Below are 119,449 nucleotides of genomic sequence, written 5' to 3' on the forward strand. Positions count from 1 at the left end.
TTTTAAAACAAGGTATTAACATGTTTCATCCATTCAAGTTAAATAGGTGAGAACTACTCTTAAGCACCACTAATTTTACTTCTCTGTTGTTTAATGACCAATCTCAGTGTAACCACCACCAGGTGGATTTGAACCTGGGACCTCTGGAGTTTAGTGTAGGAGCCAGCTGGCTTTTAGAAAGGAGTAGTTTCAATTGTTTGCCAGGTAGTGTAACACTGACAGTAAGAACCAAACCTGGGACCTCTGGAGCTTAATGCATTAGCCTCTACAGCTTGAGCTAAAAAGTCAGCTGGCTAGACAGAGAACTCATCCTGGAAGGGCTGCTCTTTACCCTAGATGGGACTTGAACCCATAATCTGGCTAATCTGCAAATACTTTTTAAAATAGTTAAACAAAACTCTGGAATACCAATCAAATGACTACCTGTATAAAATACAAAGGAACAAAGTAGCAGCCACAAAAGTAGTTAATTTTTAATCTAATGGTCTGAACAAGCAGAAAAATGCAACGTTGCATGAAAATAAAATTCTGAAGACCAGAAAATAGTTACAATACCTGTTAAATGCATTTAAACATTACAAAATGTCTGTTCTTGTACAAATCTATAACCAGAAGAGAACATTTATAAAAAAATAAATAGGCACTCTAGCTAAAATCAATGGCAGATCACACATTAAATATTGAACATAGAGCCTGTAGAGCAAATATAAAAACTGAAGGTGTCAGTTATTTATATAAATAGTGCACATACAACTCATCAGGTAAACAAGTCATATACAAAAGGTTTTGCCTGGAAAGACAATCAAGCAAAGCAAGAAAAGACCTAAGTTAATCTAAGGGACTCAAATGAAGATTGTTGCATTTCAGATCTCTGGAAGAACTTAAGTAGACATTCTTAAACAAGCTTACCAATTGTGCTCAGTAGCTTTCTGGAAACTGAGTTCACTTGTTTATGTTAATAGGTATTCACATCGTTCCTTTGGGAAGTAATATGAATGTTTGCTATGCACATATAAGAACATTGTGGTACTGTTTATACACTGAAATACTTCCATTTAAATACAAGATTTCTAGAAAAGCTTGACAAGTTCTAGTACTCTTAAGTTCCATTTGCATTCAGATCCATACACCTTGAATGTATTTGCTTTAAATGTAACAATACCAAGTCCAGAATTTATTCATTCAAATGCTACTGGGTTACTAAAAAGTGGAAAGACACTGGTCTGACATATTTGGTCTGCTGCCTATCATGTTTGTTATTAAAAATGACAGATCTTAGTTTGATTTCATGTTAAGACATTGGCAAAATAACCACAACTTCTGTTTTTACCTTGGAAAACTATTACGCATGATTGTCACAATTTGGTCAAAGCACTGTAATACACATAATGTACATAAACATTTAAACTTGTTTGACCACACCGCAAGCACAACATACATTTGTAGCATTAAACTCAGAATTTAAAGGCATTTATACTTAACTGTAACCAATATCACCCAATTTAAACACATCTAAGCACTTTCCTTTAAATTTAAGAAAGCCATGAGTTTCAACTATTCATTTTACGCAGTCCTGATTTGGTAGTGTTACATTATTACAAGTTACATTTTTTCAATGACTAACATGGTACAAAGCATTTACAGATGCCAGTGAAGTTGAATTAAAATCCTATCCAAAGAGGATGTAGATTACCCTTTCATTGAAAACACTGTCTAGAAGTTTGAGTGGGAGACTGCTAGCTAGGGACAAAGTTCTGTAACAGTAAATCAGAGTGACTGATCCCATACATTTGCTCAGGTTTATGTGAGCCAAAGTGATGTATTTTCAAAACACAGTTCAGTACACAGACAGTTGAGCTTAGATATAGCTGAAAAAAATTAATCTGATCTGAATAAGGTCTTGAATGTAAGTGTACTGTTTCTTAAATTTAACCTTTTAGACTTTGTCCACATAGTAGCATTATTTTGGAATAACTGACATTCCAAAATACAAAGTGTGTGTCTACATAGTAAGCCATTATTTCAAAATAATGGTGAGCTGGAGGATGCTTATTCCAACACATGGTAATCCTCATTTTACAAGGAGGAAGGGTAGTTGAAGGAAGTGTTCTTCTTTCGACTTCCTGCTGCGTACAGTGCCAAAAGTCGAGTTAAGCTATTTCAACTTAAAGTATACAATTGAACCCTGCTGTGTAGACGTACCCTTGCAGTTTACTTGTAACAACTGCATATCTTAAAGCATATTGCAGTCTACTCTATTAATTTGTTACTTACATACATAGCTAAATTAAATTGCAGTAATAAGTTTATCACAGCCTTGCTTGTGGAACACAATTTAAGTTTGCTCCTTAACAGTTGGATTAAAGTGCACAATATGGAATTGGAGTTTGCAGGTAATTTAAAAATCTCAAACAGTGTTCTGTTTGTAGTTTACAAATTACTCAAGTCTATATGTGAAGTCATTCATTAAGGCATCATTCTAAGTACTAAAAATCCAATTCTCTGGATAAAATTTCATTAAAGACACTTAAAAGGAAATTAAGTTAGACTTTCACAGAAGTCAGATGAAAAAATAGGTAACACCTATTGTTACCCACTAGGAACAATGGTTCCATAAAACAGATACTGTTCTAATTAGTGTACCATGCTATGTATTGGGACTGTACTTGTCAGCATATCACTAGCTAAATTTAAAGAGATTACAGGTTAATTTATATCTTCTCAGTCTGAGAGCACAAAATCCAGTTTGTGAACAAGTGTATTAAGTTCTGAACAACCTGTATTTATCCCATATGGTGATCTTCCTAGGTATTAAAAGCACACACTTTTAAAAGGACCATTTGTAACAGACTTGTTGAATACGTTTGTATCATCACATGGAGGTAAACATTGTTAAGGCAAAAATGACAAATTCATGAACATAGGGCCAAAATCTTAGCACCTATTCCCCTGCTCACCTATATTTGCAAAATTAATTGAACAGTTATATTCTTAAAAGCATAGTGGGCAGGATTCCAAAGTATGCAGTATAGTAGTTGTGTCATCCTCAATTAGACATCTCACCACAGAGAGATTTCCATGCTTCCTGCCAATAAGCAGCCCATGTGAAATGCGTCAGAAGATAATTGATTTGACTGTCTACCTATTGCAATGTATGCCTTCCATGTTAGATTTGTATCTCCGTTCAGATGTGGGATGACTAGAATCAAGAGTACCATGGTATACAGTGCTCAGTTCTATTCCAGTTGGTGGGAGATGCTTTTCTTTGTGGAAGCCACCACCATCTGCATAATACATTTTGGGTTTTTGATGGTATTTCATCCTGTACGTATCCGTCATGCAGCTATCCACTGAAAAATAGGTTGTTAGAGATACGCTATCATTTGCATCAGGAGAGATAACACTTTGTCCTGTGTGCTGAGATCCTTTATTAAATATACTGCCAGATACAGTCTGAAAGTCATTAGCTGATGAGCTAGGTGCTGAATCCAGTTTGCGAAAAGTGTGCTCATTCTCTTGAAACGTTTCTTTAAATCTTTCTTCATTTGTAAATGCACCTTCTGATGCAGATTTTGAAGCGGTAGCTGTAGTGTGCCTTTCGAAACTTGAAGGATTATTCTGAAACACTTCTGACAATTTTACCTCACTTGTGGAATCACTTTTTGATCCTAGCAACACATTCAGAGCATATTTCTTTGGTGGTAAAGGAGGAGGAAGATTTTGGTAAACTACTTCTGGAATCGGAAGATTATTAGTCCTACCAAATGACTGAACAGCATGTTCACCAGATGAGGACTGAACAGTCCCACATGGATCTAACAGATTCTGTTGTACTAAAAATGCAAGCTCTGACCTTGATCCAGTAGTTTTTGTATGAGGCGGCTGAGATGAGAGAAATTCATTGTTGTTCACTCTTTTTGCACTCACAATTAAGTGTTCAGTGCTGTACGGGCGGGTTGAACTGTCAACACTATATACTGGCATACTAATCTTCTCAAATTTATCTAGATTAAGCCATTCTGATGAGGTCTGCTGATTTAAATTGCTGAACTTTGTTTCTCTCTTAACATGGTCCTTAAAACTTGGCTGTAGAGTTGATGAAGGAAAACATTTCTTGTCTGGCATCTCTGTTCTAAAATATAAACATGCACAGGTATTGGGGGACTAGTCAGAAGGCATTTTCTCACAAATGTTTACATATATTTTTAAAATCATAAAACCATCCATTAATTCCAAGTACTGTGGATGTTTTTTTAAATGGTGTTCTTGGAGACACTTTAAATATCACATTTACCCTTGATCTGACTGAAGGATTCAGAGCCTTATTTAACTTTTCTTTTAAGCTCAAAAACAGGTATATCAAATCACTGCAGATTTTCTTCCATAAGAAGTTTGAAGGATTAACAAAGCTCTTCAAAAGATTCACCCCTTCCCCCGCCCAATAAGGAAAGAATCTTGTTAAAACATTGAATGGAGTCAGCTCTAGGTTCTTTTCCTAGTCCTACCAGACTGATGTTTAGGCAAGTCAGATATGTAAACAATTTGAAAAAGTGTCCACTACTTCTGAGTGCCTAGTTTGACACTCCAGATCCTGAGTTTCAGATGCTAGGCACCTGCAGTTCCCAGTAACTTTAGCTGGAGCTGTGGGCACACATCATCACTTCAGAAAGGCAGCTCTAGGTGGTAGGTAACTGCTATCCTGTTTTTAACTAGAGTTTTCAGAAGGCAGTTTGACAAATAATTATTTGTTGTATGAATGGATAAGTTAGATCACTTTAAATTCTTAACCAAGTTAAAGGCCAGATTATTAAATGCTAGTTAGGTGTCTGTATGACTCTTTAGGCACCTACATATCTTAAAAATCCGACTAAAAATTATTTGTTGGCTTGTCTTTAAACGATCAAGTTTTCATGTTTTTCAAAACAAATTTGTCAGCTAAATAATTTTGATATACCAGGTACAAAATTAAAGCATTGTCAGAAGACTGTATTTGAAAAGTATTTGGACATATTATATATAATTTTCCAGTTAACAATGGGACTTAACATACGCATTGTATTTCAGATAAGCAAGTTTTATAGTAAAAAAAATAGTTAAATTACCTCTTTAGTAGCAGACTGTGCATCTGCAATTGAGATTCTGAAGAAAAGTCAGTGTGTGGTCTGTAATTAGCTTGCATATTAATTTGGTCTTTCCGCAAGTCTAGAAAAAAAAAACACATCCCAGTTTCAATAAAACGTTTCTTCTTTCTTAGAGGGTCATTATAAGTTACACTAACAAAACAAGCCTCATTTATTTTCAAAATTACAATGAAAAGGATACGAGTCAGCAAAAGTAAATTACAGTTAAAAATCCTCCACATCTTTATTCATAAGTGGAATTTATTTAAAAAGGTGTTTTAATAAGAAAGATGTTAAAATATCTAAATACCAAATAGCTTAGTTACTAAAAATGTACTCTGATTTTTCTGCTTCAGAGTTAAACATTGAATAGTCTAGTCTAGCACTTTAAAGACTAACAAAACATGTAGATGGTACCATGAGCTTTCATGGGCACAACCCACTTTTTCAAGTGACCAGAATGTTGGAAGTCCAGATCTAAGATATTATCTACATGTTTTGTTAGTCTTTAAAGTGCTACTAGACTATTTGTTGGTTTTTAAGTTTTTTCTGATCACCACCACAAACTTAAACACCAAGCAAGTGATGGATACATTTCATTTTTGAGATTTTAGATGTTGTGGCTCCATAGAGAGGTTCCCCTTGTGCATAAGGTCAGAGTCTTTTGGCCATCCGTATCTACTGGGTCTAGGAATGTAAGCAACTAGTTGACTACCCGATAAGCATATGCTTATTAGGTAGTCGAGTAGTGACTCAACTTGTCGCTTCCTCCAGCACTGCCTTTATCAGGAACCTATGCTGGGGTGAGCCGGCTTAAAAGCTGGTTCCCCCAGCACCATCTCCATGGGGGCAAAAGAGGTAGAGGTGTAGTGGGGAACCGAGCACAAGCTGGGAATCAGCTGATTCAGTCTGGCTGCTATTAATACATTTAAAAGGCAGAGCTGCAGTGGGGTTAGCTCCCAGCCCAGGAGCTAATTCACTGCGGCACTACAGTTCCCCCTTATCAACTAATTGAGTAGTTGATGGAAATTCCAACGATTAGCTGATTACCCGTAATTTAACATCCCTAACTGGGACCATGCCTGTGCCCCAGATGTCCAATGGCATAAAAAGGAGAGCATGCTCAATTGCTGACAGTTCCTTCACAAATAGAGAATCATAGAAAGATGGACAGCAAAGAAGGAAAGAGTGCTGAGGAGTCCACATGGACAACACATCTTCGAGAATCAGTTCCTTTAGGTAAGCAACTATTTTTTAAAGCAATTGTTTACATGGTCACTCAGTAACTACCCAAGCAATTGCCTGTGTGCTGGAAAAGGAATACTGAAGTTCCTACTTAATCAATAACTACAGGATAGCCCTACCAAAATGGGTATCCCTTCTGGAAGCCTTTATCAAGGCACAGTGTAAGGTGTGGGCCAAACTCCACATACCTGCATACCAGATTGCAGAGAGAACACTACTGTTCAAAAAAGCAGTAGAGGATACATGAGCTCGAATGGAGAAAGGTGAATAACCTTGCTAATTCATAACTAATCCTCTTGAAGCTGGAGATCCCACTCACATAACATCTGTGAGCGTATGAGTTTACTATCATTAAAGACCATGACTAGATTGAGTAAAAATCATTCAAGAATATGCCCAGTTGATATAGGAAGATAGTTCCCCTTGCTACATGAATTGTGTGTGAAATTTAGCTTCTCCAGGGGTTTTCTGTTTGGGACAGAAAACTAGGAAGCAGATAGATTTGAGTTCCACATGACAGTATCCAGGCTGACAGATGTAATGACACTGTGTTCGGGTACAGGATAAGCACTATTCTGTAGGACAACAGGAGGCTTCCCCCAAATCAGTCTATCTTGAAAGGTTCATCAGTTGCAAATAAGGGACTGCCTATCCTATGCTAGAGCTATCAAATGTTCTGTCCTGTTTCTTGCTTCAACCTCTTCAGAATCCTAGGTATATCAGTGATTTGGAAGAAAGGCACATGTCAGTCTAGGCATCCAGAAGATGAAAGGCATCTGCTAATGAAACTGGGCTCAATCTCCCTCTCCTTTGGAACAAAATATCTGTCACTCGTTGACCTGGTCTGTGGCAGGTGTTTCTACAAAACCTCACTAGCAAAAATTCTCTATAGGACTCAATTTTTCACAGGCCACTCCTGATTGTCCAAGAGCTTTCAGCTAAGATGTTCTAAAAGCTGTGAAAGTGCTGATCTAGGAGGTGCATTCTAAATAAGACAGTCTTTCTATTAAATTTCAAGAGATGACTTCTTGTGGGACCACAATCATTGTGTGCAAATGGTGTCTACTGTAGATACGCTGATTTCAACACTGACACGGATCATAAGTGAAATCTGGCAAAAGATGTCCTGCAGTTGCTTTAAGCCATATGTCCCAGAAGCCAGGCATGTTTTCACTTGGGATGGATCAACTGCTCTGGGAAAAAGGTGTTTTTCAGATAAAAAGCTGTGAACCAGTCTAATGAGGGGATTAGGAAGGCTAAAGTTCAGGATGATGACTCTAGCACATGAAGATGTTGGGTCCAGAATGGGTCATCAATCCCTTTCCTTATTTGGGATAAGAAAGTAATGACAATGAAAACTCCTGACCCATAACTCCAGAGGCATCACCTCCTCTACTCCCATTTGCAAAAGGGAATCTACTTGTCTATTGTGAAAAGGGGTCAGCTAAAAAGGAATGGTGAAGGGGTGAAAAGGGATCAGAACTGAATACAATGCCTCATCTATAATTTCCAAGACACAGTCCAAGGTAATCCCAGCCCTAGATTTCTGAAAATAAGAGGTGCCTGCCAATAGGAGGCCAAGATATTTAAAAAATTGTAATTCAGGCTTTCGACAGGCTTCCATCAAATGTGTTGCCTGATGACAGCCCCAGACTGAAAAGCAAAAAAAAGAGAGGAAACAGAAGAGGACTGCCTACAACTGAATGTCTTCTTTACCTGATCTGATGTTTTCTTTTATCTGAGTAACACCAGGTACAGGAATGCTGGCCGAAAGATGACTACTCACATTTGCACTTTCTTCTTGGAGCAGGAATATGGGTCCAAAGAGGGAAAAAAATTCTTTAAAAGACATTCACAGCCACAAATGCCTTAATGTTGGTTCAATACAAAAAAAGTGGAAATTGTGTCTTGAATTCATTAAGATTTCCCCCTTAATCTCATATTTTCAAGTCAATACATTGAAAAGTTTAGATCCAAAGTTAGGATATAGGCATGGAAGTAGTTTTATCTTTTAAAAATAATATGCTAGCATACATTTTAGTCTATGCGTTGCTACTAGGTTTTTTCCATTTCAACATGCAAACTGGATTCATAGCTTACCTATAAGTCCTTTAGTTCTTATTTTTTGTCTAGTTATGTTTCCACACAATTGCTCCTTACGCCCCATAAAATGGCTAATGTAAACTTCAGTACCAACCTCAACAATTCAATAAATTACTTTACTGAATTTTGTTTCATGAGCTGTGAAGTCCTTCTGTGAAACTGCTACAGAAACTGGACACAAGGAGGCAGCAGAGATTTGCAAGCAATTACTTGAATGTCACCAGGGCAGGCATTCAATCACAGACATTCATAGGCACTGGAAGTTTGTGCCTTTGGAATTCCAGCTAATTTAAAAATAGATGTGTTATTTTTCTCTTCTGCTGACATGGAGATCCATGCATGGTTAAAACCAGAGAGTCTACTGGGAATTTTGGCTCCAGGTTCTTTGCAAACCTAAATATGGTATATGTTAGCATACTGCACAGCAGACACCTCATCACCATAAGAAAAACCTCAAACAATAATAATTTTGGCATTTCTCAAATGATAGCTGGTCAGATTTTTGGAACTGACCCTATCACTTAAGATGAATCTGAACAGACAACATTGTTTACAAGACTACAACAGCCATTCTTCTATCCACTGAGTAATCTAACTCCACTCATCCACAAAAGATGAAGATTTTCTGAAACACGTAGAAATACATTTTCTATGGTACTGTCAACATATTGCAGATATACAAAGTCCATTTTCAGCACAAAAAAAACCTTCATTTTTCTATGTGAGGATTCCTAGAATGTTTATTAGCTCTGTGTGTTCAACAGCTAAGATCTGATTATACATTTTTAGAGTAAACGTAGAGCTACTAGTAAGAAGCCAAAGTATAACGACTGCAGTATTTTCTGTGTGATAAATGAGGTTCAGGTTATTTTTTAAGGTTATGTTTGAGGATTAATTTGAGAATGAGCCTTGACTACTGTCATGGATGTTTCAATAATAGAAATGAAATGATGGACCTTTGTAATTTACAGATATCCACACCTGTTATATGTCCTTCCTTCACTAGGAAATGTACATCACGATTGTTTTATGTTCTTTTAGAAATCATTGTTTATAAAAAGATCTGATAAGGCTTAATTTATCAGAATTAGTTTAATCTTGCCCCTGCATGATCCATGCTAGGTTTTACAGTGCTTTCACACTTTTCATTCTACTCAACCCCCAATTAAAATATCAAAGTATTTTTAATTTTACAAGTAATCCATTTGCACATACTCCATGACCTCTCAGAAAGCTGTAAATTAAAGGTTTCCTTACCTCCACTACATATACACATTTTTTATTTAATAATTAGAATTTCCAGAAATTATTTTTACCTTCTCCCACCACTTTCTCCAGTGGGCATTAGCTAGAGTAGATGGGTTCTAGTAGGCTGTAGGGATGTTCACTATCAGGTAACTGAACACTCAAGTAACTGCATGAAATCTTTGCTGTTACACAGCTATTTGATAATCCTCAAGGGCAGGGCCAGCACCCAGTGCACTCCCAGCCCCACTCCCGAGGAGCTCCTTGCCACGCTGTGCTGCCCCTCTGTGCTGATAAGCCTATCCGAGACAGTGGGGTGAAGTGGCAGCATCCCTGTGCACAGGGAGCTCAGAACCATGCTGACAGGGACTGCTACCGCAAAGCAGCCTCTGCCCGCGACAGGCCCAGGCTCGCTGCAGGCAGGGGCTGCTCTGGGAGATGCGGAACAGCCACAGTCCGCAGGGAGCTCGCAGCCCCCATAGACAGAGGCTGCTTCGCGACAGCCTCCTCCGGCCCCACCCCCACTGTTGCCTCTGATAGGCTTATTGGTTAATCATCTAGTCGACTACTTGTTGACTTCCCTAGTGAGCAGCTTCTCCCATTTACCTTCATACTAGAAAATATACTACAAAATATCTTTGGGAATTTATTAATTGCTCTTTTCAAGTTTAAAAGAACCAAAAAAGAGACCTTAAAAAAAAATGCAAGTCCCAATCTTTAAATAGGCTTCTGAGAGTATGATTTTTAAAGCCCCCTAAATAGTTAAAATTTGTAACTGGCATGTATTAGATTAAAATAGCTCCTCTTCATTTGGGGTGGGGCAGGGTGGGGTAGGATAGGAAAAAGGATGGAGAAGAGTGTTGGCTCTATTGCTTCTCTCACCTGGAGCCGTTCTAAGTTCTACTTTTCTCCACCCTCCATAGAAGGGGAAAAAAGGAGAGAACTGATCCTCTTTTCATTGAGCTTTTCCTATATGCAGAAGAAGGATACATTGTTTCTTTACAACCCCAGGTTTGCACACTCCTGAAAGGTTTCATCTCCTCCTTCTCAAGCAAATCCAACTACATAACAGCAGGACTGTGTGTGTGTGTGGGGGGGGGGGAGGGGGGGAGGGTTCAAATAGCAGCCTGGCTGAAAAAAAGGGATAAACAAAAGTAAGAAATTAAGTACATATGTAGACAGAATAATGGATAAAAGTATGTATGGAGGGGTGTCTTCCAATGACTCTGAAATTGGATTTTAAACTGGTGTTTCTTATAAATGTTACCAGATAGACTACATCTTTCTTGCCCGCTACAAAAACTAAGGGATACATTAAAATCTTGTTCTTTTGTTATTCAAAATTAGAGATTTGGATATAATTTCACACTTACTTGCACTGATGTAACTGTATAAAAAAGGCTTTTAACAGATAATCACATTTATCATCACTAGACATGTTTTATCCTCTAACTATATTTGTCTAGATGGAAAACTTTAGTCAATTAAATATGGAGTAAGTCACAACTGAAGCCACTCTAAACAAATATCCTTTTTATAGTCTATGTTTCACATTATGCAAATAAATAGCTGTACGTTTCAGTGCAAAGATCTGTGGATATAAAAGGTGGCAGACTGTCATATACATATACTGTGTGCTTACAGGCAGTAACTGGAACTCATTAAAGAAACAAAGATTAACATGTAAGGTTCATTTGGACAAAATTTTAAACTCCTTTCTTCCTTTGTAAATTTATGATTTCTATGTAAATTTATTTCCACTGGAATTTTCTCTAGGGAAATGAGACATCATATCTCCCCTGAGTAAAAAATGGTTTTGAGGCTATACCTATCCTCAAATGAACAGAAACAATTTAAGCCATATATTTAGATTCATTTTTTTCCTCACTTATAGTTCAACTGGGTTTCAAACAAACAACTGGGGTTGTCCAATGCTGTTAAAACTGTTTACAATAGATGAGACACTATACTTGCAGCATGACAGAGCTAACATTTTATTTAATAAGCACTGCGGGCTATAGTAATTCAAGGAATTAGTAGGTAATTCTTAAAGAGAACATATTTGGGAGCCAAAAATTGAAGATCTGTGTTATTAGTTTTTTACCCTTAACTCTCTTCATTCATTTGTAGAGCTTGCAGCACTTCCCTTCAAGATCCTGGAATAAAGTGGTGCTATGTTCTGTGTATACTACTGTGAACGTCAAATAAGAGACCTTCAGTTGATTAAGAATTATGGTTTTATTCCCTGAACCTTTTCTTCAAAGGGTCTGGAACTTGTTATTTAAATAAAAATAAATTTAAAGACCATTATCTGAAGGGTAAATACCAGTTGAGGATGAAATACTTTATAATGACATATGTATAAAAATGCTGGGTTTTTTTAGTTGTCGTTTGCTTGCTATTCCTGGCTACAAATTCACAGAAGACAGATCTATATTAGTAGAGAATGACAGATCTTATTATGCAGGACCCTACCAAATTTACAGTCTATTTTGGTCCATTTTACAATCATAGGATTTTATTTATGACTTTAAAGGTCAATGTTGTACTTATAAAAGTCTTGCCCAAAAAGGAGTTGGGGGAGGGGGAAAATCTCAAGGTTATTGTAGGTTGGCATGGTATGTTATTGCCACTCCTACTTCTACACTCCTGCTCGTGGGGAGCTGCTTTCAGAGCTGGGCTTCCATTCCCAGCAGCGCTGTTCTCCAGAGCCTAGCTCTCAAGTCAGCGCAGGAGTAAGGGTGGCAATCCCCTCTAAAATAACATTCAGCCCCAAAAGGGAGCTATGGAGGTGGTGGTCGGAAGTTTCACAACCCTTAATCTAAGAAACGCTGGTTTCCATGAAATCTGTACAGCATAGGGGAAGAGCACATAAAAGACCAGATTTCACACTTTGTGACATGTTTTTCATGGCTGTGAATTTGATAGGACCTACTAATTAACATTTTAAATCAAATAGTGAAAAGATTATGAACTTTTGTAAGGTGCAGCGGAGAAAGAGTTTCATACTACCATGAAAATAGAGCAAAAATGCATTTTAGATACTTGTCAACTGTGGATACAAAGCCGAAAGGATAAAGAAATGCTCCACAACCCTTTCTATTCTCAATAAAGTTAAAATTAATGGTGGAAATGGCAGATTAAAAACCCACAAAATACCTACAATCCAGAATTTTGTCACGTTATAACAGTTTAGAGAAGCATGGTCAGATCAAGTTTGGATTTTAACTACTCCATAATGTCCTGTGACAATGTGAGTTGGTATAATTTCTGCAGTAACCTATGCCATCAGAAGGAGGTAAAGGACAAAGTGATTAATAAACCAAGATTTTTTAAAAGCACATTACTGTACTCAAAAAAGCGCAAACAAAAAAACCCTGGAAATTAAAAGTACAAATAGGCATAGAAATTCACATTTCCTTATAGTAGCAGTGAGACTGCTTGTTACCCCACACCAGTCCTGTATAGGCTAGATGGGTCAATTAACTACACAGGTTGCACCTGAAGAGGGCTCAATACTGCTTAATTAAGAGTGATGTTCACTTGGGCTAGAAAAGTCATATCTTTAAAGCTAAGAGGCTGTGAGCAGGAGGGGACTGTAAGAGGCAAGTCATCTGTAGTCACTCTGTGATAAGAGAGAAGAGTGGTGGAGGTTACAGGGTCTGGCAACAAGCCAGATGGGGAAGGAGCCATGGAGAGCAGAGGAAGTTTGGATGCCCCGTGGCGCCAGAGAGCAGGAGGAAGCAGGACAGAGCCAAGGAAAATAGCAAGCAGGTCTGGGAGAAAGCAGACCATAGTTGCAGAACACATGGTCCCTATACCTAGAATGTGGAGTATAGGGTGGACCTACACACTCCCTCCAATAAGTGGGGAAACAGCACACTCTTGGACATAGAACTGAGAATTGCTAGGAAAGGCAAGGAGTCAGTCCAGAGGGACTTTACAGACCCTGGAAAGGGTCTGTGACCTAGCCAGAGGGCCACATCATAAAAAGGAAGCAGCCTGAGTCTCAGAGAAGACTGCTACCCTGAGTCTTGGAGGATGAGACTATGACAACAGCTGAGCAACCATAGGAAGGTGCGTCTGACCAGGTGTGAGCTATTCCCAAGATAAGCCCCGAGGAGGAATGCCAACAGAGAGTAATGAACCCTGTTATAGCCTCAAAACCCCATTCTAAGAAGGGCAGAATCAAGGATGACAAGGTAATTCCATTCTTCAGTCCTTAGCATCTGCCACAAGACTGTTGAAGGAGCAGTTATTCCATGGATACTCATCCCCCAGGATTCAGGTGGAGACAAGGAAGTTACTCACTCTGCAGTAACAACTGTTCTTCGAGATGTGTCCCCATGGGTGCTCAACATATGGTGTAGGAACGTAACGTCACGGAGCCACGGAGCAGAGCTTTATTAGCAGTTGTCAGCGGGCCTTGCGCTGCGTTCAGCTTGGCGCCTTGTGTGTGTGGCCCACCCTCTCCCTTCAGCTCCTCTTCTCCTTCCAGTAGCCAAGACTTAAGAGTACAAGGGAGGGTCATGGAGCATCCACAGGGAAACACACCTCGAAGAACAGTTGTTACTACACAAAGTGAGTAACTTCCTTTTCTTCTTCGGGTGATGTGATGTCCCTCTGGGTGCTCTGCAAATGCTTATCGGATAGTCAACATGTTAGTTGACTAGTAGCTCTCCTCTCCCTCCCTCCCCGCCTCTAACAGAAAGAGGCGGGGGAGGGGGGGAAGCAGAAGAGGAGGGTGCTTCAAAGGGGCACTCCCAGCAGGCCCAGGCTGCATGTGGTGTTTCAAAGCAGCAGCACCGCATTGAGTTCCCAGCTGACCCCAGGCTCCATGCGGTGCTGCTGCTTTGAAACATTGCGGGGAGCATGGAGCCAACGGGGGACTGCCTGAGTCCCCCGCTGGCTCCGTGCTCCCTGCAGCGCTTTCACCTTTGAAGTGTAGCAACAGTCCTAGGTCTGTTGCTACACTTCAAAGGCTGAGGCGCCATTATCAACTAATTGAATAGTCGATGCAAACTGCACCGACTGTTTGATTAGCCAGTTAATCAAAATGTTACACCCATACCCCCAAAGGATGTCTCTTCAGCTTAGAAGTTTGAGGAATACTGTAAGGACAAACTGGGAGGCTTGCATTGCCACTTCTTATGCTATCTCTCCCTTGTGAAATAAAAAGACTTCAATTTCTTGGGAGTCAGGCTGGCAAATTTCATGAACGCTCAATTCACCACACAGTAATTCATATTATTTAGTAAGTACAAAATACCTTGAAATTACTATATTAAAACTGATCAATTAACACTTTTGTGAGTCAAAGGTGGGCTTTTTAAAATTACTCAACACTTGTCTAACTGATAGTAGAATTAAACCAAAGATCATTTCATTATAAAGATGGGGGGGCACGCAGAGGCGGAAGACAAACATGTGATTTGCCCAAATTGAAACAAATAGTGAAAGCTGGAATCTCAACTAGATTGAATTCTGTTTTTCTGTACAGAGTACATGTAGCTTTCTAAATGTCTATTTCTTATACACCCTATCCCCAAGAGGTTCACGTAATAACTGATGGGAGGAGGTGGCTGGTTTAGTTTGACTACTTGTTTTCTTAGCCTAATTCACAAATGTACATGAAGTGCCACACAGACATCGTTATGAATATTTTTACGAAATCTAAATAGAATCTTTGACAATGACAATTTAAAATTAACAAGTTTCTTTAAATGACAATTTAAAATTAACAAGTTCCTTTAAAAAGATGAAGGCACCCATATTTCCCCAGTTTTGGTGGTAACGCCTGCATGCCTGCCTCTCTCTCACACGCACACACACAAAACCTCAACTAGTCCCTCACAATCCAGCATGTTTGTGGTTACACACACCTATATATGAATGACAATATGCCAAGCTCAGTTGTTCCCCAACTGCTATTATCCCAACATTACTCCCCCAATTGAGCAGTTAGAATGCACAATACCCCTTAATTACACTTTACATAATTACACTTGCTTTTAAAAGTAACAAATCTGTTGTAATGTGTAAACACCCATTTTGAGCTCAGAGAGTATATGGACTCTGAATAGTTTAATACAGAGGTGGGGAACCTCAGGCCTGGGGGGAGCGGATCTAGTCCCCAAGGCTCAGGGCTCCCCATAGCATTGGAGAGCCTGCGCTGGCATGTCAGGCTTTTTACTGTGAGGCACGAGCACCCAAAATTTACTAAGCTGGGCCCCCCTAAGTTCTGGCATGCAATGTGAGGAGAATCTTTCTCCTTTTCAGTCAAGGGCCATGTCAGTGAGGGTGGTGGTGGTTTGTGTGTGTCCCACAACTAATTCTTCTCTGGTTCAGCAGTTCCCTACCCAAAAAAGTTCCTCAGTACTTTAGCAGTAAATGTTTAGTTACTGAAGTGGAATATTTAGGATTCTGTATACAAACCATCAGCAAATCTGACCTCAGAATAATTTGCAACTGATGTATTTTGAAAAAAATGCTGCCATACAAATATTTTTAAATTTAGCAGTATTTGAACAATTTATAACCTTTGAATAATACTTCAGCAACTGAAAATTTCAACTATTGTTTAGTTACATCTCACTTGCCTTAGGACAGTATTGGAGGTATCCTATGATACACTGTCACTAGCTTATTCCTACTGCCAGTGAGCACCAACAACAACCCTTCTCCCACTAGTACACAAAGGCAATACAAAAAAAATTTGCTATAGCATAAAATGTCAAAGGCAAGTATATTCTAGGTATCCCACACAATACCTGGCAATTTATGTTATTTCACTTCATGTGACAAGGAAACCAGACTTAAAAAGAATGTATATCCAATTAGAATAATGACAAATGGAAGATACCATAGATTTAGATTTAAAGTTAAAAACAAAATCCATTCCAGTTGAACAGAAAATTTAAAAAATAGCTAGATAACTATAACAATCAAGTACCTCCTGAGCAAGTGACCTCATGTTCATTGCCATCAGCCCTGGAAAATTATTTTTGACAAGTACAAAAAATGTAAATTGTTTCACTGACATTAGGTTGCAATTTTGGCTGACCTTATACTATTTCCTGTAATAGTTATGCACCAAGGCATTTATCAGATTTATAAAAATCCAGACATTTTAATATGTACAGGAAGCTCCTTATCATAAGTATTTCCTCCTAATAATGCTACATATCTGATGAAAACAAAAGCGCTTCTGAGCGATGTGAACAGCTAGAATCATAGGGCTGGAAGAGACCTCAGGAGGTCATAAACTCAGTATTAAGTCAGTCTTAAATAGCTTTCGTTGGGATTGGTCCTGCTTAGCACTCCCCTGCCCAAAGCAGGACCAATCCCAACTAAAGCTATTTAAGACTAACTTAATACTGAGTTTATAAGGAGCAGACGACCCATAGCTAAGAGGGGGAATTTCCTGTCTTATGCTCTGTAGCAGGGTGATGGGCTCCGTGCTTCTGCCAGAGATAACTGATGCTTGCTTGGGGGAGAATTTCAAGTCAACCCCCCACTCCACCTCCCACTTGAGTCATGCTCAGTGTTCCCTCTACTCTGCACAGCAGCATAACTTAGAATCATAGAACTATAGAGCTGGAAGAGACCTCAGAAGGTCATCAAGTCCATCCCCCTGCTCTAGGTAGGACCAATCCCAACTAAATCAACCCGGCCAAGGCTTTGTCAAGCCGAGACTTAAACACCTCTAGGGATGGAGACTCCACTACTTCCCTAGGTAACCCATTCCAGTACTTCACCACTCTCCTAGTGAAATAGTTTTTCCTAATATCCAACCTGGACCTTTCTCACCCCAACTTGAGACCATTCCTCCTTGTTCTGCCATTTGTCACAACTGAGAACAGCCTCTCTCCTTCCTCTTTGGAAACTCCCTTCAGGAAGTTGAAGGCTGCTATCAAATCTCCCCTCACACTTCGCTTCTGCAGACTAAACAATCCCAACTCCCTCAGCCTCTCCTCATGGGTCATATGCTCCAGCCTTCTAATCATTTTGGTTGCCCTCCGCTGGACCCTCTGCAATGCGTCCACATCCTTTATGTAGTGGGAGGCCCAGAACTGGACACAATACTCCAGATGTGGCCTCACCAGAGCTGAATAAAGGGGAATAATCACTTCTCTGGATCTGCTGTCAATTCTCCTCTTAATGCAACCTAATATGCCATTAGCCTTCTTGACTACAAGGGCACACTGTTGACTCATATCCATCTTCTCATCCAGTGTAACCCCCAGGTCCTTTTCTGCAGAACTGGTACTTAGCTGGTTGGTTCCCAGCCTGTAACAATGCTTGGAATTCTTCCGTCCCAAGTGCAGGACTCTGCACTTGTCTTTGTTGAACCTTAGCAGATTTCTTGTGGCCCAATCCTTCAATTTGTCTAAGTCACTCTGGACCCTATCTCTGCCCTCAAGTGTATCTACCTCTCCCCCTAGCTTAGTGTCATCTGCAAACTTGCCAAGGGTGCAATCCATCCCCTCATCCAGGTCATTAATAAAGATATTGAACAAAACCGGTCCTAGAACCGAACCTTGGGGCACAACCGCCATCTTGGCATCGAGCTGTTGATCACCACGCACTAGGCCCAGCCTTCTAGCCAGATTTCTATCCATCTTACCATCCATTTATCCAATCCACATTCACTTAACTTGCTGGCAAGAATATTGTGGGAGACCATATCAAAAGCCTTGCTAAAGTCAAGGTATATCACATCCACTGACTTTCCCATGTCCACAAAGCCAATTACCTCATCATAGAAGCTAATCATATTGGTCAGGCATGACTTGCCCTTTGTGAATCCATGCTGACTATTCCTTATCACTTTCCTCTCTTCCAAGTGCCTCAAAATGGAGTCCTTAAGGATCCCTTCCATGATTTTTCCAGGAACGGAGGTAAGACTGACCAGCCTATAGTTCCCTGGATTGTCCTTTTTCCCTTTTTTGAAGATGGGCACTACATTTGCTTTTTTCCAAATCATCCGGGATCTCTCCCAATCTCCATGACTTTTCAAAGATAATGGCCAAGGGCTCCTCAATGACATTTGCCAACTCCTTCAGTACCCTCGGATGCATTAAGTCTGGACCCATGGATGTGTGTACGTTTAGCTTTTCTAAATAGTTCCTAACCTGTTCTTTACGCACCAAGGGCTATCCTCCTTCATCCCATCTTGCGTCACTTAGCACATTAGTCTGGGAGCTGACTTTGCCTCTGTCTTCACGGACAAAGAAAGCATTGAGTACTTCAGCTTTCCCCACATCATCTGTCACTAGGTTACCTCCTTCATCCCTCTCTGATCACCTTCTTGTTAACATGCCTGTAGAAACCTGTCTTATTACCTTTCACATCCTTTGCCAGTCGCAATTCCAAATGCTTCCTGATAACCCCTCGGCATTCTTGAGCTATACATTTGAATCCCTCCCTGGTCATTTGTCCAAGTTTCCACTTTTTGTAAGCTTCCTTTTTGTGCTTAAGTTGACCAACGATTTCCCCTGTAAGCCAATCCAGTTACCTACCATGTTTGCCTCTCTTGCTATTCATCAGGATGGTTTCTTTCTGTGCCTTCAATAAGGCTTCTTTAAAATACTGCCAGCTGTCCTGGACTCCTTTCCCCTTCATGTTAGCATCCCAGGGGATTCTGCCCATCAGGTCTCTGAGGGAGTCAAAATCTACTTTTCTGAAGTCCAAGGTGTGTATTTTACTACTATTTTTTCTTCCTTTGGTCAGGATCCTGAAATCTACTCTCTCATGATCACTGCTTCCAAGGCTGTCACCCACCTCTACTTCCCCTATTAGTTCCTCCATGTTTGTGAGCAGAAGGCCAAGCTGGCATGGCCCCTGGTCGGATCCTTCAGCACGTGTACCAAGAAGTTATCCCCAACATTCTCCAAAAACTTCCTGGATTGCCTGTGTACTGCCGTATTTGTTTCCCAACAGATGTCAGGGTGATTAAAGTGCCCCACGAGAACCAGGGCCTGCAATCTGGAAGCTTCTCTCAGTTGCCCGAAGAAAGCCTCATCGACCTCATCCACCTGATTCGGTGGCCTGTAGTAGACACCAACCACAACATCACTGCTGCTGTCTGCACCTCTAAACTTAACCCATAGATTCTCAACAGGTTTTTCTACCTCTATATACTGGAGTTCTGAGCAATCTTAGTGCTCTCTTACGTGTAGTGCAACTCCTCCTCCTTTTCTCCCCTTCCTTTTCTTCCTGAACAGTCTATACCCTTCCATGACAGCGCTCCATTCATGCAAGTCATCTCACCAAGTCTCTGTTATCCCAGTTAAATCATATTTCGTGGACTGGGCCAGTGCCTCCAGTTCTTCCTGTTTGTTGCCCAGGCTTCCTGTACAAATACCTCAGATAAGCAGTTTATCACTCTATCTTCTCCATTTGAATCAGGGGTCCTCCTTTCTTGCTCGTTCCTCTTTGCATTTCTTCCCGGTATCCGACTTCGCACTCCCCTCAGGGTTTTGGTCACCATCCCCCGACAAACCTAGTTTAAAGCCCTCCTCACTAGGTTTGCAAGCCTGTCCACAAAGATGCTCCTTTCTCTCTTGGTTAGGTGGATCCCATCTCTTCCTAACCAATCCTTGTGCCTGGAACAGAATCCCATGGTCGAAGAAACCAAAGCCCTCTCTGCGACACCACCTGCGCAACCATGCATTTACTTCCTCAATTCAACGATCCCTACCCAGTCCTTCCCCTTCAACAGGGAGGATGAACGAGAACACCACTTGTGCGCCGAATTCTTTGATCCTTCTTCCCAGCGCTACATAATCCGCAGTAACCCACTCGAGGTCATTCTTGGCTGTATCGTTAGTTCCCATGTGGAGAAGCAGGAAGGGATAGCGATCCGAAGGTTTGATCAGTTTGGTAAGCCTCTCAGTCACATCCTGAATTCAAGCTCCCAGTAATCAGCACACCTCTCGAGATTCCAGGTCTGGATGGCAGATGGTCCAGTCCCTCTTAGGGTGTCTTCTTTTGGGGGTAGTGGTCGTGGAACCCCCATCCCTAGGACTATGCATCCCATGCCTTCCAGTAGATGGCGTTCCCTTCAGGTATGTCTACACTACCCCGCTAGTTCAAACTAGCGGGGTAATGTAGGCATACCGCACTTGCAAATGAAGCCCGGGATTTGAATTTCCCGGGCTTCATTTGCATAAGCGGGGAGCCGCCATTTTTAAATCCCCACTTGTTCGAACCCCGTGTAGCGCGGCTACACGGTGCTCGAACTAGGTAATTCGGACTAGGGTTCCTATTCCGAACTACCGGTACACCTCGTTCCACGAGTTCCACGAGGTGTACCGGTAGTTCGGAATAGGAACCCTAGTCCGAACTAGCTAGTTCGAGCCCCGTGTAGCCGCGCTACACGGGGTTCGAACAAGCGGGGATTTAAAAATGGCGGCTCCCCGCTTATGCAAATGAAGCCCGGGAAATTCAAATCCCGGGCTTCATTTGCAAGTGCGGTATGCCTACATTACCCTCCTAGTTCGAACTAGGAGGGTAGTGTAGACATACCCTTGCAGTTTCTTCCTTGTGACGTCCCTTCCAAAGCATTCACCACTGCAGAGCCTGTGGAGAAAGCCTGAAAGTGATTACTTACTTCTATAGCACTGGGGGATTCCCGTGCTGGCCTTTTTCCCCTTCTAGAAGTTACATGCTGCCAGTACTCTTCCTGGTCCCGTACTGCCCTCTCTGGCTCTTCTGCCTGCCGTGCTTGCAGTATTAAACGCTGCCTTCTATCGAGGGAGTCTTCATCCTCTCTGGATCAAGCATAGGGTCAACACTTGGGCCTCCAACCCTCTAATTTTTTCTTCAAAAATGGTGACCTACTTGCACTTAGTGCAGATGAAATCCGTTCTTTCTTCTGGGAGGAAGACTAACATGGCACATGCTGTGCAGGTAACAGCAGCAGTAGACCCATCATCATCCATCCCTGCTGTCCTGGAGAGAGACTTTAAAAGAAAGGCAAGAGAACCTCACGCCCTTCCCTCTCCCCTTCCAAACTCCGTCTCTCAACTCCCTGTTAGCACTCACCTGTTCACAAACTTCACAAGTGATTAATCAACCCAGCCTTGGGATGGGGCTGAAGACCTGTGCCAAAGGAGGTATGCCCTGATTCTTCAATTTCTTAAAATTGTCATATAGGGCTCACAGGGTCACTTAGATTCAGCCACCCCAGTGGCTGAATCTAAGTTTACGGACTAAGCTTTGAAGAACCAGACTTTTAATTGGTAAATGTTGATTTCATATCTGTGACCAAAGGGCCTCTTGGTGTCAACAGGGAGTGGGGAGGGAAGGGGGGCACCAGTACATCAAGTCTACAGGCATCTCAGGCTCTGGTATTTACTTACAAGTTCAAAATAAGCCATATAAAGTTTCTAGTGAACATTGGCCTCATACAGGTACTCAATGATAGTGAAACACATACATGGATAATATGTAAGGAGTTAAGTATGTGTCATACTGAAAATTATAATTCTTAAATTCTCAGTCTTGGGGCTGGTCATCAGAGGTGGTAACACAGGTTATGTTTATCCATCTGGCAATGTAAATTGTGTATTGTATGGTTTACAATGGACACCCATTTACAGTGTAATCAAAAATTCTAAGTGATTATGAAGTTTCCAATGGAGATAAGTACATGCCGTGAGAGTTATCCTGCCTGCAAGTGTAGAAAATGAAGTATAACTATAGGGACAAGAAAAAAAAACCCTCAATCTTTCCACTGAGAAGGCAAGACAACAGCATGCTTGTTTCATGAAAGAAGATCTCAGCCAGACCTGGCTGTAATGTAGTGGAAGAATTTTAGGTGAGGTTATGCTCTGACCCACAAAAATCTCTTTTTAATTACGTTTAGCCTCTAGTATGCATGCAATGATTTTATTTCATTCATATATATCTGTTTCCTATATTTCTACATGTGATCATGTGACTGTTCTATGTTACATAAACTTGTTATCTCTACAAACAAATCTAAGTTCTTGTGTATTAAGCAGAGCTGTGTTCTATGGAGTAACTGGCAAGCAGAGATGTATTGTTCCTTTGGGTACAGAGATCTGGGAATTCTGAGAGTGCACACTGGACTGGGGCTGGGCACTCCAAAGAGACAACTAAAAGATTTAGGGGTTGGAGTGTACCTCATTAACCTGTAATGAAAGAGGGAGGCCTGGAAAGGAGTTCTTGGGTTGCCAGACACTATTGGTCAAGGTTCCCTGTAAGCTGCATGGCATCACAGCTGCTTAATGAGCCCTGCACTTCTTCCTCAGCTACAGCTGCAACTCTGTGCTAAGGACAGAACAGTGAGCAGCAGCACCAGCTGGGAGAGACTCCCTGCTCTGTTCTCAGCAGGGAGGTGCTGCTGTAGGAGAGGGAGAAGGAGAAGTGCCCCTCCCCTAGCCAGGCAGCTTTCTGCATGGCAGCCCTGAGCAGTTGTGGGGTGGTGCTGTGGCACAGTTCACAGGAACCTTGCTGGTGGTGTTGGGAAACTCATCCATAGCCACACAGACAGGGCAGCTTCATACAAGAAGAGTTTCTATAAATATATGAGAAGCAAGAGGAAGACTAAGGACCGGGTAGGCCCACTGCTCAGTGAGGAGGGAAAAACAGCAACAGGAAACTTGGAAATGGCAGAGGTGCTTAATGACTTCTTTGTTTCAGTCTTCACCTAAAAGTCTCTTGATGAAGGAATGCCTAACATTAAATGCTAGTGGGAAGGACGTAGGTTTAGAAGATAAAATAAAAAAAAAGAACAAGTTAAAAATCACTTAGAAAAGTCACCAGGGCCTGATGAAATGCATCCTAGAATACTCAAGGAGTTATCTTTGGGGGGGAAAAAAAATCACAGAAGACAGGAGAGACTTCAGAAGATTGGAAAAGGGCTAATATAGTGCCCATCTATAAAATGGGAAATAAGAACAACCCAGGAAACTACAGACTAGTCAGTTTAAATTCTGTGCCAGGAAAGATAATGCAGCAAGTAATTAAGGAAATCCTCTGCAAATAAGGGGATAGGTAACAGCCAGCATGGATTTGTAAAGAACAAATCATGTCAAACCAATCTAATAGCTTTCTTTGATACAATAAAGAGTCTTGTGGATAAGGGAAAAGCAGTGGACATGGTATACCTAGACATTAGTAAGGTATTTGATACAGTCTTGCATGATATTCTTATCAATAAACTAGGCAACTATAACTTAGATGGGGCTACTATAAGTTGAGTTGCATAACTGACTGGATAACCATTCTCAGAGAGCAGTTATTAACGGTTCACAATCCTGCTGGAAGGACATAACAAGTGGGGTTCCGCAGGAGTCAGTTTTGGGACCAGTTCTGTTCAATATCTTCATCAACAATTTAGATATTGGTATAAAGAGTACACTTATTAAATTTGTAGATGATATAAAGCTGGGAGGGACTGCAACTGCTTTGGCGGATAGGGTCATAATTCAAAATGATCTGGACAAACTAGAGAAATGGTCTGAGGTAAATAGGATGAAGTTTAATAAGGACAAATGCAAAGTGCTTCACTTAGGAAGGAACAATCAGTCTCATACATACAGAATGGAAAGCGACTTTCTAGGAAGGAGTACAGCAGAAAGGGATCTAGGGGTCATAGTGGACCACAAAAGCTAAATGAGTCAGTGTGACACTGTTGCGCAAAAACTAAAACAACAAAAAACAAAAACAAAAAAAGCGCAAACATGATTCTGGGATGCATTAACAGGAATGTTGTGAGCAAGACACAAGACGTCATTCTTCCGTTTTACTTTGGGCTGATTAGAACTCAGTTGGAGTATTGTGTCCAGTTCTGGGCACCATATTTCAAGACAGTTGTGAAAAAATTGGAGAAGGTCCAGAGAAGAGCAACAAGAATGATTAAAGGTCTAGAGAACATGACCTACGAAGGAAGTGTGAAAGAACTGGGCTTGTTCAGTTTGGAAAGGAGAAGACAGAGGGGACATGATAGTGGTTTTCAGGTATCTAAAAGGTAGGAGGGAGAAAAATTGTTCTCCTTAGCCTCTGAGTATAGGACAAGAAGCAATGGGCTTAAACTGCAGCAAGGGAGGCTTAGGTTGGACACTAGGAAAAACATCCTGTCAGGGTGGTTAAACACTTGAATAAATTGCCTAAGGAGGTTGTAGAATCTCCATCTCTGGAGATATTTAGCAGCAGGTTAGACAGACATCTATCAGGGATGGTCTAGATGGTACTAGGTCCTGCCATTAGGGCAGAGGACTGGACTTGACCTCTCGAGGTCCCTTCTAGTTCTAGTATTCTATGATATTAAGGATAAGCAGCAGTAAGGCGCCTCACAACCCCAGGAAGCATAACCAACAGCCATGCCCAACCCCCCCTCAAATATTTTCATCAATAACTGAAATTTACAGATAGTCACAGAATAATACTGCGTGAAAACCTAAGAGTTTAAGGATAATTTGTATATTCTGACATGATGGTGACCTTTTTTTAAACAGTTATGAAGCTTTAATTCAGGGGTGGGGCACCACTACGCCACAAAAGAAAAAAAAAATCAGTCGGGGAATGTATAGAAGTGAGAAGAAAAAAAGAAACACACACATACCCACAAACCCCAACCCTCATTGACATGGCCCCCAACTGAGAGCGACTTCTCACATTCACCTTGCACACCAGAACCTAGGGGGGCCTCAGCTCAATATATTTTGTGCCCCCCTTGAGAAGCAGGGAGAGGGGTCAGCTTCGAGGGCTGGATCCAGGCAAGGCTCCCCACTCCTGCTTTAACTCTTTGATCAGTAACTTTCTGTTGAGATTCAAACTCCACCCTCTCTTCCCCACCCCCACGCATGATTTTCCATAGCTATGAACATTTAAATGCATAAAAATTCAAAAGCTCCAATTTTTAAAATATATAAAACTGAATTCAGCCATACCTTTGTATAGTATACTCAAGGAAGGGAAGTTGTTTGTGTGACCTAGTTATTAGAGCACTGGGCTGAGATTCGGAAGACTTGTGATCTATTTCCAGTTATGCCACTGGTCTGCAGGGTGACCTTCAGCAAGTCCCTTCCTCTCTATACCTCAGTTTCCCCATCTATAGAAAAATGCTAGTGGGCTCTACCAGTGAAAAATCAAGGTATGAAAGCTAACTAAGTACCAAACACACAGTCTAATTCAGCATACTGAAAGGCATGGGTAACCAAAAAACTGCACTAATGCATTGCAATCTGAATTATGTAACCATCAACTCAGATTTACAATGAAACATGGATTTAAGTGATAATTAATATATGGGTGCCTTATAGTCTGATGATCCTCATGACCAGATTGGGGTGAAAGAGGTCTCCCAAGCTTATTTTAGTTGCATATTTGGCTAACATTATGGACAGGGCTCAACAAACTATAGAATTTACTCGCCCATGGCGAGTAGATTTCAGCCGCACACCCTGTTTACCGGCGGCGCGCGCATGCTCAATGTGGGTCTTGCACATGCGCAGTACGGGGCTGGCGAGCGGTTTTCGCCGCCGCTTGTCAAGCCCTGATTATGGAGAAAACAAGAACTGTACCAACATACTTGAGGGGTTTTCATTTATTTAAAAAAAAATCATAATAAAGGAGGGCTCTGCAAAATGAGAAGTTAACTATGTAAAATCTCCAACTTTTCAACATTTTACATGTTATTAAAAGTTTTGCAAAACTGCAAATCTAGAGATTCTTTAGAAAAGTTTGTAGGAGATATAAACGTTAAAATCCTCACCATCAAAATAGCTTCTGTTTTGCTGGAAGGTAGATGGCAAACCACTTTCAGCACATTTGATTGATACATTCTGGTCGCTGAAAAATAAAACAGACCTTGTAGTTTAAACACTTAAATATTACTGCACAATCACTGCTGCCCGTATATGTAAGTATAAAATATTATAGGGTATGTCTACACTACAATGTTAGTTCGAACTAACGGACGTTAGTTCGAACTAACATTCATAGCCGCTACACTAGCGCTCCGCTCGTTCGAATTTGAATCGAACTAGCGGAGCGCTTAGTTCGAACTAGGAAAACCTCATTTTACGAGGATTAAGCCTAGTTCGAACTTACTAGTTCGAATTAAGGGGTGTGTTGCCCCTTAATTCGAACTAGTGGGAGGCTAGCCCTCCCCAGGTTTCCCTGGTGGCCACTCTGGCCAACACTAGGGAAACTCTATGCCCCCCTCCCGGCCCCGGACTCCTTAAAGGGGCACGGGCTGGCTACGGTGCCCGTGCCAGGTGCAAGCCTGCCAGCACCCAGCCAGCAGACCCTGCACCTGGCACGGCACAGAGCCACCCACCCGATGTCCCCCAGCCCACCCCCTCTTCCCAGGACCAGGCTGGCGGCTCCCGGGAGCTTGCCCTGGACCGCAAGAGGCGGGCACCTTCCTGGGCTAGTGCGGACATCGTGGACCTTGTCCACGATCTCCGCACTAGGCACAGGAAAGTGGCCGTCTAGGGCAGGAGAGCTGCCAGCCTGGCCACCCAGGAGCAGGTGTGCATGAAAATCAAGGGGGTCCACTGAGACCCCCGACCCTGAGCCCTGAGCTTACAATGGCCGTCCTGGGTCAGACCAAAGGTCCATCTAGCCCAGTAGCCTGTCTGCCGACAGTGGCCAACCCTAGGGACCCTGGAGGGGATGGACCGAAGACAGTGACCAAGCCATTTGTCTCATGCCATCCCTCTCCAGCCTTCCACAAACTTTGGGCAAGGACACCACTCCTACCCCCTGGCTAAGACTACTCCATGGACCCAACCTCCATGACTTGATCTCACTTCCCTTTAAACTCTGTTCTAGTTGTAGCCTTCACAGCCTCCTGCAGCAAGGGTGTTCCACAGGTTAACTCTTTGCTTTGGGAAGAACAACTTTCTCTTACTAGTTTCAAGCCTGCTACCCATTCCTTTCCTTTGGTGTCCTCTAGTCCTTCTTTATGGGAACTCATGAAGAACTTTTCTGAATGCACCCTCTCCACCCAACTCCTGCTTTTAGAGACCTCTATCCTGTCCCCCCTCCGTCTCCTCTTTTCTAAGCTGAACAGTCCCAGTCTCTGTAGCCTCTCTTCATCTGGGACCTGTTCCCAACCCCTGATAATGTTAGTTGCCCTCCCCTCTCCCAGCCTCTCTCTTCCCCTGTCCCACCTCCTTTTCCCAGTCTCCCCCAGTTTTGTTCAATAAAGACAGAGTCAATGTTGGAAGAAACGTTATCTTTATTTTGTACATCAATAAGAAGAGGGGCTAGGGAAGGGTAAGTGGAAGGAGGTGAGGGAGGAATGGGGTACGAGCCCCTGATGGGGAGGACTGGGCTGGCTCTGCGGGCTTCTGGGGGTGGAAGCTCTCCTGCAGCCCCCCAATTGCCCTCTCTCCCCAGATGGCAGCCTGCGACAAGTGCAGCCGGGCTGATGGCCGAGTGCTGTGATGTGCCCAGTGTGGGTACTCCGGGCAATCCAAGCCAGGACTGCTTTGCAAGCAGGGCACCCCTGAGAACTGTCTGTCCGGGGTGGGGATCGGGACCCTTTAAGCGCAGCCCTCGGCTAGCCTGAGACAGCATCTCCATGCTCTAAGTCCTCCTCTGATGCCCTGCCGGCACTGCTTCCGGCCATCCTTAAGCCCTGTTCAGAGTCCACTCAATGTGGACTTGCTAGTTTGAATTAGCAAAACGCTAATTCGAACTAGTTTTTAGTTCTAGACGCGTTAGTTCGAATTAGCTTAGTTCGAATTAACTAATTCGAACTAAGTTAGTTCGAATTAACGTTGTAGTGTAGACGTACCCATATAGTACAAAACATTTGCTTTACAAACACTAATTTAGAGCATGTCTCCTTACAAAGTGTACAAGTCTTACTGTGTAAGCAGAATATTCTATTGATGAGCAGAATACACAGTTGGTTCTCCATGTTATCAGTGATTAAACAAATGATGTGAATGTGAAAGGTGATTTGTCAATCACATCTTATGTTATTTGGGAACAAAAATTGCTTAAAATGCCTGTGCATTTACATTATAAGCTCTTTCAGGCACAGATGTATTTGGTGCACTTTACCCAGTGAACTGCAAAATGTACATCTAGAGTTCTACATAAATAAAATATTTCATTCTAGATTATATGCAACATTGATTTCATACCAATCTCACAGATTTGTCTATTAATCTTCTCAAATTCTATTCACTAAGGGCTCGATTCTGCAGTCCTTACAAGACTCGAGAATTTAATGAGAATTTTGAACAGTGTTCATTGCACTTATATATAAAATTCATAATTAAAAAGTTCATTTGATTTTGCATTTGTTTCCTACTCAACCCTTCCGACCCTCCAGGAACAAACTTCAGCTTTTCTTAGTGTTTTTACAGATTCTGTCTACAATAAAAGATGGAACGTTTCACATAGTAAACTTAACCCACAATCCAGAAAACACCACATAACATTAAGACAATTTATACTGGCAAAGGCTCTTTTGTATGTTAAAGAGTATTTTTAGCATTACCTGAGGGAAACATTTTCTTTAATAACCTTGATGTCCAGCGGGCTGGTTCCTTCAACAACAGGTGAATCCAGACTGGCAGATCCATTGCTGATATAATCACTACTTTCGTATCCAGATTCAGTTCTTTGCATCTGCCAATTATCAGTATGGACTCTTCTCTCTGTAAATCCTTTACTTTTCTCAGTATTTCCTTTTCCTTCTGAATCCAAGGAACTCCGGCTCCCTGTCTCCTGTTTTGTTTCATCTTCATAGATAGTCATTAACCCTTTCTGGGTCTGGTTCTCTTTTGGCCAAACGTTAAAGCTCTGCTCCTTTTCATGTTTAGGTTTACTGCCTGGATTTGCCTTATGTCGTGGGCTATGCTGCTGCTTCTCAGTTTCACTGAAAATGCTGTCCACATTCAGGGTCTCTCGCATAGGTTTCCAACCTCTGTTTCTGCTTCTGGTGACACTTCCTTTGTCCCTAGAGTCTTGGCTGCAGTCTGTATCATAGCCAGTGGCACTGTCAGCCCTAGTCCTGCTCATCATTTTCTCCCCAGCAGGAAAAGCTTCTGTTTTATTTGACCCTAACACCTGTGCAGTAGGCCTTGTTTGGGTCAGTACTCTTTCATGTTTATAAGGTCCTCTTCCCTGGCTACCATACTGGCGTTGATCAGCATAGGGTCTATATCCATTTCCGGCAGGAGGGGATCCTGACTTAAAGTGAGGGTGGTCATCCCCTATTAGATCTTGTAAATGAAAAACAAAACAAAACAAAAACCTCTAAATAAGTTCTCCTTCCAGTACATTCTTTTAATAAAAACGTCCCTGTCTGACTTTTTTTTGCCTAAGACAGCTATGTATTCCTGCTATGCCATTAAAATTGAAGAAACTACACCTCAAATGCCATATACTTGAAAAAGGTCTGTAAAAGTAGAGACTTTGATTTTAGGTTCTTCCTTTGTCAAAAGTGGCAAATTTAGCATACAACTGACATTTTTAATCTAGACAAATTGATATTTAAAAAAAATCAAGCTTTAGATATGACAGTCTAAGTGTACCTCTGTGTCTCCCAGAGTCTCTTCTTGGTCCTCTCTCTGCATCTTTTCTTAGGTAGGATGGAACGTTTTTCATATCAATTGCCTTCTGAGCACACTCTCTGGAAATGTCCTTCAATTTGTCCTTTTGATCACTGTATCCTAACTTAACTGCAAAAATAGTCATTATTACATCTTAAACAGTTGTTTATTATACCTTCATTTTTCAGATACTAGTAACAGAATTACATACAAATACTATACCATCTTTTATTTATCTCAAATTTTAGAAGCCCAGAACATTCTGCACAGAGAAAACCTTAATGGATTTAAATATAATACTTGCCTGAAAGGAATCCTTACAAATGACAAGGTATAACATTTAATTGACAAAATGTGTACATTATGCTTCATGAAAACAAGGTTTATTTGTAGGTGTGAACATATTACACATTTTCCTTTAGATCTAAAGAATTAACCTTTAGGGTTAACACGAAAACACTGAAGAGAGAGTTTAAATACTAATTATTGCATCTAAAGCAAGGCTCTGTTTTTGAGAATGCAACTGAGTTTCAATAAAGAATCTGTTTCATTGAAATTGATGCTTCCCAATCAAAGAGCAGTGTCCATTTTTATGTCACCATTAGTCTCAAGTGAGTTAGTAGCAAGTTGAACATTTTTAAAATTAAACAACAACAATAGCAGCAGCTAACAAGTCAGGCTTCAAGATATATGAAGAAAATAATTTTAGCTAATATCTATATCTTCTAGACACTAGTAGACAAGCGGGGGTAATTAGCACAGAAGAGAAATAAATCTCAATTAAGCAGTACCAGTTTCTCCTAGCTAGATCTTTCCTTCTCTTACTGGACTTTAAGGTGTAAGCCACATTGGCAAGGGGAAAACTGCCTGTAACTCAACAAGGGAAAAAGAGGTGGAAGTGAGGGCAAGTTGTGTCTTTCCTGCATTGGCATCATCCAATGTTGACATCCTGATATGAGACTTTTGTAATCTGTCTTAACTTGAAAATCTGATTTATATATGAAAATGGACTGATGTTTTAACAAATGCAGTAGAAAGACACTATGAAAAGGAAGTGACTATTACTACTTATGCTTTCAAACACATGATAAGAAAAGATTAAAAAGCAAAGAATTACATACAACAACTACAGGCCAACATACTATAATAGGGGATTTTATAGGGGAGAAAGCAGTGGAGAACTGGTATGTGTGTATAGTCAGAAAGTGATTACATTCAAATATCATTTTTCGTATGTCACTTAATCATCCTTTGTGATTGGTACTGAATTCTCCACCTATGATGGAACTTTTTCAGAACAAGCTTTGCAACCAAAGAAAATGTAGCCAAACTTACACAGCTGAGAAAAAAAAGTTAGTAAATTGGATATTTAAGTAGGTACATACCTGGCCCTCTACCACTACTTGCTTGAATATGGCTTCTACTAAATGGTGAATTGTCTGTCTGAAATTTTGTATTGCTCTTTTGACTAGCACTCTCTCCAAATCCATTCTCTTTTGTGAGATCTGATTTTGGAACAGCTGGCTTCTCAAATCCTATAAAATTACACAATCTTCATAAATGAAATTATTGCTCATTTACATCTTGACCACATTTATTTTTAATTTCAAGAATTAAAAAGTATAGTTTTGGATTACTTTAAATGTTATATAACAGTTTACTTAAGATTTTTTGTAACATGTTACACATTCAATTTCCCAGTATAAACATGGTGATGGTGTTCATTTCTGATTGTCTTCCTTGAGACAATCAGGTAGCAGTTCATGAAACAAATGGAAACAGGCCAAATCTAATTTTGCAGATACAGGCAGCAAAGGGGGAGGGGGCAAAGAAGGCATTTGAAAGCGACAGCGCCACACAGCTGAGCCCAGGATCAGCTGTGCGGCGCTGCATGCGTAGAGCCCGGGATCAGTTGGGGAGCCCTCAGCTGTCCCTGGCTCTGCATGGCATTTCAAAGCAGCAGAGCAGCATGGAGTCTGGGATCAGCGGGGGACTCTGAGTCCCCCACTGACCCCAGGCTCCATGCTGCGTTGCCAATCTGAAATGCACAAGAGCCCCCACTGGGGTCTCTTGTGCATTTCAAAATTGGCACTCGCATGCAGTCGAGTCAGTGGGACTTCCTGCTGGCCCTGGGCTGCACACGGAGTTCCACATTCCACCTTTGAAATGTACAAAGGGGCTCTTGTACGTTTCAAAAGGAAGAATGCAGAAGTGTCTATCTACTGGTCGATGGAAATTCCATCGACTAGTCAATTAACCGCTAATTAACATCCTTAAGCTAGATGGACCTTTGGTCTGAACCATTAGGGACTTTATGTTCTTAAACGATGACCACAGTTCCACCATCTTATACTGGAAACCTACTGACTGTTAGACTTATCTACATGCCTCTAGCTTCCACCCAAAACACATTTCCCAATCAGTTTTTTACAGCCAGGCCCTAACATACAACTGGATGTGCTCCAATCCCACAGACAGAGACAAACACCTACAGGATCTCTATCAGGCATTTTTAAAACTTAAATACCCTCTCAGGGAAGTGAGGAAAGAAAGAGATTGGCAGAGCCAGACGAGTACCCAGGCATCAGTTTCTTCAAGACAGGACCAACTAACAAAGTAACCGAACACTACTAAGCATCACCTACAGCCCCCAACTTAAACAGACCACTCTATTAGCCTCATTTAGCACACTCTAGTTGACAAGATTTCTCCCCCTCCCCCCTTCCCTCTCCCATTCCCCTCTTTTTCTGCTATTTATTTGTAACTCTGGACCCTTTGTTCCGTTTATCTGAAGAAGTGGGTTGGGACCACAAAAGCTCATGATACTATCAACATTCTTTATTAGTCTCTAAGATGCTGCAGGACCATGTTGTTTTTTAATTTTTTTCAGTTACAGACTAACATGGCTACCCTTCTGTGTAATTTTAGTGTGTTATAGCCATTAGTGTTTTCATAGTTAAAAAATTTTTCTAGTTAGGAATCCTTTATTCATGTCTCAATTCACATTTACAACAAAACATTATGTGTAAAGAATACACACACACGCTATCAAAGACGTTTAGATAATTTTTCATCAAGGCACTTCAGAACTTGACAGCTAATTAACCCCTGATGCTGGTCATGTTAATGATATTAGTCAAGACTTCATTACCCAAATCATCTGCATTTCCTCCAGCTGCTTTGTAATGAGACCAGTGAATGGTATGTTTAGGGGCATCCTCTGTGGATACAGCTGTACCATCTGGGTTAGCATAAAACAACAGCAATGGCTGAAAGTGACACCGAATGCACTTGGAGACCACATCTTTCCATTTTGTTCCAATCTAATAAGAAAAAGTCCATATTTTTGCAAATATAAAAATATCTAATACTTCAACTCCATTATAAGCATCATAAATAAACTGAAGACATTACACAAACTGAATATCTCATCCTAGAAACACAATTATAGAAGTAATACTCATTTTAAATTTATGCAAGTTAGAGGAGAAAAGCAAACATTTGCAAGCTAATCATCAATACACTACAAATATAGCCATCAAGAGTTCATCATATTAATTATTAAATCTATTAATATGATTTTCTTAGTATGTTCAATGAAATTAATGTTCATTTTAGAAGAGTGAAGTTGTGCATATATTTTTTACTTAAAATTGACTTGTCAGACTATTTTTGTTAAACTAAGGAAATTTGGTTTGTGTTTTAAGTTTGGCAAGAAAAGAATGAATTAGGCCTAAAATGTAGGAAACAATATATTTTGGGCACCATAGACCATTTAAAAAAAAATCAAGGTACTTAAATCTACTAGCAGTAATGCAAAGCCTACCTCTTTGACATTAGCATCATCAAACAGCACCCACTTGCAGCTCTTGGTATGAAAGGCAAAGGCACAATAGTGTCGGCTTGTGTAGCAAATCATCCCCACGAGAAAAAGTTCACTATTTTTGGCCTGTTCATCTGTAACTCTATAGAATAGCTGTAAAAGTGATTATGTATAGATTAAAGAAAAATACATGAAAGGATAAAGTTAGATTCAGTTAACACTAATATTCCATAGCCACTATTTGTCTGAAAGCAATTCCATGAATATTAAGTTTCAAATTAATAATCTACAATACTGAAGATTTAGAATTTAACCAATTTTACCAATACTTAGGATTTTAATACTCACATTTTATCACTAAAATATGTATATACACAGTTCCAAAGCAATATTTTAAATATTCAAAAATACTTCCCAAATATGTAGGTTTGTTTAGTAGGACAATGCTTTGTGAACAAATACATCAACATTCTAGGAATTTTGTAGCTTAGTGGAGAAGCTGGGTAAGATTTTGTTGGTATAGGAAGTTATTCAATACTGTCACTTCCTAAGTATACTGTGTGAAAAAGGTCTCAGTTAAAACTGATTAATGAACACAATTTTGTTAGGTTTCTCTCACATGGATGAAATGCTGGTCAAACAGGAATGCTGGCTAGTGACCACTACGGGGACCTGTGCTACAACACTGAAGGCAAACAGATAGGCAAAAGTTATACAAGAACCTTTTAACTACTTCCTTCCCTTCACCACAAATTCTAAAAACCAGATTTGACAGACTATAGATTCAAATCCTGGTAAACAAGCCAGCCCTTCAACTTTCCAAAAGAAAATTCCATTATAGTATTGGAGAATCTCTGGGGAGTATTTGAAAAGGGAATATATGCTTTGTGTGGGCATTCAAGACTCCATGACACTTTTGATAAGGAAAGAGCTATGCTCTAATGCCTTTATCAAAATTTACTTTTACATTTGTATAGCATGCTGTGTATCATTTATCTATCTGGCTGCTGCTACTTTCCATTTTTAAAGAAGGTATTTTCAGTGGAGAATCTGTATGCACAATTCTTAGAGACAAAGTCCTTTATATAAATAATACATATAAATGATTTAAAGTTTAGGTTCCAAAGTCAAGCACTCAAAAGTTAAGAAATGTCAGAGTTAAGGTTGCATTCATGTTTTCTTGTGTTTGTCTGTATTATGACAGGAGTTACATAAACATGTAATGTCTAAATCTCAGCCTCATTCTGTGTACATGATGACCCGTGCTCAGGGAACTGATTAATCTCTTGTGTAATGAGACATGGAAATCTGCAGGAGCATCTTCATTTATTGCAGAAGTTTTATCTACATAAAAAAGGATGGTCTCATGGTTAAGGCAGCTGAATGCCACCCCTCGAGAACTCTCCCAAAGAGTACCTACGTGATACATTGGAATCACTTAAACCAAGCTTTTCACAAGCAGCCACTTAAGTGTTCATTTCCTGGGTACTCAATGCTCATTAGACCTGTGCCTTCAACATATACAGTGCTATAAAATGCACCAACTTGTCTGAAAAACAGGCCCTCACTATCTCAAGTTAGCAGACACTTGACAATCTTGCCATTACACTCAACACCTCAGTTCCCCAGCCATAAAATGGAGCTATCACCACTTCATCCCATAGGTGTTTTGTGAAAATTAATAGATTAGCTCACACAAAATAGATCAGGGAATATATTTAAGTGTTAATTGTAATTCTAAAGTTAGTTGTATATAAAGTTATTTCAAGTAACAAAAGATATGAAGAAGGGCATGACCATGGGGCATTTGCTATTTGGACTGAAATTTTGAACAAGACCGTTTTAATTCAGATACCCCAGGAAGATAAAGTTGTGTTGCCAGATTCCGTATGACATCTTCTGTCAGGTCAGAATGTTCTGAATCCCAGACTAAACCGATTGTCACAATCTCAGGACAATTCATGAGAACACGACGGATTTTTATTTTTTGACCACAGTTACTCTAGAAGAAAAAAAAAAAGAGAGAAAAGATAGAGCATGCCAAAAATTAAGAAAATTAGAGTTACTGGGTGACCAGAGTAAAAATAAAGCAGTTTCACAATTCCTTCTAAACCTCAAGTTTAAATTTAGTTATTTCTAAACTGACAGTAGCAATCACATTTTATTATAAAAACACAAGATACATCTTGACCATGTCATCTCCAAAGTCAGACAGACTTCATACACCCTCCCGCTATGGCAAATTTCTGAGATGGAGGGCTTTGACTTTATTATAATTTTCTTCTCTCTGATCCGTGCTGCTTTGTCAATATCTTGGATTCTTCTGGAATATTTCTCAGTAGCTCTGAAACAAACAGTACTAGAACAAGAAGGCAAACACAAGACAGAGAGAGAAAGGAAGGCAGGCATAAGCAAGAAATAAGAGGAAAATGTACATGAAGAACCAGATGGAAGACAGCCTATTTTGTCAAATCATATCAATACTAAACACATTAAAAGGAAGTTGCATTTAGTCATTGAGCTTTATCAAGTTCAACCAAATTATACGATTTGTTAGTAAGTGAAGAGTTTTAGCTAACAAAACCCAGCTGTTGATCTAAGAGTAGATGCAAGTATTTGTATGTTCAAACCTGAGCTGCACACAAATGCTGTTCAAAATATGACAGACTCTGAATACTAGGAAATTATCCCCTATATACAAATCATAGAAATATAGTAACTGTTTATTCTGTCTACTTACAGGACACTTCCTAAAGTCATCAGTAGTATTTGCAGCCTGTAGCAATTCTGCAAACATTTCCGGCTTGAAACGCTCATGCCTTTCCATCATTCTGTCAACTTCGTTGCTGTAAATATGAAATAGGAATACATTTAACTAGAAATCACCCACTTTAATAGTAAACAGATTTAAGCGCTCACAAGAAATCTCTCAAAAATTTAGCGTGGCAATGTATACCTAAAATGTAATGAATGATTGCCCAGTTTTCTTAACTGATATTTACCCTTTTTTTCTTTAGTGAATTTAGTTCTCCTGAAATGGTAGCTTATCAACCCTGAAAGCCCTCTACCCAGAGAAGGTTATAATGTGGACTGCAGACAAGCAAGTTTCCCCACAATGGCACTGCTATGTGCCTCAAACCTGACTAGAATGATTATATTACTAGTAAAAGGGCAGTTAAATTGCTAGATTATCAGATGCAAAACATGGGTACTCTGATGTTATCAATCTGTTAGGAACGATAGTTAGATCAACTCATTTCATGGTAAAGAGACTGTGGAATAGCAGAATTTTTGTACTGAATTTCAGTAACAGGTTAAAGTTACTGTCGGCCTTGATAGAAGCAAAAAGTGAGTTAACATTAATTGTTTTCAATCATGAAAGGAAGATAATGCAGGGAGTTTGCTCAAGTTTTCATCTCATTTCCGCACAACAATGAGTTCCTAGTACACCTGGAGAACATTTAAAAAAATGATGTGACCTATGTACGGTTTTATTGATGTACGGAGAAGGCTGGAAGAGTTTATTTTTATTGTTTGTTGAGGGATTCCTTATATTATAAAAACCTCAAGAAAGCTCTCTCCCTCAAAAAACTAAAAAACAAAAAACAAAACAAAAAACCCCCACAATTAAACAGCCCCACTTTCAGATAAATCACAAAAGTTGACCAAAATAAACCAACACAGAGACATGCTGGAGATACTTCTGCAAAACAAAGGAGACCAGACTTGACAAATGTGTTGATATTTCTAAAGCTAAAAGTCAGAAAAAAAAGTTCTCATACCTCAAGGAAAAGCAAAAGAAGAAAAAAAAATACGACAAACTTTCGATTTGGCATGCAAACTATCTATATATATAAATACTATCTATCTATATATATATATAAAAACACAATTTCACTTAAGAATCCACCATCTTTCCTTTTCACCTGAGCTCACAACCTAGTTATTTTCAGCTCCTTTCTTCACAAAAGTAAATCTGGTTACTTCCCTCCCTCCCCCATTTATAACTTCTCCAAAAATCCATCAGTTTACTTTCTATTATCATGACTAAAACTTTGTCTCGTCCCGCTCATCTCACTCTTCAAACTACTGAAACATGCTTCTCTTATATTACCTTCCTGCCTTTTCTGTAATATCCCAGAATACATCCAATTGTTGCTAGCAGACCAGCTTGTCTGTTGTTCTAACAAATATATCGAAACACGTACGCAGGTTGGAGCTTCCTGGTCTGGCACTCTTGGGACCTGACTAATCCCAGATGAGGGATATTACTGGGGGCCAGAAATGAGCTTCCCTGGCTCCTGCTGCCATCTCCACCCCCTGCCCTGCTGCCCCATGGGGCTTCCCAGCTCCCCAGATAGCCCAGCTGGGTCACACGCTGGGCTTCCCATGCCCCCTCCCTCCCTCCCGCAGACCGGCTCTCCCTGCACAACCCAACTGAGCCGCATGTCGGCCTTCCCAGTTCCCATCACCAACACCCGCTCAGCTGAGCTGCACACCAGCAGCTTTCCAGCTCCCGGTCCTATGAGCAGCCCAGGTGGGCTGCACACTGGCCTCCTGCCCCCCTACTCCTCCATCACCTCCGACTTCAGTCCCCTCCTCCCTGGAGCATGCAAGGACTCTCTGATCCTGGTACATGTTGACAGACCAGAGAGTCCTGGCATATAGATGTACAACCTGTACAATTATCAATAAAGAATTTGAAAGAGATACAGTAATTCGTGGTAGAGCAGAGGAATTTTTTGCATTACTATTCTTATTTTAGTTACCATAATTTTTCCATCCTTCTCAGAAAGCTAATTCTATTACGCGATTGATCCTTCTGCAGCAGTTAGGTTTGCCAGGTGTCCAGTATTCACCCGGACAGTCTGCCATTTTTGCCTCCTGTCCGGTAAAAAAATTCAGAGAATACCGGACACCTAAAATGTCTGGTATTTTCTGATTTTTTTTCCCCGGCCAGGAGGCAAAAATGCCGGGCACCTGGCAACCCTACCAACACACAGCGCCCGGCCTCTGCCTCCCAACACCCCCAGCCCCCATGCTTTCCTGGTTCCGCAAGGCTGCCGGCACAAAAAGGCTGCTGACCAAGGCTTCCCCTGGATCTTAGTGCTCAAGCTCTCCCCTGTTCCTATCCCTGCACTCACTCTTAAAGGGAACATGCTGTTTTGTTTTAATTTTTTGGGGGGTGGGGAGGGTGGCTCAACAACTTTGGTCTCCTCCCCCCCCCCCCTTTTTTTCCCCCCCTTCAACAGAATTTTTTCTGGTGGGTGTTTTTTTTTTTTTTTTTTTTTTTTTTTTTTTTGAGGGGATGGGAGTGGGGAGGGGGTTCAGTATTTTTTTTCCAACCATCTGGCAACCCTAGCAGCAGTCAATGACAGATGGAATAAGCACAGCATGAAGTATTTTGTATACTACTTGAAAATTAAGGGACAGTCAATTTAGATTACTTCCTTTTTCATTGATAGGCTAAGCAGAAGCCAATCAATACCAATCAAGTCCTTTCTATGTTCTTTACTATCTAAAATTTGTATACATATTTGGAAAATTTGTCATATGTCAATTTTAGCAAAGAAACAAATAGGAACATTTATTGCATTTTATGTGGAGGGAGAAATTGGACAGAGAAATGATAAAAAGGAACTTACCACAAGGCTGTTGTAGAAATATAGCGCACAAATTCTGTAAAAGGCAAGGGATCAGATGATGCTCCACAACTACGGCATACACACTGCAAATAAACAAGATTTTTTTCATTTTCACTACTTCACGAAATTGGCAATAAAACAGCAGAAAAAGCTGATTCACAAAGATCTGACCTGTTCATATAGTGTCATAGCAAACTTCTGATGAGTGATGCAGGATTTAGAAGTGCACATGTCTGTTTCACTGCTTGGCACGATGTGGAAATGAATTCGCTCAAGTATATTTTCCTAAACAAAATGACGACATTTTTAAATAGATGGATTTTCATCTCTTATCAATTCACTTTCTGTAAATACTACCAATAGTGTGTTACTCTGGCCAATTCTCCTAATGGCTTCAGGAAATTTACTTCCTAACTGTTGGCAGGAAATATGTATTTATCACCGTCCCAGTTAATGGCAGCCTATATTCTCTTCTCAGACAGTTTCTAATATTAACAAAATAGAATGAGAGCTAACAAGTGGCCTTCAGACATGCCGTCTCCTTTGTAGAAAGTCAATTAAGCTGGAATCAAAGTTCACCTTTCTGCAAGAAGTATCTTAAGGATATGCCTACACTGCAATGTAGACCAATACTCAGACTCAGGCTTGAGTCCAACCTCCATTCCACTTACATGCAGATCTCCAGGACTCAGCCCAAATGTGCTAGAATCCTTCAATGATGTTGGGTCTGAGCCAGTCAAGCCAGCAACCAGGGTTCAAGCTCTACTGCTTTGTCATGTAGACAAAGATCCCTCAATTTGAGTTCCAGAAATCTATCAAAAGTATCCCACAATCATAGAAATATGGGGCTGAAAGGACCTCAAAAATCAAGTCTAGCCCCTGAGCTGTGACAAGGACCAAGTAAACCTAGACCACCCTTAACAGGTGTTTGTCCAATTTGTTTTAAAAGACTCCAACAATGGGACATCATGACCATCCTGGGAAGCCTATTCCAGAGCTTAAACACCTGTGGATGAGGCCAGGGTAGTTATTACCACAAGTAACTAGCTGAAAATGTTGCTTCATGGCAATGCTCTTCTCCAGAAAGGTGCTTATTAATCAGCTGCGAAATAGCTAGAAACTGAGGAAATATCACAAACTTTTCAGCAAGAAGGGTCAATGCTCAAGTTGTCTAACAACTAGGAGGTAGAGCTAGTCAAGCTACAAACAAGAGGAATGGTAGTCCAGTTACAGATTGGGAATGCTCCTTGCAGAAAAAAAAATTTAATTCCAGTAGGCCATCACATTAATCAAAATGATTTTAAGCTTGATACCAATTGTGTTAATCGACACAAACAGCATCTCAGCAATCAGTAACTATAATAAGTTACTAGATCACTTTCTTTCATGCAATCAGATACCAAATCAATGGATTAAACACAAGGAAGCTTTTCTAAGCCATCTTTTCATTGTTTTTCAGAGCATGAGAAACAGGGCCAATTCCTTAAAATTCAATGGAGGTGTGCCAATTTACACAAGAACTTGGCTCCCAAAGTTTCAAAATGTCTAGTGCCATCAATTTCATTATGGAATATGAAGCAGTGGTGACAACTTAAAAGAAGTAATCAGTAATTTGTTATAAAGCTGCTCTGAAAATCCTAACCATATCGGGACAGTCACATAGCACTACATAGACAAAATGTGATTTATTTTCATTAAGGAGCTTACAATCTACGTCAATTTACAAAAAACAGAAAGTGTAGAAAATATGTCAGCAATTCTCAAATTTGGAAAACGTAGGAGTTGAAATACAATGAAGATGCAAGTAATTCACTGACTCTACATTACATTAGAAACAAACAATTTTAAGCTATTGGAATTTTAGTGTGCCTCAACAGAGATGACAGGATCTACATGAATACTTAGGACTAAAATTTTTTCGGTGATTTCCCAACAACGTTCTGAGATTTAGATGACACCATGGTAAAAAAGTCTGCATGTCTGTCTACACTCACATTCCCATAGTTGTTGCTGGTACTGCTCTGGTACTAAGCCAACAAAAAGTGGGTTTCAGAAAAGGGTCAATGTAGGTAAGTCCAAAGACAGACATATTAAGGATGTTAAATTGTGGTTACCTAGCTAATCATATAGTTGATACAATTTGTATTGACTATATGATTAGTCAATAGGACAACTCTGCAGAGCTGCAGCTCCAGAACCCAGCTGGAGCCGGGAATAAGCATTCTTGGCTCGTGCTGGCTACAGGAGCCACTCGCGCTGCGGCTCTGCATTTCAAATGTAGCAAGAGCAGCCAGGCTCTTACGTTTAAAATGCAGAGATGCAGTTCCTAGATCAGTATGAGCCAGGACTGCTTGGTCCCAGCTCACGCTTAATCCAGCAGACAAGACCAGAGCAGCCCCTGCCTGTGGCTCCTATTCCCCCTCCCCACCTTTGCTGCCTCTCTCTGATAGCATAAGCTTAATTGGACAGTCAAATAGTGACTCAACTAGAAGCTTCCCTCCCCCCTGCCCTTCCTGCCTCTCTCCGATAAAGGCAACAAGGGGGAAGCAACTAATTGAGTCACTATTTGACTAGTCGCTTTTACATCCCTCAGACATATACTCTCATACTTCAAATCTATGATCAGCAAGCAGCATTTCATGTTATGTAATATTTTAAGTAATTATCTTTGGTGGACAACCCTCACATATTGAATGAATTAAACACAGGACAGCTGACTATTTGATGTGGCCAGTGAAATATTTCTTAGCCATTTTTTAGCCATTTCTGTTTGTAATTCATGGATGAACTATGACACAGTCATTAAACATAATGAAAATGTTAGTTTCTTTCCCTGTGTCAAGCACATTTCATTGATCAAGAGGTTATTTCATTACATTAAAATAGCAACTCAGTTGGGTAGACTGAAGAGCATAGTTCAAGTCTTAGAACTGCTGGCTGGGATCAATGCTCTCTCTGTTTTTAACAGGTTATTTTGAAATTTTTTTGTGTATGATGGCACTGTGAACTGGAGCTTGAGGGGGGGAAAAAGTCACTGGGAAAGCATGATGTCCACTCGGTTTAAAAAAACAACAACCCCCAAACACTGTGTTGTATAAAGACTCTTCTAACTACATACAATACATCCTTCAGGTTCTATTCTACCACTCTACAAGAGTAAACTGTCAGAGCTTAATGTAAGGAGCCAATTTTGCAATGTACAAAACAAACCTAAGAAAAACGCCTAAGAGACAAAATAACAATTGTAAATACTCACAAAACATTCTGCTGCATCATCCATGAAGCCAAGTTGAAAACGCTGTTCATCTTTAAAGCTTTCAGCCAAGGCATGCCTCATATTATCTGACGGGAGTGCCTTTTCTCGACTGTGCTGAAACAGTGCAAATATTGTCTGAAAGAAAATGAAATGACTGATGGTATCACTGGCATTTTTTTTTCATATTAACCTTGCAAAACTGTGTTATTCACTTTAGGCAAGTAAAAAAATGCCATTACCCTTCCTAAAATAAAACTACTGTAAATACTACGGGAATATACATACACAACACTTTCAGTAACATATTGCATTTGTATATTTTGAAATTAATGGATTGGTTTGGAAGGAAACTATCCCATTTCTGCATTTTGGTTGAGACATGATCCAATATACAGTTTACTCTTATCAAGTTGAGACACAACCTTACTGCTAGGAGGGCAGTATAGTTTGTGATCTGTAACTGCAGGGATGGAGAGGAGTAGGCCTTTCTGCCCATTAAGTCCAAGTGTTTCCACTCCTTGTCATATGGGGTGGTCCTGGTGGCAGTTTACTTTCCCTTCTGGTTAACAGCATCTATAACCAAAGAGTTCGGGGAGAGGGTGAGGAAAAAAAGAAGTTACTCACCTTGTGCAGTAACGACTGTTCTTCAATGTGTGTGTTCCCATGGGTGCTCCACTGTTGGTGATGGGTGATTCCCAGAGCTGCAGTACAGAGCTTTTTGTAGCAGTTTACAATTGGGCTACACATTCACAAGAGGTACTTCTCACCGCTGACAGTTGGCACCTGATGCAGCAGCCTGACCTCCTCCCATCCAGTTCTTCATCTACGCCCGAGCTACTAAGACACCGAGTAGAGGGGAGGGTTAAGGTAAGTAAGGGTGGTGGAGCACCCACGTGGGCACACACTTTGAAGAACAGTCATTACTGTACAAGGCGAGTAACTTCCTTTTCTTCAGGTGATGTCCCCATGAGATGCTCTACTGTTGGTGACTACAGAGCAGAATTCCGTAAGGATGGTGGGTCTTGGAGTTACAGCTGAGCAGTGGCTACAGTGGTGCTATCTTTCACTGCTGTATCAGTTGCTATTTGAGGCATGATAGCATAATGTCTAGCAATGGAGTGGTCAGATGACAATGTGGCCGCCTGGTATATGTCCTTCAGGGGACACTGTTCAGAAAGGCGGTGGATGTCGCAGTGGCATGAGTGGAATGTGCTCTAGGCAGAGCTGATAAGTGTTTATTCTGAAGAGAGTAGCAATGTAGCATACAGACTATCATCAACTTAGACATACGCTGCGTTGAAATGGGAGTGCCCTTGGAGTGGTTTTCGAGGGACAAGAAAAGACGCAGATATTTACAGAACTGCTGTGTTCTATCGATGTAAAAGGCTAGAGCCCGCTGAACGCCTAAGTTGTGCAGGGTAGCATCTCTGTGGGATGCACGAGGCTTCAGGCAGAATGTAGGCAGGACTATGGGCTCGCTAATATGGAAGGAGGGGCTGATCTTAGACATGAACGATGGGTGCGGTCTTAAAGTAACTTTGTCTTTTGTGAATATAGTATATGGAGGGCCCACCATGAGAGCCCCTATATCACTAACTCACAGAGGTGACGGCCACCAACAACAGCACCTTCATAGTTAGGAATGGGAGTGGGCAGGTGGCCATAGGTTTAAAGGGAGGCCTCATGAGACAGTCCAAGACTAGATTTAGCTCCTAGGAAGGTGCTGGTTTCCTGCAAGGGGGGTAAAAGTTGTGGAGGCCTTTCAGGAATCTCTTTTGTGATTGGGTGGGCAAATACAGATGCTCCATTGCTGTGCTCATGGAATGCGGTGATCGCTGCTAAGTGAACCTTGATAGACAAGATGGATAGGCCCCCATTTTTCAGATGGCATACATAGTCTAGGATGAGATCGAGGGAGGCCATACAGGGGTCCATCGGTACCTGTTGGCACCAGGACATGAACCATGTCCACTTGAGCAGGTAGGTCCTTCAAGTGGACGGCCTCCTACTATGAAAGAGGATGGTTCTCACTTGCTCTGAACATTGAGATTCGGCACCCTGGAACCATAAAGAAGCCAGGTGTGAAGATGTAAGGTGTGGGGTTGGAGGTGAAGTAGTTTGTCCCTGTTTCGAGACAGAAGGTCGCGTTGAGCTGGTAGTGGGAGAGATGGTTCGACTGACATGCGCTGAAGGTACAGGAACCAAGTCTGTCTAGACCATGATGGGGCTATTAAGATGACTCGAGCCATGTCATATTGAATTTTCCGCAGGATCCTGGGGATTAGTGGGACTGGGGAAAATGCATAGTGTGCAGGTTTGTTCCAAATGATTAGGAAGGCATCACCCATAGATTCCTCGCCCTGTCCTGCTTGAGAGCAAACTCGGCAACACTTGGAATTACCTCTGGGTTGCAAGAAGGTCTATTGCTAGATAGCCCCGCGTGTGGAAGATAGACTCCGTAACCACTGGGCGTAGTTCCCATTCGTGGTCTCTGGTAAAACTGCAACTCAAAGTGTCAACAACATCATGGCAGACTCCAGGTAGGTAAGATGCCTTGAGGACAACCCCATGCCAGATGCACCAGTTCCAGAGCCAGATAGCTTCCACACAGAGGGATTGAGAATGAGCGCCCCCCTGCCTGTTTATGTAGAACATAGTCATTGTGTTGTCTGTTAGGATCCGTACAACGCGGTTCGTAATGACAGGAGCAAAGTGTCTGCACATGTTTCTGACCACTTGAAGCTCGAGGAGGATGTGCAACATAGCTTTGTGTGATGACCGTCTTCCCTGAACTTTGTGCCATTGCATATGCACTCCCCATCCTATTAGTGAGGCATCTGTGGTAATTTGTACTAATGGTTCAGGCTGTAGGAAGGCAACTCCGGCAAGGTGGTTGTGGTGCGAAGTCCACCATTTCAGGAAGTCTAGTACACATGCTGGAATGACGACTCGCTTCCCAATAGGATGTTGGGAAGGTTTGTAGACAGAAGTCAGCCAACGTTGCATCACACGGAAATGGAGATGCACATACTGTACAACATACGTAGTGGCTGCCACATGGCTTAGCAATTGAAGACATATGTACAGTCGACGGTGGGTTCATGATTAGAGAAGTCGCTAAGTCCCAGAGTGCGTTGAATCATTGGTTTGGTAAGTATATTCTGGCTGATATAGAATTGAGGCGAGCTCTGATGAATTCGATGTCTTGAGTTGGTTCGCAAGTTGACTCATGTTTATGATGAGTCCGAGATAATTGAATAACCTTCTGGACTTGGCTACTATCTTGGATGTCTCTGCTCGTGATGGCCTCTTGATGAGGCAATCATCAAGATACAGAAAAAAGATGACCCCCTGCTGTTGAAGATAGGTACTCACAGTAGCGGCAGCCTTCGAGAAAATGCAGGGGGCTGAAGAAAATTTGAAGGGTAGGACTGTGTACTGAAAGTGGTCATCTCCGACCGTGAAACGGAGGTAACACCTGTGCAAAGAATGTATCGTGATGTGCAAGTTCACATATTGTAGGTTGAGGGCTACAAACCAGTCTCCTTTGTCCAGTGCTGGAATTATTGAAGCCAGCGTGACCATCTTAAAATGCTGCTTGTGTCAGAATTTGTTTAGCCTGCGAAGAGCAAAAAAAAATTCAGCCTCCAACCCCATCCGCTTTTGGGTGAGAAAATAGGTTGAATAGAACCCCCTTTCTTTATAGTGTTTGGGTACTCTCTCTACTGTGCCTTTCTGGAGGAGGCAATGGATTTCTTACCCAAGAAGGGTCTCATGAGAGGGGGTCCCAGAAGAGGGACAGGGGGGAAAATGGAGGAAGTGATGTGAAGGGGATGGGGTATCCCATGTGAATGATCTCCAATACCCAGAGATCTGATGTTACTGAGGCCCAAAGATGGAAAAAGGGGCGCAATCTGTGAGTAAAGAGGCATTCCTGGCTTACTGCCACTGCATGGTTTTAGAGGTCGGGCAAACCCTTGACCAATTCCTCAAATTTACTGTTTGGTCTGCAATCCGAAGGAGCGTGCTTGAGGTGGGCACTTCCCTGGGGTCGCTGCCTGGGTCAGTTATACTCGTATGGTTTTTGCTGGAGACGGTTGAAATAGTTGTCCCTATTTCTGTTATAAGGAGTGCATCTCTTTCTCCAGTATGGTGGTGTGTACATGCCAAGCGTGGTACAAGATTCCTTGCTACTATGCAGGATCTCATCTGTGTTCACTGCAAAGAGCTTTTGTTTATCAAAAGAGAGATCTTCCACTTTCGTCTGTCACTCTTTAGGCACCCCTGCTGCATGTAGCCAGGAAGATCTCCTCAACACCATCATTCTGGCCACTGTATCCACAACATCTATGGGTGCTAATAGAGCAATGCAGGCGATGGTGTGTCCCTCATGAATGATCACCTTGAGAATTGGCCTCTTGGAGTCGGGTAGATGTCTCATGATTGGGTCTTGTTAAGACTTGGGTGCCTTGTTTTGTCGTCTTAAAAAAAAAAAAAAAGTAAAGAGAAACCCCACTGAGGGAGTGAAGCGGGGAGTGAGGGGAATCAAAGCTGCTGCCACTGAGATCATCTGTCAGCTGGAACAGCGTGTTCTCTCTCTGCCATTTTTCTCTCTGAAGTTGTATCACTTTATTAATTAAGGGAGATAGCCCATAAGGAAAAGCAATTAAGTAGCAAGTATGACGAAACAATGCCTGAGGCGAGAGAGATCAGAGCTCCGTCTGTGACCAGAGGGCGGTTGAAGAGGAACTTGGGGGGGCGGGAGAGAGTCAGGCTGCCGTGCAAGGCGCCAACTTGTCAAGCAGTGTGAGGAGCTTTCTGCGCGTGTGCAGCCCAACTGTTAACTGCTACGAAAAGCTCCAAACTGCAGCTCCGGGGATCACCCATCAGCAACAGTGGAGCACGCACAGAGACATCACCCAAAGCAGCACAGAAAAATCAGCCTCTTGCGGTGCCACTTAGTATTCCCTGTCTGATCTTTTACAGACTGGCAGGGTAGTGACAGGTGTCTGCCAGATGGCTTTGGCAAGGTCCATCAGGTCTGGGTACATTGACAATGCCAATTTTGCTGAGGTAGAAACATGCAGGATGCTAGTTAACTTGTGCTGGGTCTCAGACAAGCTCACTAGGGAGACCTCTAGCCTGTCCGCCACCCACTTGTATAGTTCCTGAAACAACTTGAAGTCATCTCCTGATGGGGGTGGAGGAGGCATTATAGGGTCATCAGGTGATGAGGATGAAATATGAGTGGGAGGTGGTGAGGAATCAGAAATCTCCTCATTTGAAGCCAACTCTTCCTCCTCTTGGAATACAGACCTGTCGAGGGAGGACAGAGATGGAGCCTGAGATGTACCGGGGGGTGGGGTGGCTGAGGCTGTTGTTGCTGCTGTGCTATATATCGTTCAGTGATCCCAATAGGGCCAGATGGTGGGCATTAGAACAGAAGGCGACAGCTATTACGGTAGTTGCCATTGAGGTGGTGGTTGGGATTGCTTAGGGGAAGAGTGCCTAGGGGTATGAGTACCCACTACAGGCTCTTCATCCTTATCACTGGAGAGCCTCATCACTGAGCCTGCTGGCATGGAGAGGCTACATATGGCTGAGAATGGTGTACTGTCAGTACCAAGGTGATTCCCAGCTCTTCAGAAGTCACAAGGTTGCAGTGCCATAGCTGTCGGTGCTGGCAGGGATCTGTGGTGCTGTTGGTGTCATATGTATACGTTTCTTCAGTGTCGGGTGAAAGGGGCTTGGTCAATGATGAAGGTCATAGCTTCTTCAGTGCCAACATCAAGTCGGATGGTGCCAGCAGTGCCAACTTAGATTTTGACTTGCTCAGTGACTTAGAGCTAGTCTTAGGGAAGCCTTTAGACACTCAGGACCCGTTGGTATCTGACAGTCCCGGCACCTCTTTCTCCAGTGCCTTAGTTGCAGCTGGTGCCAGAGGGATTTCATGAGGTGTTGCCCATTTCTTTGAAGAGGATTCACCTCTAGCTGCTGAATGGACTCGCTTCCTGGACTGCTAGTCTTAAGCAGAGTCCTTAGAGCTGGAGGCTGAAGGGGCACCTTTATCAGACTCTGCCACTGAGGACGGTTGCCTCGGCAGTATCAAACGCTCATGATCTGATGCCGGATGCACGGTATTTCCTAGTAACAGCAACTTCAGTTGAAGTTCTCTAGCCTCTCTCGTGCATGCCGTAAGTGCTTGCAGTGCTGACACTGGCAGGTAGCATGAGCTTGCCCCAGGCACTAAAAGCACTGTGAATGTCTGTCGGACACTAGAACTGAAAGCCTGAAAGACAGGTCGTGCTTAAAACTCCGGGAACCAGGCATCCAAGGAAGAAAAAACGGCAAACTAGGAAAGGGGTCTCAACAAGAGAAAAGGAAAAAAAAAATTATACTAACTACAACGGCTTAACAACTAACAGTAATAACTACAAAAAGCTACAAAGACTAACTCTAATGAGATTTACAAACTATTCAGAGGGAAGCTCTCAGTGCCAACTGAAGCTGGTGGCAGCAGAGAATGAACTGAAGGAACAACTGGCTGTGCATGCGGAGTAGCTGCAGTGGCGCTTGCCAGCTGCTCCACGTGCGTAGCCCACCGAGGGTACTGCTACTTAAATTCTCCGACTACAGGTGCAATAGCAAACCAGACACTGGAGCACCCACAGGGACATTCCCCAGAGAAGAAATAAATATGCCTCTGCAATGCAGATGTGAATAAGATTTGGAAACACTGGCTGCAATATTCACACACCTTGGGGTATGTCTAGACTACATGGCTCCGTTGACGGAGCCACGTAGATGAGTTTACTAGCCATAGGAAAATGAAGCAGCGATTTAAATAATCGCTGCTTCATTTACATCAAAATGGCTGCTGCGCTGTGCCGATCAGCTGTTTTGGTGGCACAGTGGGGCAGTCTGGACTCGCCGCAATCAACAAGGGAAGCTTTTGTCGACCGCTCCATTATGCCTCGTGAAATACCCCTAGATATCAACACCTTATGATTAAGGTCTCTTTCTACAGCAGACTGAATATGTGTACAGGTTGGACCTCGCTGGCCTAGTACCCTTAGGACCTGATTGGTCCAAAATGGGGGGGATTTGCCAGACCAGGGAAGGTCCCTCCCCTCATAGCCATGGTGCCACCAGGCTAGGACTCCAGCTTGCCCCCGCTGCTGCCTCAGCCCCCCGGGGTTCTCTGTAGCCCCACTATTGCCAGGGCCAGATTGCCATGGCCCGAGCTGCGCAGCCGGGGTAGAGCTCCGCAGCTGCCTGGCTCCACAGGTGAGATCAGAGCTCCCCGGCCGCTGCTGGGGCCGGAGGTCCCTGCTATGCTGTCCGTCCTCCTCTCACCCCCCCCCCCCCCCCACACACACACACTGGGCTCCTCAACTGAGTCAATAGTGCCCCTTACGGCCTTCCTGCTCGCTGCCAGACCTCCCTCTTCCTGGGCTCTGTGGTCCAGAAATATCCATGGTCCATGCTAGACCACGGATGTTGCCAGGCCCGGGTGTCCCAGTTAAGGGAGGAGCAACCTGTACCAACAATTAATGTCTGAAAAGTATTATTTTATTCTAATGAAATGTGATGTCCCCATGTCATAAAATGGATAGAAAATCTGGAAATACAAACTGATTCAAGAACATTTCAAATGTTCAATATTTACCTTTAAAGCACAAAATATGCAGGCATCACCCTGACAGACATGTCCAGTTAAGCCTCTGAAGCTCCTTCGGAATATATCAAGCTGCCATAAAACCTACAAGAAAAATAAATGTGAACAGAAAATAAGGAATTTAGTATAAAGATTTTTATCTAAAAACATGAGGTTAATTTAACCACACTTACTAGACTTTTTTAAACTTTGTGGCAAGTTCAGCGTTAGCATGTTAATTACTAAAAATTACAGTCCTTCCTTCCCCGCCCCATTAATTTGGTACCAGCATTTATTGCCTCCCATACATATATGAAAACATGTTCAGATTTTTTAATTTTAAGAACAATGATCCCAGATATCGCACATATGGAAAGGGGTGTACGTAATATCTGTAATTACTGAATAAATGACAACACACATTTTTAAAGTAAGTGGCAGATACAGGCAGGGTTACAGGCATTATGGCAAACATTATGGCAAACAGATGGCAGATTAAAAGTAAATATTAGAGAAAATGCACAAAAAAGGTAGAAGTCTTCCTCTGACTTTTTAATTTATTCCACCCTCCCAATGCACTCTTTCAAATGGAGAATGAAGTGATGACAATGAAAAAAATAGTTACGTATGATGAACACTGTTCATATACAGCCGGTCCCTGACTTACGAACGGGTTATGTTCCAAACACCTGGTCGTAACTCGATTTGTTTGTAAATTGGAAATACATGCTTTTACATACAGCCGCACTGTTCAGAAGTGCAGATCGTGCGTTTGTAAGTTGAGGACCGGCTGTAATTGGTCGTAAGTGTGGATGGTCGTAAAACGATGCGTTCATAAGTCAGGGACCAGCTGTACTCACAGACTATTCTATAGTGTGCATCTTCTTTATTACAATGGCTGGTGAAAAACATTGGTCTTAACCGCTGTCTTTTTTCCTCAGGAATGTCCTCAATAAAATCACTGAGTTTGACTACAGAAATTACACCATATTTACATAATAAAGCAGCATAATTGGAAATACGGAATTGTAAGGTGGAAGACATATAAAACGTATGTCCAAATGAATCAAGTCTCTTGCTTTCACAGTCCAATGGGATGGACCGGAATTGCTGCTGCTTGGTTTTCAGCACCATGCCCGGCTATCTAACTACAAGAAGGGGATAGACTGGGAGAAAAAACAGGTTGTTGGGGTTTTTTTTAAATGAACTAAAGTAAGCTACCGAAAACTGATCAACCAGCAAGAAAAAACCTGGTTTTAAAAGTGATTAGTATCTAAAAACACGAACAAGACAGGGAGTGCTGCTGATTTATTGTCTCTGGCTGGAGGCAGTAAAGAAGGAACTGAGGGGAAGGGGGGGAGATTGCGCATGCACGATGCCTGCCACCTAGGAGTGTATGGCTGAAGATGCATGCATGCATGGCTCCAGGGACACTGCTCTAAAATCTTTCTTCGATGGTTCTGCGGCGGTGCACCTAATGTGGAGCACCCACGGGGATATCTCTCAAAGAAGAACTGCAATATATTTATACACCTTTGTGTTTGTGTTTTAGATTTTTATATGAAACTGTTGTATAGCAGATCTCACTAAAGCATAGTAGTGCAATAAGAGAGATGTTCCCCTTCATTCTTTTAAAAGTTAAATGTAATATCAAGAATAGGAAAGATGCCCCACAGCAGGATAATGAAGGAAAAACAGAACACACAACAACAGGCATGTTAAAAATTGAATCTAACCAAAAATTTTATTTGACATCAAAACTTTTTGAGCTCCAACACTATTTTGAAATTAGTTGTATTGGTATTCTCAAGACAGGAAATGTTATCTTCTACTATGAAAGTATGTTTTTCCCACCCTACCATGGGCTTTTTAAAAAAAAATTGGACTGGCATTCCTCTATAGGAGAAAAATGTGTACTTGGGGGACTAGCCTACACTATATAAAAAGCCCACTATATTTATATTCCTTTCAGGTGCACTCTGAAAGGAAGTTTTTTACCATACAGCATCCCAGGAGAATGTCTAAGTTTAATTCAAGGTCAATTTTGGAACCTACAATGACCTTCAGAACATGTTGTTTTAGATCTATAGTTAATTGATAAACATGGCAGTTTATAACAAGATATACATATGTAAAAAATAGCTTTTTGAAATATATGCTTTTATACAGTAAAAACAAATCTGGGTTTTATTTCTTTGACAAAATGGAACAAGTTTCTGATCATAGATACAGCTGGTCCCCGAGTTGCCATCGGTCAACTTACGACCATTCACAGTTATGAACAAAGCTGTTATAAATGGCGGACCCTGAGTTACGAACGCGATCCGTGCTTACGAACAGCGCAGTCGCATGTAACTCTATGGGGTCCGACTTACGAATGAACCAAGTTACGACCAATTTCTTGGTCTGTAACCGGTTTGTAAATCAGGAAGAGGTTGTACTATACAGAGAAGTTGCTATATACATAAATGAGATTAGAATCAGATCTTTGATAAAATCATGCATAATAAGACAGAATTCAGACCAAGGTACCAACAAAACGAATTTGGATTGAGTACTATAGATTTATGTACTAAACTAATATCACTTGAGAATTTAAGTTAAAAAAATAATAAAGATAAACTCTTTATCCACACAGGAACACTACAAACATTTTCTGCCATCATACAAGTTTTAAAGGTTCAGTATGTGCATATAAATAGCTCTCTCATTTGAAAGACAAATGCCTGTTCGTAAATCTTGCACATAAAATGGCAGAATAGATGTTTGAGTGTGACTGTTCATTACAACTTGAGAAGACTAGATCTGAGATAAATCTAGGCTGTTTAAGAGAAATCCATAGAACACCAACCACTATCATAGTATCTTGTTTCTTTCATTTGTTCAATCTTCCACAATCTACTTTGTTAGCAAAAGATTTATAATCATGCTAATCCAATCTTCAAAAATAGATGCCAAGTAAACAGATTTCCAAAAATTTGCAACTTTAAAATATTAACCATTTGTTCAAGAGTGTTCTTACAAATGAGGAAACACTACTATAGTTTTAGCAGAATTGCAGCATCATTATCAAACAGATTAAGAAAAGCATCAACACAGTCAAAACCATTAAATGAAAATCTTACTGTACTTCTACAGTGCAAAACTCATTAATTATAGGACAGCTTTAAGAATATCCTTTAAAAAATAGGTATATGTTCATTATGCAATTAAGCTGCTATAAACATCAACTTGATTTTTTTTTTTTTTTTGGTAAAACAAGTGTAAAAGTGAGGACCATTTTCCTTACCTGTACAGCACTGTTAAGAAAGCAACTGTTTTGCCCTGGTTCATTTAACAAGCCTTTGGTAGGGGCCAAAGACAACATACTTCCAGGCTGATATACTTTTCCAAGGTTACCTGCAGGCTTCCGCAAGAACTTTACCCACGCCATTTTTTTTTAATTATACAAGAGTGCAAATAGCTCAATTTAATATTTTTAAGGATATGACAAGTACAAGGCAAAGGAGGAGGACTTATGAGAAGTGCCTTAAACTCATGGCATACTTTCAGATAGTATAATGTGGCTTCCACTTATATAGCCAACAGCTGTTGTCGAAAAATTCTTTATCAGGAACAGTCTTGTCAACTAAACTTAGAACCACACAAAAAGTTTTGTAACTTTGAAGACTTAAAAAAAAAAGAAGAAAAAAAAAAGAAAATGAAAAACCCATCAAAATGATGATGTCCCCTTCAAATTAAACTATTTTGAAGATCCAGATTTGTTGGAATGAAAGTCTTGCTGAGCAAGCCACAGTATCTGATTTTTCCTTCTAAAGATGTTTTTGAATCAAAGTATTAGAAGATATATTGGAAGATAATTCTTGAATACTATGGCCATAATACAATACAAAAATAGAAAATTATTTTCTGATGTTATATTGCTGTTCTCTCGTTTCCTTGAGTCTTCCTTTTCCTTTTAACACAGGCTCTCTCCCCCATGGTCCATGAAATATATTCCAGGATAGAAGACTCCATATTTTATTTCATTATTTTGTCAGTAAATCTGCAACAGGAAAAAAGTTTTAAAATAAGCCCTTTATAACATTATTAAAGGGAAAAAGTGTTAAGATAGATAAGTCAAATTTCAAATAGTTCAGTATTCATCATAGTCCAGTTTGTTATTCAATCAGAGACCATAATGGGATTACAGGAAGAGCCCGGGTTATGTCAATCTGACTTACGTCGGATCCCTAGTTACGAACGGGGGGGGAAGGGGTACAGCTAGTGCGGGGTGCCTCCCCCACTGTCACCACCTCCGGCGGCACGGGGGTGCTTCCCCCCAGCAGACCAGGGAGACGCGGAGCTAGCGTCTTCCCCCTCCCCCCCCAGCAGACCAGGGAGACGCGGAGAGGCTTTTCTCGCCGCGGAGGATGCGGGCGGTGGGACCGCCGAGACGCGCCGCGGTCCCGCCGCCCGCATCCTCCGTGGCGAGAAAAGGCGCTCCGCATCTCCCTGGTTTGCTGGCGGGGGGTGCAGATAGTGCGCCTCCCCCCCCTCCCCCCAGCAGACCAGGCTTTTCTTGCCGCGGAGGATGCGGGTGGCGGGACCGCGGCGCTTCTCGGCGGTCCCGCCGCCCGCGTCCTCCGCGGCGAGAAAAGCCTGGTCTGCTGGGGGGGAGGCGCACTAGCTGCGCACCCCCAGCAGACCAGGGAGACGCGGAGCTAAACCTCCCCCCCCCCCCCCCCCAGCAAACCAGGCTTTTCTCACTGCGGAGGATGCGGGCGGAGGGACCGCGGCGCGTCTCGGCGGTCCCGCTGCCCGCATCCTCCACGGCGAATCCCCAGCAGCTTGTCAGGTGGACTGCTTAAAGGTTCGGGGGCAGCCCACCATGCAGAACGCCCCAGAGGCATGGTTCAATGCTTTTTATGGAGAGTTTTGAAATTGTGGAGTTTTGTTCTGAATAGGAACAGAATATTTGAGAGCCCCTGTTGTTTAACCTTACTAAATAAATAAATACAATTAAAATCAAATAATCAAAAGGTTGGCTAACAAATCTGAAACCTCCTCCAGTAAAATTGCTTTTTAGCAGAAAGCTGGTTCATCCACGTTTTCAAGTAATTCCTGTACGAGAGAGCACATACTTAGAAAAAATATAAATGAATAAAATAACCGCGTTTTCCTTGTGCTTTTACCTCAGTACCTAATATGCTGTCAAAATCACAGAATCCATCCATAAGTATCTCTGTATGAAAACACACAAGAGAAATGGGCTTTCATTTTTGCATTAAAGTCATGTACATAGTTAATATGATCCTATATAAATTACTTTGCATCATCTCTTTACATTTGATGGATCCCTTTAAAAAAAAAAACAGGAAAGAAAGGAAAAAGAAAACTACTGGCAATTTGACACCTCTTTATACTTGGAGTTTGAAGGCGACAGTGGGGGAGGCACCCCGCATTAGCTGCTTCCCCCCAGCAGACCAGGGAGACGTGGAGTGGCTTTTCTCAGCAGACACCTCAGCTTGAGAATAAAGGACTGAGGGAAGTGAGGTGTGGGAGAATAAAACTGAGCTCTGGAGAAATGTTTGGCTAGAGTTTCCCCTACAATATGTACCAGTTCCGACTTACATACAAATTCAACTTAAGAACAAACCTACAGTCCCTATCTTGTATGTAACCCAGGGACTGCCTGTACTTAAAAGAGTGCTTGTATAAAACCATATAGAACAGATGAAGGAAATCTGTTTTATTCTCATTTAGGTTCTCAAAGGAGAATACTGGCTTGCCTTAGATAAATTGTACTTCATCACTACTCAAATGTTTTGATAGGATAGTTCCAATGTTTGTATATGTATGAAATATTTCTCTGTTTTTAAAGAAAACTAGACAGATCATAATTCCAGCCACTAAAGTTGTCATGTATTACATGATGGTAAGAATGTTGTCAATGTTACATATTTAGAGGAGGGATGTTAAATTTTGATTAATCAGCTAATCAAGTAATCAATGGAATTTCCACTGACTACTCGATTAGTTGATAAGCGGGGCACTTGCTATACTGCTGTGACTCTCCCTTTGAAATGTACAAGAGACACACACAGCTCCTGTACATTACAAAGGGAAAAACAGGAGGGTTCTTGTACTTTACAAAGGGGAGGCTATGTCTACACTACACTTATTTTTCGGAAAAAGGTATGCAAATTGCACTTTGCAATTCGGGTATCTTTTTCCAAATCTTTTTTCCAGAAGAGGCTTTTCTGAAATTTGGTCCATCTACACTGGACCAAATTTCAGAAAAACCTCCTCTTTCAGAAGAGCCCTTCTTCCTCGTGAAATGAGATTTACAGGGCTTCCGAAAGAGTGCATCTGCTCTTCCAAAAAAAAATTTCTGAAGACCAGCTGCATTCCCTGGACACGGCAGAGTTTTTCTGGGATACCTCCCGTGGGCAGCTCTTGTACATTTCAAAAGGAGAGGCAGTGGGAACCTGTGCTAGGTTCCCTTCTGTGCCTCTTCCTTTGAAAATTACAAGAGCTGAAAGCAGCTCTTGTACATTTTAAAGGGAGAGGAGCAGCAGTCGGGACCAGCTCACGCCATTTCCCCGCTGCCCTCTGCCTCCCCTGTTCTCTGCAGAGACAGTGCTGAGGGGAGCCAGCTTTTCAGCCAGCTCCCTCCAGCACCAATCCTGCTCCTCCCCCTTGCTGCCTCTTTCTGATAGAGGCAGCAAGGACAGGGAAAACAACTAGTTGAGTTCCTACTCAACTATCTGATAAGCAAATGCTTGTCAACTAATTAATTATATCCCTAATTCAGAGCCAAAATTTTAAACTCAAAATACTGGATTATCCATTTAGATCTGCAAAATCCATTTGCACACTACAACTTACTTATTTCAGATATTAGCCCAAAACAAACCCAAAGATTATCTACTAGGCAAGAAAAGTTAGGCACAGAAAGTGCAAAGAACCTGGAGATAGCAGTGGCACCAGAAGTCCAGAATTTTCCCCCAGATGTTGAAGTGCACATAAATGAGCTACTAAAAATTACACACTAAAGCAGGGCTACTCAACTGTGGAAGCCCCAGGGTCCACAGTGATACTCACAGAACATGCCGAGGGCTGCAATCTAAGTGTGGTTGCATATACATGCAAATATATGCAAATAGCTTATGTCACACTGATGGGCATGAATACAAAGCAATTCCCACAATGACACAGTGCTCCTAGCACCTCCTCCCTGGGGGCTAGAAAGACCAACACCCTGTATCTGCCTGTTCCAGCGAGCCTGTATGCTTGCATATTTCAGTGCTCAACCCACCTGGGAGACGCCTCGCTATTGTGGAGCATGTTCCCAGTGGAGACCATGTTCAAAGGATCCTAACCGTGGGCCACATGTGGAGCCCCACGTAAACCCAAACCACACAGTGGGCCGCAAACAAACGGGCCGCATGTTGAGTAGCCCTGCACTAAAGGGTTTGAAAAAAGCAGCTTCATCCCTATAATCATCTTTCCCCCTCTAGCGTGGCAATGTAAAAGTCATGTGCCAATTGAGGATTACAATTTTTGTTTAGAATGCTGTAAAGAACACAAAGTTGTCATCCAATTATGTAGCCCCAACAAACATTTTTAAAAGCTGAATTCTTTAGCTAAACTGTAAAGAAATGAGACCTCATATAGAACTAAAATATGCCTATTAAAAACATCCCTAATAAGAAAAATCTTTGCACCCCTAAAATTATCTTCCTTTTAATGCCTAAAGATCCTCCCCTCCGATGTCCCATCTTTTAAAGGACACACTGATGCTCTATATTAGTAAGAATCAATAACTGGAACTTCCCATCAAAAGTCTGTGTTGACCAGTGCATAACCCCATGCTTTTTGTTTACTGATGTTACTGTAACTCAATCATAAGTAATTGGATCTTAAAAATGCAGACAACAAGATGTATGATCCACATTTACATTGAGCAAAGAACTTGTTAGAGATTTAAAGATGAAAATTAAATCTCTATTTAAAACCAGCATCAAAATCTATTGCAATAGATTATTAAAGTGATGATTTCATTTTCCTTAAGATTATTTAAATATAGCCAAAAGAAAAAGCTACAATTTTTATTATATTGTATATACATATCAGTTTAAGAAAATTATTAAAACAAAGTATCTCAATGTGAGAAAAGACTCTCCCCTTAGAGCAGTGGTGTCCAACCAGTCCTGAAGCAGTAGCCACACTCAGCTGACCAAACAGTTAGTGGCTAGCATGTAGGACATCATGGCCTTAGAATTATAGTGAAAAATGTGTCCTTTGTTATGTAACTGCCATTCTTCCAAAAAGGAGCAAATGAAATGGAAGTAAAAGACGACAGAGGAGAAGGTAACTGCATGGTACAAATCAACATGAAAAAGGACTTGCAAAGCTAAAGCATGCAAGAGTGACAAATATGCACATCATTATTAAAGTAAAATCTCTCAAGTATTTTTGCTACAGTTGGAAACTTTACTGTTATATATAAATAGCAAATAATGGAACACTGCACTAAGGATGTAAAGAAAGTCAAAGTGAGCAGGGACATCCATGCTTGGGAGACCAACCTCACTACTCCAAGAAATCAGCACTTCAAGTGCTATGTCTACACTGGCACGATTGTGTGCAAGAACTCTTTTGCAGAAGAGTTCTTGTGCAAAAACTCTTCCACAAGAGAGTCTACACTAGCATGTGCCTTTGCATAAGAGATGTGCTTTTGCGCAAGAGCATCCTTGCCAGTGTAGATGCTCTCTTGAGCAAGAAAGCTCTGATGGCCATTTTAACCATAGGGCTTTCTTGCTCAAAAAATTCATGTTGCCTGTCTACACTGATTTCTTGCGCAAGAACAGTTGCGAAAGAGGGCTTATTCCTGAGCAGGAGCATCAGAGTTCTTGCGCAAGAAGCACTGATTTCATACATTAGAACGTCAGTGTTCTTGTGCAAGAACTCGTGGCCAGTTTTGACAGGCAGCAAGTTTTGGCATAAAAGAGGCTGCTTTTGCGCAAGATCGCACCAATGTAGACACAGCCTAAGGTAGCAGTTCAGAGCAAAGATTTCCCCCGATGAACCTATAGTTCAAACCTGAGAGAGAATATTTCCATACTGCTGCTGCTTCTGTATGTTGGAAAGCAGATGCAATAGTGCCAGGGAAGCCCTTCAAAGACTGTTTCCCTGCAGTACACACTTCCCACAGTTCTCTCCTGTATCCATCACCTTCTGCTTCCAGTGGGAGAACAAGTGTGGAGGCAGGGGTAGGAATGTAAGCGACTAGTCAACTACCCAATAAGCATATGCTTGTTGGGTAGTGACTCAACTAGTCGCTTCCCACCCCCTTGCTGCCTCTTTCAGAGAGGGGGAGCAAAGTGGGGAAAGCAGGAGCCGGTGCTGGGGGGGAGGGGAGCCAGTTTAAAAGCCTGTTTCCCCCAGCACTATCTCCATAGGGGGACAGGGGAGGCAGAGGCATCCCTACTGCTGAACCTCTCCCTTTGAAATGCACAAGAATCACAGGTACAAGAGCTGTGGGCGGCTCTTGTACATTTCAAAGGGAGAGGTGCAGCATTGTTTCGTCCCTGCTAGCGAGTGTTCTCCGCTGTGTCTCTTCCTTTGACATGCACAAGGGCAACAGGCAGCCCTTGTACATTTCAAAGGCAGGAGTTGCAGCAGGATAGCGAGCACTCCCCTTATTTTCTAATCCATTGACTACTTGATTCATCTAAATTTAACATCCCTAGTGGGGTGCAGAACGAGCAGGCCACAAAGACATTTGTGGCATCAAATGGGGACCAAATAGGTATGTTGGAAGAGATGTGGAGGAAAAGATATTTGGTTGGGGGGTGGGGTTATTGGGCCTGTGTAGGTGATTTGAGAGGCGGGTGCAGAAACCCACTGAAATTCTAACACAAACACTGGACTCTCCCATTAAGCACCCTCCCACCTCTTACACCAGGGTCTCCCTGCTCTCATTTATCTTATTACTGTCCCTAAGGGGGAGAAAACTACTAGAGATGGAAGTGAGTAGTCGACTACTCGCATCCCCCCCTACTGCCTGTCTATCAGAGGCAGCAGAGGCTGGGGAAGCAGGAGCTGGTGTGGGGGGGGAGCTGATTTAAAAGCCAGTTCTCCACAGTTCTCAGAGGAAGCAGCACAGGGGAGAGGGTCAGGGGAAACTGTCATGAAGCAGCCTCTTCCCACAGTGAGCCCAGGCTTGCCGCAGGCAGGTGCTGCTCAGCATCCTGCGGAGCAGTCCTGGCCATGGGGTGTCCGAGCTCCCCGCTGGGACCCCCTGCAGACAGGGGCTGCTAGAACTATCTCAGTCCTGGCTCAGGTACCTACCCCTCCTGTGGCTCTGCAGTTTAAAAGTAGTAGGAGTTGTGCTGCCTGTCTGTCCGGCTTTTACTACATTTAAACCGCAAAGCCACAGTGGGGGTAGCTCTCGGACAGGGCGCGAGCCAAGACTGAGGCTTCCTCTCCTACTGACTACACAAGGGGCCAGCTACACAAGGGGCCAGCAACCTGCAGCACACATGCCACAAGCAGCATGAGAGCTGATTTCCCGTGGGGCAGGAGCTCATCTCCACCCCTCCCCACACACAGCTGGGAGCTGCTGCTGCAGCTCCAGCCTCAGCCGTGCAGCTGCAGGCTGGATCACTAGCTCCAGCTTCCTGTTTAGAGGGGGAGAGGCATGCATGCATCATTGGGGCTTCCCTGCCCAGCTTGGGTGTGCAGCTCCGAGGAGCTAAGGGGTTAATCTCCCCCCTCCCTTCATAGGGGTTAATCTCCCCCCTCCCTTCATAGCTACAAGCTTCTTGCTTCAGAAGGGGGCAGAGCCCAGCCTGCTCTGCAGAGCCTGGGCTAGGCAGCCAGAACATGTGACGTGCTGGGGCCCAGGCTGTTCCCCGTGGGCTGTGTGCAGGGTTGGGGAGCCCCTTTCCCTGCGGCCCTCTGCATCTGGACAGCCCCAGGCTCTGCCTGCCCCAGCCCTGGAGCTGCAGTCTGCAGGCAAAGGGCTGGGCAGGCATGGAAGAGACTCTCCCCATCTCAACACTGCTTCTGGGTGGCTGCAAGTCCCAGCACTGCTTCCCTGCCGGTGAATTTAATTAATTAACGGAGATTGCCTATCTCCTAGAACTGGAAGGGACCTTGAAAGGTCATCAAGTCCAGTCCCCTGCCTTCACAGAAGGACCAAGTACCAACTCCTGACAAATTTTTGCCCCAAATGGCCTCCACAAGGATTGAACTCAGAATCCTGGGTTTAGCAGGCCAACCCTGGGGGCACAAGGATGTGGGGGCATGAGGGGGATGAAGGAAAATGCGGAGGGGGCAAGGATGCTAAGCAGGGACAGATGAGAAGGGCATCCTGATGTCAGTACCCCGTGATCAAGCTCCCCATGCCGTACACCATGTCAGCACCCCTTGATCAAGTTCCCCATGCCGTACACCATCTCCAAGAAAGCAAGTCTATTCTGTCTCCTCCATTAGTCCATGCCTTGTAGTATGTGAATACAGAATGACATTGGTTCTGTTGCGCGCGCACACACACGCGCGCCACATTGTTAACATTCAATTTATGATCCATTGCAACCTCCTGAAGTACTATGGTCTAGAAGATAGTTCTGTACTTGATTATTTTTCTTCCTAAACATAGTACGTTAAACCTGTCTAATAATTTCATCTTATTTATGTCAGGCCATTTTTCTACTTTATCAAGATGATTCTGAATTCTAATCCTGTCCTCCAAACCCTGGCAACCCCTCCTATCTTGGTGGAATGTGCAAATATTATATACACTCTTCACTCCGTCATCCAAGCAGTTAAGTAAAATACTGAATAGTAGCAGACCCACGGCAGGCCCCTCACAGTTTAATAGAGAAACATTAATACCTAGTCTTTCAGTATAGCATTTCAATCAGGTGTATACTTACTTTCTGTAACAGTCTAGAATGAAATATTTCCCTAGTCTGCTTATAAGACGGTGTCAAAAGCTTTACAATGTCCAGACAGGCCATGTTTATTGCTTTCCCCATCCACTATAGTTGGTTTGGCAGAATTTGTTTCTGACAAATCAATGCTGGATAATACTTATGACCTTATTACCCTCCAGGCTGAACAAACTTTTATAATTTTGTTCCAGTATTCATCAGGGGAAACAAAGTTAATTCAATTAGTCTTTAATTGCTCAGTTCCTTTTTAGTCTCCTTTTTGAAGGCAGAGCTATGTTTTTTTGCACACTCCAGTCCTCTGAGACCTCACCCATCTTTAGTCTGAATATTATCTGTTTACCTTCAAGATAAACACTAGTTGTTGCTTTGGCTAGTTCCTTAAATGCTGTAGGGTGAATTTCATCAGAGTTAAATATATATAAACTTACGTAAATATCATTTAACCTGTTGTTCCCCTATTTTGGCACAAAAGCCTTCACTCTTTTTGTTAATACTGTGTTAAGCATTAAGTGGATTAAATATTAAACATCTTTTTAGTGAATATCCTGTACTGGATTCAGATTCAACCATCTATCCTTTCTACAAGCTAACCTTTTCCAAGCACTAAACCATCCTACTGGTAGTGGTAAGGTCACACATAGCAAAGGACAAGTCTCATCTGAATCTCATTTGCATAGTGCTAGCACTTGCCTTTCCCGCGTCCGGACTGAATTCCAGACATACAGTGGGCTATCTGCTGGTGGGTACAGGTGGGGAAAGCTTTAGTGATGATGTGACAATGAAGCCTACTGTCTACAAAAGAAAATCTGTTCCACTAATTAAATAGATTTTAAAAACAGATTTTATTAATTCAGTACACCCACTCTTGCAGATACTCATTTCAGTTTAGGAATGCCTAATATCAACTTAGTTTCTCTCAACAAGGATAGATTGAAATGACACAAAAATAAGTGTTAGCACAAGAGGGTGCATTTTATCAGTTTCTAAACTGATTTAGTCAATAAAGTGCTACCAGACTATTTGTTGTTTTTTATTTAACTTAGTCCATGTTTTAAGATTATTGATAGTACAAGGAATAAAAAGACACAACCACCAAATAAATGCATTATTAGAAGAAGAGTAGGAGAGAAAATAAATTAAATGAGTTTAATTTGAAGTGGGGAAATGCTACTGGAATTTTGGCTAGCGATTTAACTACGTAATAGCAGATACTGTCATTTTTTCTACTAGAAGGAAAGGACACAAATCATGCAATCCAAAACAGACCAAACTTCAGTGTTCCCTGAAGCATATAAACTGTCATTAAAAAAAATGAGACTGGTTATTTGGTCTTTGTACAGTGGTAGTGCTCAAAACCCCAATCTAATCTCTTTGCAAATATGAAACAACTGAGTGAGGCCTCATCTTGAAACTACAGAAGGAGACTGAAACCATTTGTTCTGGCTGTATAAACCTCATGCATTCATCTCAACTCTTGAGTATAGTGAAAAGGTTTAAGTTCCATGCGAGGTGCAGATTCAGTCTGCTTTTGAACTACATTAAGTTTGCCTTAACAACTGTTCTGATTTGTAACAGTAATAAAGAAATACTCCATTTAAGCACAGTCACTAAGGGTAAGTCTACAGCAAGGAGCTGGGTTTGGCCAGTTGGTTCCCAGCTGGCTCCTCACAAGCACCAGAGGCCATGGAGCATGGAGGGTGAGGGAGGCAGGGAGGAGCTGGTACACATGGAAATCCAGGTTTGAAGCCTGCTGCCTGAAGGTATACACTCCCACAGTGGCAGCGGGGGAGGGTAGATGGCATCACAGGCAGGAGCCAGCTTAAAAGCTGGCTCCCCCTAAGCACCGGCTCCTACCTATCCCCTTCAGCAGTACTGGGCAGGGTGCCACAGAGCAACCTCTGTCTGCAGCAGGCCTGGGCTCACCATGGACGGAGGCTGCTCCGTGGATGCCAGCACACCCTCTGTCCGTGGGGAGCTTGGGCCCCTTGTGGACAAGGGCTGCTGCCGCCCCACACTGCTGCCTCTAACAGGGGCAGCAATGCGGGGCAGCAGAGGTCCGCATGGGGAGCTACATGGGCAGCTCCCATCTGCCACCTCTCCCCCACACTGCTGCCTCTGTATTAGAGGCAGCAGCACATGGTAGCAGGGAGCTCACCAAGGGTGGGGCTGCTGGCCCACCCCTGGGGACTATTGAATAGTTGTGTAACCACTAAAATTTGATGCAGTTACACAACTATTCAATTACATGCTAACATCCCTACAATACTCTGGATGTGATCTCACCAGTGCCGAATACAGGAGCATAATCACTTCCGTCAACCTGCTTAGCTACTACTAATGCAGCCCAATATGTCATTAGCAATCTTGGCAAAGACAACACACCGTTGAGTCATATCCAGCTTCTTGTCTACTATAATCCCCAGGTCCTTTTCTGCAGAACTACTGCTTGGCCAGTTGGTTCCCAGCCTATAGCAGTGCATGGTATTCTTCTGTCCTAAGTGCACTTGTCCTTGTTAAACCTCATCAAATTTCTTTTGACCCAATTCTCCAGTTATTCAAGATCACTCTGGACCCTTAATGGATGAGGCTTACTGGTTAAGGTTAACTGATGGGGAGGGAGCAGCTCCCTACCACAGGTGAAGGGGAAGAGGCCACAGGCAAGGGCTACTCTGGCCAGGCTGGAGTAGTGATTTTAAGTGACTAATCGACTAGTCAACTATCCAATAAACAAAAGCTTATCGGACAGCTGATGCACTAATCGACTAGTTGCTTTCCCCCCCGCCCCCCTTTGCTGCCTCTATCAGAAAGAAGCAGGAAGGGGAAGGAAGAGGAGGAAGTGCTGGGGGGAGCAGACTTAAAAGCTGGTTCCCTGCTGCTCTGTGGGAGTGGGCAGGGGTGCAGTGGCAACAGTCCAACTTTGAAATGTACAAGAGTCCCCACCAGGGCGCTTGTACATTTTAAAGGTGGAACGCTGCGCTAGCCCTTATCGACTAAATGAATGGTCAATGGAAATTTCATTAATTATTTAATGAGTTAATTAATCAAAATTTAACATCCCCAGCCTGGAGCAGCCCCTGCCTGCGGTGGAGGGAAAGAGAGGGGACAATACATGTTCCAGCCCAGCTGGGGCGGAGGGGAAGAGGAGGGGACATTGCAGCAGAGCTGGAGCAACCTCATCACTCACCCCCTTTTGATCAGTTAGCCAAACAAACAGTATGTTCAACCAGTTAGAGATATAAAATCCCATTTAATTGGCTATTATAAAGTACAATAATTCTCATATATGTCCCAATAGTCTACTCTTAACTAATACTTTAACACCTATTTCTCATTTGTATACTGCTCTATGATTTATAAATTAGTGTAACATTTCATTAGGACTCCAATTTAGAAATACCCATCATTGGAATGCTGAGCAAAACTTCCTCACAGCAACAGGTCACCTTCAAAATATCAGCATGCAGTTTAATATAACAGCTTTCACCTAAGTCTCTTAATTTCTTTCTGTTCAAGTCTCAGAACAGGCATTCTTTGCCTTCCTTGACTTGTCAATTACATTCAGCACAGTCAGCCATGCTCTCATTTGAAAAAAAATTTCTTGCCAAGACTCTTCTATCTTCTTGCCTCTCTAATCAGCATTTTGGTCTCAGAATCCTTATTCCAGCTTTCAGTGCACATCTACCAAGCTCCATTCTTGGCCCCTTCCTCTTCTCATACCACATCCTCTTTTGCGGATCCTATTCAAAGTCATGCCTTTAGCTACTGCCTTTACATTGATGATTCACAAGCCTGTCTGACATATCCTTTTTGATGCCCAGCTATCTGGGTAAGCTCAACACAGTCAAAACTGAGATCTTCATCTTCCCTCTAACCAACTCTCCCTGCTTATGCCATCAACCCTACTCAGGTTTGTAATCTAGGAATCCATCTTTCACTCAAACCACTTTCTCAACATGGACTTGAGTGTGGAAGTGTAAATCTTGTCACTTCTTCATGCATGACAGATTTATGATCCAATCTTTCTTCTCTAGCCATACAGCTATATCTCTGGTCCAAATCCTGATCTTACAGCTTCAGTACTATAATATCCCCTTTTTTGATTTTGACAAATGCAATCTTGCTCCCCATTCATTCAAACCATATCTGAAAAAAAAAAAAAAACGCACAGCATCCCCCACAATTTGCATATCTCCACTGAATCAAGGACAAACTATTTGCCTTCATTGTAAAATCCTACAAAGCTTTGTCCTGCTGAACAAATTATTTATAGAGTATGTTAGAGAGACACAAAAAACCCTCTGTTTGACAAGTAATACCTGCCAAGTTTTCCAACAAGCACTTTATGCATTCTCCCAACCCTGGCATCTCCACCTTAAAACTCACATTATGATGCTCACAACATTTGGCATGACAAACCAGTTTGCTGTTTATTACACTAATCTGAATAGTTTCACTGTTATTTTGTGCTATCCATGGCTGTTAGTTGTTTTAACTTGTTGCCTCTTTTATTCTTTTCGGCAAGGTTGAGATTAATTGGTAGGGGCTAGAGCAATTCCCACCTGCCCTGGGCAGGAGGCTACTCAAGCCCTGCAGAGCCCACAGAACTGCTGCAGCTCTGCCTTCCCCTCCCCGCCACACTAGTGACTTAACTACCCAATAAGCCTAAACTAATCGAGTAGTTGCTTACATCCCTAGACTGCAGTGTATATAACTGTATAACTGCTAGGATTTTTTAGTGGTTACACGGTTACATTTTTAAACACCTTTTTACATTCCTAATTTGTACGGTGCCTTGATCAAAGAAATCCTGATCCATGACTGGTATCCCCTAGGTAAGTAGAACCTACCTTCAGGGATACAAAAAAAACTGTATCCGCATCTACAAAAATGAGCCACTGAGACTGGCACTGACATCCCCAGATGAGGATATAAAGCAGATATCCATCAATTTGCAGGGCTCTGCCTCTAGATATTACTCCAAATAACGTTGAAACAAGAACTTCAAGAGTTCCCTAGACTAAGAATGTGCTACATTGTTCAACAGAACTCATCAACACAATCTAATTTAAGGTGATATTATTAATCTCATGTCTCCAAATAAGTTAGTTCAAATAGTTTGCATCGTAATCACTGACCACTACTATACATGCAAGATCTTTTTCTGCTAAAGATTTTTTAAAGGTTAATTTTACATAAAAGTTGACTATTTAATCATATGAAGATGTTTAATGATATTTAGAAGGATTCCTGAGAAATGTGTTATCAGCTCATGATGCCATATAACAGGGATGTCCAAACTTTTTTCAAAGAGGGCCAGATTTGAAGAAGTGAACATGCGTGAGGGCCGTCCGCGCTCTCTCAGCCCCAAGGCGGAGGGCCCGCGGGGTCTGAGGCGGGCGAAGAGCGCAGGGCATGCCGGCCTCACGGCGGCCCGGGGGGCAGGGCGAACCCGCAGCCGAGCAGGGGAGCGGGGCTGCGGACATGCCCTACAGGGCAGGCTCTAGGACCGCGGAGGCCATGGGCGGCGGCGGCAGCGCGGCCGGAAGCGGCGCGCTGGGCACGCCAGTTCAAAAGAGCGCCAGGGAGCCAGGAGAGGGGGAGGAAGCGGGGGCCGTATTAAACCGGAACACGGGCCGCAATTGGCCCGCGGGCCGGACTTTGGATATGCCTGCCATATCACCTTCAGAAAGCAGATTCCATTCTAGTAGAAGACAAGACCAGAAATGGCTTATTCCTGTTTAAGCACCATTAATTAATAAATATACTATACGTAAGACAGGGAGCACACTCACAAATATCAGTAAGAAAAGGCTTCAGTGTCTAAGGCTGAGAGTTCCATTCCCCATGTATTATGCATTAGTTGCTCAAACACCATTCTCCAAGGGTATGTCTACACTTTCACCTTCTTTCAAGAGAGTGATGCAAATGCAGCTTTGCAAAATTGCGAATGAAGTGCGGATTTGAATTTCCCGCGCTTCATTTGCATATTTGTGTTATGGCGCTATTTGGAAATAATAAACGCTGTGTAGATGCGGTTATTTCGAAAGAAAACCTTTCTTCTGAAATAACTGGTAAACCTAATTGTAGGAGGAATAAGGGTTATTTCAGAAGAAGGGTTTTCTTTCGAAATAACAAATGCTGTGTAGACACAGTTGTTTCGAAATAGTGCTACAATGAAATAGTGCAATAACTCAAATATTCAAATGAAAGGTGGGAAATTCAAATCCGCACTTCATTTGCAATTTCGCTTAGCTGCATTTGCATCCCTCTCTCAAAGGAGGGCGAAAGTGTAAACATACCCCAAGTAATGGAAATTTGCACATTTTAGTGTTTATCTGCTTTATACAATATTTTGAGCTCCTCAGGAAAAAGATTTTTTTTGCAAAATTGAAGAAAACAGTTCAACTAATCAGATATTAGTATAAACAATTTCTCATTTCCTTAAGTAACAATGCAAAAGGTTCTTCTGCATTAGGTGCCATCAATTTTTAACTTCTTGTGAAGCTTGAGATGCTTTATGATGGGAATACTAAATGCAATCTCATTAGGAGGCTTTCTACAGAATTCTGTTTAAAATGTTTATATACCACACATTTAAAAACTGTGCACACTTCACTGAATGTGAGGGGGAATGTATCCCTAAAAGGATTTTTATTGCCCACAATACACATTTATAAAACAAAAAATTTTGTTGATAAAATACTGTGACTTTAATAATAATACTGCTTACTTTTATTATAACAAACTTCATTGGTACCAAATAGCACCACTTTGTTAAGAAGCTGGAAAACGTTACTTTTCAAAACATATCAACTCTCACCCTCTTATTCTCTCAAGTTTTGCTTTTATTCTGCAACATTAGAAAAGTAACACAAAAATAAATCAGCCATATTTAGATTCACAAATGTATAGTAATTTCAATACATAATCCAGAGTGGCAGGGTGGTGGGGGTGGAGAAGGGAAGAGGACCTAATCATGCAAAAGATTTGTGCTTTACTTTTTGCCTGGTCCCACGGGCTTGAAAGTTAAGTAAATGTGTATGTTTTTATGTGATTATAGTCTAAGTAAATATATCTAGCAGATGCTGCATGTATTCTTTTACTAACCACAGCAGGAAAATGATGCTTGAGAGAGAGAATGGACAATACAACTAATTTTTAAATGTTTGTTCTTAAGAGTCTGAAAAGCTCCTCAGACAATAAAAGTAAACTAGTATGTCAAATTAAGGAATAAATTTACATAACTTCCACATCTCAGGCACTGAGCGTGCAGTTCAGGCATTGCATCTGAAACATTCTTGGAAAAAAGAAAAACATTGAGGAGCCCTGTATTATGCTACAAGTGATCAAATTTCAAGAGGTGGAAATCCACCCTATTGTACTCGTACTTGCATTTCCTGTTTCCAAAGAATGTTTACAAGAGATCCATAAAATACTATTTAATATTTAACCGGTCACATGCCCATTAACTTTACATTATACATTTACATACATAAATATGAGCGTGCAGTGATTGAATAGTACAGTCCATCACATTAGGAGGGGATCTAAACCAATAAGCTTCCTTCTAGGATCCGTCTAAACAGAATATCAAGAAACCCCTGTTCTCAAGTTACAGGGGCAGAGTAACATTTAACCCCGAGTCGCACCACAAGGCCACCTCCCCCCACCCCATCTATGCCTCTTAGCCGAAACATGGAGAGGCTACTATGCCAAATCCGTAGCCCGAAACCTTCGCATCTGTTTACAGCCGGGCTGGCACGAGTGACTCAGAGACATTTGAGCGAGGGATCAAGCCGTGGCGGTGGGAGAAGGGGACGGGCGGGAAAAGTCTGAAGCCAACGCGAGTTGCCAAACAGGTGGGGAAGCTCCGGGGTCCGCTTAACACCGCGACAGGCAGGTCGCCCCTTCCCCCCGGCCAGAGACACAGCCGCGACCCCAGGGCAGAGCTGGCCCGCACGCACCGCCGGAGCCCCGCAGCGCCAGGGGTGAGTGTCCGGGGCAGACGGACCGTGCCGCGGCCCAGCGCCCGGGCTGATCTCCCCCGCTCCGGCATCGCCCTACCCCTTCTGCCGCCCAGCTCCATCCCAGGGCCAGCGCTCCCCCCGCAGCTCCGGGCCCCGCAACCGGCACCCCTCCGCCGGCTGGGCTAGCGAAGTGGCCGCTCGCCCGCGCTCCCGGCTGCAGAGCGACCCCCGCCAACGGCTCCAACGGACTCACCTCCAGCCCCGGGCAGCCCCTCGCGCAGCGCCCGGCCGCGTCTCTACCCCGCCCTCGGCTGGCAACTTTCTTCCAATGCTCCGCGGCTGGCGCGTGACCGCTGAGGGAGGGAGGCGGCGCGTGCCCGAGAGCCGGCGTCGTGAGGGAAGGGCGGGGGAGCGGAGGCGAAGGCGTCTCGCGCGCCTTCTTTCTGTGGCCCGGATCTGCCGACACCGCAGCGACCTCCAGCACGCGAAGCAGGTGGGGAAAGGCACAGCCTGCGCGACTAGGGGGGAGAGGAGGGGACTTGAAAGCTTCCTGAAGGCGATTGGTGGAGCAGGACAGTGACGTAGAACACGCCCAACCAAAAACAACGTCGGGCACCCCCTCAGCCGGAGAGAGCTGGGCGGGCGCCGCGGAAAGGCGCATGCGCGGTTAGTACCTGTTGTGAGTACAACCTGTGGGGCGCCGAGAGGTTTGCTGGAGAGGGATAAACTCACAAGCGCTGGCAGCGTTCCCTGCCTGTTAAGCCAGGCTGGGGCCTCGGGGCAAGAGTCTGGCGTGGAGAGGGCCCTGTTAATTGGGCATGCGCCCCCTAAAGGAGTCATGGTTTTCTTGTTTTTTTTCTTTTCCCCAGAGACGACGGAGGGGCCGCGGGGCTGGGGGGGAGGGTATGGCGGGGGAGAGCCACTGCCGAGGGACTTTGTCTTCTGGGCGGAGCTCTTCCCCTGCTTGGGTCCCTGTTCCTTCCTGCCCATAGGGGATGCTTGGCAGAGGTGGAGGGAACTGAAGGCACCACTGGCGTGGTAGGGGCCGGGATGGCTCAGTGGTTTGAGCATTGGCCTGCTAAACCCAGGGTTGTGAGTTCAATCCTTGCAGAGGCTGTGTAGAAATTTGGGGCAAAAGTTCATCAGGGATGGTACTTGGTCCTGCTGTGAAGGTAGGGGGCTGGACTTGATGACCTTTCAAGGTCCCTTCCAGCTCTAAGAGATAGGCAATCTCCATTATTATTATTATTAAATGGAGTCTCCACTTGTGCCCACTGCCACCTCAAGGATGGGCAGCAGCCCAGTAGTCTCCGTAGGCCCTGTCCACTGGCTCCATCAACAGCTTTGAAGAGTAGTGAGCACTGTCTGGGGTTCTCTGTCCAGTTCTCTTGTTTTAAACCTGTGACCCCCACACCTTGATCCTTTTTGACATTATTTGTCCCCAGAAATGAGTTGGACTTTGGGTCTAGTCGTCCCTCCTGCAGGGCTAGGGGAAGGACTTTGAGAAGTGCGCAGGCTGCATCCGCCCACCCCTCCCATGGTTTCCAAATAGCACCTTAGTAGGCCCTGTGGTGGCTGAGGTGAACAAGAGAACAGGAGAGGAGAAATGGTAGGGGTTTTCCCCTCCCCCAATCATTTGCCATCAAGAGGAAAGGACAGGAATAATCACTGGGAGGGAGGAAACAAAAGCGGAGTAGAGGAAGGGAAAGGGAGAGAAGGGTCACTACCCTCTACTCCCTGCCCCCAAACTAGGCCAACAGAAAATACCAGGACAACTTTCAGCACAGGATGTAAGGGGGGGGGGGAACTAAAGGAGTCATGATGATAGGGTTGTAGCAATGAGAGACCCTGTCCCCCAGCCCCAAAACACTTACCCTACCCCACCCACCAGAGTTGGTGATCCAGCCCTAAGTCATTGATTATCAATTAATCAGGAGCTGCCAGAGGCCGGCTGCAGCAGCTGGCGCCCTAGGCGGGGCGGTGCAATCGGTGCCCCTGCCTGCATGGCAGTTAATGGCCGTGACGTCATCATCGGCCACCCGGGCCAGCGGCGCCCTAGGCAGCTGCCTAGCTTGCCTAGGCTCACAGGCCGCCCCTGCAATTAACTAATGTGTTTGTAAATTCAAGGCTGGCCAAATCCTGTTTGAGTTCCTCGACATAGCCACAAAAGCCTCTGTTGAGAAAGTTTTGGTGGAAGCCAGCCCGCTTTACATTACTCAGGTATTGTTTCAAGGTATCTACCCACTCAGGCAGACACTAATATAAGGTCATGTTTTTGAGCTTCATGTATTTTTTTTACTTAGTGATTAATATAAAATCCCATTGCAATGAAGGGGGATCTTCCCATTGACGGCAGTAGAATTTAGCTCAATCTTTTAGTAACTATCCTGTAAGTGTGATACTCAGAAATAATCAGTAATCTAAGTGAAGTCAAATAACTTTTACTTTGACCCATAATGGATTGTTCAGAATACATGGAACAAAATAAACAAAATTGCATTGGACTTGAATGCTCCTTTCTAATGTATGGTCCAAAAAAGACTCCTAGCTCTTTACTTTAGCATTACTGTTTTCCAGTTTTGTTCTGTTGACTTATCTGTGGTTTGGATTTCCTCCCTCAGTCTGGTTGGTGTGTTTTCAAAATTTTAATTTTGTTATCTTTCCATATTTCTAGTTGCTATATTTCTCTAGGTTAATATTTGGAACATCTCCCAGATTAGTATCATAAGCATATTTAATTATCATGCTGTTCACTCCATCTTCTAAATAATTAAGTAATATTTTAAATATAATCACACCCAACACCGATCCTTCAGAGTTGGGGTCTTAGACTCACATCCCGGAGGCCACGTGTGGCCCACGCAGTTCCACAATCTGCCCTGCACATAACTGCTGGCACTTGAGTCCCTGAAGCCTTGGTGTGATGTTCTTCCCCTTCCCCCAAGCCCAGCCTCTGCTCCACACCCACTCTACCTCTTTTCACCCCTGTTTTGCCCTCCTCCCCCGCCACTGCACTGTTTCCCTCAAGTCTCCTCCCTAAAGGGACACAGCCTTAAAGTGCTAGGGATGGGATGATAGCAGAAGTCTAGCCTCCATGCACTCCCCACGGGGGCAGGAACCATGAGGAAACAGAGCAACACAGCAGCTCCACTCCGCTGCCATCTTCCAGGCTTGCCTAATCACTCCACTTCACCAAACTGTGCTAAATCAACCAGAGAGTGGCAGGTGGGCCTGGGAGACGGGGGGGGGAGGGGGGAGCATGTGGGCCAGCAGATGAGGCTAGGAGATGTACAGACACACTGCTGGGGCCCTGTCAGAGAAGGGTACATTCTGGCCTGCAAGAACTGGCTCTAAAGTAAATTCAGTGTGAGGTTCCTGCTTTAGAGTGTACTATTAGACACTAAATTGATACATGAATCATTTTTTTCCATTAATTTGTGCCTATAAAGTTTCATTGTGTATGACATTGTTCTCTTCCACACTAATCTAAATTAATTTTATAAGTAGTGTTAACGAGGTACCATCTCAAATACTTAATCCATAAAGATTGCATCTACTTATTCATTTTTTGAGGAGTAACATTAGTTCGGACTAAGGGCTTTAGTCCGAACTAACGCGTCCCGGCGCGCACTTCCTGGTTCGAATCAGCTGTGATTCGAACTAGCGCGCCGGCGAGATCATGTTAATGGAGCGCGGGATATTTAAATCCCCGCTTCATTAACTACTTCGGTTGTCTCCATTTGCATCCCTAGTTCGAACTAGGGATGCAGTGTAGACGTACCCTGAATGTTCTGAATCCCATAGTGGAGACTCCAGTGGCTGTGGAGTAGACTTCTTCCTTTTCTAATGCAGATTTTCTCAATACAGTTAATGTACCAGCACACTCAAAATTAATGGTAAATCACTATGAAAGATAATGTCAAATGAGTGGAAATAATGTGTTAGTTATAAACAATGTTTGAAGTATGTCTTCACTGTAAACTGCTGGGCTTCTGTAAGCCATGAAGAATCACAGGAGTTATTTCATTAGGAGAGCTTTCACAGAGCATAAACACGTATTTCCTTTTTTCTTCTTCCTCACTTCCTTCTAGACATAACTGCAACCACACACAGTAAACTTTTTTTTCCTTTATTTGTTTCATGTTACACTACCTGATTGTTAATATTTCTCCAGTTTATTTATCAACAGCGCTAACTTCCCTGAAAATGCTAACCATTGTGCCAGGAGCCATTTCCCTGAAGTCATCTAAAGTTTATTAATTTACTATTTTTAAGGACCTTAAGCCAAGATTTTCAAATATAGATCCCTAAAGTTAGACTCCTAAATCTATATTTGGGCCTCTAAATAAACAGTTTGATTTTTTTAAAGGTTCTGAGCAGCCAGCAGTACCCATGGACTGCTGAGTGCTCATCAGCCCTTTCTTTAGAAACTGAAATAAAAGTTAACAATCAAACTCTAGGGACCCATTTTTTAAATCCCTTAGCCACAAGGGGGTTTTTTTGGTTTTTTGTTTTTTTTTGTTTTTTGGTTTTTTTGCAGGAAAATTTTCCTATTCTGTTTGGTTTCAATAACCTGTGGTAAATGCATGCACTCATGGACATCAAATACACGCTTACTGAGTTAATCTCAAACTGATGTCCTAGGGAGGGATGATAGATGCACTGTGCTATAAGAAGAGAATATGGCTGTGTCTAGACTGGCCAGTTTTTCCAGAAAATCAGCCGCTTTTCTGGAAAAACTAGCCAGCTGTCTACACTGGCCGCTTGAATTTCCATAAAAGCACTGACTTCCTATTGTAAGAAATCAGTGCTTTTTGCGGAAATACTATTCTGCTTCCGTTCAGGCAAAAGTCCCTTTTGCGCAAAAGGGCCATTGTAGACAGCTCAGATTTGTTTTCCGCAAAAAAGCCCTGATCACAAAAAAGCCTCGATCGCCATTTTCGTGGAAAAGCACGTCTAGATTGGCACGGACGCTTTTCCGCAAAAAGTGCTTTTGCGGAAAAGCATCCGTGCCAATCTAGACGCTCTGTTCTGAAAATGCTTTTAACGGAAAACTTTTCCATTAAAAGCATTTCCGGAAAATCATGCCAATCTAGACGCAGCCTGTGAGTGCTGCTGCCTTGTAGTACTCAGAAGTTTCCAGACTTATATCAAGTACTGTATGGTTTATGTTCCCTTTTATCAGAGAAACTCAATACAGTAAACTTCCGATAATCCAGCACCTTTAGGACCCATGGGGTGCCGGATTATCAGATATGCCAGACAATAGGAAGGGGGGGCTATGCGGGGTCTGGGGTGGAGTGGGGAGGATGTGCCCCTCGACGCTGCAAGACCAACCTGGCAGCACCCCAGCTGCTCTGCTCCGGGCTTCCCGGAGTCAGCCGCTGGTCAGTTTCAGCAGTGGCTGACTTGGAGAAGTCTGGGGCAGAGCAGCTGAGGTGCTGCCGGTTTGGTCCTGCAGCGCTGAGGGGCGATGCTACAGGACCAACCCAGCAGCGCCCCAGCTGTTCTGCCCCCAGCTTCCCCGAGTCAGCCGCTGGTCAGTTTCAGCAGCGGCTGAATCGGGGAAGCTAGGGGCAGAGCAGCTCCAATTGTCCGGCTGCCCAGAGTACTTTCGGATTCCAGATGGTGCTGGACCATCAGGAGTGCCGGACCATTGGATGCTGGACCACTGGAATTTTACTGTGGTATCCAGCTTACGGCAATTTCTTCCCTCATGTTTTCATTCTCAAACCGAAAGTATCCTCCCTTTTCTATTCTGCTGCTTTCCACCTTCCTTCCTTCCCTTGCTGCTTCTCCCTTCACCATTGTTATTGTTCATGAAAAACTATCTGGTAGAATGATAGATTGAAGTACCATGAAAAATGATAAGCCATGGGGTTTTTTTTTCTTCTTCTTTTTCAGACTCTGTGTTTTCCCTCACATTCTGGCTTCAGCATTGTTTTCTCCCTGTCATCTCCCAGGCAGTGAAATATATTTCAGACGTTACAAAGCTAACGCACAAGATAAGCATGTTCCAGTTTAGTTCAGAAACAAACACCAGCTGTAAGTGGTCTGCTTGCTTACCTTTTGCCTATTTAAACTAAGTACAGTATTCTTGTTTTTCTGTGTTCCTGAAAATATCTAAAATACTTAGATTAAAAACAAGGGATGACCAAGTGCTGGAATTTAGCTGTCAGAAGGACAGTTAAACACTGTCATTATTAGTATGATCTCCCCTAATGAGGTAGCATCTGTGAATCTTCCTGGCTTACAATCGCCAAGCTTTGGAAGATTCTGACATACTTCAGACATTGTTTATGGCTTACACATTATTTCTACTCGTTTGAAATTCTTTTATAGTGGATTGCCAATCATCTTGATTATGACAGCACATTAGTTGTATAGGGGAAATCTACAGTCAGAAAAGAAAATGAGTCTCCCTGGCTACTCCACAGCCATTGATTATCCACTATGGGATTTGAAAGGACTGAATATACACAGATGTAGGGTGGTAGCACACAGAGACATCATTGGGACTTGGTCTCTGTGCCATATAGGGATTTCTTACTCCCTGCATAATCCCCTTGAATCCTGTTAGTTCTTTTATCCCTTCCTATCTCAGAAAAAATACACTAATTCTGTCCAAAGAGTGCTTCTACACCCATAGAAAGGAAAGATTTGTAGCTACTTTGGTTATAGTTTATTTGTATCTTTTTTCATTTTTAAGAAAAAGGATATTTAAAGTATTACCGTTGGAGATTAAACAAGAACAAGTAACCATTCCAGAAAATGCACTAAATTCTGTCTTTCAGAAACAGCAGTGTGAAAAAATTCCTGCATTAATAAGTCTGCTGGTACAATCATCTCAAACTTGGCAGAGTTCAGAATGTTCTTTCTGCAACCCCTATTGAACATTTTGATCTCTACTTGTTTTTGAAAGAATAGCTGGCTCACTTCTTTCTCTGCTACTAATGCTCTTACAATGATTTCACAAATATTATTGAATGTAGTCTCACACTATCCATATGAGTTAGGGAAAGAGCATAACCCCTCTATTGCTAATGAGGGAATTGAGGGACATACAAATTAAATGTCTTCCCCCAAATCATCCTATGACAGAACCCTGATTTCCTTACTCCAAGCCTTGCCATTTAGTCACACAAGAGCTTTTTTGTGTTTTTAGTTCCATTTTCTGTAAATGTTGTGGAGTAAATGTAACATTCATATCAATAAATAAACAGGGCCTTTCACTCAAAGTAAGCTAATTTCTAATTTAATTTCTGTAATTTATAGTCAGTAGGTGTGGACAATGAGAGTAGAAATCTGTCCCATTGTAATCATTAGGGTTGCAATTTGCAAAGGTACTTAGGTGTCTAAGTCCCATTTTTAGGTACTACTACAGTCCACAAAACTCCTGCTTGAATGTCACCTAGCCCTGTAGGTGCTTTAACTCACTTGGTGCCTAAGTTTTTGTAGTAAAAGTTCCCAAGGCTCCTATGTGAATGCCTCTTAGAATGCACACTGGTGCCTCATTCAAGAAGGTTTTTGGATACATATCTCCTGCCTAAGCCTCAGAGCAGTTCACAAACCAGAAAAGACAGGCATTCAACCATCTAAGTAATATGCAGTGACCCAGTCAAGCTGGTGTGGTCAGACACTACCTACTACATTGGTCTTCTCTGGTAGGATCATGCAAAACAGGTAGGAGTGGGGAGAGGAGGAGGAGAATGTCCTTTATCACATTTCACCTAGCATACAGATGGGGAGCAGACAGACTTTCCAAACCCCTGGGCAAGGTGGGACAGCTTCATGCTTCTGGAAGGGGAGGAGAATCTGGCAAAAGGGATGGAATTGGGAATGCCCCTACTCCCTCCCCCATCAACCCTCAGACTGCCCTCAGTGACAATTAAAAGGGCCTAGGGCTCCATCCTCCACCGCAGCTGAGCGTTCTGGGTCCTTAGTACACATCCCTCTGGTCAGTGTCTTCCATTGGCATGGGGAAGCTCTCACCTAATTTGCTGGGTTTGTGAACTGCATTCTGATGTGCCTCTCTCTCCCCATTCATGTCATCAGAGCCCGCACCCTTAGGCTTTGTGAATTAAAATGTTATTTTTCTAATTTTTCTAGGTGCCTACAATATAGGTGCTGCAATGCTCAGGGTTGCAATGTCAACTTCTCTTTGTGGATCTCACCCTGGAAGTTTTGCTGTTGACTTTATATTGGTCAGAATCACATCCATAATGTAGAAGGATACTTAATACAATGTCCAAATTCCACATTTGGATGTTCATTGTAACACTTAGCTATGTATGTTTATAATGTACGTTCCAAAATACCCTCATCCAAATGAAGGATTTGCAGTTGTATGGAGGTATCCTTAACTGAAAATTGGACTTCTGGCATGTATTTTTATGTGAGTTTGGCATAAGAGAGTATCCCATGTAAACAACATTTCATAGATGGCCAATGACACTTTAACACCATTCTTCCCAAACTTTATCAGTGTTGAGTACATTTTAATATAGAAATTATCTTCTGACTGGAGCCCTTTCCATCTCCCTCACAATCATATAATATCTCGGTGGCATCTACAACAATTACAGACAATTACAGATATGGAAAGTAATATTAGGAAATGACTTAGTATATTGTAGATGCCTTTCAACAAGCCTCTGGAAATAATGGGGAGCCCATACCATCCAACTCTCTGGGGGCTTCCAATAGGTGCTGCATGGACTGGTTGTGACCTATGGACCCCTGTTTGAGTAGTACTGCCTTAGCTTACATAATATTTAATTTTCCATATACAGCTTTTATTATTCCTTGAGAGGACAGTTATCTTCATGTCCTATGTCTTGTCTTAGAATACTCTGTGCAGGTTATTATGGTGTCTCAGGAATGGCAGCAGCTGGTCAGTAGCTTCTTGGGTGTACAGCAGCTGAGCTGGAAACAGTAAAACTTCTCAAGTACCAAAACATGTCTGTACTGATTCAGTCTCATTGTCCATCTAATTCATAGTTCTTTCTGTGACAGTGGCTAGTATTGGCTGCTTCAGAGGAAGGTGCAAAACCCACAAATGGGGACAATTATGGAATAACCGGCCTATTAAGCAAGTTTCTTTCTAATCTCTGTTGGTGAATTTGTCTCTGTCATATCATATTCCTCTTTTTGTTGTAGAATTCTGGTTTTTATTCCGGTTTCAGTCAGTCTAACTGATTTTTAGAGGAAGAATCAGGACAGTTTATAGTCCCGTCTTTACTAATGTACTACTCCAGTACAGGCAGTCCCCGACTTACGTGGATCCGACTTATGTCGGATCCGCACTTACGAACGGGGCTTTCTCGCCCCGGAGCTCACAGGCAGCGGTCAGCCACCTCGAGCTCCGGGGCGAGAAAAGCTGCTCCCGGTGCCCCTGGTCTGCTGGGGACTATCTCCAGCAGACCAGGGGCATCGGGAGCAAACCCGCAGCAGCGGCAGGTTCCCGCGCTTCTGAGGCTTTGCCAGAGCAAAGCCTCTGAAGCATGGGAACCCGCCTCTGCTGCGGGTTCGCTCGCGGTGCCCCTGGTCTGCTGGGGACCGTCTTCAGCAGACCAGGGACACCGCGAGCAAACCCACAGCAGCGGGGGGTCCCGCGCTTCTGAGGCTTTGCTCTGGCAAAGCCTCAGAAGCGCGGGGACCCCGTCGCGGCTGCGGGTTTGCTCCCGGTGCCCCTGGTCTGCTGGAGACCGTCTCCAGCAAACCAGGGGCACCGGGAGCAAAGCGGTCCGGCGCCAGAGCAAAGCCTCAGAGGCGAGGCACCCCCCCCCCCCCCCCGCTGCCGCTTTGCTCCCTGTGTCCCTGGTCTGCTGGGGGGGGGGCGCAACTAGTGTGCCCCCCCCAGCAGACCAGGCTTTTGTTGTGGACCCTGGGGCAGAGCAGCTGGGGCGCTGCCGGTTGGTCCCGCAGCGCCGCTCTGGGCACTACTGGACCAACCCGGCAGCACCCCAACTGCTCTGCCCCAGGCGTCCTGATTCAGCCGCTGCTGGTCAGTTTCAGCAGCGGCTGAATCAGGACTCCTGGGGCAGAGCAGCTGGGGGGCTGCTGGGTTGCTCCAACCCAGCGGCACCCCAGCTGCTCTGCCCCAGACGTCCCCAAGTCAGCCGTTGCTGAAACTGACCAGCGCTGACCACAGGAAGCCCGAGGCACAGTTGCTCTGCCCCGGGCTTCCTGGAATCAGCTGCTGATCAGTTTCAGCAGCAGCTGACTTGGGGTTCTTAAGTTGAATCTGTATGTAAGTCAGAACTGGCGGTGAGTTTCAGCAGCGGCTGAATCTGGACGCCAGTTCCGACTTACATACAGATTCAACTTAAGAACAAACCTACAGTCCCTATCTTGAACGTAACCCGGGGACTGCCTGTACAGCTACCAATATGATTAGCCCTGTCCTCTATTCTTGCAATATTAGTTCTGATTTTAGGTACATACTGGATTAAATAGTGGCATAAACTTCACTTAGAAATATTTGTTTGACATACTTTCTGATCTGATAAAAATAAACCACAGGTAGAATGAAATCCTGGCTCCGCTGAAATAAGTGGCAAAATTCCACTTAACTTTAATGGGGCCAGAAGTTCAATCCTTGATATTTTGTTTTATCTTCAGATTAACCAGGTAATTTCTGCCTCTGAGATTTGCTCAAAGCATAATCCTATTAAATGAATTCAAGCACACATTTCTATGGCCAATATAATCTGGATTTATTTCCAAAATATAGGTAGTGAGATATTTGGATTAAAAAGGAAGACACATCAGACAAAGTGATATAGTCAGGACTTCTGAAAACTGAATATGTAATTGGGGAACTATACATCAAAATACAGAATTAGGTATAAATACGAGAACTCCAGTCAAACATTTCTTGAAAATGTAAAGGCAGATATTTGGTAACTTAAGACAGTAATATGGGAGGCACATTCTCATTTCCTAGAACCAGTTATCAAAGGTACTTTTTATGCAGCCATGAGAAGAAAAAATTGGCTAAAAATCTTATTGAAACAGGGAAGAAAATTGCTGCATGGATTTAAGGCTAGCTTTCATGTTTTCTTTCCAAAACATATCTATTGCTATCTCTGACTCTATCTCTGTACAAATAACATTATAGTTACAGCTGATACCAACATATCCTCAGCCTGGTATAGCCATTGGAGACTATGAACACTGACTTTTCGTGACAGCTGTTCCGGATAAATAGAAATATGCTGCATTTATGACTGAGGACTTTTACTCTAAGGAATTTTTCATGCCAGTACTCTCCCTCCCCTTGATTTTGTATATGCTAGTAGGAGAATATCACAGAAAATATATTGCATGTATTGCATAATTTGAAAAATAGGGAACCTGATTCTTATTTAAACTAAGCTCCTTTACACTACTCTGGCAGTGTAAAGATGCCTGGGATAAATGAGAAAAAAAAATCACAAAATATTTCAGACACAAGAAATGGCCTTCTAGTCTTTTTCAAAATGTGTCCTTACTTCCTCTATCTTCCTGCATTTTTACCATATCCTACTATTGTCTCCTTTTCTGGAAACAAATACAAGTGTCTCATGGACTCATTTGTACTCTGCTTAAGTTACCTTTGCTGGTAAAATATTCCTTAAGGTTGTTTACCTACACATAAAGCAGCTGTACCTCAGGTCCTCATTTAATCCATTTTGTCAGCCATGTTCCTTAGCTTTAGAAGAATTGATGTTTAAAAAAAAAAAGTTTCTCTTGACCTTGACAGTACCTGCATACTTTTACTCTGTCACCTTAAGGCCAGTTCTTTATCAGCAGGGACAAGCCCCTATTGAAAGGTCCTAACCTCCTGAATGGACAAATTGAAGCTCCTGAATGGACCTTTACGTAGGTATGGAGTTTTGTTTACTTTATTGGAACTCTACACAGTATAGATGGACTATTTTGCACATATGAGATTATCATAACATGATTTTGGATGGGACAGTTAACAAATGCAGTGGTATATTGAATTGGTGATTTCAGTGACTTTCAACCCTATGCCTACAGCACTTGCATGCACTGCCATAATGTTTAGTGAAGACTCTACTTATGCCAATGGGAGAGCTTCTTCTGTCAGTGTAGGAACCCCAACTCCATATCAACAGGAGAAGCCACCAGATATATACACCACTCGGGTGTGGCTAGTTATACTGACATAAATTTGTAGTGTAGACTAAGACTAATTTCCAAATCCTTTGACTCATCAAGATGCTGGATCATTCTTTTTTTAGCTTACATTTCCCTGACTTGACCCATGCACACAGACTTTTCTTTTTTGCAATGTTATGCATTGAAATATATTTGTCATATGTTGGTCTAATCATTTATCAATTCTGATCACTTTGAATCTGGTTGTAATGTTCCTTATTATTTACTTTACTTCTAGTCTCTTTGTGACTCTTGCAGAATTAGGAAGCACATATATAGTATCATTGTCCATATCATTTTACATGTTAACAATAAACTGTCCTAAAACTAACTCCTGGGCTGGATAGGATTAAATTTTCAAATGAGCTAAGGCCCATCCTCGATTTGGTAGGCACAATTGACACCTGTAAATGTCGTGTTCACTGTTGTGCCACAAAATCTATTGCAGTTGAAAAATCAGGGTATTTGTGCCCCAAGATACCTGACTTGACGCCACAATTGAAATGCCTGAATGTTTTCAGGTACAAATTACAAGCATGAAAGTGGAGGGTGGGCTTCAACTCATCTGGAAATGCATGTCCATGATCTTTTCCCAAAGTTAACCACCTATGGATACTCTTTGACTCTCTTAAGCCTTCCAATCTCTCCATTTTACTTTTTATTCCACGACTCTTTACCTGAGTCACATTTGATTCTCGCTGAATCACTCACTTTTATAGCTGAACCGATTATGGATCAGCACCATTTGGAAAAGTGGTGTCTTGATGCATTACATTTGCCTAGCTATTGCTACATCATATAGACTATGGTTACACTACAGCTTTAGTCAACATAAGTTATGTTGCTCAGGGGTGTGAGTTAGCCAATATAACTTATGCCGATTTAAGCGCTTGTGTGGACAGTGCTATGTTGGCTGGAGAAGCTATGGCCACTCACAGCGACTGGGGTAATTAAACCAATGGGAGATTTCCTGTTGGCTTAGAGCAGTGACACTGCAGAGTTTACAGCAGCAGAGCAGCATTTGTGCAGTTGCACTACTGTACACTCTCTAAAGTAGCCATAGGGTGGGCTTAATTCTGATCTAAAGTTTGGGACTGCGTATAGTTGTGGATCTTGTAAAACTTTATACACATCAGCTCATTTCCCAAGAAAAACATGATGTGAACCTGTATATTTTTGATCAGAAAGTTAATGTGAGTTCATCATCATCATCATCAACAATCATGGGCTCAACGCCCATTTATGTCCAATGCCTCCCTCACTATTTCCTTCCATCTTTCCCTGTCCAGTGCAGAGTGGCTTAGTTTCTGTAGACTAGCTCCGCACCAATCTACTATATCATCTACCCATTCTCTGTGGAGTCTGCTTCTCCTATTCCTATCCATTATGCCGAATACCACGGTCTTAAATTTTCGCTCGTCGTTCATTCTGCAGATATGCCCGAACAGTTGTAACTTCCGTTGTATAGCCTTCTGCAGAAGGTTCTCTTTTGGCTGTATCTTCCTGTATAATTCCTCGTTGGTGACCTTCTGCATCCATCCTATTCTCAGGATCTTTCTATAACAACTCCTCTCAAATGCCAATAAACCCATTGGCTACGTCTACACTGGCCCCTTTTCCGGAAGGGGCATGTTAATTTCAGCTATCGTAATAGGGAAATCCGCGGGGGATTTAAATATCCCCCGCAGCATTTAAATAAAAATGTCCGCCGCTTTTTTCTGGCTTTTAGAAAAGCCAGAAAAGAGCGTTTACACTGGCCCCGATCCTCCGGAAAAAGCGCCCTTTTCCGGAGGATCTTATTCCTACTTCAAAGTCTTATTCCTACTTTGAAGTAGGAATAAGATCCTCCGGAAAAGGGCGCTTTTTCCGGAGGATCGGGGCCAGTGTAGACGCTCTTTTCCGGCTTTTCTAAAAGCCGGGAAAAAGCGGCGGACATTTTTATTTAAATGCTGCGGGGGATATTTAAATCCCCCGCGGATTTCCCTATTACGATAGCTGAAATTAACATGCCCCTTCCGGAAAAGGGGCCAGTGTAGACGTAGCCATTAAGAATGGATTCAATACATATTAAAAGAGAGCTTTAATAGCTAACATTTATAGTCTGTTCAGTAAAACTCACATTCTTATTCTGTATCAAAATATAAAGTTACCAGATTGTGTATTTAAAAATATAACATGCCAATGTTGTATCCTTCTCAAACAAAAGATATTAATTACAAAAAGTTATTAAATTGATGTTTTGCCTCATTAAAATGCAGTTGTAATTTGAAAAATGACACAGTAAATATGGCACCTTCTTACTTAGTTTATTTGCACTGTGTCTGTATCTGAATCATATCAACCTCTTTTCATCCCAGTTCTTCATTTTTCTAATACATCGAGGCTTTCTATTGCAACATGCAAGAAAATTCTTACACGCTATAATAAGCTCCAATTCTAATTTGTACACTGGAAAGAATAGAAAAACCAATTATGCAAATATACATTATGGCTGTGGAAGAGCTAGGGAAGGATTCCTCAAGCAGGATATTCATTTGAGATAATGACCTATCTCGTTTTATTAGTACATGGTGAGTACTTCACTCATTCATGTCTTTGCAGTTGTGAATAACAGAGCCACCTGAAACTCATGCAGGTATAACCTTTGTTCCTCCAGACCATTACATAGTCTCTTTCTTATAACTATATCTCCTATATGCTTTCTACACGTGTCTATATTGCACAAGTGGTGCTTCCTATAATTAAATCAGAATTCTATTCTAACCATCTCTTTCAGTTGCTCATACATTTGTCACAGTCCTTCCTCCTGGGCTGAAATTTTACATTCTTTCTGTCAGCTCAAAGGTGATTTTTTTTTTTTTAACTGAGCCATGCATGTCTGTAAAAATCCACATATCTTTTTCAATATGTTCTGATTAGTTAATTTGGATGGGGATAACTCCCAGTATAGCTGAAAACACCAGACTGGACTTGATTTCTAGATCTCCTTGAGATCTAAGAAGTTAAACAACATTGAAAAATGGGAATCGGTAATATTAAAATTATGACTGCTCAGCAAAGTTGAACCAGACAGTTACGGGACCTTAAGAACATAAGACTGGCCATATTGGGTCAGACAAAAGGTCCATCTAGCCCAATATCCTGTCTGCTGACGGTGGCCTATACTAGATGTCCCAGAGGGAGAGATCACAACAGGTAATCCTCACACGATCCCTCCCCTGTCACCCGCCTCCAGAGAAACAGACGTTAGGGACACCTTTCCTACCCATGCTGGCTAATAGCCATTGATGGACCTAACCTCCACGAATCTATCTAGCTCTTTTTTGAACTCTGTTAAAGATCTAGCCTTCACCACATCCTCTGGCAAGGAGTTCCACAGGTTGAGTGTGCGCTGAGTGAAGAAAAACTTCCTTTTGTTTGTTTTAAACCCGCTGCCTATTCATTTCATTTGGTGATTCCTAGTTCTTATATTGTGGGAATAAGTAAAAAACTTCTCCTTATTCACTTTTTCCATACCAGTCATGATTATTGAAGGCCATGTACATTGAAGGCAAGTGTATCAGCCTTAGAGACATTAAAGCCCTTGTTCCTATGAGTTAAAATGTTGCCTCAGGCTAGTTAGGAACACCAGAGCCCAAATAAGGACTGATGATAACCTTTAAAACCCTCTTCTGATGAGAAAAAGAAAAAGGAGAGGAGGGACAAGAAAGATGTTGCAGAAGGTAAGAGACAGAAAGGGGAAAAGGTTTCCCCTAAGGGGAGAGCTGTTCTTTTTATATGTGAAATATTGAGTTTACTGCTGTTTGAGCAGAGATTGGCAACCAGGAACCAGCCTAATAAAGGGCAGTGCCCTGATGGGAGCAATGAAATGTGTTTTTTGTGTTTGCATATGCTGGGGGGTTTCCTTAAGAAAATCACTCAGGCTAACCCTGAGGTCTGCCTTGTGAAGATTGTAAATTAACTACAGTTAATAATTAGAAACCATTGGACAACTCCTCCAGGGTGAACCTCCTAAATCCGGGACTCTCTGGTCCAGCAACATTCATGGTTTATCAGGATCACGGATGTTGCTGGACCAGAGAGCCCTGGCACCTGGGAGTGCGAGCCGGTCGGGAGTCCAGCGATAGGAGAGCCCCACCATCCAGACTGGTGAGCCCCATCCTGGGGAGCCCCAGCTGAGCATGGCAGCAGTGGGGCAGCTGCAGAGCCCTGTCTATGGGAAGCCCCGTCCAGGCAGGACAGAAGCTGGGCCATGGCGGCTGAGGAGATCCATTCCTGGAGAACTCCAGCCAGCTGGTAGAAGTGGTCCAGAGCCAAGCCCCAAGCCCTGTAGCAGCAGGGCTGGAGCAGAGCGAGCAGGAAGGAGGGTCAGAGTCCTGGGAGGCCGGTGGCAGGGAACCTTCCCTGATCTGGCAAATTCCCTCATTCAAGACTGGTCGGGTCCTCAGGGTGCTGGACCAAGGAGGTCCAACCTGTATGTACTCCAGGCACCAACCACACCATAGGAAGAATCACTGAGGAGAATTGGGCACTGCCACACTGCTGTATATAGGAAATGTTATGCATTTGCAGCCGAATTAGCCATTAGCTCTCTCTGAGAAGAGATATCAGCTTAGAACATTAGTATTGATCTAAATTCTGAGGCCAGTTCAAGTTGCCCTCACTCTTGAGGGTGGGTCAGAACAGCCTGAGTTCCTGGTGGCTTGTGTTCTTGAGGTGTCAAGTCAAATAATCACAAATTCAGTTTCAGTGACCACATGTATTCATTTTATTTCTTTTTAATATGACAAAAAAGAATGTTCCATGGAAACCCTTCTCCCCTTAATGTTAATGCAATGTAAAATATAAGAGAGAAAGTCTTAGAGGAGAGACAGAGTCTGGCTTGAAAGCTCTGCCATGGAATGCTGTCTTTAAATATGGTCTTTCTTTGGTCAGCTAAATTTACTTTTGGTGGTGACACAAGAGACAGCAAAAACGTAAGCGATAAGCCTGCTCTCACTAATGCCAATAGCAAAACTGGTTTTAACATTAGAGGGGGAAAAATCGGAGCCCAAACTTTATTTCCAAATCCCAGGATAAAGCAGCAAGGATATTGAATCAATCTGACATGCTAGGACTAGAATAGACATGAAATGCCATGTGGTCAGAGTCACTTTTTCCTTATCACAACTGCTTTTAATGTTGCAGTGCAAAGGTTTGAAACAACATCTAGTTTTTATTAAAGAATACAAGTGAAAAAAAATAAAATGCATAGACAGACAAAAATCAAAAAAGTTTCAATGAATAGTTGCCAAATTATTTTATTTATATTAGGTCTGTAGATGAAATTAAAGTCACGAAAAAGGTTACTGTATCAGAAGTTAGTAGTTAGATTCCAGCTACCGGGGAGGCTGTGGCAAGTAGGTTCTATTAAAGTCAAAATAATAACATACTGATTTTTATGGTCAGCTTTCAGCATTTTGTATCAGATATAAAACAACAGCTTCCCTTTCACAGGTCATCCGTTTCTGGAACAGTGTTGGAATCCGAAGGCTGGATGAACACTATGGGAATATTCTCTGACGTCCATCCCTTAGGGGTCCTGTTAAAGGACCTCCTTGTAGAAAGAGGGTTAGCGAGGATCATGAACCTGGGATCATTTAGCAGAAGTAGATTAAAATCTGGTACCTTGAATTTAACCAGCTTTGATGCTCTCTCAAAACCACCAAATGGAGTCGCAACTCTGTAGATGGTGGGAAAAATAAAAGTGAAATTTGATTTTAACAATACCCATTTTTCTTTTGCTGCAAGAGCTGAAAAAGAATGATGTGGTTTTGTTTTAATTGGGTTTGATTTTTATGATTTTTTTCAGTATAGTACAGTAAAACTCCAGTGGTCCGGCATCAAATGGTCCGGCACTACTGATGGTCCGGCACCATCTGGAACCCGGAAGTGCTCCGGGCAGCCGGACTATTGGAGCTGCTCTGCCCCCAGCTTCCCGGATTCAGCTGCTGCTGAAACTTACCAGCGGCTGACTCCAGGAAGCCTGGGGCAGAGCAGCTGGGGTGCTGCTTGATCCCCTAGCGCCACCCCTCGACGCTGCTGAAACTGACCAGCAGCTGACTCGGGGAAGCCCGGGGCAGAGCAGCTGGGGTGCTGCCGGGTTGGTCCTGCAGCGCTGAGGGGCACATCCCCCCCACTCCACCCCAGATCCCTCATAGTCCCCCCCCCCCCTTCCAATAGTCTGGCATATTTGATAATCCGGCACCCCATGGGTCCTAAAGGTGCCGGATTTTCGGAAGTTTACTGTAATATGATTTTTCCAAAAGTTTTTCAGAAAGCTAGGAATTATACGTTAATTATTTTTCTAGAAAATTCTCTTTAATACCTGTCTTTTGTTCCTCTTTTTGTTCCTGCTTAGTCGCAGCTTCTCATAATCATAATCACCCAATATTAGGAACTGCATATTCTGCCCATGGGTAAGGATGACTCTGTATGCTCCAGCCTCTTCCCCTCATATTTTGAGAGTCAGAACATGTTGTTTTCTAGACATACTAAGGGCATGTTCTAGTTCCCGATGTGTGTGACAGACCTCAAGAAGGTGGGTTAAAGCATTAAGAATCTGATTCTGATCTCACACTGCTATTAATCAGAGGTACTGTGGTTAAAGTCAGCAGATTAACAATGTATGACCTTATCTACTCACAGGAGGTGTACTGATTTAACTCAGTTTGTTTAGAAACTGGCTTTGTTAAATTGGTGAAAACAATGCTGCAGCTGAAACCTACTCTCTGAAGCAGGCTTTGTGCCTCAAGGGCCTGCCTAGGTTTCTTTTGGTGGGGACTTGAAGAAACACAGACTGAACCAAGCCCATTATCTGCTGCTGGGACCATGGATGTTCCAGGACCAGAAAGTTCCAGTGGAGAGCTAGCACCTGTGAGCCCTGCAGGCTAGCTGGGCAGCAGGAGCCCAACACACAAAAGTGGGGTTTCCTGAAAGGTCAGTGGAAGCCCCACACGCAGTAGGCTGGAGGGGGCCGGCGGCAGAGGGGCCAGAAATGACTTCCTTTGGTCAAGCAAAATCCATCATCCGGTATCAGTCAGTTCCTGAGGGTGTTGGACCAGTTTGGTCCAACCTGTACTGGCAGACTCCTGGGCACAGAGTTTTCCGTTAGTGGTTCCAGAACCACAGATGTAAACAAATCTGAACAAACAGAAATAAATTATACCAAATGTAGCCACAATTGTTGGTAAATCAAGTAGCTAGAGTCCTGCATGGATACAAAATTTTGTATCCGTAGCTACATGTGTATCTGCCAAAATGAGCCACAAATACGGATGTGAATACCTGCAGATATAAAGTGAATATTTGCAAATTTGCAGACTTCTAGATACAAAACTTGTATCTGAATCCACATCCATATCTGCAAAAATGAGCTGAAGATATCTGGATCTATATCCTCATCTGTGGATGCGTATACTCTCAGATATAAAGCAGGTATCAGTGGATTTGCAGGGCTCTACAAATAGTTTCCTGAGGTATATTTAGATAATCACAAGTAAAGAAGCAATTAAGATTTGTTAACTGGACTTTGATTCTTAGTTGCCACAAAACCAACATAAAGAGTGGCACACCCAAGTTAATTCCATCTAAAAACAGAGAGCTTTAAGTTGGCCCCATTGGTTTTCTGAATGTGATACAGAATAAGGTAATGGATCCATTGTCTAAAGTTCCTGTGGTTACTGGTCCAGTGCAGACCATAATAAATAATTGAACACCAGCAGAAACCAAGAGAGAAGTATGGAAGACTTTACTGGTATTTTTAGCAGGTTATACATGGTAAAACAAAACTCACTACCAACTGTGCAAACCCCAAGATTAAAACAAAACAAAACAAAAATCAAAGGAAAAGATCTACTTTTCTAGATCTAGACTACTAGATGGCTCTTTGTGGTGCATAGAAATTGCTCACTGAAATTTTTCAATTAGGTGCGTCCCCCAAATAGCTAACTCTGCTTCAAAAAATTGATCCTGGAAAGATGGCAAGTGCCTAGTGAAAGGTTCTAACCACCCACACTTGGAAAAATGGAGGGTGTTTTTTGGATCAGGCTCCAAAACTACATCTTTTGATACATAAAGGATCAGATTTAGTAGCAGCAGCCACTCCATGCATCAGAGTCTCTTTGGGTATGTCTACACTACCACCCTAGTTCGAACTAGGGTGGTAATGTAGGCAACCGGAATTGCAAATGAAGCCCGGGATTTGAATTTCCTAGGCTTCATTTGCATCTTGCTGGGCGCCGCCATTTTTAAATGTCCGCTAGTGCGGACTCCGTGCCACGTGGCTACACGTGGCACGGACTAGGTAGTTTGGACTAGGCTTCCTATTCTGAACTACCGTTACTCCTCGTTCCACTAGGAAGCCTAGTCCGAACTACCTAGTCCGTGCCGCGTGTAGCCGCGCGGCACGGAGTCCGCACTAGCGGACATTTAAAAATGGTGGCGCCCGGCAAGATGCAAATGAAGCCCGGGAAATTCAAATTCCGGGCTTCATTTGCAACTCCGGTTGCCTACATTACCACCCTAGTTCGAACTAGGGTGGTAGTGTAGACATACCCTTTGAGATCAATAGGAGTTTTTCACACTCACTGATGGTCTATGCAAGTCTGGAAATTTTCTTCCAGGTTCCAAATGACAAATTCTATACTAACCTTATGGATTAAAAATAATTATCTTTAAATCAGCACTGAGTGAGTGCTGTGACATACATGATCTTGAAAATAATAATCATTTGAATTGCTGCCCTAATTAAGATGTAGTGGCAGTGTTCATGCAATCTTTAATGTTTATGGATTTGTAAATTAACAAAAGGATAAGCAATGTTAATTTTGCATTTGTGCTTTGAATTTCTTGAAATAATTATTTTCCGTTATAATTCTAGCTATATTTAGAGCACATAAGTATAGATAATATATTCAAGTGTGCATGTTTTATGAAAATTCACTAAACTTCTTTTGAACTTACAAAAATGAATAACAGCTATATAAAAATTGGCCTAGCTAGATTATACATTAACATGTACTCATGTGCTATGCAGAAATACATGATGATATGCATAAAAGAGAGTACAGTAATTAGCTAATGAATATTAATTTGTCCTTCAGGGCATCAATGTATTTTCTTGTGAGCAACAGACTGTATCATGACAAGGTGCTGTAATGTGCTACACTGTATGGAAACGGAGCAAATAACCTGAGCTCTGATTAATTGTTCATAACCCAAAATCTGTGCCTAAAAAATTCCAGATAGTCATCATATATTATAGGCGAGAAAATGCTAGTTCTAGGTAGTGGCACCAAGAAGTTAGGGGTAGATTAATATTCACTTGGAATATTCCAAAAAAGTTGATGGCTAATGTAAAAACATAGTGCATACCTGTATTTTTTATTTTGGCCCCTGCTATATATGTGCACATTATTTATTTGATCAATTTAAAATCATTCTTAAATTGTTCCTATAAAGGAGAGGATTTTTATCTGAATTTTTGGGGAGTTATAAGATTGAGACAGAATGTTTTAACTATGCTGACTTAGCTACCAAAGATGTATAATTAAAGTAGTAACAAAAAATTTAATTTGCCCAGAGTTCTTTAAAAATGTAAACATTTGCTGAACATTCTGCCTAGAGCTGTGCAGTGGAGACCTGCCCCTGACACACCTATGCACACTCTGGAGAAAGTAGGACTCTGGTTATACCCCAATGCCACCAGAAAGTCTCAGTGAAAAACCAGAGGGGAATTATGGAGAGACATGGTAGGGTAGGACCAGCTGAAGAAGCAGCCAAAGCTTTGGATATTCCAAAGATCTTTCTACAGTTTCCACTGGACTTTCTCATGTATGTGCTGATTAGCTGTTTGTTCCTGACCTCCCCTCCTCACAATCTCTTCACCTCCGTTTTATTTCCTCTTACTTTCTTCTCCTAGTCCCTGTACACACTTCTCAACCCCTTTTCTTCATTGCCCCTCTCCCTTTACTTTCCCTTTAATTTAACTGTTTCCCTCCTAACTAAACCCAGTCACAAAAATAGATAAATCATGGCACTGATATTATGTTTAGGGCTGTCTGCTTGTGTGTTACACACTTTCCCCTGTTCTGTGTCTGTCTTGTTTGTTTAAATTGTATGCTCTTTGGAACACAGACTGTCTGCTAGACAGTGCTAAGAGTGTGCCTGCCTCCCGCAAGTTGAGGGCACTTGACACTTGGCAGGAGACACTTAGCATTTTGCAGGATCAGATCCAGGGTTTGTAAATTAGTAAAGCAAAGCACTAGCCAGATGGACGGGATTCCTTAGTGTTTTGGAAGCAATAGATTGGGAAGGGAGAGGCCTGAGCAAGACCTGATCTAGTTGGAGAGGAAGAACCAGTCAAACCTGCTTATTGTTAGATGCAGGCATGCTGCAGTGCTTTATTGGTCATCTATAATTCTAATGTTGACATTTTCCACTGGAAACAGAGTGGAAGGAGGGGTTAAGTTAATTTCCTATTATAGACTAGTTAGCAAAAATAATTCACACTGGTTTTTCCATATAGATTCTTCTAAGATGGCATTCTTACCTTTGTGCTAGTTAATTCTCCTTGTGTTCCACTTGAGACTCATCTCTAAAGGAAAGCAAGTGATTTTTGCTGTTTCCCATCTAGTGTCAATTAGAGTAGGGTCCTTCTAATTTTCACCAGCAGCTCCACAAAATCCTTACCAATACTCTGCTGGTGGTTTCCTTGGAGCCAGTGAATTCTGGTCCCCCCTGACTATCCACTCAACTCCGTATCTGTCAGATTGCATTGGCTATCTATAATCCCTTAAAAGGAAGGCAAGTTTAGTTGCTTTTTGCTGCTACAGCCTCCTTCTTGGTGGACTTACTGGTGCTTCCTCATTCCTGTTGTGGAAACCTAACCCCAAATAAGGCCACTAACTGTATAATTGCCTGAGATTTGATAGAATCAATTTACATGTGGTCAAGATTGGGCCCTGTATTTAAAAGAGACAAATGATACATTTTTTCACAAAAAAGTTCTGAATCCTTTTCTTGCCTCAGTACACCTCTAAAATTGTCCTTTTTTAAAGTTACCCTTGTCCAAGTCTTATTTAGCAAATCTAACTCACTTCTCAGTCAGGAAAAACTCCCACTGATCTCATTGATAGTGGTGCTCAGATCTGAAAGGATCCTAAGTTTGGTCTCTAAAATCAAAGATTGTCATTTAAACAAAGATATCTGAATTCACAAAATACAATCTGAACACCATGTTCGGAGTCCCATGCATCAAGGATGCCATCAAACCTTCTCCCAATGATTAATGGTGAATGTATCTATGTGTTGCATGTACTTGGAATTACCAAATCCTGAAAGTGGTTCTTCCTGGAGTGACACAGTCAGACTGGAAAACCTGACTGATACTAGTTAACTCAGTGATGTCATTATGACATCACAACTCATATATTCAATATTTTATCAATTGCCTGTTTTCAGGATTGTAATGAAACAAAGCAATTATCTAGACACTTTCTGCCCTAATAATGACTAGATGTCATAAATATAGATGTAGTGTACATGTCCAACAGCCTTTCTAGGCTGAGTATAACTTGGTGCTTTTTCAAGATGGGGCAAGGCCTTGTATATTGTATTTACCAGTTTCACCGTTTAAAACTTTCTGGATCAAGTCTAAGACCAAACCCTGAATGTAAGTGGCAGGTTTCAATGATATTCCGATGGAGAAATGCACAAAATAGGAGTATATATCCCAAAAGATGCAGTTTTCCTCATAGAAAAATAAGACAGGTAGTAATAAGAAGTGGGCAGTGAGCAAAGTCTAATCTCCCTGAGAAGGCTGAAAATTTACAGCAGACACCACTGGATATCAGCCAAGCCTCAGAACCCATGTTTATATTAATTCTGCTTTAGTGCAGCCCCTAGTTCTTCCCTTTCCTAACAATAGCAGGATGTTTGATATCTAAGTTTCAGAGGAGTAGCCGAGTTAGTCTGTACAGCATAAACTTAAAAAAGTGTCTGTCAGGTTTTCTGTAGTACTAGTGACCATAGTAGCTAAACTGTGCTGCTATTGTTCTCACAGTGGCAGATGTGCTCACATGAGCTCTCCAGTCAGTGTCTGTTGCATCTTTTTCTGAGTGGAACATGGCATACAACTTCCCAGCTCTTCCTCCAGGTCAGTAGCTATAACTGCTTGCTCATCCGTCGGTGATGCACAGTTGTTGTGAAACAGATTCAGGGGAGACTATGCAGTGCCATGATAAGACAGCCATGTTTCCTCTCCTCGCCACCATAATTTAGATGTACCTGCTCACCTCCATGCTTCTGAATGGAGTTGTTGATCTTGACAATTTCCTACAGATCTACATTGCCAGTATCTGCCATTTTATGTGGAAGTAGAGTGCCACACAGCCGAGTTTGTTTTTATTTTTGGTGTGGTTTTTTTTGGCATGGCTTAGTCAGCTGGAGCGAAACAGGAGCCATTTAAGAAAAATAAGTTTGTGGAATAAAAGAAGATATTGTGTACAATATGAATAAAGGTGGGAGGCACCATCTAGATGTTTTCTAAAGCTCCCAAAATAGTTCCAAGCGCCAACCAATGTCAACATAACAAGAGGTTCAAATTAAAACCACAGTCCACCAGCTACTGTGTAAATAATTTCTCATTCAGCTCCCTGCTGGCTTCACACACAGCATTTTATATTTGCTGCCTAGCTTTTGTTTTTGTGACCCTATTTTGCAGTTTTAAAACTGAAATCTTTTAGTTTAAGATGTTCATAGAGTTTGCAATGGCCTGTTAAACATGATGGAGGGCCTGATGCTTCAGATAGCTGAATAGCCCCTGTGAGGACTAAGGGCTCTCAGCTCTTTGCAGGATCAGACCCAAAAACACAAATCTGTCGACTATGGATTGTAATATAAAGAAACAAAAATTGATGGTTCCTGTGATAGTGCTTATGAAAAAAACTCTAACCAATGCTCACTGGCCGGATCCAGTGGTTATTGAAGTCATTGGAAAGATCTAACAAGCTTTGGATCATGTCCTTGCTTCAGCCTATTTATTCCATCAAGTCAGGGGTTCTGGGATAATTTGTATAGTGATGAAAGCCACTGAACCAAACTGTATACCCAATGTATGACAGAAACCACTTCAGGCCAGGAGCCACAGGTACATAAACACCCTCAGCATCTGTAATTCCAACAGCTATTCAAATTAATCATTTAAATGGATATTGGGTTTTTATCCTTTTCTTTCTTTAATTGTTTCTTAGTTTCTTACTATGACCTTCCTCTTGTGGTATTTATACTAGAGATTATTATAGAATCCATTCTTTAGATTTAGACTAATTGTGCTTTCCTCTTTAAAAATCATCCGTGTGTGTGTGTGTGCTTGTGTGCATGTGCACACATATGAACTAGTTTCTTTCCCTAGAGCTTGGTTTAAAAAATCCACTTCACATATGTATTTTTACCTAAAATTCATCCTGCTCCCTAAATTACCTGTTAAAGCTCCTGTAGTCAGGTAGCTCTGGCTTTGCTTCAGGCTTAAAGAGTTTAGGGTATAAAGCCTCCAACAACTCTGGGTCATTGCTGATGGCTTCTATCCAGGGGGACTGATAATATTTTGGCACAGAAGTAGTGTTGAACCTCTCAGGAGGAATTTCCTTTAGTGGTCCAGAATATCCTACATGGAAATAATTCAAGGGTCAATAATTATAAATCGTGCATTGCATTTTATAGCATTTTCATCCAAATATTTCAAGGGGCAATTACACATACTAATTAATTTTCACTACTGGTCTATGTACTAGATAAGAAATATTGTACACACATTTTATAGAAGATTAAGCCAAACAACAGAGAGGATTAAGTTATTTGCCCAAGACTACTTAGAAATATGAACCAAACATAGAGGATTTGTACCAGTTTAGTTAAACCAGTGAAAAAGAGCACTTTGTAGGTGCTCTAACTTAGGTATAAGAATGGTTTATTTTGGTTTTGCTTGAAACTGTTTCTTGTTGGTTTAAGCTGGTTTAAACCAAAATATGAGTGTCCACACAGCTTGCACTAGCTTAGCTAAAATGAGTTTAAAATCAAACCTTTAGTTAAAACAGTTCAGTTCTGTTTGTAGGCTAGTCTTTGGGGGCATTAGAAAAGCCCTAAAACAGAGTTAGGAGCACAAGTCCCATTGTCTTTCAGTGAGATTTATGCTCCTGATCCACTTTTGAAAATCTAGCGTATGTCTGGTTCTCCATTGTTTTGCACCATGCAAGCAAGTGAAGAATCAGAACCATTCTCTCTCTTACCAGTGAGGGTTATTATAGAATCCATTCTTTAGATTTAGACTAATTCTTACTCCTGATGATCAGTACCTTATTACATAAGTAGTTCCATTTACTTTAGTGGAATTACTTCTATAAGAAGGGACTACAGAACAGGAGTAAGGGTGGCAGAATCTAGCCCTTAATATATAGTTGAGAGTTTTCAAAACGACGAGGGGTTGTCCTAAATTTTGAACCAAACTATTTGTTGGAAGAAGAGAGAAAATTATTTCTAATTTTTTATCTTACTAAGTTTCTAATTCTCTCGGAGTGTGTCTACACTGCACCACTATTTTGAGACTAACGTTATTTCAAAATAACAATGTGACCATCTACACAGCCATTCCATTATTTTGAAAAAAAATCAAAACAACATATGGCTTATTCCAAAATCCATAAACCTCATTCTACAAGGAATAACACCTATTCCGAAAAAACGATTTTGAAATAAGGCATGTGTAGATGCTCCACTGCTGCTATTTCAAAATAGCTCTTCACCAGGGCCATTCTAAGTTATTCCTCCCCAGTGCCTTCTAGGGCTCTAAATTGAAATAGCACATCTACATAAGGGAAGCGTGCATCAGACTCATTTTGAGGCTTCCCTGCAGTGTAGATGTGCTATTTCAAAATAAGCTATTTGGACTATTTCTTTTGGAATAGCATATTTCAAAATAAGCATGCAGTGTAGAAGTACCCTTAGGGTGCATCTACATCACACCCTTAGCTCAAAATAAGCTATGCAACTTGCATTAAGCAAATTGTGTAGCTTATTTCAGTGCTACTTTGCAATATCTTATTTCATAATTTGACGCTGTCTACACAGCACCAAATTTCAAAATAACTCGCTATTCTGAAATTTCCCTTAACTTTTGTGGAACAAAGGTTACCGGGATGTCGAAATAAGCCACCCGTTATTTTGAAATTTATTTTGAAATAATGGGCTGCTTCAATAGACACGGAATAGCTATTTTGGGATACTTCCGGTATCCCAAAATAGCTCCACAGTGTAGATGTACCCTAAGTGTAGTTATTGCTTCATTTTTGCATAAAAACACTGCTTTGTTTCCAAATCAGAAAGAAAATCAGAATTCAGAGAAATATTTTCTGCAGACAAAGAGCTCGTATATCACCCTTCAGCTTTGGAAACAGAGCTTGCACCCATGCACATTGTATTGGGCTTGTGGCTACACAGTGTACTAAAGCTCCTAGTACTTTTGGAAATCACTGATAGAGTGGCATTGATCCAGTTTATGTTGGCTGGAAAAAGTCTACTCAAAACATGCATGCACTAAATAATGCTGACCAAAGACTGACTTTGTAAAAAACACAGACTGCTTATGAATAATTCACAACCAGGAATAAGCTATATTTTCTGAACAAAATATTTGTCACAAATTATTTGACCAGCAAGGCTTCCATGTAGGTTAGGGTTTTAAGTAAAGAAAATGGGATCCTTGCAACCAAGGTCTTTAAAATAGAAACGTATCACTGTAGCCAGAGAGACAAATTTTCCTCTTTATTCCCAAATAAAGGGGTCATTGAGAACCTGAAGTGACTTCAGATTCACATTTAAAAGCAGTAGTCCACTAGTGATGCTGAATCTCATATGGCAGAAAAGTTTGGTGAGGATAAATAATTAACCTTGGCAGGATCAGATCAATGGGGTTATGCAGATTTCGAGTCTGATGATCTGGCCCCAGATGGTAATACAAAATTATCAAAAATACTTTGGGCTGGATATCAGGATTTAATAAGACTAAACATTTAATAAAACTAAACGTCATATGGGATTTCTATTGTTTTGTGGCATTCTTATGGTCATAGATGCCTAGAGAATAATTTCTTTCAACGTATCTTAAGTATTTCTACTTGTGTGTGACATGAGACACTACAGAGGTGTGTGAAAATTTTTATAAACCACACTGAAGCAAGCTCAGTACTCTGATTTGCTTTTCAGATGAAGATTCATATAAATTCTCTATTTCTAACCTCATTTCAATAAATTTGCAGACCCCTAATAAATATCCTAGTAATGATAATGTAAAAAAAATGTGCTGCTGTTTTTTGTTCTGTGAAATAGCTGAGTACTCGCTACACGCACAATTTACAGTAATTTGTACTTTACCTGGTGCAATGCTTTCAGGATTTGGTGGGCTCCGTGGGTCAGGTGTATTAGGAGGTGTCATTGGTGCATGCTGTTGGCTGACTTCAGCATTTCTAGTTTCCATTTTAAGAATTTGCATGGGTTCACTGCGCTGCATTAGAATAGAAACAGATACTATTGATGGTATGTGCGTGCCAAAAGATGTTATGTGACTCTGAATTAGGGAAGTATTATCTTCATAATATACAGATGGAAAACTGATGTAGGGTATACAGTAAGGCTACGTCTAGACTGGCATGATTTTCCAGAAATGCTTTTAACAAAAAGCACTTTTTGCGGAAAAGTGTCCGTGGCCAATCTAGATTCGCTTTTCCGCAAAAAAGCCCCGATTGCCATTTTTGCGATCGGTGCTTTTTTGCGCAAAACAAATCTCAGCTGTCTACACTGGCCCTTTTGCGCAAAAATTTTGCGCAAAAGGGACTTTTGCCCGAATGGGAGCAGCATAGTATTTCCGCAAAAAGCACTGATTTCTTACAGTAGGAAGTCAGTGCTTTTGCAGAAATTCAAGCAGCCAGTGAAGACAGCTGGCAAGTTTTTCCGGAAAAGCGGCTGATTTTCGGAAAAACTGGCCAGTCTAGACGCATCCTTAGTGATTTGCCCATAGTCACACAGGAAGTCTGTGTAGAGCTTAGAACTGAACTCATCTACTAGTCTAAGACCTAAATACAGTGAAATCTTTGTTATCTGGCACTTATGGAGAAAGGGGATTGCCAGGTAATTGAATGTGCAGGATAAAAACACACACACACACACACACACACACACACACACACACTTTTTGCTCTGCCTCCTCTACTTCCTCAGCAGATTTGAGGGGAGTAGAGGGAGCAGAGCAAAAAGGCAAGCTGAGGGGGAAGGAGGTGCCAGCTGATGAGGTCATCCAGGAGAGTAAGCTTTCAGAAGCACCTCAACAGCTGGCTGGACAGGAGGGAGTTGGGCACACACACCTGAAGATGTGTATTGTGACTGGGGACAATGCTGGTTAACAACGTTTTCTGGTTAACAGATTGCCAGATAACACAGCTTTCACTGTACTACATCAGTATATCTCAAAATTTTCATGTTGGTGACCTTTTATTCAAATGCAAAAATGTTTGCGAAAGACTCCATGTGAATTATGAAAGTAACAGCAAAAATTATCAATAAGAACAATGAAAAGTACAATTTAGACGTGTCTGTGTTTCAAGAGGCTGACAGAGAATACTAGACCTTGAAGAAGGGTAAGAGTGTATGGGGGTGGAGGAGCAAGATTTTCTTTGCTTTAGAGTGCAATACAAATTTAAATGCCTTAGGACCCCTGCCCTCCTATTGTCTTTCATTACACCTTCCTTTCCCTACAGGTCACAACCCCACTGAATGAGAAATACTGCTCTACATCATCCTTCCTATCCTAGGATTCAAGCAATCTGGTAAGATAATGTAAAAGCCATTGATTCTCTGGAGATACTTTTTGTATGCTAATTGAAAATGCATCAGCCACGCAAAAAGTCTGTACTCCTTTGTGGGACTGATTTTTTGTTTCGTTTTGTAGTAGTCACAACAACCTCATTGCAAGCCATCTTAGGGATTTTTGATAGGCTGGAGTTATCCACACTACTCATCAGATCATGGCTTTTAAGAAAACATCCAGAGCTTTAATTGTTGTTTTTCTTTAACTACGGAATCAGAGGCTTATAAAAAAAACAGTAACTTATTTTAGCAATGACACAGTCTACAAGAAGCTTAAATATAGAGTGTGTTGGAATAGGATTTCCTTAAGATAGAAAAAAACAAACACATACTTTTTTGTAAACTTGAAACAAAGGAAATATTTTGATCATATTAGTATGTTTAGAGTGCCCTTGAAAATCCCACTCTGTATCTATATTTAAGATGTAAGTAAATGACCTCATTTTCAGGGATGCTGAGCATTCAGTAAGTTTGGAAATCAGCACTTCTGGTACATCGAAACTTGGCCCTAATCCTCATTTTAATTTTGACTGAGTGAATTAAAATTGGGAGGCTCCAGTTACCAGCTGTTTTCCTTCTACTCATCACAAAAATATATATAAAATCTTATCTTTCTGTATATGACAGGATATTGAAACAGATTCTTATCTCTGGGCAAAGTCCATTTATTGAGTTAAAAAGACAGGAGCAACAACCCATCACAGAGCTAAGATTTCTTCCTTGAAGAGGTAACAAAGCAAGATCGTGGGGAGTTCAGGCATGATATTGAAGATTTCAACTCCTGAACATTAATATAACCTTAAACTATCTTTCTGCCATGGGCTACTTAAGCATTCTGATTAATATGGGCAGTGGAGAATAGGAAAGGCTTTTCTACTGGTCTGCTACCCAAAGTTCTTTATTATGAACTGGTCAAAAGATTGTTGGAATCCAGCAGATGATACTGTTTTTTATTGCATTTTTTTCTGATGAATTATTAGTACTAATAATTCTGTTACTCTGAGACCAGTTCATAGTCCTGGCTTCACTGTAGAACCCGACTCTCTCCCCATGATTACAACTTTAAAAGAATTGCTAAAATAGCTTCTCAGAACAAAATACATGCTGAGGTACAATATAGAGTTTTCCTGGATAGTTGATGCTTTGCCACTCTTGTTTTGTTAGTCTTTAAGGTGCTACTAGACTATTAGTTGTTTAAGTTTTTCCTATTACAGACTAACTTAGCTACCCCTCTGAAATTCCTGAGTAATGTGCAGCTCCTCTCATACTCATGCCAATGAAAATATTATACTACATCACACCAATAGCATATATATAATTTTACTTGTCCCAAATGAAGAATCAGATCCAGCTCCTAGTGAAGGCAATGGAAGTCTTGATTTAATAACAATTGGACTGGCCACTAAAGCATTAGAGCCAGTCTTTTAAATTAAGTTTTAAAATCTGTTGATGGATGGGCATTTCTGTTTACCAATAAATGTTTTCTAGGTTAATTATTAATAATTATACTTCTGTATACTGATACAGCTCTCTTCATCTTCAAAGCAGTTTAAAGATGCTGGGACAAATTCTGATCCTTTGTCACATGCTTTCATAACTGAAATCACTGGGGAAGTATGGCTGGAACTGAGACACAGACTTGAGTGGGGTCCTGAGTTAGTGGGGCTATTCACTCATAGTGAAGCATGCATTTAAGTGTTTTCCTAGATTGGGATTGAAATGCTCAGAACCTTGCAGGACAGAGCCCTAATTAAACTTCACAACTCACCTGAGAGCTAGATGAATCTATAAATATAATTATCGCTATTTCTACAAATGCAGAAAATGAGGCAGAAAGATTAGGTGTATTACCCAGGGCCACAGAAGGAATGAATGTCAAAGCCAGTATTAGAACATAGGAGCATCTAATTCCTACTCTGCAATTCCCACCACCCTACCAATGTGCCTCAACGTTGTTTCTTAAGGGCCACTTGAAGAGGCAGGTCTGTCCCCATGGCTCATTTAATCCTTTATCCCTTTTCTGAGAATGCCAGCAAGGAAGTCTATTAGTGCCAATTGCACAGGTGTTGTTACTGACTACAAATTGGAATAAAGCCACCAAATAGTAATAATAACAATAATAATATTAATACTTGCTGTTTATACAGAACTTTGTATCTTTAAAGATCTCAGCTGCAATCCTTGCCCATTCCTAAATCATCACTTAGCTGTCACATGGTAATGACTTTTGGTCACTGCTGACCTTAATCAGATTTCGATGTGAATCCTTTCCATGTAAGGCCCTGGAACCTTGTTGTTCCATTCTGCGGAACAACCCTGTGCTCCCCAGAAAATGCCCTATCCTCTAGGCCACTCAAGAACCCACTCCACCCGTAGAGGGTCCCTAATCCTGCCTTCCTAATGCGGGAGCCAGCTCCATCCCTAGGGCAGCCTGTGTTGGCTGTCCCACTGCTCCCAGGATGGGCCAGACTAAAAGCAGCACCCTGATCTGAGCCTTTTTAATTTGTCTAGAAAATCTCAAATGACACAGCTCCAATGACTGGCCTTGTTCCAGGTCATCATTGAGTTCACATCTTTTCCTAAAATTATTGATAATTCTTGCAAGCAGTATCATGCAAATCATAGTTAATTTCACACTGGTCTCATTGTACTTTATTTAGAAACTTGTAATACAAAATACTCACATTCCTTTGCTTATTTGCTAAATAATGATAGTTTTCATAGGTGTACTTGTCAGATCTCCTTTGACGCATCTTAAATAGTCTTGCACCTCTGTTGCTGAGCATTGATAGTTCCTCCACCATGATGTCTCTGGGGATGCTGATTTTCTTTCCAAGGTCTAGGCCATCTGACTCTGCAACACATCAGACAAGCTCAGCTGGTTTGCTCAATATTGATATATTCTCTATATCTGTAGTCCAACAAGAAAAGCATCCTAGTCCCTCAGTGACACATAGCCTCATGCTTCGTGCTGTATTAGTGAAATCTGTTATTTTTTCATGGAGTTATGAAGTCCACCATAGCCTGGAATGAGCTTCTAAACCGGGGTAGGCAAGAGAGCCTCTGTGGGCTGGATCCGGCCACCCAGGTGGGCTGATCCGGCCTGCGGACGCTCTGCTGCTCCCCTGCCCCCAGGCCAGTCAAGACCTGGGGACAGAGGAGAAAGTGATGTCTCCTCCCAGTGTACAGTGCTTTGGGTGAATTGCCAGCTGTTTTGAATGGGTGGTCCACTCTAAATGCCGCGCGCTCCTTGCAGGGTGGAGGCAGGGAATGAGACTTCACGCACTCCTCTGCAAAGTCTCCTCCTGTGCATGGCGCCTAGAGGGAACCGCCATCTGCTCAAAACAGCTGACGGTTCTTTCTAGGTGCGGGCGGAGGGCGGGGGGCAAAGACTTTACACACTCGCCCCCAGATCCTAGGCCAATCAGGGTCTCTGGGCAAGGGTGCATTGAAATATCCTAGCCCTGTCCCATCTGCCTGAGCCCCTGTCTCTTCCGGGGCGGCCTGGGGCCACTTCAAAAATGTGTGAATTCCCTCCCTCCCCTAAAAATTATTGCCCACCCTGTTCTAAACTACTTACAATTTGATTTACAGGGGTGCTGAGCACCTACAGATCCTTTTGACTTCCATTAGAGTTGTAGGAGCTGAGCTCCTTCAAAAATCAGAACCTTGATATCTTACGATATAATTTACTAGTGGTTAGTAAAATCCTACTTTCCCTGAAGTCTGTGCCACAATTCCCCTTGAGCTCAGCAGTTTGGTCCTGGACATTTCATAAATCAGTGTTATATCCCTAGACTGCAGGGATAAAGAACTCCTCAGCCTGTTTTACATATATCTTGCTATTTTTGATTGCTTGCAATAGTTTTTCACTCACATTCAGATTTTTTAGAAATGTTCTGTAACCGAGATAACAGTTTTATTTAGAGAATTTCAGAATAAAGATCCAGTTTCTGGAAATGACTTAACAGTGAATTAAAATATGATTCTAAACCTTTTTATATGATTCCTTATCTATTTTTCCACAGCTATTGTGTAAAAATTCTCATTAATAGAAAAATTACATGCAAGATTTAACAAGTGCTAGAAATCTAATTACCACTGTTGATGTTGCTTAGATCTCTGCTTGGAAAAAAAGACCACTTCCTTGGCTTTATATTGTACTTCTGGAGCACTTTGATAATGAATTTGCATACATGCATGGTGGTAGAGGGGGAAGTGGGTGGTACTGGGTATGCTGACATTGATTTGAAGAACTCTGTTGTCTGGTGCTTTCAATTTAAAGCCCTTGTTTACTCTTTAAAACATGATAACTTTGATGCTTAACAAACTATTTATTAATTTCATTCTGCCAAAACTTGGAAAGTAGCCCTTATCAGATGTGGCTGTGATTAGATCACCCAGTAAAAATAAGATTGTTTAGCATCTTCTTCTCCTTTGTCATTTACACTTACCTATGCTCATCATTTTAATAATTGAATTAGTCTCTGTGTGTGTTTATAAGCTTCAGGACAAAATGTGAAGTAATATCATGCTATTCAAAATTGCATTGAGGCTCCAATGCGAATCATTCCTCTGCTTATTCAAAGTGGCATTTTGGTATGTGTTTGAAATAAGCCCCAATTCTTTCACTATTTTTATGAACTAAAGAATATCTAGGATTCAGTTAGTCTGTAAATGTATGCAATATAGTAAAATGAACTAAAAATCAATTTATGTGTAGGAATTTGTACATTTCTTCCAAGACATTACACAGAAGAATACAATTTAATTTTGCATTTCTGATTGCAATAGGGGCCCAGTAAAAGGTATGGTAACATTTGGTACTAAATAAAGAATTGAAAAAAAATAATGGAGATGTTAATATTTATTTTCAGAATTTCTATAGTTTGTCATTTTTAATTAATTGTGTAATACCTCCTGGAAGCTTAGTGAATATAAACAACATGAATTCTTGATATTCTGGCAAATATCAATCTCTTGTAAATGACGCAGGCACATGAAATATTTATCCTAGGCTATTGGAAATCTGGATTTCCCTTTAACTCACACAGAGAGAAAATTCCCCCACAGCCCAGGTCAAAGGTATCTGAATCTGGGGCATATCTCAGCAGGCATCTTGAATGGTTAGAGTTAACAATTTTACCTCTTAGTCTATCAATATTTGCATGTAAAGCAAAACTGCCTTTGCTCACCTTTTAGTCTACTGCCTAGAACTTGGCCCATGTTGAAATTTTGGGGGAATAAAGTGGAGAAAATTCAGTTCAGTTCATCTGATCCTCTGTCAATCATCTGCTCCATTCTGAATGTTAAATATTTTGGGCCCCGCTGTTCCCTCAGACACACATTGTCCTTGATCTGAATCCTGCAGAGCTAGGATTCAAAGTTCTCTGTAACCAATGGTGTATTTTGTGGTACATCTAGGCAGCTTCTGGGAAATGAAAATGTGAGATTTTTACTCTAGTATTCTGCAAATTAAAATCTAATCTGCCTGATTTAATGATGTACATTGGGATTGCTTTGGTGTCCATGCAATGAGGGTAATGAGAAGGGGGAAAAAGAGGTGCCTGGAGGAAGATAAAAGCATCATCTCCAAATGAAAAAGTTAAAAATTCATAAATGGGCACTTAAATCTGCAGCTTTATGCTTTTAATCCTGATCTTAACCTTTTAGCTTCAGTTCTTTCTCTGTTCCTGTCTAGTCCTCCCTTAAAATCATAACAGCTTTAATTTTAAATATGATTTGCGTATTTTCTCCGTCATCCACCCCTAATCTCTTTTAATCTTCCAGTTTAAAGTCTTCTAAATATCTTCTTGTAGATTATAAATTTTAATCATGAATATTAGATAATATATGTTTGTCACATAACCAGAAATAAGAAACTATAAGCATCCACAAAAAGTTGAACATGTAACTGCTGAAGTATGCATTGAAGATGTTACAGTAAAACTCCAATTGTCTAGCATCCAGTGGTCCAGCACTCCTGATAGTCCGGCACCAACTGGAACCCGGAAGTGCTCCGGCCAACCAGACAATTGGAGCTGCTCTGCCCCTGGCTTCCCCAAATCCGCCACTGGTCAGTTTCAGCAGCGGTGGACTTCGGGAAGCCCTGGGGCAGAGCACCCCAGCTACTCTGCCCCCGCTTCCCCAAGTCCGCTGCTGCTGAAACTGATAAGTGGCTGACATGGGGAACCCCGGGGGCAGAGCAGCCGGGGTGCTGCCGGGTTGACCCTGCAGCACCGCCTCTCGCCTGCAGCACCGCTCTGCCCCCAGCTTCTACAAGTCAGCCACTGCTGACCGGTAGTGGACTTTGGGAAGCCGGGGGCAGAGCAGCTGGGGTGCTGCTGGGTTGGTCCCGCAGCGCCGCCGTCTCCCACGCTGCGCAGTTCCCTGCTAACTCCCCCCCCCCTCCCCCGACCCATTATAGCCCCCCTTCCGGTACTCCGGCATATCTGATAATCCATCACTCCCTGGGTCCTAAAGGTGCCGGATTATCGGAAGTTTACTGTATATAGAACTGGAAACTAGATTTTAAAAGGTGAGCAAAGAGTAATTAACAGATATCATGGGTTTCCTTTACAAAAAATGTATTTTTCAAAAAATTAATGAGCCAAGGATTTTTTTCATATTTTTAAAAGTAAACTAGATTGCAGCCTGTCTGGAAAACATTTTGAATTCATTTTCTACTCTCATTTATACCTTTTACAGTGAAATCAGCATTTGTGAAAGATGAAGATTGCCAGGCCCGGAAAGTAAAGCCCTCTACAAAATAGGCTTAGCATAGAGCAAGTCTTTCACCATCATTCTGCCCATACCCTCCATCCTTAACTGCAGAGCCAGAAAAGGTGAGTGAGAGTTAACATTCACCCATTTAATACCTGGACTCTCTCTTGAGAGAACAGAAGAGATGCCTATTAGTTCCTATGTTTGTAGTGTTTTCCTGATGTAGACCCAGCCCGCTAGGAACGGGAATAACAACCCAAAGTGATTTCACACAAACCACTAAAGATTGGTGAGTGGTAACAGGTTTCAGCCTCTGACAAGATGACCCAGATTTGAAACAGTGATGGAGAGCTAGTGGTTTGTATTGTATTATCAGATATAAGGGTGTGTCTAGACTACATGGCTCTGTCGATGGAGCCATGTAGATGAGTTTACTAGACATAGCAAAATGAAGTGGCGATTTAAATAATCGCTGCTTCATTTACATCAAAATGGCCGCCGCGCTATGCCGAGCAGCTGTTTGTCGGCACAGCGCGGTAGTCTAGACGGGGATCAGCCGACCCCAGCACCCTTTGTTGTCAGATCCTATAAGCCTCGTTTCAAACAGCTGCTCGGCACAGCGCTGCGGCCATTTTGATGTAAATGAAGCAGCGATTATTTAAATCGCCACTTCATTTTGCTATGTCTAGTAAACTCATCTACATGGCTCTGTCAATGGAGCCATGTAGTCTAGACACACCCCATGTGTCTAGGTATGACTCTGTTTACAGAGAGTTTGTCTCAATACAGCCGCTCCCCAAGTTGCGAACGGTCGAGTTACAACCGTTCGCACTTACGACCAAAGCTCCCATGGAGTGGTTGTAAAGGCGGTCCCCGAGTTACAGACGCGACCTGTGCTTATGAAGAGTGTGGTCGCGTGTAACTCAATGGGGTCTGAGTTACGAACAGTTAGAGTTACAGACCAAGTGTTGGTCCGTAACTTGTTCATAACTCGGAGAGCAGCTGTACTTACTTTACAGGGTTATTGAAAAGTGATTGAACAAAAATGGGTCCTCTTTATGCAATGGTTCATGTGTACTAGTCCAAGCCATAACTAACTTTATTCAGTAAAATATATTTTTATTGGTTTTTACTCCAGTTAATAATACAGAGACAACACTGTTTTTTGGAGAATGAGTGGGATTCTTTTGTGGCTCAAGCAAATTAATTGAATTGTTAGCTAAATTCCATTGCAGAATCATTATTACAAAAAACAAAAAGAAAACATCTTAGCTTTTAAGATTTCAGGTTAAGGTTGCAGGCCAGCAATTAGGGCAAAAAGATAGGCCAAATCAAGATCCCAGCACCCAGTACAAATCCATGGATCTGAGCTAGAGGATTTAAAATTCACATTCAAACCCAATTTTCCCCAGATGTCTAGAAAATGTCCAGGATTTAAAAGTTATTATTAATTAAAATATTGACCAGTGAATCTTAAGATAATTTGATTGCTTCTGCAAAACTTGTCTGAACATCACTGGTTTGGATGAAATGCTGGAAATCTCATGACAGAAGACTTCACAAGATTGCTAGTATTACCAGATTTGGGCTGAGCCAAGAGGGCAGCTTTCCATAGTGTTTTGGTCTTTCAGTTTATATTCCAAGCTGAAAACAGGCGGAGAGGCAGAAGTGTGTAAAATATGTTAACTAAACTTCTTTGAATGTCAAAAGAAAAAATCCTGAATTCAGTTCAAGCTGTATGAATGCACAACATGTTCAGTAATAACATCATTTTGTGTCCTGTCCCCCAAAATTTTCAGCACCCTCTAAAGAATATCTTTCTCCTAGCCTATTTTTCCTCCACATATTCAGTGAGAAGGATGCACAAGCTATCCTAGATTAGGTATGTAAGTGTTTAACCATTTAACCGATAAGCACCAGCTTATCTGTTCTAGTTGTTCTAGATAAACTCTTCTGCCAGCTTGCACCAGCTGCCACCCTGAGTTGAGGGCTCTGCAGTATAAGACTCCCTTAGGAGCAGGGCCAGCAGCTGGGAGCTGGTGCAGTATAAGCCTTATACTGAAGAGCCTGCAGCACATGTAACTGCTAATATTTTTAAGTTACATGGTTACATTTTTTAAAAAAACAACTTTTTACTTCCCTAGTCTAGATTCCTCCCACAGACAGTTGTTCTCCCACTCCTGCTGCCTTTTACTCTGCCTCTGCCTTGTTCAGGCCTTCTCCTGTTGCAAGTCCTACTTCCCAGTTCCAATAACACTGGTCTTAATCCATCTATGGAATCAATTCCAGTTTCAGGTAGAGGCACTGGTTGTTTTTTTTATAGCAGTTCCCCATGTCTAATCTAGAGTCAATTGTTAAAAAGAGAGTTTCAGTGGTGTGTGTGAAAATGTGATCATTTGTAACTGGTATTTACACATGCCTTTGCATGCAGAAATTTCTGATCTGTAGTCAATACACGTGAAGGTAGGCATACACATTTCTGAGCATGGATCTTAATTCTCTATATTTAAAAATATGGCCCCTTAACGAATTCTGAATTAAAACTGGATGTAGTCCACAGCAAATGCCTAAATGATCCATTGGATGATTTAACTGATCGCTGCTATCAACTTTGATAAATGAGTTATCTAATTATAAGATACTTCAAAGACAATTATATCATATGTGGAGCATGTAAATAATCCTTAGTTGGCTTCAGTATAGTTTGTTTCACATAGTCTTTACATATATACACATGGAATCCAGAAATGGCATCTACAAAAATATTGCAAATGTCACTTAGATACTAACCTGTTTAATATATCTGCATTTAAAAAAATCTAAAAGGTATATTTACAAGGAATTCTGAAAGGAATGGGCAGGCATTCACACTGGGAGAACCTTTTTTGTACATATACAAAGGGCCTGATCCTACATTCCATGGAATCAGGTTTGTCAATGAATTTTCTAAGCAGGTTATTTGTCAGTAAGTTATCTAAGTTGTCACTATACATGTGAGCAGGAAAATAAAGCCAAAACGTTTCATAAGTAGATTTTAAAATTAGTCTTTAAAGCATATTTAGGCACCTAAAGAAATGGCCTGATTTTCAAAAGTGCAGAGAGTTAAACAACTTCCACAGACTTCAAGGGGGACTGCTAGCCGCTTAGCAATTTTGAATATTATGCCTCTTATTTAGGCACTTAAATAAAGCTCTGTGGGTGGGATTTTAAAAGCATCTGAGTCAGGAGCACAATCCCAATGGAAGTCAGATTGCTCCTAAATCACAAAACACTTTTGCAAGTCTCACCTTGGGAGCATAACCTTAAATACCCTCACCGTGACAACAGAAATGTTGAATTGCTGCATAAAAGAGCAGCCATTGACTATGTATTGGAGAGATCTGACAACAGCAAGTAAGGTTTATTAATTCCAATTGCTAGCTTTGATGGAAAGGAGAATAAATTGATACAAATATTTTTGATTATGCATATTAAAAGAAATGAAAAACAGGAAAAAAGATATGGACAGACAATCATGTTTTGTATATGAATAGTCTCATAACATGGAATCCAGTCATAATATTAGTTCCAAATTAATATTCTGAAAGGCTATCCACACAGAATGTACATCAGCTGTTAGATTACTTCATTCCTTTACAACAGTTGTTCATCTGAAAATAGCTTTCAAATGAAAAGAGACAACTACAAAAGGATTAGTTACCATAGGCAGCATGATACACTCAGAGGATTATTTATGGCAGAATACCCAGAGACAGAGCTGTAAGAGAGTTAAACTGTAAGATTAAAAAGAAATGGTAGGATGGGGAAGAAGCACTTTTGACATACAGTAACTGGTTTTAGTTTTATACCATTTCTGTGGATTTCCTTCATAATGTCTGATGCTTGTTGTTTCCTCTCTTTGACCATGGCAGAATGTGATAACATTGTGATTGATCTGGTGGTGTTTTCCTCACTGAAAAAAAAAACCACATTTTTTACATTGAGTCAGGGTGCAGAATCCAGTTGACTTTTATTTCTATCATTGTCTTCAGAATGATTGAGGGATATACTTATTTCTCATTTGGCTAATCTGCCTTATTAACATTGCCAAAGGTACTGGCAATCATTCCTTACAGACATCTCATCAGAGACATGTTCTCCTACTCAGGTAAAAGAAGTCCTGAGTGGCATACTGTCGGTTGGCTACACAAATTCTATAGCCAGATCTGTGGCAGTAGACTGGGCCTTCTCATTTCCATACACTATGTTTAAAAAAATACAAATCTGTGGTTTATTTCAAATGCTTTATTTTGTTAGCTCTTGATCTATAGTCTCAAAAATAAGTACATTCTGGCAAACTTCTTAAAGTGACAGCAAAAAGGTTGATGAGGTTGCTAAAGCATCTTTAAATAAGAAAAGAAAGTAGATTCCCAGCACTGAAAATTTACATCTTATTTTATTCCTGAGGTAAGATGTTACCTACATGTCTTCTATGCAATAGTCTGCAGGACAAACAATGTCAAAATATTTCAAGAAACAATACACTTACCCTATTGTTAGGCCTTGTTGTGCAGAAAAAAGCAATCCCAACCCCTTTTGGTGAAGTTTCTGTAGTTTGTTATGAATGGGGATGATTTGCCTGTCCTGGATGGTTTCTATCCTTCTGGTTGGGTCTGCATGGTACCTAGCACGAAGACAAACTGGGGGCTGACCCTCTCTAAAGAGACTGGCATCCAGCTGACATCAACTAGCTATATATAGAAACAACACTTCAGCTAGTCATATCTTCCTGGCGAAAGAAGAGAACAGAAAAGATTCCGCTGTACCCACCACAAAGAGAGTTTATCTCTTCGAGAGCTTATTGGGAGATTTCATGGAATGCTCCCTTCATACTTGTTCAGATTGTCCCATCATCACCTTGAAGAATAATAATCTCCATGTCATAGCCAGGGGAAAGGCATTTAAAAATAAGGCGCTAAATACATGGATAAGAAAGACTATATTTGATGGGAATAGAACAGGCTTAATCCTTCAGTGAAAGATAAAACCGTGCCTTTATAGTAGCTGATGACTAAAGTTAGTGGCAGATGACTGATGTACAAAGCCTACTCTTAAAAAGAAATCCCAAATTTGCAGTGTTATTTTTATTAAGACACTACTTTTCCAGTAGACTACAGTTTGTCTGAAGAAACAGTACAATAATTTATTTCAGAATGGTTTTTAAAACTGATTTCATAAAACTGCAATAATTTAGAATCCATTAATACCAAAATATTGTATAGCTTTATCCTAGAAATGTGTTATATGTAGGATGACAGGTATCCCAGGTCAGTACCTACCTTGTCCACCTGCTAAAGAAAATATTGGGGTTGTGCTCCTCCTGCCATTTCTGTGTACAAAATGTACCTGTAATGGTAGGGAGAAGAGATTAAGATGCTGTTTTTCTGGTTTTGTTTTTGTTGGGCTTTTATTCTAAAGACATTCTGTTTTCTGCTTGTTTTTTCATCAGAAATTGCGTGCTTCCTTGAAAGACTCAGTAGAGGGCTGGTAGCATTATGAAATTACAGCACAAAGGAAGTGAAATCTGGATAATTGAGTTTGGATGTGATTTTTAATCAGATTCTTTAAAGCTAATATATAATTGTTAATACAGTACCTTGTAAGCAAGAGCTCCCCCCTTCCCCCCACACTGTATAAAATTCAAACATATTTAGAAACATAAACCTAAGCTTTCTCTTCAAGTTTGGTTTTTCCGAAGCTGACCCCTGTAAAACCTCTCTTGCAAACTGTAGTTCCCTCTGCCCATGAGTGAGGCTCATTTTTAATCCTTGTTAGAGTCAACAGAAACCTCCTACTAGTATACTTAACAGTAATTCAATTGCTTTTTTTATGAAGAATTCAAACATCTGATAAAAGGATGCCTTAACAAACACTCAAGGAAAAAAAAATGTTTGCCAATGGTTCAATGCCTATTACCCATTTAATAAAAGACCCAGAGAACTCCCTCTTTCTCTGAGATCTTCACCAAGTCCTCCAGCAAAATCTGGGAAGACCAGACTTGATATACTTGAGATTCCAAAGGTAAAAACAAACCACAAACTCAACAGCAACCTCTCCACAAAACAAAACAAACAAGCACATACACTTAAAAAAACCTTTTCAAACCATCATTATACACCATAAAAGAAGAAAAGGGGGAAAGCAGAGGAGCTTGGAAAGCAGGTGGAATGAGGGTGGAGGGACTGTGAAGGTGGTCCGATTGTATGGAGCATAGCTTGGATCAGTACCCCCCTCCTTTAACTCTGACTACAGCATTTCCTCTCCTCCCCACATTTCCTGACCTCACATAGTGCATATGGAGTAGGCAGTCAATGTTTTTCCAAGACAGCCAGCATTTAGACAGATATTTCTGTGGTAAAAATCCAAAGCTGTGCCTCAACAACAAGTAACTTTCAGATTTTGCCCTGTACATAGACACAGGGAACATGAAATTTTTCCCCTGACAATTTTTTTGCTTTCTTGATTCAAAAGTAGGAACAGTTTTAAAGAAGAAGATGCAAAACAACAACAAAAATAAACAAACAAATATTCAAAATTGTTTCTAACAATACTAAATTTATTTCGATCTGTATTTTGATCTAATGTGGATTAGGGATTGGGTCTGATTTATTTCTGTATTTATATTTTCAGTATGTAATACAAATCCTGAAGTCCTTGCTTAGTTTTTGTTCAACCCTTGTTCTACAGACGTCCCACTGATTTCAACTGGAGCTATGTGTTTTGTTAGTATTTATGTTCATCTTATGCTTTAATAATTAATTTAGGAGCCATTTATTGAGCCAATACTCATGATATTTCAGCACCTGATTAGTGGAAATGCCATGAGATGACTGGGTCTCACGTTCTTTCAGCGCTATAAACTGTCCCTTAGGCAAAAGTAAGTAACACAAATTGTATTTAAATTTACCTACAACAACTTTTGTCTTAAAACAGGTAGCTATGGATTTTGTACACAAATCCAAATTTTTATGTCCTCAGTTCAGGTAAACAGATGACTAGAATGTAGCTGTGTAATGCGACTTTTTTAAAAAAAGGCTTCAAAGGAAGTCTTGGCAGTTACAGGCCAGTAACCAAATGAATTTGTGGAAATTTTAGTAAAGAAAAGAATTATCAGACACACAGATAAACACAATTTGTTGTTGAAGAGTCAACAGAATTTTTGTATAGGGAAAATGCCTCACCAACCTATTAAAATTCTCCAGGAAACCAGCAAGCATTTGGATAAGGCCGACCCAGTTGATACAGTGTACTTGAATTTTCCGAAAGCCTTTGACAACATTTATTACGAAAGGCTCTCAACGAAACAAAGTATTCCTGAGATAAGATAAAAGGTCTCCTCATGAGTCAGTAAAAGGTTGAAAGATGGTCAAATCTCACAGAGAAGTGGGAGGAACAGCAGGTCTCCCAGAGTCTCTGTACTGGGAGCTATGCTGTTCAACATATTACTCAATGATTTGGAAACGGTGGGGTGAATTGTGGCAAGTTTGTAGATGATACAAAATTATTCAAAGCAGTTGGGTCCAAAGCAGTCCCTGAGAAGTTCACAAAATGGGGATCTCACAATATTGGGTGACTGGATAAAAAAATGACAGATGAATTCAACACTGATAAGTGCAAAGTAATTCCCATGGGAAAAGATAATCTCAGATCACTATCTATAGTGATGTGGTCTAAATTAGCTATTACTACCAAAGGAAGAGATCCTGGAGTTATTGCAGATAATCCTCTGCAAACTTCTCCTTAATGCACAGCTGCAGACAAAAAAGACTAATAGTATGTAGGAACTATATTAGGAAAGGGATAAAAATGAGACAGAAAATAACATTGTGCCACTATATAAATCCATGGTATACTCACACCTTGATTACTGTGTCCAATTCTGATTTTTCCATCTCAGAAAGGTTCAGAGCAAGTCAACAAAGTTGATCAAGAGTATAGAATGTCTCCCATACAAGGAGAGTCTTGGAGTATGACAGAGATATAAACAATCATGAGTGATGTGTAGAAAGTAAATAGAGAAGTTGTATTTACCTTTTCATACAATCCAAAAACCAAGGGTCATCAGATGGCTGGAGTTATGGGCTGTACCCACGAAAGCTCATGATACTATCTACATGTTTTGTTAGTCTATAAAGTGCTACCAGACCACTTGTTGTTTTTTTCTGAAAATCATAGACAGACGGACAAGACAAATGCAAACTTACTTGTTTTATTTTTGACTGTTCCTTGATTTTGCATTTTGTCTTTCAGTTTTGAGTTAATTTTTTTAAAGTTGTCTTCAGTTTTACAGTCTAAAGCAGAGTTTCCCAACCTATTGGTCGGGTCCCAAATATGGGTTGCCATTACATTTCAAAAGGGTCACCAAGTGTCTCCCCAGGTGGCTGTGCTCCCTCTACTCCCTCTGTTTTTGAATTGCCTTGGGTCACCAAGTCTTCCTGAATTGCCAAAATGGGTCCCCATCTGGAAAAGGTTGGGACCCGCTGGTCTAAATTAAGTAGTATGGTCCAAAAAATGCAAAATAAAAGATAAGATAAAAAGGAAAGTAAGAAGTGAGAAATCAGAAAGGCAGCATAAGCATAAGGGACATGTAGACTTCCCTCCAGAACAAAATGTTCACTCTTGTCTTCTTTTTCAGTTTTTCCTCCCACCTGTGCCAGCAATGAAACTGGTAAATTTTTAACCACAAATGGAAAACTCAAATCTGTGTTTGACGCACAGATTCACTCCTCCACTGATAATTCACCCCTTCCCCCCCAGCACATAGGTATTGTTATGCCAAAGTCACATGACTTGTCCATAATAAGGAGTGAAACTAATGTAAATAGAGGCGGATACTTAGAAAGCGATACTTTTCCATATGTCAAGAAACAAATTGACAAAGCAAGCCTATTTTTTTCCTGTTTGATTATGTAATTCAGTGTTTTATCCAGAGACTTTATCACATTTTCCTTCACAGCTCTTGTCAATGTTTATTTTCCCTCTAATATATTGAAGCATTTTCTTTGACAGATACCTCACCTGCTAGAAAATCTGAACACTTGTCTCACACAAATTTAGCGTGACCTACTTGAACAAAAGGTTTGGTTTTGACAGCAGTAATCTGGGGGTTTCTTCCTTCGTAAGAGGCAAAATCATACAGTATGTAGGCCTGTAATTCTGGTTTTAGTTATAAAAATAATTTTTTGTTTATAACATAAAGAGGGTATTTATAAAACCTAATGTGAAGTTAGAAATACATTTTAAGAAGGAGAAAGAGTTTATTTTTTTTTCTTTCAGGTGAAACCTTCTCCAACACTGAATGCAACCCAAATACAACAGCACTGTGCTGGTTTGTGAGGACCCCCTGCACTGAGGTGGTCATAGGACTGCTTAACCTTTGGGGGAGTCAGGATTATTCTTGCTTGTGGCATAGTATCTTTATCTTAGCTGTCCCGATCTGGCAACTTAATTGTAAATAGTTATCCCACCTGTGAAAGGGCCTAGAAAAACTAGAGAAAGGACCCAGGAAAAAGGAGGCAAGAACGTCCCACTTAGGATTGCCAGGTATCTGGTATTCAACCAGACAGTCCATTTTCTGCGCCCTCTGTCCAGTAAAAAAAATTCAGAAAATACTGAACATATGCAATGTCCGGTATTTTCTGCTTTTCTGGCTGGGCGCCCGACGGAAGCCTGTCAAGGGTGGGGGGAGTGGCTGGGGAGGCAGGGCTGCGATCAGTTCTAGGAAGCATATAATCCACTTCTCGTCCACAGATTTTCAGGCATATAATCCACTTCTTGTCATGGCCAGAATATGGGCCAGGCTTGAATCCCCGTTTACTCCCCTCCACAGCTGAATAAAGGCTCTGAGAGGCTAGCTCAGCCTGGCAATAGGGTTGCCAGGTGGGAACCTGCGTGCTGGGAGGTTCATGTCATCAGAATATATGGTGTAAACTGTTGATTGTTTATAATAAAGTCCCCATTCAGTGTTAAGCATAGTTGTGATGGAGTTTTTTTGTTTGTTTTTTGTTTTGTTTTTTTTAGCTCGACAGATTTTTAGCATGTGTGTTCGGTATTTATGGTTTTGGTTTTTTTGCAGATTTTTAGCACGTGTGTTTGGTATTTTTGGGGAAACCCTAGTTCCACTCACTAGGAAAGGCAGACTGAAGAAAGCTATGGGGATGGATTAATTCATGTGCTGGTTCTTAGAAAGGGTGTAAGGCACAGAGAGGCAGTTGTCAGGAATGGATGTTCCAGCAGAGAAAGAAGGAAAAGGAGCAAGATGGAGAAACCAGAGGCCTGAGAACCAGAGGAAGGACTGTGGGAAGCACAGGATTTAGGGAAGCAGCACAAGGGGTATAGCTGTAGCAAGTTGCCTAGGGAAACACCGGTGAGTCTGAAGGAGCAGATTTAGCTTTGTAAACCAGAGTCTTTGGGCTGGAATCCAGAACAGAGAGTGGTCCTGGATTCCCTGAGGGCAGGGCATATGAGCCCCATGTAAAAATTATTTAGCCTAGAGGCCTAAAAGATGAGCCAAGGAATAGCCCAGAGGGGCCAGAGGGATGAGTTCTATATACAGCCTGATCACTCTGGAATCAAAATGAAAGTCAGCCAGGGCAATAGGAACAAAAGCTCCTGCAATGACACGCCCAGATGCAAGAGAGTGCTCTGGTAGTGAGTGTAGTTGCTTACAACCCTTCTCAGAGCTGTTGTATCAGGTTCTCTGCAGATGCTGGTAGACATCACTGCATCACTTACACTCATGTCATACTTGTAAGATTTCCTTCATACCCAGGTGGGTACCATGTTAAAAAAAATGAAAGCTGTGATTCTGATATAATCACATGACTTCAGGGATTGAGGCCCTAGGCAGAGATCCATGGTGCCTGTGACTTAATCTGACTGTTATTCTGCTGCTTGAATTTCATACATGTAATTGCTGTTTGAGATGACCAGTAGTTGAAAAGGGTGGCCAGAAGGTTTTTTAAAATTTGATTTGCTTTTGAACAGTTTGGTTAAAAATGTGACAATTCACTGAGCTGTTTATGACACTGGTACATGTCATAGTGTCATAAACAGCTTGCCTGTGGTTGAAGGAGAAGCACCTAAAGAATGAAACCACAGGTCTTAAACTTTTCATAAAGGAGCAAAGTGTTCTGTGTGTATTCCTGGCTGTGCTACATCCACTTGGAAACTGATACTTGTATTATCATACTGAACTCTCATTTATAGTCCCTTTACCCAGTAAACAGGTCAGCTAGATGTCTTCTCAAAAAACAAACAAACAAACAAACAAAAAAACCTTCAAGGAGTCAGACGCCTGACACTGTTTAAATTTTTGAAGTAAATGTGCTTTACCTTTTTTAAAACAATTTCATCCTCATGTTAGTGGTATGTTATTATCCCTTTCTCCACTCAAGAAAAAGCAAGTTCAAAGAAAGGTTTCTGAAGTTCTTAAGAGTTCTGCCAAGGCCTTAAATGTCTTCTCTTTGATGAGAACAGCCAGATTACCAATGTTGGCAAAACTGGGGAATTTGAGAGAGTTTTAGCCTGAAATATTGCCAGTGTAAGATGTCATGGTATTGCAAGAGACATACAGGCAGTCCCCGGGTTACGTACAAGATAGGGACTATAGGTTTGTTCTTAAGTTGAATTTGTATGTAAGTCGGAACTGGCTCCAGATTCAGCCGCTGCTGCTGAAACTGACCAGGGGCTGACTACAGGAAGCTGGAGGCAGAATTGCTCTGCCCCCAGCTTCCTGGAATCAGCCACTGATCAGTTTCAACAGCTGCTGAATCTCGAGCCTGGGACAGAACAGCTGGGCTGCCAGGTAGGTCCCTGCAGGACCACCCCAGCTGCTCTACCCCAGGGTCCACAACAAAAGCCTGGTCTGCTGGGGGGGCGTACTAGCTGCGCCCCCCCCCCCCCAGCAGACCAGGGACACGGGGAGCAAAGCCACAGCGGCGGCGGGGTGCCGCGCCTCTGAGACTTTGCTCTGGCAAAGCCTCAGAAGCGCGGGACCCCGCCACC

General features: G+C 41.8%; 2 protein-coding genes and 1 long non-coding RNA gene across 8 annotated transcripts; 1 reads left to right on the forward strand and 2 right to left on the reverse strand.

Moving 5' to 3' along the window:
• Positions 1 to 448: 448 nt before the first annotated feature.
• USP53 (ubiquitin specific peptidase 53) lies at positions 449 to 70,951 on the reverse strand. 3 transcript variants are annotated; one of them, XM_006112603.5, is made up of 16 exons: positions 70,812 to 70,951; positions 53,936 to 54,691; positions 50,659 to 50,751; positions 42,990 to 43,124; positions 39,905 to 40,018; positions 39,734 to 39,816; positions 36,829 to 36,934; positions 35,944 to 36,090; positions 34,092 to 34,241; positions 33,417 to 33,588; positions 31,651 to 31,800; positions 30,248 to 30,394; positions 29,209 to 29,935; positions 26,461 to 26,537; positions 5,103 to 5,202; positions 449 to 4,132 (listed from the first exon to the last, which is right to left on the reverse strand). In XM_006112603.5, exons 2-16 carry the CDS (start codon positions 54,077 to 54,079, stop codon positions 3,139 to 3,141), a joined length of 3,339 nt encoding a protein of 1,112 aa, XP_006112665.3. In that variant the 5' UTR covers positions 54,080 to 54,691; positions 70,812 to 70,951; the 3' UTR covers positions 449 to 3,138. The 3 variants fall into 3 exon arrangements, with proteins under 3 accessions (XP_006112665.3, XP_075785930.2, XP_075785929.2); XM_075929815.2 differs by lacking the exon at positions 70,812 to 70,951 and adding an exon at positions 70,656 to 70,787; XM_075929814.2 differs by lacking the exon at positions 70,812 to 70,951 and adding an exon at positions 55,821 to 56,004.
• On the forward strand, positions 70,247 to 119,169 carry LOC102457832 (uncharacterized). 3 transcript variants are annotated; one of them, XR_016349482.1, is made up of 5 exons: positions 71,100 to 71,224; positions 78,668 to 78,762; positions 100,573 to 100,641; positions 107,390 to 107,526; positions 116,720 to 119,169. It is a non-coding gene; the product is annotated as an uncharacterized LOC102457832 (long non-coding RNA). The 3 variants fall into 3 exon arrangements; XR_016349481.1 differs by lacking the exons at positions 71,100 to 71,224; positions 78,668 to 78,762 and adding an exon at positions 70,247 to 70,579; XR_016349483.1 differs by lacking the exons at positions 71,100 to 71,224; positions 78,668 to 78,762 and adding an exon at positions 93,260 to 94,922.
• On the reverse strand, positions 87,477 to 112,093 carry MYOZ2 (myozenin 2). Of its 2 annotated transcripts, none has more exons than XM_006112604.5 (6): positions 111,933 to 112,093; positions 111,253 to 111,356; positions 103,366 to 103,535; positions 99,194 to 99,323; positions 96,248 to 96,431; positions 87,477 to 88,448 (listed from the first exon to the last, which is right to left on the reverse strand). In XM_006112604.5, exons 2-6 carry the CDS (start codon positions 111,326 to 111,328, stop codon positions 88,217 to 88,219), a joined length of 792 nt encoding a protein of 263 aa, XP_006112666.1. In that variant the 5' UTR covers positions 111,329 to 111,356; positions 111,933 to 112,093; the 3' UTR covers positions 87,477 to 88,216. The 2 variants fall into 2 exon arrangements, with proteins under 2 accessions (XP_006112666.1, XP_006112667.1); XM_006112605.3 differs by lacking the exon at positions 111,933 to 112,093 and adding an exon at positions 105,877 to 106,112.
• Positions 119,170 to 119,449: the final 280 nt, after the last annotated feature.

This window comes from Pelodiscus sinensis, chromosome 4, assembly GCF_052426305.1.
Source record: "Pelodiscus sinensis isolate ZL-2025 chromosome 4, ASM5242630v1, whole genome shotgun sequence".
In the NCBI taxonomy this organism is placed as follows: domain Eukaryota; kingdom Metazoa; phylum Chordata; order Testudines; family Trionychidae; genus Pelodiscus; species Pelodiscus sinensis.

What these genes read in the sequence shown, in the direction of transcription:
- USP53 (XM_006112603.5), bottom strand. Translation starts at nt 54,079, where the DNA reads ATGGCGTGGGTAAAGTTCTTGCGGAAGCCTGCAGGTAACCTTGGAAAA. An exon ending in ATGACTTTAGGAAGTGTCCT is followed by an intron (nt 36,091 to 36,828) that starts GTAAGTAGACAG and finishes TTTTTCTTCTAG; the next exon opens with AGTAACTGTGGTCAAAAAAT. An exon ending in CACAACTTTATCTTCCTGGG is followed by an intron (nt 34,242 to 35,943) that starts GTATCTGAATTA and finishes TCACTTTTACAG; the next exon opens with CTATTCTATAGAGTTACAGA.
- MYOZ2 (XM_006112604.5), bottom strand. Translation starts at nt 111,328, where the DNA reads ATGTTATCACATTCTGCCATGGTCAAAGAGAGGAAACAACAAGCATCA. An exon ending in TAGCAAATAAGCAAAGGAAT is followed by an intron (nt 99,324 to 103,365) that starts GTGAGTATTTTG and finishes ATTCTAATGCAG; the next exon opens with CGCAGTGAACCCATGCAAAT. An exon ending in TCCTGAAAGCATTGCACCAG is followed by an intron (nt 96,432 to 99,193) that starts GTAAAGTACAAA and finishes ATTTCCATGTAG; the next exon opens with GATATTCTGGACCACTAAAG.